Genomic DNA, 144,179 nt, shown 5'->3' on the forward strand with positions numbered 1-144,179 from the left:
ACTAGCAAAATCCATATTTGTTTTATATGGCTGAGCCTGTTTATATTGCCCATGCTAAGGATTATATGCCCTCAGATGGGAGAGGAATCTTGTCTACAGCTGTTGTGGAGAGCCTTTATTGTAAAAGATGATGGACAAAAAGTGAAGAACTTTCTTAATGAATATATAAGTAACGAGAATAGAAGACAGACCGGGAACAGTGACTTTAGCTCAGTTCCTTGAACCCTGGCAATACTTTAAGTACATCCCTGAGCTGATGCCAGTTGAACAAATAACGTGAGTTTATCTTTAAGTTTTATTAGCTTCAATAGGCCTTACACATGTGTTCAATAACAATGTATAATAAAAGCTCTGCAGAATTGGGGCTCCAGGTTTACTTTTTAGGTCATGGTTAATGGTATTTGTCCAGCTTGTCCTGATAGTTAAAGATAAAACCACTCTCTGCATTCAAAGTAGTATTTATCCATGCCTTAAAATGTTAAAGAAATAGATAAGGTGTATTCCTCCCTCTTGGATTCCCTGGGGGTGCCAGTCTCATTTGACTGATTGTAGAATCATTTAGGTTGGAAATGTTTTAAGATCATCATGTTGAGCCAGTAACCCAGCACTGCCCAGTCCACCACTGAACCACGTCCCTAAGCAAAACGTCTACACTTTTTTTTTAAACACTGGTTTGCTATCCTTGCTGGTGCTGCTCAGCACCTCAATGTGAAGTATGATGCTGCTTCAAAGATCTGCGACTTGCCTTTTCTTTTAAGCCGTAAGATCTTCACACCAAGGATGCTCTATTTCCAGCTGTCAGTCCAAGCTCCAGTAGGAAGTGGCATTTCACAGAGGCTGCTGGAAAGCCACCAGCTGGCTAATGGGGTAGGCCTGAAATGGGAGCAGGCTAATGTCACTTCTCCTAGAACTGTAAACTCTCTCTTGTTAATGTCCCAGGATATAAATGCCTATATAAATGGCAGACAACCAAGACCAGAACTGCTGGCTCTGCTAGAGCCCTGTCGAGGCTTCCTCTGATGAGCTGTGTCGGGCAGGCCAGAGGGGTGCTCTAACTCACAGCCAGTGGCTACAGGCTCAGCCAAGACTGATGTGGTGGGATGCATCCTAGCTCTGCCTCTTTCCAGCAGCAGCAGGAAGCGGTTTCTGAGTGAGGTCCTCCTTTGGGTTCATGCCACCCAAACACGGATATTTTTTGGGGTAAATAAATAACGCAGGCAGCTTGCTTTACCTTGGTAAATACAGCGTGAGCGTATGTGTAAGCTTGGCGCTAGTGCAGAGTTGTGACTTTGAGAGGCTGGTCTGGCAGCTGGGGAGCTACCAGCAACCACAACCTGGTTTTAGGGTTTTGGCCTTTGCAAGCAAAGGCTGTGTTAATGCCATCAAGGCTGATACAGCAGCACAACAACCACAGTAGATGTTAACGAGACCAGTGCAGAGAAGATAATAATGGACCAAAAGCAAGAAGCCTACATATATGTGAGATCCATTTCTAAATGAAGAAAAAAGAAACGTTTTCCCACCATCTGCACCAGCACATGAACAAGCCTGGCAGAGCAGAAAGACATCCTCCCAGCGTTCACCGTGGGAGAGTGTCTCGGTTAGGGGTCTGCCTCTCCACCACAGGGTCTTACCTGCTTTGGGTTTCTTATTTTCGGCAGTTGGACTAGATGATCATTGTAGGTCCCTTCCAACTGGAAGAGTCTATTCTCTTTTCTAATTGCTTCCCTCCTCTGATCTTAGGTGAGCCATTTTGGCCTGAGCACTGGTGTGATGCAGGATCTTCCACATTCAGGCAACCTTTTGGCAGGAGGCCTTCCAGGCTGCTGAAGGCTAAGTCCCAATATGCCAAATAATGGGGATAATCAATAAAAACTCCGGATGAGGAGGAATATACTGGTGGCAAAATGGTGCTGCTGGATGATGTAATTAATCTGTGGTACTGTAGTGCAGGCACAATAACAACAGATCCATACCTTTCCTCCAAATTATGGAAGAATTGGGTAGCTGGGAACATCTATGAAGTAACTTTTGCATTCAAGTCTGGATTGTGAATACAAAATGTAACTGGGTTGGATTCCCTTAAAGAATGAGAACAAGATGTCACAGATTGCTGTAGCACATGCAGCAAACTGGGGCTCTTAGTCACCATCAGTTGTTTTTCTGTTGGCTGGCAGCTATCGCTTGAGTTTTCCCGGCTAACTAGATCAAGTCCCAAATATATGCCCCCAAATAAATTTCCTATGGAGAAGAGACTGAGCTCTTTGTGCATAAAGATGGGGTTTTCATCGTTGTGAATTCCTGTTTCCTCCATGAAATATCCACTTTGGGATGTCCATGATATCTTTAAACTGTCTCAAAGTCTTTATATAAAGGTTAAAGGTTAGTACCTGCTAGAAGTAGTTTTCCTTAATGCTCCATATCAGACAGTGTAACTAATGCTTTACTATTTATTGGCTTGCTGTCTGGGGAGTGCTACTAACTTTTTTTCTGAAGATTAATCAGGTCACCCAAAAGAGACATTAGTAGGAGGATGAAGCCTTCTGTAAACAGAATTATGCTTAATGGTCCCACTTCCAAGTGGTTCTCAGCACTGTTGCATTTCTTAAATCCTTGCTGTGGAGTTAATAGTTTATGGTGGTGTGATGTTTTCAGCCTCTGCGTAGGAGCAGGGAGCTACTGCCCTGCCATTTCTACTGTCAGCTGTTAGCCTGAATGCAATGCATTTTTGCATAAGGCTTCTGTTTTTCTGAAGATAAGCTAATACAGTTTGCATGCATTTCCATTCCTTTTATGGATTTTTTGGGTGCATTTTGATTAAGATAATCTGTCAAACAAGTGTGTGGCTGGCAGTGACAAATTGACCCTTGTGAGATCATTGGCTTCTGTTGGGACGTTTTCAGTAGTGGTCCAGTAGTGTTAAAGGGATGAAGGAAGACAATATGGCTTCAATGAAGCTAATTGGAAAAACTCCCATAAACTTCAGCAGAATTGGGATTTAATCCCTGCTATTTTACAGGAAAGCAAAGCATGGGAGAGAAGCCTTTAAAAACAAAAAATTGTTAGAGAACAGTTGTGATCTTGCATGTCAAATGTATTTAATTATAAGGATTTTTCCAGTATCTCTAGAGAATTTAGGGACATTCAGTGGGACCTTCTTTTCTGCTTGGAAAATACTTTGCCCATTGTGGGCACTAGGAGAGGAAAAAATTGAAATAAGCTGTCTCCAATTGCAGTTGGAAATGTAATACAATGGGAGAGGGCTGAGACCCACAGGGAAGCCAGTGGCAGCACTCCCATTGACCTTAATGGGAGCTGGACCACATCCCACACGGCCTCGGAGATGTTTGTGGGAAAAAAAAAAGTCTACTGTAAAACTGAAAGATGAGAATGAAGAAACGCATGAATTTCAAAACTTTGTGGCTAAAGTGGGGTCAGCGCCAAAACCTGCTGAAGCAAACACAAAGTCAACGGTCAGGCTGACTTTGTTTGACTCAGTTATGTCTGTCTTCTTGTTTTGTGGAAAACTTTGTCAGTTCGTTAGCTACTACTCTTAGAAAATATCTGTTCATCACGCAGATAATATACGTTAGCAACACTTCTGCTTTGTATAACTGATACACTGGATTTTATACAAAACCGTAGGCAAGAGGTTATTTGTGTGTTTGCAGTCCTCACTGATGAAGTCCATCAGGAGCTCATGACCATTGCTCTCTGGTAGTTCCCCCCCTGGAGATCCTTGGGGGTGTCTCCCATGGGATCAGCCAGCTGGTGATGTGAGACCTGTGGGCAAGGGTTAGGTCACCTTGCAGCCGGGGGAGAGGCTGGCAAAAAGGGGTCTTACAAAGATGGGGTCTCATGACCATGGTGGTGTACAAATGCTGCCATCTCACTGGTTTTAAAGATGGCAACAAAATAAGGAGGGATTTTAACTAGAGGTAAAATATGTCCTGGGTTTGAAATGCAGTTCGGGGAAAGCTTAATGCTGAAAAGGCAGTTGCCTTCATGTTGAGGAAAAGAAATGCCTAAAGGACTGCAGAAAGGGGGTGAAAAATTCTACGTAAACAGTTCAGGGCCAGCAAAGGCCAGAAAGCACTCAAGCTGCCCTTGTCTGCTTGTCATTTTGTGAAATTATGGGAAAAGGTCTCCATGGTGGTCAGCAGTCAGGTGTCTGGCGTACAAGCGTGGGCAGCGGAGAGCTAAAGACAGGATGGACACAAAACCTCATCCTGGGTATTGGAACTGGTTTTTCTCAGTGTCTCACCAAGTGCATCAATTCTCCAAAGTATATAAACAAGTTTCCAGAACTTTCAAGAAAGCAGGGTCGCTAACAACAGCTTTGGAGGAAATTAGGAGGGTCCTCACTTCTGAACACCTCTCGGACAGGCAAAGACCGATTAAGGCATGGCAACACGCAGAAGGAGCACAGCTCCCGAGAAAAGGGTTGCTTGCGCTTTCAGAAGAACTTGCTAGAAGCCACAATGCGCCTTGGAAGGAACGGGGATCATATTTCAGCCTTGGATTTTAGGCACACGTTGTGACAGCCTGCGGCAGACATGCCAGGAACTTCATTCCGTAAATCACATTTCTTGCAAAGGAGGCCTCTGTGCTCAGTAGTAGTAGCATTTGTTTCTTCTTTTTCTTGGCTGCTTTGCTTGGAAGTAGTGTAAAGACTTAACCCTGGTGAGAAGGACCTGCAGAGAAATAATGGAGTATGTGAGAGCTCCGGCTTTTGCCTTGTTAAATGAAACTCAGTCTATATAAACACCCTTGAAAAAACCCACTGGTAATGCTGCAAACACAGGATTCAGCAGCAGGCTGTTTTCATTTAGCTTTTTGGCAGCATTTTTAACAAGAATATGTTTTTTGCGACTTTCAAACCAGACACATCATCTTGGATGAACTATAATGGTAATAAAAGCATTGCAAATATCTCTATTTCTAACCCAGGTTTTGCTGGAAACATCTCACCACTTAGAGGAGAAATAGAGCCTTCATGTACTGAGCGTAACAGCTTGCTTAGAAGTGAGTGTGTACTAAAGCATGTTTCTGTCTTTGCTCTCACTCCAGCTTTACTCTTAGTGTTTGTCCTTTGGTCTGCTCAGTATCACACCATCTTGTTATGGGTGGCTTTTACTTTCATCTAGCCATATTGCAGAAACTTCAAAAGCTAGTGACATGATGTACCTTGCCTTTTCCCTCTGAAGTGTGTGATGTGTTTAATGTAATAGTGTTTCATATACACAAAGGCTAGCATCTTCCCAAATGATTTATTTGTAGAGAAAAGTCTGTTCAGTCAGCTGTTGAGGGTGAGGAAGATCTCTGCTGTCGGCGAAGAAGATGTTGCAGTCTGGAGCGAGGTCCACTTTGAACACTTCTGAATAAATATTTTGCAAAGAAATGGGACCTAAGGTGTGCAGCTTGACTGTAGTGGTGACCCTAAAAAAAAAAAAGAAAAAAAAAGAAAAAAAAAAAAAGGAGATAATCATCATAAAAAGGGTTTAATTAGAAGAGAAAGCACCCACTGATTTGTGGAACAGATATGAACAGCTGCAATTCAAAGTTCAAGCCTCTACTAGAGATGCTAAACCTTCTTATTGGTTCTTGCAGACAACCATCTCATGTAATCCTCTGCGTATTTAGCTGCAGCCTAAGGTTGCATAGGAATTTTCCCTCGTTATCATCTAGAAAGATATTTCAGAATCTCTCTCAACAGCTATAAACTTGCTGACTTCCATGTCATCTATGTTTTCTTTTCACTGCAAGCTGGTAAACTTGGCATAAATTACCACTGTTGATCCTGAGCAGCACAACTCTATTCATTGTACAAATAAATTCAGTCTGCTTTTTTTTATTCTGCTCTGTTCTGATCCCCTTCTCCCAGAATGGGTATTCCCATCTTTCTGTATTTGACAGTCCTTCCCAGTCTTATGCAATCAGCAAAATCCATCAACATGCTCTTCTTGGCACGGGAAATGACAGTAATGAAAATATCTAATATATTCAGCCCCAAGACCAAGCTTCTGGGAGCTCTCCTCTTTGACTCCCTTCACACTGACAGTCCCCATTTCAGATGATGCCTCCAGCTTCCCTAAGAATTTCCCTTTTGCCTCTCTAGTGGTAGTTTCGCCAGAAATGCTGGGCAGAAATGCTGTTCTTCCCAAAAGCCAAGATAAGCCCCCCATGACCTGGGATGAGACTGCTGGCTGTTCACCGGGGCGAGAGAAGCTCTGCTCTGGCATGCTTCTCTGTCCCTCCTGCCTCATGCCCTTGTACTCGGCTAGTTTCCAAGCAGCCTGCTGAAAGGTAGTAATGGTGGTCACCAAACTTCAAATGGCCAAGGGTTTGATTTGTTTCAATTATTTTGCCATACAAAATACTGTAAGAATGTAAAGAAACCCTAAAAAGTTATAATTTCCACAATGAGTACTCTTTTAATATAGAAATTTACTATTAACAGTTGGACTTGATAATCTTTAAGGTCTTTTCCAACCTAGGTGATTCTATGATTCTGTAGTAGGTTGTAGACAGGTAGGGGGTCGCTCTCTACTCCCAGGTAACAAGCAACAGGACAAGAGGAAAGAGCCTCAAGTTGTGCCAGGGGAGGTTTAAGTTGAATAGTAGGAAAAATTTCTTCACCAAAAGGGTGCTCAAGTACTGGCACAGGCTGCCCAGGGAGGTGGTGGAGTCACTGTCCCTGGAGGTGTTTGAAAAACACATCGATGTGGTGCTTAGGGGCAGTTTAGTGATGGACTTGGAAGTTCTGGGTTAATGATCTTAAAAGGTCTTTTCCAACTGAAATGACTCTATGAAATGGGAAAAATAACTGTTGACTTCAGTGGCTACGCCTAAAAAAACCCTGAAGGCAGTCTGGGAACGGGTGAAGGAGGGAGTGAATGGGGAGATGACTTAGGTAAGGTAAGCTCAGCAATGCTACTGCATTTTATAGTCTCGTGAGGTGGCTAAAATTTGCTGTAAGGCCTCTTCCACCCTTTGACATGCAAAGAACAGTCTCGCTCTGTAGTGCAGGGCCAAGAAGTGCATCTTTTTAAAATAAAAATGATCAGAAAATGCAGAACTCTTGAAGCTGGAGGTGTCTCAGTGCCAAAACACACCTTAATAATGAAAACTTGAGTCTGAAAATAAAACGCCTCTTTGACAAAAATGTTGGGTTTATAAGAATCATAGGTAATGAGCTGTTTATCACCAAGAGCCCTTCAGTCCCTTGTTACTTTGATTAAAACACAGACCTGTTGCCCATGAAGGTATAGACTCAATATGTCATCAAACAGCTGCTTGTTACCAGTGCAGCTTGAAAATGCAGCATCTGCACAGAGGAGCTTTCCCTGCTTTGGAGCAGAGCTTCCCTCTGAGGACGTCCATCGCACCACGCTCTGGGCACCCCAATGGCTGCAAACGCAGCCACCACTGACCACAGAAATCATCGCCTCCGGGCTCATTGCCTGTTCCCATGCAGAAAACCAGAGACCTTGCTACACCCAAAGTGTTTACTTTTTCACCTCTGTCCTCCTTCGCCCAGCAAAGTGAACAGCTCTCAGGTGCCAATGAATCGCGACCTGAAGAAGGAGTGAGTGCGGTACTGTCGGTACTATGGTTGGGCTGGTCCTTGGTTCACCCTGCGCAGCGTGCCGTAAGGCAGGCGGAGAGTGAACTCTGCGCTGTGCTATCGCTCGGGGTGGATGTCAGCCTCTTTGCATGAGCTGCCCACGCAACAGGGAGAACTGTCAAGCTGCAACATGCCAGAGCCACCGAGACACACCTATTGGAATGGCTCCCCCTTCGCCTCTCCTTGCTTTAGCCTTCAGAAGTTGAATGGAAAATAACGATCAGGTACTGTATTGTTTATTTTCAGGTTTTCTGTGCCAAACACAATAAACATTCCCTGTGCTGTGGAGTGCAGACAGTCACAGAAACAACCTACTTGCAGCACATTTTTCTGCTGATTTGTGACTCTGCGTGGCTACGGCTTTTTGCGCTTTGGGCTTGTAGTGACACCACCAGCCACAGCCCTGTGTATGTTACGCTGTGCTGCTTTGGTTTTGCCTTAATATTGCAGTATAACGGTGTGTGACACAGTGTGGTCTATTGTAAGATGGGAGGTGGGATGGGCGAGCTCTCAGAGAGGTGCCCATGCTCACAACAACGTGAGCTGTGATGGTCTGAGCATGTCACCAGGAGCCAGGATGCTGTGACACAACTTCACCCCAAGAAGTGCTGTTGGCACGGTTGTGTGTCTGCTTCCATATCCCATTAGCTGCGAATCATCTCTAGCCTACTGGGCTATTTAATTGAAAAAGAAAATTGTTACAGCAGGGCTATAGGTGTGTAACCGCGGGCTTTGCAGGGGGAGATGGATGCTATCGCAGCATACAGGGATGACCTCTAAGAACAAGGACTGTACAAGGAGTACTTGGTGGTGGGAACAAGCCCCCCATGAGCTTGTTTGCCCTGTGTGGAGTGTATGCTTGGGCGTGGGGGTGGCCAGGGCTGTGTCTGGCTCTGGGATGGTGCCCTCACTGGAGTGTGGGGACTGGGGAGGCAAATGGGGGAGCAGGAGTGACGTATCTCTCCAAAGGCTCTTTCCTGCCTGGAGCCACCAGCAAAGCTGGGATGTGCTGTCCCTGCTGCTGGTCATACACCATAGCTGGTGTGTGCTAGAAGCATGCTCCTGCCACACCAACCATGCTTTATTTTCTTTCATATGTTAAATTGGTCTAAATAAAAGATTGGATAACCAATGTTAATTTAGGTTACTCAGGAAATTCCTGTATAGTAAATTTACACTGAGTTTACTTGCTATTCTGTGTGGACTCTCTCCGACAGCGTGTACGTCACCCCATACTTTTGTGCAAGGACAAACCATTAGTGCAAGGATACTGGTGTGGGAAAAGGGCTCTTTAATGAAGTAAAGTTATAATGAGGTTCTGCGGCTGAAAACTGAAGCTAAGAATTCAGACCAGTAATAAGGTGTGCATTCTTGGCCACTGGAGAATTTAATATCTGAAACAATTTGCCTAGGGACATGATGAATTCTCTCTTTGAAAACTTAAATTAAGATGGGGTTATTTTTTTCTGAACAATCTGGTTCAACCAGAAGTTATGGTCTTGATGCTGGAGGTACTGGGAGCAAGTATATGACCCAGGCAATGCAAGAGTTCAGACCCTGCAAGTCTCCACTTGGGTGAAATAAAATGTTTTGAATGGTATATTAAAGCATTGCTTACCCTCACATTTTGAATCTTAACTCAACCTCCCCTGCATGAAGAAATGGGGGAAAAGTGAGAACAAATCACGTTTTCTGCATTGTTTCTTCTGTGATTTCTTTTTTTCTTTTTTTTTTTTTTTTTTTAATCTATTCCTCCCAAAATTTCTCACTGATGTGCTTGACCCAAAAGGAACTGGATCGCCTTTGTAGGACTTCCTGATCTTTCTGCTTGTCTTAGGGAATGGGTCACTGCCTGCTTGCTAGAATGCCAGCGCTAAGGGATAATTCACCAGGAAATACCCCAGGCCAAGTAATGAACTGCACAGTACAGCAGCCCTCTTTCTACTCGTTTTCCTGCAAAAACAATCCATGTGCTTAGATATTTAAGGAATGCAAAATAAAGTGATGGTAGTGACTTTGAGCTATTAAGCATATTTTTCTGCTCTTTCCTTCATATACTGCTGCATAGGGGGGAGTTTTACAAAAGCCCCTGTATTTGGAAGGGTGTAGACCTCCCTGGCCAGAGCAGGACTGCTCCTTCTCCTCCCCGTCCCTTGTAGAGGAGCTGTAGCTGCAATGCAGAGGCAGCCAAAGCACTGCTACCTGCCCAAATGGCCCCTGAATCCATGATCCCCTGCAGATGAGCTGGGACGAGTATGGGCATGGAAATGTTTACTACACTACTGGAAATACTTGGCTGGCAGGAGTGAACAAGGCTGTTACCACAGCTGTGCCGAACAGTTAGTAACAGGTTTTTGATGAGGAGGAGGAAAAAAGGCAAGTAAGAAGAGGACCTTTGTTTGATACAATCCCACGGAGGCAACCTCCACAGCCCAAAAGTACCCTACATACTCTTTCAGCATTGTATAGATCTACTAAATTAATCTGGTAATGATGACCTAGGTGAATGCTTGTACTTATTTCAGCTGTTTCTATACAAGAACCCCAAAGAAAAAGGAGAAGAAAGGCCCGTATATGAGGTCTACTTGACTTTTCTCTGTTGCTAATAATAGCGGTGAATGAGTATATACAGGGAGTGCCAAACTTGTGTTGTATGTGCATAATGAGTCTTTTCTTAATACTCTGGAATTAACAGGTAAACAAAAAAGTATTTTTTGGGGAAATCAGTGTAGCTATTCCAGTATTTCCCAGATTTTACATTTAGATTTAATCAATCAGCTGGTTTGATTTGCCCTCAGACTGTGTCCCCACAACTACATCAGTCGGACTCCCTCTCTTGTGCTTTAGGAAATCATTCTAATATATGTGGCTAGTTATTTTAACTTGTTATTTTACTGTGAACAGAGCAGGGCTAGAGGAGACCTGAATCACCAATGTACTTCGTGTGAAGGTCTTGTGAAAAGTAGGTAATGCCCAAGGGATAAAATACTGGAAAAAGATTCTTTGATTTGTTATCATGCTAAAGCCAGGATCCATCCTTTTGTCAATGCTAAATTATTCTTCACTGTGTATAATGTATCTTCACAAATCTGAATTACTTTTTTAAGGTTGTTGCCCAGTAGCTATTGAAACTAACAGAAAAAGTCATGCTTTCGTTTAAAAAATGGCACACTGGGAAAAAAATATATTTACTGACAAGGATTTTCATTTTTGAAGGCCAAAGAACACTTTACTGAAGAGTTTTTTGGGGAAAACTGCATATGTTTATCTCCCTGTGTTGAAAATAAACAGAGAGAAGAATTTTTCCTTATAGAAGTTCTCTTTACTGGCAATGAGGCGTGGACCTGAACAGCTCTGCTGGGTTGTGAGCTAGCAGCTGGGAAAGTTCTTATGTTCTTCTGCCTTCATGGCTTTCATCAGCAGAGATGTGCAGGGTGGCATTTTAAAGCTGTAGCTTACCCAGAGACTATGTACCAAGTTGGGAAGAATAACCCCTAGACGGGCAAGTGAGTGAGATTTACACAAGGAATTTCAAAGCGTACAACTGAGAACTACGTGTAGGTAATTTTTGCTGGACAGATGTTTCTTTATTGGACTGAGACACACGTTGCTTTTTAAAAAGCTTCATGCTATTTGGCCAATAAATTATTTAATGGAACAAACAGTTATTCTTCAGTGTCCTAGCCTTGACTCTGGCTCTGCTCTTCAAGCTCATACTTACTCTAGAGCAAATGTTTCTGCTGACAAATTCACAGTGATTTTTCAAGTTGTTGGCGTGACCTGGCACATTTCTTCAAGGAAAACAAATTTTGATATCAAACGGGGAATATTCACTTAAGGAGAAACTGAATAAAGGCTGGCTATTTGGGTATACTTCATCAGAAGAAGAAACTAATTCTGATTTTAACTCTTGAAATTTTTTACTGGCTTCAAACAGAAAGAAAAAACATCTCTTAACAAAAAAAAAAAAAAAAAGAGAGCATACTGTAATCTCCTGACAAATATGTAAAAGCCTGTATATTTGTACTCCTTCATAGAGCAGAACTGAAACCAAACAATGAATAAAGACCACCAGTAAACTTCCGAAAAATAAGGCATACGTGCAATGGCCAGGAACCCTCATCATGGACAAAGTAGATGGTATTGCCCACTAGCTGCTTATACCTTTATTTTTGATGTTATTGTAAGATGTAGAGGGTCTGGCATGCTGGATATATGCAAATACTGGGTAAACGCCTGCCCCTTCTCAAATGAATTTATAGTGTCCCCAGGACAGATAGCAATGGAGCTGGCACTAGACCCCAAGTCAGGTCCAGACATTTTTGCCTTTTTGTAAAAAGGATTCCAGATTAAGCTTTTTTCTGTATGCATTAACATTAACAAAAAGTGTAATTAGCTTACAAATATTTCTTTCTTCTGATGCTCTTCTATTTCAGGATTTCCTGTTTCAGGTTTTAGTCCAGCAGGTAGTAAAATATCCATGTTTTAACTAGTGAGAAGTGCTGATGTGTGAAGGATGATCATCAACTGGGGCACCAGGTGGGACCCTTTTGGGATGTGGGTTCCCCTGTGACTGAGAGCTTGTCACACACCAGCCACCTGTGCGTTGGTGCTGTTGGTGTTAACTGTGATACCATAAGAGTACAGTAGTGGCCCTGTGGTGCTCCCTAGCAATAGGGTCCACTCAATAATAAATTGATAGGAGCAGACACAACCACGTGTGTGTAACTGAGCCTTACCCTATCACAATGATATTCTGATCTCAGGGAGATCAGTTGTATGAAAGTGGTACCCAGCCCTCACACGGAAATAATTTCTACTGCTTATCTGCAAGCCCCTCTGCAGTGTGGGTGAACTGAAGCCACAGATTACGCTTTAAAAGACAATTACGTGTCCTTCACTTCCTCAAGCCCCTCAAAAGCCAAATAGTGTTATCTAATCTAAACCACTCCAGCTCTTCTCCATCCCCTCAGACACATGCTGCGCATTACATTTCTGCAGAAATTCATTGCAGTCTGGTTCAGCAATCCCTTTGAAGTCCTTGGAAGCTTATCTGTACTCCAGCAAGCCAGGGTGTGTCTCCCAGCCAGCTTGCAGGTGACCGTAAAGTAGAAATTTATCCCAGAGGCCACAGGTGCCTCTCTGGGTTGTTTTTTTTTTCCTGATTATCAAGAATTGTCCAGAATTTGCCCCAGAATAAAGCTGTGCATCCTGAGGCTGTCACTTGGCCTGAGGGCCTGTTAAGTGTGAGCGGGAATGTAGCGTGGGACACATCACAGTGTCTTGTGGGTGTGGTCCGTGAGAGCTTCAAACCCAAAAAAGCTTCAAGAAAGCACTGAAAAAGGTCATAGCTGCCTTTTGGTACAACCGAGCGGGTAGAAACAAAGCAGGGCTGGCAAGGAGGCACCTGGCTGGCTCCCCAGACTCTGGCAAAGCCTGGCATTTCAGAGCACCGTAACCCCCCAGCTGCACCCACCAGCATCAACCCTTCCCTGCCCAGCTCTGTTCTAGCTCTCCAGAGAGTGTTCCCTGCTCCCCTGCCCCTACCCTGAGGGTCCCACATCCATTGCTATTCTCACCTCCCTTCCTGGTAACCGTTAATGCCTTCCCTAAAAAAGCCGGAAAATAGTTTTACTGCCACAGGACAGAAGAAAAAAAAGTCTGACAATAATCCTGTGATGAAAATGGCTGAGCAAGTATTTACGTTGATTTAAGGCTGTTCCTGTTACATTCTTGAAACTACTGAGGTTATCTTGTAATCCATCTGAATTGCAGCTCGCGGCATTTTGAGCTAATTTTAAATTATGCTGTATTTAACTATTCTTTACCTCCTTCTGCCTCCTGGTATATGTGGAAAAATGTATATCAGGTTTTAGAACCTCTAACCTACGGCTCTGAGGTATCTCTGCATCTGAAAAAGGAGACAGAGCATTCCTTGAGAAGAGAGATCTTGGGGGCTGATGAGACTGGACCCTGAGAGGTGGCACTTTTGCAGTGCTGGGTTTGGCTAGAGGAGGGTTCTGTTGAGCAGTACTCCTTCTGTTTATTTTCTGAATGTTTTGAGTGAATGTGAGTCTATAGATGTTTAGAGAGCGGCAGCACTGGAGATGAGGTTTATTTATTCACAAGATATGTATCATGCAAACAGCTGTGAACTGCTTCTTCTTGCTGCTCTTTTGGTGCAATTCAACTCCCACCCCAGGAGACCACCCGACCCACCAGGGAGAGGCAGCACAGCCTCCCTGGGAGCTGGAGGTCTGCATCGCCTGGAGGCTGCTGCCTCCTCTCCAGCCAGTATGATGCTGTTGGCCTTACCAGCTCCTGGAGCTGGAGCTCTGTGCCTCAAGCTGAGAAGTAGATGAAAACCTGGACGTGAGCTGGCAATGTGTGCTCACAGCCCAGAGAGCCCCCCGTGCCCTGGGCTGCATCCCCAGCAGCGTGGCCAGCAGGGCGGGGGAGGGGATTCTGCCCCTCTGCTCCGCTCCCGTGAGACCCCCCTGCAGCGCTGCGACCAGCTCTGGGGCCCCCAGCATGAGAAGGACACGGACCTGTTGGAGCGAGCCCAGAGGAGGCCACGGAGGTGGTCAGGGGGCTGGAGCCCCTCTCCTGTGAGGAAGGGCTGTGAGTTAGGATTGTAAAGTCATTTAGGTCGGAAAAGACCTTTAAGATCATCAAGTCCAACCATTAATCCAATACTGCAGAGTCTACTGCTAAACCGTGTCCCCAGATGCCACTCCTACACCCCTTTTGGACACCTGCAGGGCTGGTGACCCCACCAGCTCCCTGGGCAGCCTGTGCCAGGGCTTGCCCACCCTTTTGGTGAAGAAGAACTTTCCCTGCCACCCAACCTAACCCTCCCCTGGCGCAACTCGAGGCCGTTCCCTCTTGTCCTGTGGCTGGTTCCCTGGGAGCAGAGACCGACCCCCCCTGCCCACAGCCCCTGCCAGGGAGCTGAGAGCCATCAGGGCCCCCCGAGCCCCCTTTTCTGCAGGCTGAGCCCCCCCAGCTCCCCCAGCCGCTGCCCACCAGCCCTGTGCCCCAGCCCCCTGCCCAGCCCCCTGCCCGGCTCTGGACACGCTGCGGCCCCCCAGGGTCTGTCTGGGAGTGAGGGGCCCAGAGCTGAGCCCGGCTTCGAGGGGCGGCCTGGCCAGTGCCCAGCGCAGGGGGACGGGCGCTGCCCTGGCCCTGCTGGCCACGCTGCTTCGGCTACCAGCCAGGGTGCTGCTGGCCTTCTCGGCCCCCTGGGCACACGGGGGGCTCATGCCCAGCCGCTGCTGCCCAGCCCCCCAGCCCCTTTCCCGCCGGGCAGCTCCCAGCCCCTGCCCCAGCCCGCGGCTGCCGGGGGCGGCTGTGCCCCACGGGCAGGGCCCGCACAGGTGGGTTGCTGGGCCTGGAGAAGAGAAGGCTCCGGGGGGGCTTTATAGCGGCCTTTCAATACTTAAACGGGGCTTAGAAGAAAGAGGGGGACAGACTTTTTAGTAGGGCCTGTAGCAATAGGACAAAGGGTATCTAAAATAAGAAGAGGGTAGATTCAGACTAGATATAAGGATGAAAATTTTATGATGAGGGCGGCGAGGCGCTGGCACGGGCTGCCCGGAGCAGAGCGGTGGTAGACGCCCCATCCCTGGCAGTGCTCAAGGCCAGGTTGGATGAGGCTCTGAGCAACCTGATCTAGTTGAAGATGTCCTGGTTCATTGCATGGGGGTTGGATTACATGGCCTTTAAAGGTCCCTTCCAACTCGAACTATTCTATCATTCTAACATGGACACAAGGATTTTGGAAGAATTTTTTTTCCTCTGGTGAAGTTAATTTCCTTCTCCCGCTATTCTCTCTATTAAGAGATGAGCTCCAAATGGGTGACAGATTTGTCAGATTTTTGGATGTAAGGCATGAAGAGGAATTTTCTCCTGGGCCCGTTTGGTGATCTTCTTGGCATCCAAGAAAAGGAAGCCTCGGTACTAAACCCTGCATGTGTTATATCCAAGGACCAGACAGATTTTCCTGAAGGAAAAAGCAACTGGATATCTCTAACCAGAGAATCACAGCACAATTTTCCTTCTGGATCTTTTGCAAATCATTTCCTGAGGAAGGTGGGGGTTAACTTCATTTTTCACATCCCTTTGGAAAATGTTCCTGGGCTGCTCCTCACCCCCAAACCAGCAGAAACCTGGGGATCTGAGGCGGGCCAGGGTATGTGCAGAGAAGCCTTGTATTTCCATATCATGCCCTGGCTTCATGACAGTTTTAGTGGGAGCACCATATGAGTGTCTTCCTTCCCTCCTTCAGCTTCTTTTCCCTTTCATCCGTTCTGCCTCTCCTCATTCCAGGAGACCCCACTGACCCCTGGGCCCCACTGTGGCATCGGAGGGGACCGATTGCTTGTAGTTACTGCTGCTTGGTTGTTTGTGAAGACAGGGTTAAACAGGGCGTTATTTCTTATCTGTAAATGATGTTTATCCTGTTGAACACAATCACAAATGCAACCCCTTCGCTTTTAGCTCCATTTTTCACCCCTTACTTTTCCCCCACTCCCTCTTGGTTGTACGCTGGAGACCACAGTAGTTTCTGTTTAAAGTGTTTCAGCTTCTCTGTATTCCAGAATTTAACTGGGAGCCTGTTCCTACACGCTGAGCAGGGTGGGACTGCCGATTCCTTTTTTTTTTTAACCCTCAGAAAGGTGATTACTGAATGTAAGGCTTCAGGGAATAAAATTTATGGAGGAGAAATGGCCTTGTATGTTTTTAACGTAGAGCTACCTCACTGGACAGTGTGGTATTTCACCCTTCGCATGCCGCAAAAAGCTCTTAGTGCTAACGCTTTCTGTAAGTGAGGGCTCAATGTTTCTGCAGTTCCTGACTCCTTAGTACACTTTTCTCAACCTCTGTGGCGAAAATAAAACCTGATGCTTTCAGGTTAATTGCTGAATTGCTCTTATTTGCATGCAATGAGGCTGAATATGCCAGTAAAAATTGGAGCCCCGTTTAAAAAGCTTATTTTGGGAGGTTTATCATCTGTCACTGATCATCATTACAGCTCTTTTCAAAGGACACGCAACATTTTGGGTCCCATCCAGCCCGGGGAGGTGGGGAGAGGGGATGGCTTGTGAGAGGCCATCCACTGCGAGCCACTCATGGGGGCCACCCGTGGGACAGGGTCCTGCAGGTCCCTCACCAGGAGCCTGGGCTGCCTGCCAGTGCGCAGGGTGAGGAGCGCTGTGCAGGACAGGGGACAGCATGGCAGGCCACCCCTGCACACACCGCTTCCTCACAGGAAGCATCGTGGGGGATCCGCTGGGATGTTTTGGTTTTTTTCCTTTCCCCCCCTGTGTTTATACTCTTAGGACCTGATCTTCCCAAACAGCTGAGGGCCGGGGCCAGGAAGCACTGCTTGTTGTGCACAGCCAGCTGGAAGGCAGCACCACGCAAGGTCCCTGGGCACTCGGTGCTCACTCAACACTTCACAGCCGAGGGGAAAACGTGCGCTGCAAGGTGGGATAAGCAGTGTGCCAGCTTCACCGGCATCTGGTCAAATCCATGCTGGCTGGGATGTGTGATCTGGGGCTGAGGCACCACCTTTTCGTGGCAGGGCTTGAGTGAGAGCACCCTGTGGTTTTCTCAGTCTCCAAGCTTTTGTGCAGCTTGCTCTCACTCTGCACTCATGATTATTTCAGACTGAACGAGCAACAGCTCTAAGACCTTATAAACCTTGTTTATAACATTCCTCTTGCCCAAAACGCTCATGTTACCTGCTCATCAAATGCAAAGTGGTCAGATAATCGAGTCCTGTTGGCTCCATAAGGCTCTCCTTGGGAAATTAAAGGAGCACTACCTCTAACTAACATTAACAACCGGCAAAAGCGTTTCTGCACATCCACACAGAGGAGCTGTATTCCTCCCACTAGAGGACGGTAGCTGGTGTACGCAGCCATCAGTAGCATTTTACAACAGAAGCAAGAATAAAACAGCCCTACCCTTCCTGTAGAAACATGTTCCTTTCTAGTGGTTTTCACATAATGAATCCCAGTGAATATTTAACTAAGTCTCCCCTGTAATCAAGTTTCTGGCCTCCTTACTTGTATCCACAATGTAAAACATTTCCTGATCCATTGCGATCAGCAGCCCTGGGAGTCTCCAACAGTATCTGTTTCTCTGCTCAGTTGGCATCAGAAGAGCTGCGTGATTGTTACTGGGTTTTTCTTGTCCAGCAGTCACTGATATGACCTTTGCTGTCCTTTAAGAGATGGAAAGGATCTTTAGGACCTCGACTTGGCCATCTAAATCAAAAGCAGGCCTTCTCCTCAAGCCCTGAAATATTGCTGTTTATTCATACATATATGAATAGTCATTGTATGCGTATGAATATTCAGTAATGCAAGTCTAGATTTCATGCAAACTGAGCTTCCCTGTAACCCTGCCTTTGAAGCACGAAAGAACAAAGGAGAAAAGTGTGTTTCTGGGTCTGCGTGAGCAGGGAAAGAGGACAGTTTGGGTCTGTGCGGTGACTTGGGAAACCTTTCTATGGTAAAACCTATGATTCTTGTTTAAGGAACTCCAGGTGCCTGTATCAAATAGCAAATTCCTATTTGTGTTTGGGCTTTACCTGCCTGACCATTACCTTTTCAACCCATTTTTTTGGACTGCAGGTTGTGAACGTGGTTACAGAGTTAACAAACGAGTGTTGTTAAACCTTGATGCATCTCCGTTTACATGGAGGCTTTCTTGGGCAGGTCACTGGCTTCTCTCCAAGGCAATCCAGTTTCTCAAGTGAAATTGTGGGTACCTTAATCACCTGGCAAAGTGGTGGAGGAGGTCATCTTACAGTGGGGACAGGAGCTGATAAAAGACATGGCTTTCACAGAGAGAGAGACAAGCAGCGAATTCCTGTGAAAACTAGGGTAGAAGATAGAGAAGAGAAATTATGTGCAAAGGATGGGGAGAGAAGAAAGGATATGAACCGCTTGGGGAATCCTGACTTAAAGATGTTTGGGGGATGAGAAGAATGAGGCAGGGAAATAATTGTAGGCATTTAGTACTTTATCACCCAGGGTGGTGAAAAGTGAAAAAATTACTTTTGTTTTTTTCAGCTGCTACAGAGTGGCTGTGCCTGTTCGTGCCTGCAGCTGGGCCTCTGAAAGTGAACTGGAAACACGGAGCTTGGCACTGCAGTGAAGGATGTGGGAAGCAGAAGGGGTCTGCTGGGATTCGGTGGTGTGGGATGGCTGGGTCACGGGACCTGCACAGAAAGAACAGAGTGCCTACACAGGGGATCGCCGCCATATAGTTTTCTGCCCCTTCCAGGGTTCAAACTGTAACACGAGCCTTGGTGTGAGCCCGACCTCACACCTTCGGGTCTGAGGTTGTGCCTGAAAGTAAGAGCACGCTTGCTGAACCCTGTGGTGTCACCAGAGAAGAATCTGATCTGATGTAACATGGCAGAGGAAGCTGCCACAACCACCAGTTGGTCTAGTTAGACAACAGAGCTTCAGTAAAATAAACCAGCGTGTATTGATCAACTGGAAATAGAAATAAGAAATGCCTGGGCCAACAAGCAAAATATATCCAAGATCTGTAACAGAAAGACAAATTGTCTTTGCAGCCTTTGTCTTCTCATTTTTATAAGTCTGGCTCTGTCTTGCTGTGCCCTGCTCGGTGCTGAAAAGGAGTTTATTCACATGGGTTCTCTGAGGCCTGCTTTAAGGGAGCTCACTGTAAAAAGTTCTCCAATGGAGGCTGCTTTCCACTCTTGTAAAAAAGATGCTATTCCTCAAGAGCCAGAGGTGCTCTACCAGGACAGCGTGTGACAAATTCTTTATGAGAGAATACATAATAAATTGAGGATTTTCTTTTATTTTGATTATTTAGTATTCAATATTTGCATTATGGAAGTGCCTGGAGGTTCCAGCTGAGATCAGTATCCTATTGTTCTAAGCCATGCATAAAAACACGGTCAGAGATGAGGAGCTTACCATCTAAATAGATGAACTGGATAAAGGGTGGGAGACAGGAAGCATCTATTATTCTCATTTCATAGCTGGAGAGCTTGGACACAGACAAATTAAGTGCCTTTCCCAGGACTGTGTAGGAAAACCGATGTAGAAGGGCAGAAAGCATCAAATGTCCAGTATCCTAGTGTAATACCCTACTCATAACACACCACATTTCCTGTTTAAATATATCTTGCAACAGTGTAATAATAACAACAAATACTTTTTTTTTGAATATTTTCCTTAAGACATACAAAATAAGAGGAGTACCAGAAAGGTTACATGGCTACAAGGCATAACAATCTGGAGGGAGTGTTGATACTCAAATGCCATTACAAGACATTTGACGCAATAGCAGTGAAAATAATCTCTTTTTTTCCAACTGCTTGGCCTTACTGCCTGAAAAAGTATCTCTCAGAAGATTCTGCTGTGCATAATGCAGAGGGAGATCAAAAATCGATAGGCAAAAGCAATTAATTTGCCGCTTTCTGTAGCTTAACCAAAATGAGTTTTTTTGTGGATAAACACCCAGTAAAACTATCCCTTTACAGCCTGGGAACTGCAGCCCCCCCCCTTCCCATATACATTTTACTGTGGAATTACTTGGGAGCCCATCTGCTTCACACTTTTATGGATAACTATTGCATCTACTGGCATTAAAATAAAAAAAAATCTTACCTCAGTTTTTCAGTTTAGCAGCATCTTGAAGTAATACATGGTGAGGACTAGTGATGGAAGTCTTTCAGTAGCAGTTTTTATGTTAGAGAGGGTTTGCGTTTATATGAATATGAAGGGACTTCCCCCTAAGACACTGACAGATATGCAGAACAAATTAGCCTATCTTTGAAAAGAAAAAGATTTGCAGAAGTGGGTTCCTATGATGTGCTGCTTCAGCACCCTAAAAAACAGTTGAAAGCTGCCAGGAAAGGGAGCCATAAATACTTTGGAAACCAGGTAAATACTTTAGCTGCCAGACTTTGGGGTTAGGCGCTTAGCTTTAGAAGAACATTTTTTTTTAAAAAAATATATCTTGGATAAGTATGTAATTGTATCCAGCATGGTCAAGAAAAATTTTTGGACAGGGCAGATTGAATAACAGAGAAGAAATGTTGCTTCCCGTTGTCTGCCATGGAGAAGCTAAACTCTCAGCAATGTTACATGGCTGAATTAGGATCTAAAGGGTTTCTCCCAACAGATATCAAATACTTTAATGTGTGGGTTGTCTTTTTCTTTTCTTTTCTTTATTTATTTATTTCTCTGTAGTATATTCCTATTTTCATCAGATAGAAATGTGACATGTTAGCAGGTCCCACACCTGGAGAATAGACCAGTACCAGAGAATTTGCTTCCCTTGGGTACCCGCCGTCTCCCTTGCCATCTGTGTGCAATGTGGCAGGAGCTGGGGCTTGTTTCCTTGCTGGGCTCCGATGGAGGAGCCGCTTTCCCTGGAGCTCTGACTACACTAATATCTCCAGCACTTGAAAGAAATGTCAGAGGCTCTGTAAGGATTAGAACTGAGGAGTGCTCAGAAGCTCCATGTTATGTTTTTTTCCTAAAGTGACTTTTCTCACATTACTCGAGGGCACTGGTTGCTTTTCTCGCCTCATCTCTCCATAGGCACAAGCTCTTCGGCTTCTGCTTAACCTTCTACCTTCATCCCTAAAAGCCCTTGAGCTGGGCTCTTGCACCTGCCCAGCAGCAGTAGCCTGCAGTCAGGCACGTCTTCACCTTTCCCTGCCAGGCAAAAGCGATGCTGGGTGGGAATGAATCCATCTCCTCGCCGCCGAGTGGAGATCCAGCTGAGCCCGGCTGTGCCGTCCCTGCAGCCGGAGCCCCTTGCTTGTCCCGTGCCCCTGTTGAACATTAACTGTACCCCTGCCTGCGTGCAGGGGGGGACCAGGGTCCAGCTGACAGCAGTGACAAAGGGCTGGCAGGGCTGAAAGATTCAATTTAACTTTCTTTCTCCTCCCCGGCTTCCATATGCGAGGGGGGACAGCGCTGTTCCTGCTTTTGAAACTTGCGGTGCAAAGGAGCATTGGTGTCCTCATTTTCCTTCCTCCCTATTGATGTATCATTGCCAGGATGAAAAAGGACGTCTCAAGAGCTTTTGAAAAAATGGGTGACTACTCAAGACATTTTATAAAGGAGGAAGAATGGGAAAGAAAATAGGACTCGGTAGGGGGTAGAAGGAGCCTGAATGTGTGCCTTGTCTGTCTATTCTTTCGCTTGAAACCTGGAGCTGTTGTTCCTATTTCAGTTCAAACTGTCACCTTTAGTTCATGATGGCTTTACTGCCCTTGCTCCTGAACCTCAACAGATTGGGGCTTATTTACCTATTCACACTCTGCTGTGGAACCTCATTAATAGGCTTATTAGCCACACCATTCACGTGCAGGAGGGCTCACAGAAAAGATCCCAGCCACTTTGAGAGGAGGAGGAAAAAAACTGTAAAGAGATTATGCTCTCATTCAGCAGCCTAACTGCTATGAAAGGCTCCCTGGGCCCACTGAGATCTCTTGAAGCCTAAATATGATGACAGAATTGATCCCCCCCCCCCCCCCCCCCTTTAATTCCAAACATGCTTCTGCTTTTCTCAGATTGAGGAGCGGGGCTGTTGTGGGCCACTTTAGGAGAATGTGGCTCATTTAAGAGGAAAGGATGCTATTGATAGACTGCTATCTTTTCATCCTGAAAAAGAATAAATTCTGACAAGTGCTTCCAGACATTGGAAATAGGTGTTCTGATTTGTCATTTTTAGTGGAATGCTTCCTTTTCTTTCAGAGTATGCAAAGATATCGATGAATGGGGAAAGGTATTGCAGCTTCCTGTGCTGGACAATAATTTATGTGAGAATGCGTTAACAACGTTTTCAATGGGCGATGGACATGCCCGGAGCTGGGAAAATTGGATCTTGACTGTGACATCTCAGCTTCTCAATTAGAACATTCAGATGTCCGTTGCTTTAGGAATGGGGGTGGGGTGGGGTAGAAATGAAACCTATGCTTCTAATCAATTACAAATTTGTCTGCCATCCCTCATAAAGCCTGAATTACTGCTGGCGATGGTGGGAAAGTACTTTCTGGGAGGTAAGTATGGATTCTACAGAAAACTTGTTTTCAAGTTTTCAGTGGCTGGAAGTATGCAAATAGAGAGTGACGCTATGCTCTGTGACTATAGTCCTTGAAAATCCCCTTGATCAATATTGCACACAACATATAAAATGTACAGTAGGGCTATGCTTAAATAAAGTAACATTAAATTGATCAGCAGTGATTTAATTTGAGGCAACCAGCACTTATTGATTTTGTTGTCAAGCTGATTCTACAAAGCCAGCACTACACAGACTCTGTATTTAGCTGTCTTTTAGTTAATGGTATCTAAAGCAAATGTTTTATTAAGCAAGTGTCAGCTTAAGTTATACTGAATTGTGAATACCAATATGATGCAGTTGTAAATCAGTGTGTCCAGCAGATGATGTCTGGTAACTATTTGACAACTTTCCCTGCTGGGGCACCCCACACCCCACGGTTAGAGGTGCACTGCCAGGCAAAGTCACAGGGCAGTTGGCACCAGGCTTTGCACTCAGAGGCTCCTAAGCTGAGGGTGATTTTTTGAGGGGGTGTTAACCCATCACCAGCTCCCTCTGGAACCGGCCCCGGCCAGCCGTGGCTTAAGCCCCCCAAAAAACCTTCTGGAGAGGTTTTTGGGGAAAGCTGTCGAGCTGGTACCGTTTCGGTGGGAAGCTTTCGGTGTTGCCCTGCATCACCCAGGCCCAGGGAGGCACCAAGCCGGGACGCTCCGCGCTCCCCAGCTTTGCTTCCTCACCCGCTGGAAAACTTCTGGCGGAGCAACCCAAGCGCAGCAGCGCGGCATCCCCCCGCTCCAGCCCTGCTCTGGCTGCGGGGTGCGCTGCCCCGGGGCCGGGCGGGCTGGCCGCCCCCCCCATCCCGCCTCCTCTTGAGCATCGCTCCCCGCTGAACGGCTGCTCCCCGCGCCCCGGCCGGGGTGGCGGCTGCGCGGAGGCTGAGCGCAGCGCAGGGCGGCGGGCCGGGCCGGGCCGGGCCGGGCGGGGGAAGGGGCTCCGCGCCGCCGCCGCCGCGATTGGCAGAGCCGCGCAGCGCCGTCCAGGAAACGGCTCGGGTTGCAGCGGGGGGAGTGACCAGGGGAGGGAGGAAGGGAGCCGGCGGAGTGCGCCGGGAGAGGGGAAGGGGGGAGGCAAAAAACCCCTAACCAACCCCCCCAAAAACCCAACCAAAAAAAAAAAAAAACCCAACACAAAACCACCACCCACCCGAGGGGGGCTGTCGGCTGACAAAGCTGCGGCGGCTCGGGGCGGGCGGCTGGATGGAGCGGAGCGGGGCCCGCGGCGCTCTGCTCGGCGATGCCCGCGCGGGGGAGGAGGCTGCTGGCGCCGGGCACGGCGGGCTCGCCCCTCTGAGGCGGTAGCCGCTGCAGCCCAGCCAGGGGACGGGACGGGACGCCGGGCCGGCTCCTGCCTCGCCTCGCCACCCCCTGCCTCCCCCAGCCGCGTCCCGCGGGGGATGCGCCCCGCTGCGCCGCTGCGGGTTTGCCAGCCGGCCCCGCCGCGGCCGCCCGCCGAGTGACCGCGGCCGCCCAGGAGTTTCCTCCCCGTCGCGGGGAGCCGCCGCGCCTCAGCCCGCCTGTTGCGGGGCGAGCGGGCCCTTCCCGCCCAGCTTCTCGCTGCAGGTAAGCCGGCACCGGGCAGGGCGGGGGGCGGCGGGGGAAGGTGCGCGGCCCCGCGGGAGCCGGGCGGCTGCGGGCTGCCGGGGAGTCCGCTGCCGCGGGGTCTCGCACCTGGTGCGGGGCGGGCTCTGCCGGTGCGGGACGCGGGGCCGGGCGGCGGCTGCGGCCGGGGGGCGGCTCGGTCCTGCTGTCAGCGGGGAGCGGGGGGCGCCCGAGCAGCGGTCCCAGCCGGTCCCCGCTCCGCAGGGCGCACGGCTGCCCGTGGGGACGGCGCGCAGCGGAGACAGCGGGACGGGCAGCGCGGTGAGAAGGGGAGGCTCGGCCCCGCGGGAGCAGCCCCCGGCCGGGTGCCGCCGGCGGGGGGAGACCGGGGCCGCCCGGAGCTCCGAGGAGCGGGCGGTGCTGCCCCGCGGTGCCCGGGGAGCGCGGCCGCCCGCCCGCAACTGCCCGGTCCGGCACGGGGGGGGAGGAGAAACCCTCCACGAAATATATATTTAAATGCAAAACGGCCCCTTCAAACAGGGACCCATTATGCGTTTGGTGTGAAACGCTATCAACATTTAGAACTTCATTGTCTCCTTTGTACCAAATCCCTGTAAATCTTCCACTAGCCTTTACTCATTTTCATCTGAAAAGCCTGTTTGGGCTGAATAGACAGCAATCAGCAGCCTCTGGACTTCTCTCTCTCTCTCTCTCTCTGGAATGTCAATTAAAATGCAGATTTCCAACACCCCCCCACCCCCCCACCCCCCCATCTCTTGGTGGCAAAAGACTTGAGAAAAATAGGATAGTCCTGGAAAGCAAATGAAAGAAGTTCAAACAATGAAAAAGTACTGAAGCTGCCAGCCGGTTCCCATTAGTCCGCCAGAATTAATGTTTAATAGCTGTGATGCTCAGATTTGCTTGGAGATTGAACTGGGATGAAGAGTCTTGTCAGATATACGAGTGTGTGTATATATATTTAGAGATGCATATATATTTCTGTGTGTTTATGTGCATGTGTATATAAAGCTGTTAGCTTTAAAGCTTCGCGTACCTGGATTTTTCTGATGAAGCTACTGGGCTTTTAGGGCACTCGAGATCTCTTTGTGGAGGGAAGAGCCGTATTTCATTCAGATTTTGCTGTTCCCTGCCTAATAGAGAAAGATGCCGAAGAGTTATACAACAAGCAATGTATTGATTTGGTTAACATACTCTACAAATTGTGCTCTCCCTGGGGAGTGATAAACATCTTATAAACAACAATGGAAGTAGATTAAAAAGAACACTGAGCATTGAATTTAATTAATGCCACTGCTGAACAAGTACTACTTGTTTGTGTGTCTGAGTGTGTTTAAACTGAAGTACAGCTCCGAGGAATTTGGTTGGGCTCCCAAACCAGTCTGCTTTCCCATGCTTGTCAGTTTGGCAAAGAAATTTGGGCAGGTATGTGAGGAGGTGAAAATTGACTTGATGAGCGAGTGGCAAGGAGAGCCATCAATCATGGGAGGCTGACAACTCCTCCCCGAAGTGTAGGCTGAGAAGAGAGACAGAGTTCCCTTTCAAGGGGAAAAATAAACACTACGTGTGGCTTTCACTGAGTCTGAGACTCCAGGAGGGATTATGGTATTGTAGTCAGGAAGCCAGAATTGTGGAGGCCAAAAAGCATGCTGGGGCTGTGTTCCAAACATTGAGATAGAGGTACATAATTATCCAGCACAGGAGGTCTTTCCAGGGGCTCGTCCCCCAGCAACTGTGGCGATTCAACTATGAAAAGAATTTGGTTTCATTTCATCTCCGTTAGACTCTGCTTCTTTTGGGAAAGGGCAGTCCTTGAACCCTGGTCGCTGTCGTGGTGGTAAAAAGCAGTTTGGCTCCATGGATGGGTCCAGAGCTCTGATTTTTGCTTTGCTACGCCTTTGCAAGCCACGGGTTTGAATTTTCTGCTGCCCTGCGGATGAAGAGTCCCTTCCTTCTGCTGGCAGATGTTCAGGTGCAGAAGCTGGCAAAAATCTTCAGGTGAGAAGACGCGTGGTCATGTAGCCTTGTGCTGTGCTTCAGGATTTAGGGTGAGGATAGGAACCACAAACGTGTTTGCAGTGGCATTGAATGTAGCTGAAAAATCTGAAACAGCTGAACCGTAAGTGGAATTAATGCTGTTAGTCTGGAATTCTGCTAGCATTCTGGTATGTTTTCTCTTTTCAAAATTATGATTAAATTTTGCATTTATATACATAGCCTCGAATCGGAGTTTACAGGATGGCTTATGGAAGTCAAATCAGTGTTGCACCTGGTCTGTTAATTGGCGTTTCTACCCACTTTATAGCTGGATAAATGGAGCTACAGAGCTGTGGCTGTCAGGCAGCAGGTCGGGTGGTTGACCTGGGTGGTAGCGTCCAGGAGAGCTTGCTCCGGTCCCTCACCAAATCCACATCCATCCCACAGACAGAGCTCTCTTCAGTTCTACACCTGCTCTGTGCTTATTTAAAGAAGTGCTCGGCAAGCTCTTCACAAATGTTTATGCGGTGGTCTGGTGGCGTTTTCACTGGAGATTCAATAGTAGTTGCTAGCTTGCGGTCTGGGATGCTCACATTAGGCTTAATTCTCTAAAGGAGGGACAGAGCTTTGAACTGATACCAGCTGAGGGGTAAAAAAACTTGCCCTAAAGTATTGGAGATTCACCAGAAATACCGTGTATTAATTATTTTCCCCAAGTGCCTTATTTATGTCATCCAAAATCTGTTTCTACCGACTCCGGTAGTTACTGTATATAGTACCCATGATAGAAGATGCCTCAACAGCATTTTTGTCTGTAGCACTGTGATCTTGGTTTGTATGTAGGAGGTAGCAAAAATCTAATAAAATCTGAATAAACTTCTTAATGGCTGGCTTTGTAAAGGGTGGGTATTTGCCCATGTTTCTGTGTAGTATATGCTGAGGTACCATACCACATCCAAATGATAGGGAATTTTGAGAAGTTTGCCTTTATCTCTACACTCCCTGCCTCTTTTTTTTTTTTTTTTTTTTTTTCTCTGAAGAGTGAGGGCAGGAGGGAAAAAGAGGTTTTATGTTATTTTTCCCTTCAAGTGCTCTCTAAGCTTCGGTTGCATTTCATCACATCTAAGATGAATCATTGGCCAGATAAGAACAACTGCTGCAGTTACTTGTTTTATCCCTTTGCTGAGGTTTACAGTCTTTTATTTCTGAAGTGGAAAATCAGGTATAATTTTCTGGTTGAGCTGTAAAATCACCCTGTGAGGATGCTCTTCTGACCCTCACCTGTCATCTTAGTGTGGTGGTAGCGCGGTATGCCAGTTGGTTTGGTACCGCTTTGCTTCTCTCTTCTATCAGCCCATGCCTGGATTACCAGTTAACTCAATTTAAATTAGTTTTACTGTGAATAAAGTAGGCTTCCCCCCCCGCCCCCAATGAAATATATCAATAAGCATCAGAGAGAGAGAAAGAGAAGAGAAATGTTTGTGCACACGGTTTAGCGTATATGAATGGAAACTGATGCTGGGGAGGTCTCCTATGAAGCTGCAATTGGTACCATACTTGATACCGATTTTAATTACCTGTAATGCAATGTAACTAGCCAGTGTCCCTGCACAGAGTGGAGCCTTTCCCCTGTACAGGACTCTCAGGCTTTAAGAGGACACTGCACTGAGTCAGAAGTTGGTACATCCATAGTGGAGCTGGAATTCCTGAAGTGAAATAAAAGTTTTGCAGAATATCCAAGTCTAAAGAGTATTTGTCAACTGTTCTTCTTGTGGAAAATTACTGAATTCTTGCAAATTCAGAACTGCCTAGGTGAAGGAATGAAAAACAAGGCAAACTTGCATAAACCTTCAAACAATAAGAATATCATTTGTCTAATTGTGGTAATTTTGTAGCATTACAGGTTATGTGCCTGCACATGTGTGTGCCTCTCGTTTTTTAAAAAACTGTATATTTTTCTGTCAGTAACATAGCTCTCTAAATATGTGCTGAGAAGTGATTTTTGTAAAAACAAGGAGGACTTGGTTACGCCTCAGGTGATGATGGAAACTGCTAACAGAAAATGAAAAGTCACTCACTTTTCACATATTCTTGAAGCTGGAAAACTATTTTTCCCATCCTCCTCCTCCCTTCCCTCTCGCCTCGGCTCTATTTGGGGCTTTCTGAAGCTGTTTTGGTTTGTGTTTTAAGATGTTTTGCTGACAGTGTTAAATCTCTCTCCTCCCCACAGCAGCAGCCGTTGTTCCAAGGGAGGAGGTATTACCCTGGCCGAAGGCACTGCTTTCTCTCCATGCTTCTCTAGAGGTGTTCAGATGGGATTAAAGTCCACATGGAGATATGGAAATGGACCAGGAATTTACTCTAAAAAGATGGTCAGCTGGGATTCAGGTTGCCTTATCTGCCTGGTGGTGGTCACCATGGCCGGACTTTCCCTGGCTCGACCTTCATTTAATTTAGTAGTTGAAGACACCACGCTGGAACCTGAAGGTAAATCACTCTAGAATCCTTAATTCCGCAAAATAAGTTAATTTTAAGTGCCTGAACATCTGAAATAGAAGTCAACATCTTTGTGCTTTGGTAAATCTAAATCAGGTAGCAGATAAGCCCTCAAGAGTTATGTTTTTTGGTTTTTCCTGCTCACGTGGGGGCTGTGTTCATGCAAGCATGCATTTATTTGATCTTACGCAAGCAAGTGGTGTCAGTGACTTCACTTGGGACTGTCATCACGTATAATCAAAGTGTATGGCTGAAAGTTTTCAGGAATGGGCCTTGAAGGAAGCCAGTCTGGTGCACTTATGTATGTGTTACACGTTGCTGTCTCAACGAACGAAATGGGTGTATTAGCTGCAAGTCCTTGTGACCGTCTTAACCTGAGAAGTTCAGAGGGAAATAAATCCCAATAGTTGACAGTCGTGTGGCCTGAACGCTTTAAAATTTGCCAGGCATTCTGCTAAAACAGTGTTGCAGCTTTATTGGTGTTAGTAATTAGAATAAATTTCCCTATTGCCGTTAATATCTGAGAACACTCAGTACGGCGTCTAGGTTGCCAATTCTGGAGGTGTAAACGTTGAGATCTGAAGAGCAAGGACTGCAATTTATTACTGTGAAAGCAAAAGCTAATTGAGACCTTTACATTGGAAGAGGTGTTTTGATAAAATCTCCTATCTTGAGCCTGCACCTGTTGGTATGTTCTTCTAGGTATAGCTGTTCCTCAAGCTTTGCAGAGTGATTTTCTTCTCTGAAGAGCTAAGGAGGGGCTGCTTTTTTATTGTCATCAGCTGACTGTATTTAAGAATGATTTTGCTGTGTTGTGTAAGGTCTTGCCTGCTCTCTGAGCACCTTGGGGGTGAAAGCGAGGCTTTCTTCATCAGGTTTTATCAGCCCTTTGGAGGACTGATTATATTTCTAATAACTCAACTGTCAGTCCGTAGAGCATTTCTGATCTGGCAAGCTTGCTGGAGAGAATTTGGCCTTTACACATTCTGCTGTTCATGACCACGGATACTGCTTTGGTTTTATTTAATAAATTTTCACGCAAAACTTACTTGTTTCTATCCACTGCCTCTAAAAATAGACATCACCAGCTAACACATTTTTAGAATCCGTTCCAAGTACATTTTTATTGATGGCAGGGGATGAACTATTTAGAGACGATGAGCCCTCCTCCCTAGCAAGCATTCCTGAAAAAAATTAACAAAGTATAGCAATATTGTCATCTGTCAGCCACAGAGACTGCTGATAGCAAAGATGTGGGGTTTTTTTTCTTTTGAAGGTTTTGAGAATTAAAAAGAAAAAAAGCCCAGCTCTCATTGCCACTTACTGTATGATTTGTTAATTGCACATCTGGTGCCTTTTTGGCTTTTCAGAGGAATGACAAAACCATGAATAATTTTGGTTTCAGAGTAGCTGTTTGTAGTGAGGTCCCCTAGTTTTAGGGTTAAATCAGAAAGAATGTGATAGCATGATTGGTGGAGGATTTTACAGGCTGAAAAGTCACAGTTTTTGAATGATGCCCAATAATTTTTCACCTTTTCAGGGAAAGAATAGCTTTTATGATTTTAAAATGTTTCTTCTACAGTGAATATCTAGGGAGTGGAATCTGGGTTCTGTCAGAGTAAACTGTTAAAAAGGATTTAAAACTTCTTCCCTGGGCAGACATGTTATTGACATGAAAAAATTTTAGATGTGAGAACCTGAATCATTACCAGAAACTAGAAGAAAACCCCACCAAAAAATGCTTCTAAGTTAATAGTATAATAAGAGCTTTTATGCTGTGGAATACAGGGAATTGTGTGGGATTTATATCTGAGATTTGGGAAATAAAACCTCCTTTATGTACTTCATTAAACCCCTTTAAAAAAAAAAAACCCACAAGTTTTTACACAATCACCTTCTCTGGGTTCCATCACTGCCACCCACAAGCTCTCCAAACTGAAAACAAAACAAAAAACCTTTCCAAAAATCTCTTCAAAGACAAAGCAGACTTCTTTTTTTAATTTAGTGAATGCCAAACATTTTAGCCACAGCTAATTGGGGGGGGGGGTGTGTGTGTGTGTGTCAGGTGTTCTGATAATGTAAATTTTCAATAGAGCTGCTGACGGTGCAGTCATTAGAGTGATGACATTTCATACCAGCTGAGAAGGTCGACAGGGCCATGACCTTTGGTGACACGTGTTGATCTGTTCCTTAGTCTTCCTTCATGGACATGCCCTAAATCTTGTCCTTTTTTTTTTTTTTTGATATTGGTGCTTTTATTGTTACTGTTTATTGTCTTGGCGACTCAGAATATTCAGCAAGCTGTATGCAGTGTTAACAGGAGTTGAGACTGTGGCTTTTTCATTCCTTTGCAATAGAGAATATGCTCTTGTCTGTTAGCTAGACATAACTTCAGGGACATTTGCAACTGTTTTCCTCAGAGTATCTGGTTAACTATGTACTTTAGTATGAGCAGTATTTATCTGGTAGGGGGATGGGCTGTATGGATATGTGCAGGACGTGTGCAAGATGCTGTCATGCATCGAGGGTACCTTTGGTTATTTGCAGTCATTCTGGTCTCTTTGGTAGCACGCTTCTCTTCGTGCTTTTACAGAACACTGGACGTGTGGAGCTCTCAATCTCATCTGTGGCCATCAGATTTTACTCTGATATATATGAAAGTAGTTACACTGAAAAATGGTACCTTGAGTCGTTGTAAATTATAATGTCGAAATTGGTCTCACGGGTGCTTGCTGAGGGCTGGATCCTCGGCATGGGTGTTACTGGTCATGGCGGTGGTATAATTGGAGGCTGTCCAGCGGTGTAAGCAGAAACAGGACCTGTGGAGTGAGTTTGGAGACTGTCAGCTCTCAAATTGTATCTTGCATCAAGTGTTTATGTATATGTCTTTTCTCCTAGGAATATGAAGACTTTCTGCTTTTAAATATTTAGAAATAAAGCCTACCCCAGTGTGTACAAAGGAGTCATTCTTTTTCTGGGTAGCCGGGCTGTGAAGGCCTTTGATGATAGCCAACATTTCAAAAGGGCTCTGACCGCACACATAGGTTGAAGGGTTACTTTGTGAACTGAATAATTAGTTTAGACATACATTTGATAAATAGCAAGCTCTCCCTTGACCTCCTCTTGCCCAAGCTGTGTGTTATCGTTCTGCTGGGTAGCTAATTTTGTCTCTTCCCCACTTGCAGTGCCTTGACGCTGTCCTTGGAGCACCCACTCGGAGCCCTGGCCTGGTGCAGTAACAATGTGTTTCAGTTCTGTTAATTTAGGTCAAATTTCAAAGGACTAATTTAAGCTTTCCACAAGGGACAGCCCAATTCTGTGTCCTGTGACAAACACAGTAGTGCAAAATTGCCTTAAACGTGCGTGTGGGAGGCTCCTAGGAGGAGCAGCAGCAAAAGAGAGAGACCCTCTTTAATGGGTGATGTGTGCTTATGATGGGCTCAGGAGTGAGTAACAAGCTGTCATTTGGGCTTTAACTCAATCACAGCTATTTGCTGGCCCTAAACAAATAGAAATAAACAAATAGAAACACATTCAGTGCAGTAGTACCCAGAACAATACCTTCCTTTTTGTAAAAATGTTGCATAATACAAAGAATATACGCTCATTTTTGGAAAAATGTTGGCAGTCCTTAAAGGTTAATGTCACCTGTGGTCACAGTGCTCCAGCACAGTCCACTTAGAGATCCTTCCTTAGTTGCTGGCAGCCTGCCTGGATCAGGATGTGGAGTCTTGTGAGGTGCTTCCCCGGCTCCCAGGGAGAGGGCAAGGGCTGCAGCATGTGGAGGAGGGGTGGTGGGATGTCCTCTGTCCTATGGGGAACGGTGTGCTCCCCTTCCTGGGGTGCCCCCATGGGTCCTCTCCATGCTGCTGGGACCCCCCGCAGGGTGGTTGCAGGGCCGGTGGGATCCTGCATGGTGGTGATCTCCAGGGGCAGAGGTGATGGAGAAGCACTGGGATGCTGCTTCCAACCTGGTAGGAAGAATAAAGCAAAAAGTTCACCCAGGCTTTCCTTGTTACATGTTTGTTGTCCGTCCCCCCCCCCAAGAACAGTGGCTCTGATATCTGCAAGTCATGATTAACAATTTGAACTGATTAGTTGAATCGGGAGGGTTGGTTTTTCGGGGTCTTTTTGTTTTGTTCAAGGAAGGGCAATTATCACAGCCCATTATGGAGGAATGTGACATCCCTACAGCTTTGGGTGAGGGTTGGATGCCCTTTCAGGGATCCGGTTCAGTAAGTTATTTGGCCCAGTACAGGAATCGCTAGCTGAGATTCTGGGGAATTGTACAAGCAGCCAGATTAAATCAGTCTTCATGTGTCCATTCTGCCTTTAAAATCTGCAGTCCTTTAGCAGGGGCATGGTCTTGAGCTGCAAACTAATTGGGCACGGGTAGAGTTGTTATTTACAGTCGGTGTTGATGAGACACTGGGAGTTGGTAATGTGTCAGTGTGGCAACTCTTTTGCAAAGTAGCACAAATAATTGCATGTTTCAGGCTTATCTGCCATACAATTGCAGTTTTTTGAAGGGAGAAAAAATACTAACTTTTAGGAATGTTTTTCCTTTAGTGATTTTTTTTTTTTTTTTTTTGGGGGGGGCACGTTTGAGCCAGAAGACTCAAAGATACTGAGTTGTGGTGTTTGTGTTGTTTTTTTGGTTTTTTTAAACCATTTATATAGATAAACCCTCAAACCAGTGGCTGACTCCAATGGATGCATAGTTTTCTAATTTTAAAATAGCTCTTTCTTGGCAGAGAACTTGCAACAAAATTCAGGCTATAGTAGCTTTTTTACAGGCAAGTTACAAACCTTTGAAAGCAGAATTTACAATGAAAATGCTGACATCTCCAGTTATGCAAGGTTGTGTCCGCATGAGACGATGGACTATTGTGGCGTTTTGATAATAACCATAGCATAGTGCTTAATGAGCATATTTCTATATCCAGTTTCCCAGCTTTGGTAGAAATGATCACTTGGCTTTAAACAAATATGTTCAAAGATTAGTGTTAGAATGAATATTTAGTTTAGAAACAGATGGGAACGCAAGAATACTTAAGCATCCCTTTTTCTATCATTAATAGAGAAAACCTCCTTGGTGGAAGTGTCAGATTTTTAAGTGTTAAACATTTTGTGAGTCCTCAAGGTTGAAGCTTTACAGCGAAAGCAGAGACTTTCTTTGAAGCAGCACTCCTTAGCAATATAAACCCGTGGTTTTAAAAGAACCATCACCCACTTAGGCAAGTTACGTCTTGTCTGTTTGTAATAGTGCACCTGGTTTAACTAGAAGAGAAAATTTATTTCAGTGTAGTTAAACAAATGCAAAATTCATGCTGAAAAGACATCAGGAACCCAAAACATGTCTGTAAGGATGAAGAGCCTGGAATTTGGCAGTAGTGTGACTGTGGGTTTGGTTGCCCAGTGTCAGGCTGGGTACACCGGGCTCCCATCGCAGCTGGGCAGGTGGGAGCATCCTCTGCAGAGTCAGTCAGGACGCACAGAGCTGTGTTTGTGGTGCCTCTGGACAACACTTGATTTGGCAAGGAGCCTTCCAGGGTAAAATCATCCTTACAGCGATTTGGGAAGCAATTTGAAATTCAGACCTTTGGATTTAGGTTCAGCATGTGGTGCTGTGTGTCTGCAGCCCTTCTGGGGGGATTTGGCACAGTATGCCCCCAAAATCAGAGGTGCCGCCTTGTAGTACAGGGGACTAAACCAGCTTTTAAACTGATTGAAAGAGAAGTTGGAGCAACTTTGAGTACAGTCAAATCTTAAATAAAGACCAGATTTGCAAAAGAGTGCAGCAGCCAGCAGCTCCTGTTATAATTACAAAACGTGCGCGGGGAGTGCTGAGCTGTTCTGGAAGTTTGGCCTTTCGGGTTTCACTCGGAGTTGAGAGCGTCAGCAAAACTGCGTTGGCATTTACTCCTTGGGGACTGTGCCTCTTGATGAGGACAGTTGCAAAATGAGATGTTCTGTAAGAGGGGTAAATATGTGGTTTTCTTAAAAAACAGCTTATAATTCATATGCCTACTAGTACATCTTCAGGTTATTGTTTCCCAGGTCTTAATTATCACTGCTGTTGGGATTTTTTATGGGTTTTTCTTAATTATTATTGAAAAAGAACCCCATTTTTTTAGTGTGGGGTGGTTTTTTTTGTGTGGGGTTTTTTTTTTTGTTTTTTTTTGGTTTTTTTGGTTTTTTTTTTTTTTTTCCTGGACCTACTTCTGAGTATCAGAGTAGTCAGCACCTGGTATAGAGATGTGTCTCACGGGCTTCACTTTCTGCTGGTTCAGGTCCTTTTGGGCCTTTTGCTGCTTGTCACTGCACAAATGACACGATCCGTATCAAAGAGAGGGACAGAAAGGCAAACTAAGTGCTAGCTGAATTCTACCGTGCCCTTCGCTTGCCATGCTATTATTATTTTAATTGTATTTTTAAAATGACTGTAAGTGAAAGCATTTGGTGAACCTCGGCGAAGCTGAGGAATTGTGAGATCTGACCTACTTTCATTCCCCTCCTCACATGCCGTTGCAAGTTGTGTGTAATTATTGCTTTTCCTCCCCCGCAAAAGAACTGGCTCATCAGTTTGGGACATTAACCGGTGTGGAGCAGCCTCGCAAAGCGCCTTACGGTAGCAAAGACACAAGAACTGAGAGGAGGGGAAAATTCCTTTGTACCAAGGAAAGGGCTTGCATTTATGAGGGTTTACTGGGAAAGGCAATGTGCTGGGGGACTGGAAGGGAGAAAAAGGAGGATGAGAAGCTGGCTGGGGAAGAGAAAATCATATTTTGGCTGTAGTTAGTTTTTTTTCCTCTTAGCTTTTCATGTGTTTCTGCTTTGAAAGGAGTCTTGTGACATGGTAGTTATCACCCGGGGCTTTCTCCCAGGGGGCTTGTGGCTGTCCCTGCGTGGGGTTTGGAGCTGGATGCTGTGGCTGCGCATGCCTTTGCAGGCTGCACTGACCAGGACGAATCTGTAGGGGATTAAGTCGTGGCTGGACGGAACAGAGCTTGATCAGAGTACCATGCTGAAACTTAGTTTTTAAATGTGATAAAAAATTGTGATGTAGAAAAACTGTGTAAGGTTCACAATGCTCTCTCTTTAGCATAGGATGTGGGGGGTACAGGTGAGCTGCTGGCAGGACCGGCAGCTGGGCAGCAAGGGGGAGTGTGCTTTTGTGAGACTCGCTTTGCAAGTTTGTGAAGTTCCCTGCTCAGTGTCTCCATGCTGCAATGTTCAGTTTGCTTCAACAAAAGTAGTATGTTTTGTAATCTGAATGCCACCCAGCGGTTTTCAAAAATCATTAAAAAAAACCAGTTTAAATTTTGAGTAGCTCTTGAGCTTGGTGCTGTTAAACATCGTTTAATCATGAAAAGCAATCCTGTTTAGATATTACAGTGTTGAAGTACCCAGATTTATCTGATATTGTTTACTCACCAGGGTAGCACAGGTATTTTGGACGTTTAGGATTATTAACACGGAGGCTCTGTAATAAATCTGCAACACAGCACTGCTCAGGAATAGCCCTTCTCCTAACGATTCAGAAGCATTTGAGCCATCTTCCATTAGTATGGTGGAGTGCCCAGGAGCCACTGCTGCAGTGAGGAGTGAAGGAGGTGTCTACAAGTTAAAAATAGCCCTTGTCATGTAAATGGGTGTGTGCCACCTGGAAGTGCAGGTAGCCAGCCTAGCTTTTAACGTCAGGACTTGTTCTGCTGCTCTCTCTTTGTCCGCAGGTACCACTGGTGACTATCCTCTGTGTGGAGCTGGAACTGTATTAGCTGTGGTGCCTTTGACTAAATGTTGCTCTCAGTTAAAAGAGAGCCTGATATGCCTTGAAGCTTTGGAGTATTTGGAGAATATCCTATGGTTTAAACGTGTTGTGGATAGGACTTTCAAAATTGCTGAGGGGATGTTTTGGGGATATTGTTTCCATTGACTTTTTTCAAATCCCGCTTTAGGAAGTTGGGGAAGATAAATTTCAGGGGAACAGGCAAGATGAGACTACCAGATGAGCTGCTAAAATTAAGAGGATTTGTATAGTCAAGTAAAAGTGGGACCGTGTACAAAAGAAACAACTGCTGACTTGCTTATAGGGAATCTGAATAGATGTTCTCTGCATCCAGAGCTAACACTCAAACATGAAATTGTGCAATTGTAATTGCACAGTTGTAATTTATTTCTTTTGCATGTTGAGCAGTACTAGTCCAGAGCATGGCCTTTGGCAAACCTGCAAGAAAAAAAACTTGTGTTTTTATGTTTGGATTTATGCTATGTTCTGTTATGTTTTTATGCTGCTCTTGAAATGCAAATAAGGGACCTGAAAAAAGCTACAGATAATCAAGAAAATATTAAACCCAAGAAACCCCCTTTGCAACTAAATATACATGCTCATACCTTTTCCCAAGGCTGTATATCTTACATGGAGCCTTTCCCATGCAGACTTTAGTGCTAAGCTGGACAATGGGAATTGCTTAAATTGCTCTGCATCTTGGTTATGTGCAGAATACAGCCAGGAAGGTTTGATGTGCTGCGGTTGCTGAAAGTGGAAACAATGAGAAAATGATGCTAGTCTTGGATTCTGCTTTTTAGCGAGAAAAGGCTAATTTCAGCTTTTCATTTGAGGTTCTGGCAAAAGGTGATACATTTCCCCTTTGTACTTTATAATAGATTACATGACAAGACTTTTCTGTAATGAGTTTGAAGAGTAGTTAATTATTTTTGAGATTGCGTTACACGCGTGTTAGGTTTGTGTGGTACTCCCCAGCACTCTTAGCACTGAGACCATCACTCTGCTTCTTTGGGCAGCTGCTGGAGATTCTGACTTGAGCAGAAATGGTCAAGATTTGGTGCCTGGAACTAAAGGTTCAAATCCCTCAGGTGATGGCCTGTAGTTTCTCATCATACTGATGAAATCACAAAGGGCAGCACAATAATTTTAGGGGGATTGGTGTGGCTGCTCAAGGTTGGGGGTGTTCCCTCCCTCCCTGGCTACCAAGTCTTTGTGCAGAAGACATACTGATGCTTTTCTGTTTCTTGCTCTGTCCAGTATCTAAAGGTAAATCCTATGGTGACTGTTGTATAAAGAAGCCCTCATCCTGTAAGGAGCAGACTGTGAAGAATGGGGACAAACAGGAAGAAATTGCAGGGCAGTTCCCAGCAGCAGGAGGTGGCCTTGCTGGTCTCGCTGCTGTTTACTTTGAACTTGGCATGCTCTGAGTCTTCCCTGGCTTGGCTTCCAAAAGCATAAAGCACACAGCCAAGCCCATGAGCATGTGATACTTGGCATTTTTGACGTATGTTGCGTGGTTGTGCAGCCATAACTCAACCATCACAACTATAAAGACAGGTAGGAGCAAGCAGGCTACAGGTTGTAGGAATTTTTAATCTCTGCATGAAGCCCAGACAAGTACAATTCCTTTTTCTTATGAGCAGCCTTCTTCCTTTAACCAGGGGGTGAGACACATCAGCCCAGCTGCTTTGCAGCCATCAAAGCCATGCTGAAATAGTTTGTGCACCTTACCCCATGCTAGCCAACACACTGATGTAGCAGGGGACCTCACGAGGTTTGCCTCCACTGGTTTCTTCTGGGTGTGATGAGGCCCCTGTGTCTGTAGCCAGGGCTAAATGCTGCTTGGGGGCAGTTACCTCAAGGAGTTGCAGTTCTGTAATTGCTCATCTGCCAGAGAGCATTACACAAGGCAGATAGGTGTAATCACGTGGGGATAACTTTTAGGAGCATTTACAGAGCTTTTTTCTTGGCCAGGGGGTCCTGCAAGAGGTGAAACACTCTGCTGCTCATCAGAATTATTTATTTTTCTAAGCCTTCAAAGCTTAGGAAAACAAGCTAGCGCAGTGTAATTTTTTCCCTTACCCATGATCACATTGGCAAGTGTTTCAATTGGAGGAGATTCACTTTTTTTTTTTACGATCTTAGTGTATGTAACGCTCAATAGGAGTTGACATGATGCTGGAGGTCGATGCCTGAGCAGGTCAGTGTGGCTGGAAGCTCTACACATGCTAGAGTACCAGACATGTATTATGTGGCAACGCGTACTTCATTTTGCAAATGTTCAGTTCCATGGCGAAAGAATTTATCTAATTTCCCCCTCCCCCTAGTCTGGTTTCATCTCTTATACCCATCAGATGACTAGGTCCTTATAGAAATAAGGATAACAGGGTTAAAGAAGGTGCCAGGAAAAAATACATCAATTTATTTTGGAGAGTCTGACGCTTAACGTTTAGTGGAAGGCACTGCTTTCAAGTAGAGCAGCCTGGGAGCTTGTTGTAAAGGAACAAGTGAAGACTTAGAATCTGCCACACTTGTGTTTGTAACTGTCATGGGTATCTCTTTGATGCTATGTGTTTGATGACGTTAGTCCTAGATCTTTCTCATCAGATTTGAACAATTAATGTCTTCATACGTTAGAGAGGGGGAAATGATTTCTGCTCTTTTTGGAGTGTTGTAGAGTGACAAGTTGTGTGGTTTTGGGTGTTGGTGTGGTGGTGTTTGGTTTGTTTTTTTTTAGTGTTTTAAAATTATAAAAGGAACTGCAGTAATTTGGAAAGGAAGGTCTGTTATGAGAACAGAGACTTCCTGATGATGCCTGGCGGAGGCAGAGCTGGGCAGAGCTGACAGCTAGCTGGTGGAAACGCAGGACAAATAGGACAGCGGGAATCCGGTGACTTTGGAGGAGCAGATGGAGGAGTTGCAAACACTGTTTTGTCCCCCTTTGTATAAACAGACGTGCTTGGCCTTTGTGGATTTGGTTTGGTGTTAGCTAACAGGAGGTAGTCACCATGGCCAGGATGACTTTTAGCATTTCTAAACCGGTGGCCGTTTCTTTTGTAGGCTGCATTTATCATCTATGGTCAGAAGAGGACATGCAACTACTCTTAATATTAGCTTGTCAACTTCAGTTGAGGGAAGAGCCCATCAGCTTGTACCTGGGAGGTGGGAAGGAAGGTTGCAAACCTGACTGAAGATACCTGGGCTTCCTGAGCCGGCACAGAGGCTGTGTCCTGGCGGGAGCGTAAAGGCTTGGGTTTGACTCGCACAGTCATGGGATGGGGCTGTTCAGCTTCAGGCTTAGTTCAGCAGCCCCGTTCCACGTTGCTCATCCAGTGTGGTCTTGCTGGATCTTCCTCAATGAAAACCAAGGAAGAGGTAGGAGAAGCAGGAGGAGCGGTAGGGGTTGGCAGCCTGGCATCCCCTGTGGGGACATTCAGTGTTGCAATGAACCTCTTGGATTCTTGACAGGTCAGGTCTGTTGACCCTTCTGGGCACGCTATGGTGAGTGTTTAGTTATTTACTAAAGCCTTTTGAAGCGAAAGTGGCTTGATGGGGGCTGAGGCTTTTGTGTTACGGAGAGTTGTGTGAGAATCTTTGCTGGGGTTAGCTATTAGCTGATTGTTTAATTATTTGGCTCTGTAACTCAGTAACTAAATGCCTTAAGCCTTAAGATAAGCAGCTCTTTGTTAATATTTTAATAAATGGAGACAAATAATACTATAATAATAATTTTAAACCTAAGGAAATATAAATCTCTCATTTCAGTGACCGAATCTTGAATGAAGCATGATTTGGAATGTAATTGCATGTATCATAAGTATCTGAAACAGAGCATTCAGGGTGTCCCCAGACCTCTGTTGTGGTCGTGGCTTTTATACAAACAGCATTTACTCCATTTGATGGCTGGATGGCATAAACCGTGCTGTGAGACCATATGAGCAGGCAAAGAAAAAGTTCACATCTGTTTACTCAACAGCAGCTTGGTTTTCCATGGCAGTATCGTTCAATAGCTCCACCTATAAAGTATAACTACATTGTGTGCACCACTCTTACAAAGGAGGATGTAGCTGAGAGCAGACAGTGGCAGAAGCAACATGCCCTCCCTTGTCCCCCGGCGTTCAAGAACACCACCAGAAATCTTGCACGTGCCTTTGTTGCTTGTTTGTTTGTTAAGGGGTGATAGGCAGGTGTTATTCACATCAGGTAATGCCCCTTCGCAGTAGGAACTATGCCACAATTATAGGATTTGCAGAAGAACGTTCTTAGAAAGTAATCCCGTGCCGCCTTGCCTTAGCCGTGCAGAGCCTGCCCAGCGAAGGGCTGATTTACAGCTTTCGGTGGTGGCTGAAGGATACGGTTTCAAGGCAGGAGTTCAGGGAGAGCTGGAGGAGCGTGGATGTGATACCAGATCGTCAAGCCTTGCTTTGTGCTGCAGGCTCTGCAGGGCTATCTCCTCCTCCCATCTAGCTATTTGACGAAGGGAAAATTCAGAAGGGTGCTGCTGAAAAAACTGGCGGATGGGTGCTAGTGAGGGCTGAGCAAACTTGCAGCCGTATCTCTCTGGTACCATCAAAAGACATGGGAGTGGGGAAAGAATCCTGATGTCAGCCTCGGGGGAACCATTGATTTGATGGCACAGCATGTACATGAGTTCAAAATTTGTCCCTGAGTTTCAGAACAGTGCAAAAATCCTTGTGCAGTATCCTGGAGAGAGAGTTAACTTTGCAGCGTAGGTTGTTTATGTGCTGCCGGGAATTTTTTAACAGTTTAAACTGGTTGATTTTAGCAGTGAGGCTGTTGGGTGGACTTGTGCCTCAGAATCCCACCTGTTCTCTGTTTGCTTTTGGGCACCATTTCAAACCCACACTGGAAAAAGTTTATAGGCAAACATTATAAAAAGTGACAGTCTTAAGTGCTGCTACATTCTAGTTTGGCAACACAAAGGCTTACCTGAAATAACTCACTGTTTCCAAACATGACTTCATTATTTCATGATACTTTGTGCTGTATCTTCCCTGATACTCTAGAGAGACACAAATGGGAGAGGATAATATTTACCAAATGCTAATACATATTTGAAACTTGTTTTTCTTCAGTATGCTCGTCATTTTCCTTGCAAAATGATTTTTTTGGGGTCATTTTGAAATCAATTGCAGCTTTTTGAATTTGGATGTGCATTTGCGTTGACTCGGTGTAAATTTGGGGACAGTAGTTCAGAAAGAGATGCAATCAAAGAGGGAAGGTAGAAAATTACTTTCCTTGTGTTGGTATGGGAACAACAGATCTGCCCAGGAGGATGCCGTAACCTGTGTGACCATCCTTCGAGGTTCCTGGCACTCGTCAGCAAAAGCCACTAATGCACTTAAAGGAGGGTTGGGTGATCTTCACCCATGGTGGCTTTTAAAAAGTTTAAAGACATTTTTAGACTCCAGTATATTGTTGGCACAGTTAAACTCTGTAAAAGAAATTCTCTTTGCGGGTAGAGCATTACAAAGAAGTCTTAAAAACTTCAAAGTAAATTAGCTAGCTGGCTTCAGTTACCTTTTTGAAAAATTATTTGACAGTTGAATCTGAATTAAAAAGAAAAATCTCAAGCAGACTCAAATATAGTCATTACTGTTACAAAATACACGTAGAAAGGAACCCATGCTCCTTTTGGAAATTAGGTTTCTAACAGCATAGTGTAGTACTCAGCGAAACACCTGATCTGTGGATTTGTGACTGTATCAGGAAGACTGAGTTAGTTGGAGGAGTATAAAGCTGTATTTGTAGCTTGTCCTAGACTTTGAGATGGAACTTTGCATACTAGAAAGTTTAGAGACCTTGCTATAAAATCAAAATCCAAGAATCTTTACAGTCTCTGTAATTGGTCTTGTTTAAGTGGTTTTAGGTGCTTTTCCTGGCTACCATCTTGGTGTGATGCGTGTGTCAAATCTGTTTGAAAAAAGCTTGTTTACCCTGGGGAAGAAGCCAGGAGAAGCTTTACTTGCTTTGCAAGGGCACATCCCTGGGTCTGTTCTCCCTTTGCTTCAGGCAAACTTCCACTGAGCTCCCTGAAATTACATGAGTCCAGGATGACTGGGAGGAGACACTGGGCACGCTATTTTCAAGTACATCAGTATAACCCAATATTTAAACGCCCGAGTGTCCCGCTGTGGTGGCCACTTCTGTGACTCGTAGAATCATAGACTGTCTCCAGTTGGAAGGGACCCATAAGGGATCATCGAGTCCAACTCCCTGCTCCTTGCAGGACTACCGAAAACTAAACTACTGACAGAGCTTCAGCGCTTCCAAACTCCCATCCACTGGCCAGCTCAGATGTGACGCCTGTTTCAGACTTCTTTGTTGAAAGTGTGATACGAATAACAACACCACCATTCCCCGAGGATGAGGAACATGGGTTTCAGGGTTTCGGTATTCTTAGAAGCAGGGGTGGACACTGAGGAGGCACCTACTTTAATATTCCCTGAGACTCCCCAACAAACCAAAAGAGGCGTGTGTTTTATTTATGTATACGCACAGTGGCGCACAACTGGTGCCTGCGCAGGGAAGGATGTGTGCCGGGGAGCAGCTGTCTGCGTGGTGTGACCCTCCTCATGAGCAAACAGAAGGTGCCATCGTGTTTCTTTATTTACGGTTCACACTGGCCTTGGCGAGGCCAAGAGGCTCGTGGGAGAGGGATGCTGTGGTTGCAGGGAAAAGCCAGTTAACAAAAGCAGTCCCTATATCTGGCACAGCTCGAGTGCGTCATAGGTGTGCCGAGCCATCCCGCTGCCCCCTGCAGAGATGCTCCCGAGTGCCCAGGCTGCGGTTCCCTCCCCCCTGCTGAGAACCAGCCTTGGAAAGGGGCAATGAAGCTCTAGTAACTATAGGCAGATGTAGTTTTCCAAGGATGTTTTTTTGGAAAGAGGCTGTGGTTTGACATTCTTCTCATTATTTGGTTACAAAAGGGAACTGATGGATGAGCCGTTCTTCTTTTGAACTTGTGTACGCTGCGACTTGGAAAGCTTTGCTTGTGTTCCCAGGTTTCTGCTGTATTCTGCTCAGGAGAGGCTGTGAAATAAGAAATGAAGCAAAAAAAAAAAAGAAAAAGTTACTGTCATTGGGAGCGGAGTAGGCAGTGTAGAAGTCCAAGTGTAGAGGCTTGAGAAAGGGTGCAGGGAGAAAAATAAGAACATTGTATGTGCTGTGTATAGGAACTCATGTTTATTAACTTAGTTTTAGCAAGGGTTTTTTTGACCGTCCTGTTCTTCCAACACAGCTCCCTTCAGTTTGTTTTTTTTTTTTTTTAAAAAAAGAAGCAACTTATAAAATAAGATGAATCATAAAATTGTTTGAATCATAGGCTCAAATGCTAAGATATAAAACTGAATTTGCTTTTTGAACTCCTCCTGCCTTCTCCAAAATCTTTGAAGCCCCCAGGTGCAGCATCACTCATCTCCCCAGAGTTGGCTCGCTGTGGCCAGTAAGAAGGGTTGTGCCCTTGCACGGCACTCGGAACAAGGCACGTGTCAAGACACCGATCCAAAGGGAGCGAGCTTTGTTTGTGGTTAACTTCTTGAAACTAAAGCCTACCCCATACCTGCATGTGGTTCAGTTTTATGAGACAAGTTGCTGGGCTAATCTGGATGAAACTTTTTTTTTTAACATAACTTGATTTCTGTGGATGAAAAGGGCCTTCACTGACTTTTGTTGGAAATTCTCTCCTTTCCGTTCTCTTTCTTCTTTTTCCTCCTTCCCTTCCACCTTCGCAGAGCCACCAACCAAATACCAAATCTCTCAGCCAGATGTATATTCAGCACTTCCAGGAGAACCGCTTGAGTTGCGCTGTCAATTGAGAGACGCCGTCATGATCAGTTGGACTAAGGATGGGGTCCCTTTGGGGCCCGACAATAGGACAGTGATTATTGGGGAGTACTTACAAATTAAGGATGCTACACCCAGAGATTCAGGCCTCTATGCTTGCACTGCTGCTAGGACCCTAGACAGTGATACTCTGTACTTCATTGTAAATGTTACAGGTGAGTGAGTTAAACATAGGTTTTTGCATGTAGAAGCTGTAAAATGTCATATAAAGACACGTTATGATATAATGTGAAATGGTCCACTCGGGCACAGCCAGTTGAGCTGAGTTCTGTAGTTATTTCAGGTATTTTCCTCCTTGTCTTGACCCTGAAATGGACTCAGTTTGTATATACTCTTTTTACTTCACGGGATCTATAGTGATTAACAGCTGCTGAAGAGCTCTCTGTGCTATGCCGCTGTGACAGGATTAAATTAGACAGAGTTGCTGTGATGGTGATAAAGCCGGTAGAAAGAATACAAGCTCTGCCTGCCCCCCCCCCCCCCGCCCCGCATCAGAAGAAGAAAAGGGGTGTCCTACATCCTTTAAGTTTAGAGATAGCTCACTCTGGAGACACTCAGTTCCGTTCAACTGAATGTCTTTAAGAAAAATAAAAACTGTAAGCGGAAAGAGACTTTTGGAGTTAGCAAGCTCCCTTTGGAAACTTCGTAGCACTTCAGGATTGTTAGCTAGTTTTGTTAGCATTTTATAAGAATGACACACATGCTGTGGCTGGATTTTCTTTTTCTACAGCTTCTGCACAGCTAACATAACATCTGTTCTCCTTGATAGATATTCTGTGATGTAGCATATTGGTTTATTTGTCTGTAAAAATAGGCTGGTTTAAAGACTTGATTATTTTTGATGTGCAGATGCCCTTTCCTCTGGGGATGATGAAGATGACAATGATGGGTCCGAGGACTTTGTGAATGACAGCAACCAGATGAGTAAGTAACGGCGATCTGCCAGAAGTCACTAGCAAGATCCACGTGGAAAATAATGTCCCGTCTTTTGCGCTCCTGCCTTCAGAGCTTCTTGATTGTTACTGCATGGGCTGTCAAATAGCGGTATCTTTGTCTTTCTCCATTTTTCTGTTTCACATAGTTCGTAACTTGGAAAAGAAAAAGAAAAATAAACTAATATTCCTCTAAACATGCTTTACTGGTCTGTACTTTCTTTCTCCCTTCTTGCTAGCATTTCTGCAGTTTCCTTTCTTACTGAACTGAAGTTCAGTCTTTGTCTGATTTAGACTCTCACAGATGAACTAACTTTCCCTGAATCTGAGCTGCAATTTAACAGAAGAAACAAAGATCCAACTCACTTTGTTAAAAGGTGGTATGGAAACTTTAAAAATAAAATTTAGTTGTAATGAGGTAAATCCTTCAAGCCTTAATCTCGGCAGAAATCTCCCCAGGAAGAATGAATTTGGACACAATGAGGTTCTTTTATCTGCAAAGGACCTCAAGGTTTGTTGCAAAGAAAGCAATCCAGCACTAAAACCACATTTTTATGTTACTTATGCATGATGAAAATGGGCTAAAAGAGTCTTAAACCTATCTGAATGTTAAACTTCAGCCCCTTTAGAGAATTTGGAAAGCTATTAATAGGTTCTAAATAGAGCAGTTGCTAAGAAAAAAAAAAAAAAAAGGTAAAATTCATATTGGTTCCTTATGCCCCTATGCACTGTTGCAAAATCCCCTCGGTGACTGGTAGTTTGCTAACGCTCGTGCTGTGTAAAGTCAATAACACACAGAACACAGAAATCCTTCATGGGAGGTGTCAGCTAGTTACCAAACGTGGTAGCCAGGTAGTATATTTGCTCCTCAGCCTGGTTGGTAATGGGCAGCTATACTGTATGCTTGAAACACTCATGCAGATGATAAAGCATGGGCCTGATTTCAGCTCCCCTAGTTAGTTACTGTTGTATATGACTGCCCCGGTCTGAAGCTGTGAAACATTAGATGCTATTTAAAGTGATATAAGTTCTGAGCTGCCTGTTTGGCCCCTGCCATCTGTTAGTGTGATTAACCCGGGTTGATTCACAGGTGCAGCTTGAAGTGGCTGAGATTAGGCAGCTGGAGGCTGCTTTGACAAAGGAATGTGGTGGCCAAGATAATTGGCCAGTTTGGAAAAGGGACACTGCTCTTAAAAGAAGTTGTCTAGGGAAAACCCACCAACCCAGGCAATGCTAGTGTTCCCCTGAAAAGGACTCGTGGGTAGAAATTCCTTTTAGGAAATGCCCCTCTGTCTGTTATTGCTGTAGAGGTTTATTGGTGTTGGTCAGAAAAAGGCTTGCGATATTTTTGGCGTGTTAGCAAAGACTGCTTCTGGACTGTGCTGGTGGCTTTGGTGATTCATAGTGAGCACAGATAGCTTTGGAGATATATATATTTATATATATGTAAAAATATTTTTTATACATATTTTGTGCCTATAGCAAGGAGAAAAAAAGCAAAGGGCCTGATCTCAAGGCAGCTGTGCTCTGTAACAGGGTGGTAACCATTCCCACCCTTTCATGCAACAGGGAGATGTACCCAGTGGTGTCCCCTGTAGCACCAGTGATGCTAGTGTAATATGAACTATCATTTTAAGCTGCTGCTAATCAATCTTGATTCAGGAGCTGGTGAAAGGCCATTGACAATTTCCGTCTGCCAGGGATGGGGTGTGTACTTCAGCGGGGGTCAACCACACTTTCCCTGCTCAAAGTGAAAGACGCCTCCAGAGCGTGAACGTTTAAACATCTCGGATGGCAGGGAGAGTGCAAACTCTTGCCGTGTAGAAGGAAGGAAACTGCAAGAAGAGAGATTGCTCCCAAGCAGAGCCTTGTACAAACAAGTCCTCATGAGATCGCCCTTTGCAAGGTGACTGCAAACTGCTGGGGCTTCTTGCAGGCTGTGGATGGGAGCAGGGAGCGGCGCAGCCTTCCTCCTGGTCTGTGAACGCTGGGTGGGAAGAGCTGTAACCGGGAGAACAGTCGTGGCAACGCATCCCTGCAAGCAGTCTGTTTTCAATGAAAAGTTGCATCATAGTAACTCGGTTGGATTAATGCAATGTTGCTGAAAGAGAGTTGTGATTTGGCAAGATCAGAGCTGGATGAAAATTAGGGGTGGGACTTGGTGCGGTGCTTTTGCAAACCACTGAAGCTTGTGGATCTAGTGTCTTCTAAGCCTTCCCGTCAGTATTCCTCTTCTAGATTTTATATTGCATCCAAAAGGCCACGTCTAAGTCAAGATGCGGTGTTGCAAGACAGGTTGAGAAGTGAGTGAGGAGCGGAGGGGTACGCTATGTCCGCCCTGAGCGTGCCACGTGGCAGACAGCGGTGTGCAACGGTCCGGTGTCCTCTTCTACCTTCTCCTGCCTGTGATGGGCAAAGCCTGGGAAAGTCCAAGACCTCACCGGAGCCCCTGGCTGCTGCTCTTTGAGAGAAGTTTTGAAGGGTTTCCTGCACCATGGTTTGAGCTTTGCAGATCTAAAACAATTTAACTGATAATTTACATACAAATTACAGCTGCGATCATTAAGGATAAGCAATGGAAATTGGCCTGGTTATGCCTTTACTGATGGAAACAAAAGGCCATAGTCTTCAAAGGTTGTTGCTTTTTGATGAAACAATTCTGATAAAGTCCAGCTGTCCTGGCATGTTAATTATGATGTGATGAGGCAGGAAATGGCTGTAGTGCCTTCCACAGGAAACTGAACCTTGGCATTCCCATTCCTGCATATTTAAAACTAAAGCAAACCTTTTAGAGCTGTTTTATTTATGATGCTGAGTATTCTTTTAAGCTTTTTTGATTTTCTTTGCCTGGGTTACAAATATATTTTTCGGAGGCCAAGGTTTTCAAACACAGGCAGAGAGGCTGTTGAGGGAATTGAGTGTCCTTTTCGAGGCTGCCCAGAAAATACAACTGCTCTTGGAGCCGGCGAAGGCTGTACGTGGCTCAGTAGCCATGAGGAGCAACTCGTCCTCGGGAGAGGCGGGCGCTCGTGTGTACACATGTGCTTTTGACCATTTGCCCTGTGTGTATTTTTAAGTAAAAGGCATGCATAGCAGATTTCACTCTGCGTTTGGTGTCCTTTTAGCTTGACAGATATTTTAACTGTCTGAAAAAACACTGTGGTAGATTTGTTCCAGACTGCATCCTGAATAGCTTTTTATTACTTCCAGCTTTTGTTGAAGGGATTAGTGCTTGTGGGGAAGGTGCAGGATTGGTTCCACTGCAAAATAGTCTTCTCTCTCGACAAAATGGCTTTGTTGGCAATTCAGTTTTCCCCTTTGTTGCCTTAAAGAGCTGCCGTAGCTTGGTTCTGGAGGGTCGCCTCCAAGGATGTTGATCTGGGACTTCATTTTACAAAGCTGCAGGCTGATCGCCATCAGTTCCTAGTGACAGCGCTGGGGAAAACAGTGTTGGTACTTGTTGCCTCATCCTCATCATGATTTTGGGAGGTAGCCCTAACTTAAGGGGTTTCTATAATCCTGATTTAGTGCTGGTAAGGCAACAGCTGTTGTGATGGTTGTGCTGAGGTCCACCAACAGTAATTTATTCTGGAGACCCCTGGGTACCCCTGAAGATACTGCTATTCTGCCCAGAATTCTAGTCAGGCGACTGGAAGCTTTATGACTTTTTTTCCTTATCACCCTTTAAACAATTTTGTCTGGGCCAAGCAATGGTAAATTGGCACCAAGAACAAATAAGTATCTAAATGTAATCCACATGCTGTTCTTTTCATGCCTTGAAGAATTTCAGAAAGGATGAAACAAGGTTCAAATTCATCAAATCCTGTAGAGTGGAAACCCACTCAAGGGAGCAGCAAAAATTGGATGTTGCCTAGAAGTGTTTTTCAATTAAAGGTCAAATACAATAGTACTGAAAACCATGGAGGGGTTTGATGTGGTCATTTCAGGTGCATTATTGCCTGCTGAACGTGCTTGTCAGGCAGGCTTGGAGTTGACTACTTTTGTATTTCTTTGTGTCAGATAAGTTGAAATAAAAATTGAGGAGTCCTGAAGTGGTCCCCAGGGCTGCCTAATTTCAATTTCACATACAGGAGATTTGCCTGATTAGATGTAATGTATTTGCAGTGGAGTGCAGTGTGGGTCAGCAGGATATTTTCTTCACTAATGAGAGCTCTAAAAGCAGTCAGGAATTCCCACCCATTCCCCTGCTGCTCGTTACTTCTATGTGCTGGAGTCTGCCCTGTTGTTGCTGTGAACTTTTCACAGCGGTGCTACCTACTTCCACCTGTCCTGTTAGCAAAGTTGGGATGGGATAGACGCCGTCTGTAGAAGTTGTCGGCGCTTGGTGGTCTATACTCGTTAACTACGTTCATTATTGGTTTTAGTGAATCTGGATGTTTTTCCTCTCAAGACAAATAGAAGCAGTCAAAGGTGCTTTTAGGTGTTGATGATTTAATTATAAAGAGAAATGCTGTATGTTAATCGGATCAGTCGCTGTATGAAAGCACAAAATGAGGGTGAGTGTTACGGTTTCTGGATGTTGCTGCCTTTTTTCTTTTCCCTTAAACATACTGAGGAGCTGCCAATGTATGTTATTACTACCTAGTGAAAAATGGTAGGATGTCTTGAAGCGTTTTCAGACAGTGTTTTCAACATGTGACGTCCGCATGTTTTCCTCCAAGCTCCCCTGTAATTCAGGAGCATTGCAGGTTACGCGGAGGGTTGTGTGAGGGGAAGCTTTCCGAGCAGAGTCCTTTTTCCCAGCCTGGGGAGTTTCCATTCCCCCTCTCCCTGTGGCACAGAACTGAGCTGCTTCTCTTTGTTCCTGCCTGCATCCTCCTGGCCTCTTCTCTGCTCCCACCTCTTCTGTAGAGCAAAGTTTTAGCTCCCTGGGTGTTTATGTATACGAGTCTTAATTGGATCACTTCTCTTCCAGGAGCAGAGTTTTTTAAAGGGTGAGGATTGATGGAAAGGAGGGATATACGCAGGAAAACCAGAGGGTGAGCTGCACTGTAATGCAGTAGGAACCTGGCCGCAGGAACTAGCCTTGTTTGGGGCACTGTTGATGGTTCGATCTTGACCAGTTCCAATGCCCTGGTCACGGGCTGCACCCTGATGGGAGCTTCTCCAGAGCTGGGTCCATCCAGCTTGTGCTCTGCAGAGCAGCATCGCCATGGGCAAGCTGCGGAGCCTGTGGTTCGGAGGTTGTGCGTGCCAGTGACTGCATGCAAGCTTTTTGTGTTCCGTAGGTGTGAGAAGGTGCGTGCGGTGGATGTGATGAGAAGTGACCATGCTGGCTGGTCACAGTGTTGCTGGGTCAGCATTGTCCATTTGGGGCCAAATTTAGGCACTCTGCTCTGTCTGAGATACCAGTGTGGCTGGTTCGGATGGTCGATTGGCTTTGCCCTGCCACAGTTTACTTTGACTTTGTGGCAATTGTGGGTAGGGCCCACCAGCGGTCACCTTACGTTGCCTTGTGGAAGATGTTTAGGGGTCCAGAGAAAATATCCTTTCAATACATCAGTACCAACATGGAATGCCATCTTTGCCTGGGATACTTGTAATTTGGTCGTTGGATGTAGTAGTTAATTCCTTTGGTTGGCTTTGTTTAAAGTCTTCTGTTGTTTTAACGTGATCTGGTTTTAGCAAATAATGTTACAGCGATTTTTCCTTCCATCCTTAATTCACTTTAGTCTGTGTAACAATTTCTTAGTGTTGCAGTTAAATTTTCAATAGTTACCTGATTTTCTATTTTGATTACATGCACAAATTTGCTTTGCTTTTCTGCTTCATTAATTTTAACACTAATTGCCACTTCGGGCAAAAAAAAAAAACCCAACCCACTTATCGTTCTTAGCATCATTATATGACTGACTTTTAGAATGTTTTCTTTATACTGAGAGAGACATTGTTAAAGGAGTTATTCCTGTATTTTCTATCCAGCTGTATTTTTATTTAGGGAGGGGGGTAGCAGGATTTCTGAGTTTGCACTGATTGTAAGAACTGCTATAAATATTTGCGGAACGGAAGACTTTATTTATAGTGGAGTGTTAGGCTGCTAATGAAGGAAATGAAACAGGGCAGAGAGAAATAGAGTTATTTTTCTGGACCCCTCTAGTCCTAAAAATTCCACACTAATCTGATTTGCTTCAGGAAAACTCCATTGTAAAAGAAATTAATGTTTCCTACTATTAAGCAGATCTTGAATCTTTAACTTTTTTAAACTGTTATGGTGAGACAACTGAAGCGATGCCATGAAGATACTGTGCGATGTAGCCAAAGCGACACATGGATCCAGAGCGTGGGATAACCTTGGATATGGATCTATCTATCCAACTGTACTTGTTGGAGGGTAAAACCAGATGGGCAGTTGTATGTTTTGTTCTGCTGTGTATGCTGTACTGGTATGTGACAAACGCTTGAGAACCTGGATGAGAGAAGGGTTTTCCATGCGCTCCTCCTGCTCCTTGTGTGGGCCAGGGCATGGCAAGGGGTGAGCAAGAGCCAGGAGAACCTTGCCAGGAGACAGTGCAAGTGGTGACTCGGTAAATATGGGCTGAGGGAGACGCTCTCATTTTTTGCCACGGTGTTGGATGTCACTGAGCATTTAGGCTTCGGTGGGCTTATGAGGCTGGGAAATCCCGGCGGAATGATAAATGCTATCGCTGAGTTTTGCTGATCCATATTTACTCATTTGATTTCTTCCTCTTTGGTTAAGATTTCAGAAATATATTCCATTTATAAATGTATTCTAGTGTGTTTTGCGACAGTAACAGCACAGTTCACCCTGTCACTGTACGCTGTAAGCTTTAGCGTGCTGCCGGGTAGGTATGTTTGGTCTCCTCCTTCTCATAAATGAGGAAGGGTTAAGTCTGATGCTTCCAACAGGTCTTCCAACTTGGTCTGTCTGGCTGCACAGCTGAGGTCCAAGAATTCCGAGTTTGCTGCGCACTCACAGTAACTCAACTTGAGGTCAAAGGCATCTGATCATTTGAGTCTGCTGAAAACTCGGTCCCTCTGTCTTACTTGACATACACAAAACAAAGGATATCTGTGGTTAATTATTGGAATTTTGTCATAAATTATGTACTCAAAGCTGCAGACTGAGCTGTTTGCAAAATTCTGGTCAACACTTGCAACATGTGATTTCCAGTCGTGTACTCTTTCTGAACCACACTTAAAATGAATGTGTGCAGTGCTTTGTCTGTGGAAGGGGCTGGAAAGAGAGCTCAGTTTCCGAGTACTGATATTTCTGGATGTATCTCTTCAAAACAGGGGCGCCTTATTGGACACATACGGACAAAATGGAGAAAAGGCTACATGCGGTGCCAGCGGCGAACACTGTCAAGTTTCGTTGTCCAGCGATGGGAAACCCAACACCGACGATGCGATGGCTGAAAAATGGGAAAGAGTTTAAACAAGAGCATCGTATTGGTGGATATAAGGTAAGATCTCATGATGTGATTTCGCAATTTCAGTTCTTGACCGAGGCTGTAAAAAAAAAAAAAAAAGAACAAAAACAAACCAAAAAAACCCCAACTTGCTGAAGTCAACAGAAAATCTTTTAACGGCCTTGGATGAAACACAGAAGCAAAAAAAAATAAATAAAATTGTTTTCTTCTGGGGGAAGGGTAGATGTTTACTTACTGAGCACTAATTCTATATTTATTTTTTTTTTCTCAAATTCAAGCTTGTATCATAGCAGAGCAGCTAAGGATTATTTATAGAGACTTATTTGGAGAAGTAAAGACTGACTTTGCGAAGCAGAGTAAGATTATTTTGCTCTATTCATTTTCAGCTGCGTTGTTCGAAGCATGACCATCCGCTGGCGATTGTAGGCAGTTCAGTAAAGGAAGGTTTGGAAGTCAAAAGTTACTATTTTCTGTAGAGTTTATGACCTGTGAAACTGAAATGGGAAGCAGAATTTGAGGGAGAGTAACAGCAATTACTTACAAGGGTTTGTTTGAATTTTAAACAGCTTCAGATTAGATGTTTCATTTGAAATCGGTGGTTACTGATTAAGAGAGAGTTTTAGGGAGGCCAGCTAGCTCTGTGGGTTAGTGCGTGGACCTTTAACCTCCTGGTATCTGCCTAGGTCAGGTCAGAAGTCAGGATTCGGTCATCTTATCCTGCTCTTCGCAGGGAATGGGGCTGCGTGACTTTGATGGCAAATTGCTGTTCCAGCCCTACCCGCGCCATCCTGCCCACACTTCTGAGTTACCTTAACGTCTTCTGCAGACCTCACGTATGCAACACTTCAGCAGCTTTGCTCCCAAAACGAGAAGTTTCCGAGTTAGTCACCTTGTGTCACGGTTGTAAACCCCAGCCTAGAACTTCTGCTGAGGAGCTCAGAGCAATTTGTAATGGTAATTAAGACAGAAATAAGCATTAAGCTCAAGACGAGTCCTGGGGGCTGCCTCCCCCGGTACTGCGCTGCTGCCTTACCCCAGCAATCACAGTATTTTCGGGGTGCCACGTTTTGCAATGCCCTGATGGAGCCAGGGCGTATATTGCTTCGTTGTGCTGTTGACTCAAATCCTGCTTGGTACGTTTTCCAGTGCAGAGGAGGACAGCCCATAGCCGCCTTTCCTCTCTAGCTAGATTTACTGTAGAAAGTGTCAATTTTTCCAGCATTTGTGTTAGCAGAGAGCGAAGCCCAGAAAATCTCCCTGCATGAACGCTAATTATCTAAGTAGACTTTTCCATCTATGTTTGCTTACCCCATAAATTACTCTTGCTTATGAGTGTACACCTGGCAACACCTTCTGCCTTTCATAACGCTATGGAGTGTTAACGAATTGGCTACAATTCAGCGATTTTCACCTTTTTCTCAGTGCTTTTTTAAAAACCAAAAAAGCGCCAATTAAAGAAAAAAAAAAACCCGCAACAAACTAATCCTGTCTTGGAAAATAATAGTAACCGTTTAGGTACTAACTGGGACATTATTTGAACACTTTACATCTCAAGAAGGGGAAACGTAGATATCGCTCTTGAAAACTGTGAAGGAAAATGTGTGTCTTGCAAGGCGGGATGGAGATACCTGATCTCTGGTTTGGGAGGGTGACCTTTGGTGGGCTAAGTCAGCCCATGCAGAGCTCCGTGCTGCCACTGCTAGCCTGTGTTAGGGATCTGGGTGAGCTCATTTAGACTTGTGCCCATTAAGTGGCACAAATTAAATTTTTGTTCATGTGTGTTAAACGTATACGACTTCCTAGGTATGTATGTACTCTGGGAAGAAACCACAGATGCATATTTCCGAAGCCAGCTTCAGTGTGAACTGAACTATATACCTATAATTCTAAATCATAACTTCTTACATCTCTTCAAAGGAAAAAAAGGTGGGGAGACAGCTGTGGATTTTGGACTTGCTCGTTGCTCAGAAATCCATCAAACTTTAAATGATCTGGTAGCATTTACTTGTCATTGTCATTCTGCTTACCAGATCTACCTCTATTCTAGATTCTGTCGGTGTTTTGAATAACCATCTTTTTAAGATGGAAGCTTGTTTTCTAGTGAAAGGGTGTTACAGAATGAGACCTCCAAAGCTTCTGGAGGCTGTGCCCTCTTCTTGTTAGAGAGGCAGGATGAGGTCACTGTGGTCTTATTCAAAATTATTCCGGAATAAAGAGAGAACTGTATTTTCTTGATGTCTCTACACTGACAAACTTGTAATGAAGGAATCTGCAGAAAGGATTGAGCCTTTCCATGCTGGTCTGTGTTCAGGCACATATCACAGCAACTCGTGATAATTATTGTACGCCAGCTTGTCTTCAGTCTTGCCATTGCTATATATAAAGCATTTCTGCTGGAGAGCTGCATGTTCGTAATACTTTGAGCAACTAGAATAGCTGGAACCAAACTTGGCCATACCTGCCAGTCAACAGTTGATGTAACACCATCCATCCCTTTCGGAAGAGGCAATCATCCCTTGAAGACTTTAAGAACAAAGTAAAAGAAAGGAAAATGGGAAGCTTTCCAGTCACCTTCCAGCCACCTCTCTCCTGCTGTCTTGAGCTAAGAAATCTCTTCTTTGTGTTCCCTTTATCGCAATCAGATAGTGACCTGTAGCACTTTGTCCCTCTGACTGGGGAATGCCTTGAGTCAATTTGCACTCAGGCAGGCTAGCCGAAGGGTGTACGTGCTGGCCAAGATAGCTTCCAAAGTGAAATTCTTCCACTGTGACTAATTCTGGGTGGTGAATTTAAAAATTGAACCTTTTACGATTTTTCAAGATATACCCAGACTTCCTACAGCAAAGAGAAAGGGATCAGTTGTTGAATGTCTAAATCCTTTTTAGTCTTTTAATTTTTTTTTTCTCTGCCTCTAAAGTGGTGATAGCTCTTGCTTCTGCTTTAAAGATATTTTATACTTTCTTTGAGTGAATAATCTGAATCCTTTATGAGAGACCACAGGAGCCTTTACTTTTCTGTACGCCACCCAGAAAGCAAATGTACTTCTATCAGTTGTTACTGTTTAACAGGTGTGTGTTTTCTCGTGCTCGTTTTGATAAGCTTCATCAGTACAGTCGTCTTGTATACATTTAAATTCAACCAGGTAAATGCGGAGTAAAGAAAGAGTTCTGATGCTATAGGAACTGTAAAAGCCTATGGCTTTTGCATGGATGTTCTGCGCTTGTTCTCTCTACCTGAGCACTACCACTATATGGCTGAACTGTGCTAATTTTGTGGGGAATCATATTTTGGTTTCTGATCTTTCTTTCAAGATTGAAATTTTTAAATTGACCCTCTTTTATAATTTTTGTTTGCCAAGTGACAACTTTTCATGACATAACTGTTCACTGAAGACATGCATTTTAAAATTAAACAGAACTGTCCACAATTTTTTTTATGATACTCCAAAAGCAACACGTTTCATAGAAACATTCCTTGCCCTTTCCTAGATTTCTGACCAGTATTTCTTGGCATTTTGATTCCAGTGTAGTTTTCCCATCTCCAAGCTAAATCTTAAGGGTACAGTTGTATGCATTTGATATTGATAATTTAGTTTAAAGATTGAATTGTTTAGAGAGACTGTTTGGAGGAATTGGTTAAAAAATTGGTGGACAAGATTTGTCAAAAAAAAAGCATCTCTGTAATTTGCTAGAAGCGTCCATAATTAGTCAGAAGAAAACGCTTTGAGATTATATTTATTATCTCAATCCTTTTGCAGATAAAGCACCGTTTTTGGGTATGAAGCACAGATAAAACATGAATATAGGTATTGCAAAGCTATAAAAAAAAGAAAAAGAGGTCAAAAGCAGTTATTAAACTGCGGCGGCAATGTATCTGAAGGGTTAAGCTGTGATTTGGGATACTTGGAATGTGGTTGTTCCCTGAATTTCCCTATGTCAAGAGAAGGCAATGACAAATGGGAAAGGCTGCCCTGAAGACCAGGTGACGGAGTGCGTGGAACTGTGTGGGTATGCTCCAGGATTTTTAAAGAACTCAGTATGAATTAGGGCTTCAGGGAATAAAATAGTAGTAATAACAGGGTGGTAGCTGGCAAGGGGCTAGTCAGGTTGGAGAACTGGAAAGGTCTCCTGCAACTGATGGATGTCTGGCTGCGGACACTTGTCCAGAAAGGACCCCGTGTGCCTGGTGAGGATGCTCCCACTTTCAGTGCCTTGTTGCTGCCCTCATGTTTTTTTCCTAGTGGATTAGTTCACGTGAGCTTCCTAATATGTTCTGTCTGCCAGACTAACTCAAGTCATCTACTTAAACAGCTTAAATATGGACCCAGTTGGTATCACCCAGGGAAACTTAGTAGGGAATATTTGGAGAGCTGTAGCACTGGTGTCTTCAGTTAGAAGGACCCTAGTGAGCAACCGGGAGGCGGCTAATGGCTTTAACCTGCATTACCAAAGACTCCATCTGTTTGCAACTTGAGTCACAAGGGTGTGTTTTGGTTTTGGGTTTTTTTTTTTGGGTTTGGTTTGCCTACCCCCCACAACCCCCGAAAAAAACCCCAACAAAGAAATGAGTATCACTGTAGTACATCTGTACACAGAAGGCTGGTGTAAGACCTGTGTAGTGCGGAAGCTCTGCTTTGCACCTCTTTTGAAACTAGTTTTTACATAAAGCGGTATGGTTTTGGTGCTGGTTGTCAGTAACATCACCAGTTTTGCTTCCCAAAGACAGGCTTTATGGGGCTAGGGAGTTACTGAAAAAGACCACGTTAACAAAGCCTGTATGAGCAGGGTGTCGCCAGCTGCATGGCTGTGAGTATGTGGCAGGACCGTCACGTGTCCAAGAATGAAAAGTTGGATCTGGGAGCTTTCAGCAGGAGGAGATGCTGTCATCCCCATCAAAGGGGAGTTTTTCTGGGCTTCGCAATGCTGCGCTTGTAACCAGAAAGAGTAAGTCATCAAGCTGAATCTAGTTGAATCCAGATCCATGACATAAATCTGGTTGTGTGACAACATGTCATAAATGCTTTGGGCCTCTACAGCAGTTATTTAGCTTAAACTGAAGAGGCTTAAGCTGTTTTATTATAAAGATATTATCTCTTCTCATTGGAGTTACAAGAAGGGAAAGAGCACAAATAGTTTTTAATATTGCTATCCAGTATATCTACTTGTGGCTCAAAGTTAGTTATGTTTTCTTATTGAATGCGAAATAATTTCTTGTGTTTTCCTATCAAATTAATGAATTACAGGTTGTTACCCATTTTTATTTTGTTTTAACTTTTGTCGAACCATGATCTGTTCTTCCTGTTTTGCAGTCAAATTGGTTAAAAACACTTGCTCTGATTCTGAGAAGTGTGATGTAACTTGCAATGGCAAAAAGATCAGGTCACTTTGACCAAGTCTCCCTCAAAATAGCTCATAAGTAAAATATGCAAAATATGTAGCTGTTGTGTTTGTTGTTTACCAATAGTTTATGACAGTAATTCTTCCTGACCCAAACATTGGCTTTCAAGGTTGCTTAGCAGAATAACGAGACAATACAATAACACTGATAAACAATTTCTAGCTTTATAAACTTATTTCTTAGCTCTTTGTAGTGTGGGGGAAAAAAAAAATCAATATGTAGTTTTGTTGTATACCATCTAGAGTGGGGGCTGGGGAGAGGAGCTGTAAGTTTGGAGTGGAGATTTTGAGGTCGTGTCACACGTTTCTGTGACCTTGGGTTAGCATCCATGCCCTTCACCTGCTGCTGGAGTCTTGTCCACATTTCCTTTGTTTTTCAAAGTCCACGTGGCCAGTCATTAGCTCATGTTACTAGCCCCAAACTGGACAATACTAGTAATATCAACGAGCTAATGACTAGCTGGGGGGCCTAGGAAAGCCAGGAGCCCCTTGCAGAGAGGACTCTTCTTCCAGGCTTTGAACCGAAGGCGTTTTTACCTGCAGCGAGTGTGAGGGCTAAGCTCTGGGCACCGGGGACGTGGCCCCGCACAGTCTTTTCCTGCTGGATAAGGACCTGCACAACAGCCAGACATGAAGCAGGATTTCAGACCTATAGTTGTAATGATGTTTTAAGAACGTATAGTTCCTGGAAGTGTCACTGAATGGTCCATAAATTTTTCTGGTGTACTGCACTGAATTACTACTTTCCATTTGGCTGATTAAAATGACTGTACCAGATTGTATTTTATTCCATTTGCTAAAAAACGTACTTCACAATTGAAAAGTTGTACATTACAGCTCCATAATGTTAAGAGTTTTGAGTGCTTTGTCAAAAATGTGATGTTAAAACAAGGGATTAGCGGATAGCCAGCAAAAGGTCATTTTGAGAGCCAGCTTATGATGCAGGAAATATATATGTGTACCGGATGATTCTGTATCCTTTCAGTATTGGGCTGGATCCTATTTTCTGTGAGGTGAATGCCAACACTCCTTTCGAGTTCAAATGGGAACAGAATCAGCACCTTTAATACATTCTGTCTGAGAAGAATTAAATGAAATAAATGTATGCCCTTATTCTCCGTTGCCATGAGGATTTTCTTCAGACACTTTTCATAAGGCAGCACCTTCATTTCTTTTTTGTGGTACCCCAGAGCCTCAGGAGGTGGTGCCCACTCTGTGTGTCTGTGGGAGGGATCCCAAACATTGCTCTTCTGTACTTTGTTTCTCCAATACAGGGGCTCTGTAGTTGAGCTGTTAGAGAAAGACAAAGACGTAGATGTTAGGGGATCATATCCATCCCATATTGCTGGTGGGCAGTTAATAGTATCAGATGATTGTTTGGAGACAGATGGGAAATATCCTGAGGGTGTGAATTCGCTTTAGAGTGGATTGACAGGTAAAGCCTGGTAAGGCAACTGCTGCTAATTGGTGACATCTTCGTAAGCCTGGTAGAACTGAGTGTGCACCGACGTCCACAGCGCTCGGATCAGGGACGAGGTACATTTCCAGCAGAATGCACAAAAGCTTTCACTGCTGCAGCCGTCCTGCACCAGATCAGGCACAAATAAAGTATTTCGGTATCCAGAACTGTCAAATGAGCACAGAAGAGGCTTTTAAACATGGATTACGAGTGGTTAACTCTTCAGGAAACAGTTCTTTTGGAGGGGGAGAGGGTGAAACTGTGCTGACGAAGTTCCCAGCCTGTCTGGTTTCAACCCACCAGGTCCGCAACCAGCACTGGAGTCTCATCATGGAGAGCGTGGTCCCGTCTGACAAAGGAAATTATACGTGCATCGTGGAAAATCAGTACGGATCCATCAATCACACGTACCATCTCGATGTTGTTGGTAAGTAAAACTGTCACGTGTAGGACAATGCTTTTAATTAATGACTCTGTTAAAACATTTAGAACTAAGCTGGTACATTTTGCATTGGTTTTAAGATGATTTCACAGTATATTTCCGTTACGTTTTCACTACGTAACCAATTGCTACATACCTTTAGATACTCATCTGTGTCGCTCGCGTCTGTAGGACTGATCTATACCCGTGCCTTGTCAAAGGTGTAATATCCACGTGTGCAAGTGAATTCTTGTTGCTGTGATACACCCACAAGCTTACCATGACAACCAAATAATAAATACTGATGTAATTTTAATCATTAGTATTACAATTTAATTATTACTTGTACAATTGTACTAACATAAATTTTAATAACTGCAGTTATGAAAACTGTCAAGTGATCCTTTAGACTGCAGCTATTATAGCTGAAATGATTTTTTTTTTTTTTTTAATGTGAAAAGCTAGATATTGACTTCGGTGAAGCTAGTGCAGATCTGGAGCTTTTGCAGCAGTGTAACCGACATCCAGCCACAGCCTGTTGTGTGGGCTCTGAGCAGCCCCTGAAACACAGGACAAAAATTCTGAAGAAGTGTTTTACCTGAGGACAAATTGTAAAAAGCTGTGTGAATTCGTAGTGGTAGCAAAGCCGTGAGATTCAGCAGGGCTATTAAGCACAAGCTTAATAATGTTAACTTAATAATACCAAAATCCTGTTGACTTTAATAAGGCTTACACATATTTATGTAAGTGCTTAGCTAAATTAGGGCTTGAAACCTCAGGAGCCAGGTCTGTTCACCCCTACTCTTGCTGATTAGCCTGGGTGGGTGTGAGCAGTTTTATTGACTCTGAAGGCATTGCTGTCCAAAAGTAATCGCTTTGGCTGTTATAATAGGACCTGCTGGTAGTACCTTGGGGGATCTGAGCTGCAGTTTCTGAACTATGTCGTGAATGGCTTTTGCTCTCTCCAGGCTTGTGAGGTGATCTGAGCCTCACAAGCTTTGGGGATAAAACTTTCGATCAATCAGTATTGAAAGCAAAAGTGAATTTGATGATCGTAAGCCGTTGCTGGCTGGTGACTGACAGCCCAGCTTATCTTCTGTGGGGAATCTTGCTGTGAGTTTTGGTTTATATGACCAAAATGGTGATGAAATATTCATTTCCCTGTTTCTTAATCGGTGTTTACATGAATAAAAATGCATCCCTTGCATTGTTTTGGATGACCTTTTAAAAGTAGCGTCTTATTTTGTCTGAGACCACCTAAATCTGCGGAAACCCCCAAATCCAAAAGAAATCAACTGCCAGCTTCTCAGGCAGCAAGAAATGAAAACATTCCCCATGAAAATGCCAGCGAGAGCTAGCCTTCATGGAGCAGAAGAGGAAAAGATAATTTTGTGACGGGGCTGCCATCAGACTGAAGCCCTACCACCAGCCCTCAAACATTTCAATCTCCAAAACCAGTCTGTGAACCACCCAACTCACCTATACTTGGTTTTAGGTAGTCAACGCTGAAAGCAGTGAGGATTTTGGTATCGCCCTGGCAATATTTTTGGCGTCCTTGGTAGGGTGAGCTATGGGGATGGTTGAGGTGAACCGAGTGACTGGCAAAGCCATTGTTGTTTGAACACTTTTTTTAAACAAAGTTTGTGGAGGATGCAGCAGCAGCAGCTGCCAGAGAGGGTAGTGAATTGTGTTCTGCGTGCCTTGGTCCTCTGCTGACCACCTTGCTGGAGGGCATTGGCTGCTCGCATGAACTTGCCAGGGGCGAGGCTCAACTTAAAGCCTGGCCCAAGGAGTATATAAGGGGATGATAACTTAAAGCCTGGCCCAAGGAGTATATAAGGGGATGATGAGTTGTGGGATTTTTTTGAGGGTTTTTTGTTTGTTTGTTTGGGTTTTTTTTTCTCCCTAATTCTTTGGGAATCGTATATTGATTCAAGTTTAGTTTTGCTTTGTAGATTGACTTAAGTTTTGCTTAAAACTTTATTTTAGTGGGCTACATGGGAGGAAAAAGGCACTTCTGCAATATTGGGAGTTTTCCTTGCTGAAATGAAACTGGTTAAAAATTCCCCTTCCCTTTTCTGTCCCCTGCTCCTTTTCCTCGTTACCGCTGCAGTCCCAGTCTGGCATGTTTCACGTTGACCATAAATTTCTTCACCCATTTTTTCTAGAAAATGTGTTCATGGATGATGTGGTCACTTGAGCAAATATTTGTCAGAAGCCCTCTCACCTCCTCTCCCCCTGTGAGCCTTTTGAATGTCTTACATTGAGGAATATTATGCAGAAGTTTATTTTTCCTGGCAGTAAATTACAGTGACCTGCATGAATGAATGGAATGGTAATAAGGATTATGTCATTTATTTAAATGTCTATTCCTCTCCTTTAGAGAGGCAGAAAAGTAAATAATGAGATTTTTCAAAAGCAACTAGTGATTCGGGGTGCCAGGTACCCTGCTGATGGCACCCAAAGGAGCCCTGATTTTCCCTGGGCAAATATTCAGCATTTTCTGATGCTCAGGTCCTGAGAGATATGAAACCAAAAGTCCAAAAGTGACATTTGCAAGTCACAACCTGCGTTTTGGAGTTCTGCTCAATCATTTTACTTTCTTTTTGCATTTAATTTGATGAGTTCAGGGGTGTAATTGTTAGTTTACTTTGAAAACATGTGTATGGGAATGCAAACCCTGAGATACCTGTGCTGGATTTAGTGTGAGTCTCTCAAGAAATACTGCATTGGGCCTTTAACCTGAAAGAGGGATTGATGCTAGAGAGGTCAGCCATTTCTGTGATGCTGAAAGCTTGTAATAATTGTTGAGGTTGGGCATAAAATTGCTGAAGCAGTAAATCAAGGCTGGCCAGAAGGGGAAACTCCGACACCTTTTATAGTTAAGACAGTTACACAGAAGTTAGTTTTGTGCTTTTTTTTTTTTTTTTTTTTTTTTTCTATTTTCACATGAATTTTTGGTTCCCACAGGGTTATGGAGAGTTACGGATCTTTATTTAGAGGCAGTTGTATATGTAGACTGCATCTTACAAACTTCAGGTTGTAATTTTAGGTCAAGTTCTGTGTGGAAAACTGTCAGTTGAAAGCCTCTGAAATTACTTTTCCTATATGGTTTAACTGGTTCCAGAGCTGATTAAGTGTAAGTAATAGCAAATGGTATTAAACATGGTAACGTATTACACTAACATGAGCATCTGACTATATGGTGTAATGTAGAGAACCCTCTGATTATGTCACAGATTTGGGAGGTATCCCAGCAAAAATTGTGCCAAATAATGACACAATGCTAGTTAGGAATATCCAGTATTACTTGATGCCAATAACCTTCCAGACCTTGAACTCTTTTGACAATTAAAAGCCTGGAGCCAGCAGGGCTGAGTAGTTTTCAGTCAGAATGTAGGTGTGAAGTATTCTCGTTTTTACCTTGTAATTACTTGCAAGAACCCTCTTAAAATAGTCAGCTCAGCTCAGATGGTCTCGTTCAAATTTACAAACCTGGCAAAACTGTTGCACTGAATTTTTTACAATGGGAGTAGAAAATACTGAAGAAAAAAGCAGCAAGTCCTTGGCAGCCTCTCCGTATTGCACAGGATACTCGTGCGCATTGACAGCGCTAGCGGGGAATTGTCTATTCGAGTTGGCCAGGATATTCCTTGTTGGACAAAGTTGTTCTTTAAATGTTAGGGATACCCCAATCAACTGCCTTTTCCTCTCTCCTCCTCCTCCATTTCAAAACAGGGACTTGAGCAGGCAACGTGCAGTGCTTTGCTGGGGGATATAAATGTGTGAGGTTGCAGCAGCGGCAAATGGTGGTGCTACAAAACCCCATTAGGATCCTGTGAAAGGGAGACGAGTCGATTTTAGCTTTTTATTGGAGGACTACCCAGAGGCTTCAATTAATATTAGATACTTATTGTCTAAGGCAACGTGCCAGCACACAGTAATTGCTTACAACCAAAATGCGGAGAGGCCGGGAGAGGAAAATGTCACTGTCCGTTTTATAGATGAAAAACCGATCTGTGGAGCGATGAAATTTCTTGCCCTGGGTCACGCAGGAAGCTTGTGGCAGAGCCAAAAAGTAAAGCTGGTACTTGAATCCTAATCCAGTACCTTAATTAAAAGAATGTTCTTTGCCTTGTACAGTTTAGCCCATCAGCTGGTTGTTGGTTTTTTTTTTTAATATATGCAGCTGAAGTGCCTTTCTATTCTTTTGTATTGAACAGTAGGTCGAAACTTGCATTTTTATAGCAAGCTTACTAATAGACTAGCTCCATTCTCATTAAACATATATAAAGTCATGCAGTCTTAAGGGAGAATGAATGAAAACGATGTGGTTTTCACTTATGAGTTGTATTGTAGTGAATCCGGGTTGTAGGAAGCAACGTGGGAATGCAGCCACTGAGACTTGTATATAATTAGCTCACTCTTGGATTGCAATTATCGCTAGAGTACAATTTCAGCAGCAGTGGCAGTTCTGTTTAAGCATGGAAGTAACTAATTGAATTTATATTTTAATGGCAAAAAAAAAAAGGTTAGTGTTCGAACAGTCCTAGTGCAGGTAGCCATTTCTGTCCTATTTAATGTCATCATCCAGGGAAACAAAAGATGGTTTGGTTTCAGATGAAGTTTGGCACATTATCACATTTACTGGGTTTTATAAGCAGCTGCTATAACACGATGCATCTTCCAAGAATGTATGAGAAGACCCTGCTGTTTATTATAAAAATGAACATAACTTGTCACAAATGTATTTTTTAGAAAAAAACAGCCAGTTTAGCTGTACTTTGACCAGTTTCTAATTTGCCTAATAGCCATGCCTTTGGTCCTCATTACTGAGGAGTGAACTCCAGAGCTGAAAGAGTACCACGCAGTTGTGCCTTAACAGTAATTCATATTTTCATATGAAAACAGTGCGAGAATAACTTATCGTCCAGGAAGCATTTAAAATGACTCTCAATTTAAAGCTTGAGCCCCAGAAATCTCATGTATGAGTGGTTTTACTGACAGGTGTGCAGAAAAACGCTTTTATTCTGAACCCTTGGGGGTTTTAGAAAGCTTTAGGATGAATTTTACTCTTGCTTTTTCCAGCACATTATTAAACAAAAAACTGATTAAAATGGAATCAGTGTTTTGCTATTGGTACATCACTGTTTATATTTCCCTTAGTTTTGAAACAAAGGCAACGTTTTTTCTTCTGCCTAGTCAGTTTTATTTTTGGACTTTCATGTGCTCTCACAGTCTCTAACTGTGAACATGGCACGGACGAGTATTTTTTTTTTTAAAGTCGTGTTTCCATGTTGTCATTCCCAAATTCATAAACACATATGCGTTGTAGTTTTGCTTTTTGGCGAGGCTTGTTTTGTTGAAATAAAGTTCAGAATTTGTTTGACTTAACTATACTACGTTCCTTAATTTCCAAAGAATTGGTTTTAGGATTCAGGTTACATACGAAAAAGGAACTGACACCAACTAAATGCATGCCTTAGACGTTGTACCACTGATGTCTGGCAGGAGTTAAGTGTGTAGGTATTACAACCAAGCCTAAACTTGCATTTCTGGCAGATGTGCCTGTAGTTGTTGACTGGCGCTTTACATGGACAAGCTTTGGCTTGACATCTTCACCCAAGTGCTTGCGGCATGGGACATGATGAGACAGGGGCTGAAAGCATGAAGGAATCCACACTGATGCTTGCCCTCAGGTATTTGGTTAGGCCGAGAGGGAAGAAGATTTTATTTAATGGGCTGATAAGCCTGAGTGCGGACTTTACACCTGGCAGTAGGCTTTTGGCAAGGTGTGTGCGTCTGAGAAGAAATTACGCAAATTGTTTAGTGCTGGAGGCTGTGCGGTTCGCTCCTGAAAACAAAGACCACAGTGTGATGGTTCAGCTAAGGGAAAATGAAAGCTTATGTTCCCCCCCCCTCCCCGGCCTTTCTTAATAAGGTAAAAATATTCCAACCCTCTAGTTTTATAGTGTTAAAGCTTCTGATTTCATTGGAGTAGTCTGGCTAAATTACGTTTTATGGACAAATACTAGTGTCATTACTTCATCTGCTGGGTGAACAGTGAATTTGTCATGTTTGGAATGCTTCCTGCAGAGTCTGCTGGGGGAGGACTGGTCTCCCTGTCCCACTTTCTGTCTTATTACAGCCCCAAGGCAGGTATTTCTCTTTTCTTTTGATGAATGATGAACAGGATATTGTTTCAGCTCTGTTATTATCATTTTTAATCATGCCTTCTAATTTGTGCAGTATCCTACTCGTGGAAATGCAAGTAGGAATTTGCGGGAGTTGTCTGAAGATGCTAACAAGACTATTGCCTTGTTAAATGTGCGATTGGCATGTGTCAAAAGCCATGTCTGTGCCTAGTAAGAGGGGCCTTCTGACCTGATTGAGTCTATTCTAACAGTGTTGTTACTGAAAAAAATGGCAGCGTAATTGGTAGTAAATTGGTAGTTATGTCCTCTTAAAAAAAAAAGCTTTTCTTTTTTTTTCTTATCATAAATATAGAAAAGTCATAAATGAACTGTGACACAGACTGGATGCACGGGTCAGATTAAAGGCAAACGCAAGGTTATTAATCATGTCTGCCTTATTAATGAGGGGTTTGCACCTACGTTTCATCACGTTGTCCCTGAGCATGGGAGGAAATGCAGAGGTGGGACAACCCTGTGGCTGCAAAGGGATAGCTGCTCATTGCAGGAGAGATGGATCCTAACTGAGACCACCACACTGGTGGTTTTGGGGATGAAACTAAGTTAAAAGAGATGTAGTGGAGGTGGAAGTGGATGGAGGTGGCACTTAGCATAGGCATCAGGGGTTGTGCGTAACTGCAATGAGCTGAGGTTGGCAGGAGACAGGACTGGGAAGATGCAAGAGTGAAAGGGTGTGGGGAGTCTTTCCAGAGGATTGCAATGCAGGGGAGAAAAAAACCCTTGAGGGATGGCATCAGGGTGAGATAGGTAAGAGGGTGAGTGATCTGGAAGTACTGAAGTGTGGAAAAATCAGTAAAATACGGAATTTTGTCGCTATTAAAAAAAAAAGTTTGTACTTACAAACCTTCATGTTGGTATCCTGTCCTCTCGGTGCTCTATGAACCACTATGTGACTTGAAATCCAGAGGTGGCTGTGTTTTACAGGTTCTCAGGATTTTAAGTCATTAGGTCATCTTTGGATTACTGCTGTTCCCATGGTGTAGCTTCAGTAGCAGTTGTTCCATTTAAACATACAAAGATGCATTAAAAATCGTAGTTTGATAAGCACTTTTGAATATTGAACTGCTCTGTAAACATCAAATATTAAGATTATTTTTTTCAAGCTGTTCTTCGAAAGGTTGCCTGATTACGTTGAAATTTTTGACTGTTCATGAAAGAAAACCAACGGTACTGTCAGAACTTGAGCTGAGGGAAGAACTCAACAGGGCAGTGGCTTTGTTGGAGTAAAGTTAGTCTTTACCACTTTTGAAAATGCTTGTGAAAGTAAAAATTTGTATATACTTTTAGGGATTCTTGGTCACTGTCGCAAATTAGTTGGTCAAAACAGTTGCTGTTAAGTAGTTCATGTATTCTGCATATACAAGTGAATATACGTGCATTGGTTAGCGTTTGCACCTGCAGTCTTGTTTCTGCTGTTAGGTTGGATTATACTCATTACTGAGCAACATAATTTCATTTCAGCAGTTGGCTTCGGATGTACGTTCCTTTGCTGGAGTGTTTGTTGAAACCCACCTATGTCTACACCTGAATGAATAGTCCAACAAATGACTTCCCCCCCCCACCCCCCCCGCCTTCAGTGACATTTTCTCAGAAAGCAGGGTACTGGCACCTGCTGCTCAGGTGATGGTCCTCCTGGCTTTGTAGGAAGCTGGCTGTTTGGAGGGTGCACTGAAAGGCAGGAAAATGTAGATGCAGAAGCGTCGTGGTTTAACCCCAGCTAGCAACTAAGCACCACACAGCCGCTCACATACTCTCCTTGTGTCAGGATGGGGAAGAGAACTGGAAGGGTAAAAACCTCAGGGGTTGAGAAACAGTTGCTCACCACCAACCGACCGATACCCAGCCAGTTCCCGAGCAGTAGGCCCTGGCCAGCTTTCCCCCAGTTTATATACCGAGCATGACATCGTATGGTGTGGAACATCCCTTTGGCCAGCTCGGGCCAGCTGCCCTGGCTGTGCCCCCTCCCAGCTTCTTGTGCCCCCCAGCCCTCACGCTGGCAGGGCCTGGGAAGCTGAAACATCCTTGGCTTGGTGTAAACATCACCCAGCAACAACCAAACCATCACTGTGTTATTAACATTATTCTCATCCTAAATCCAAAACACGGCACTGCACCAGCTACTAGGAAGAAAATTAACTGTCCCAGCCACAGCCAGGACAAGAAGAGAGGTCCGGAAGTGTAGAAAGTAGCAGAGGAACTTTTTTTGGTTTGGAGTACAAAGTTTGTGTCCAAGCGTGGCCAGCCTAAGTGGTTGCTATGAACGCTGTTGCATCTTGCAAACTTTCTGTGCATTTACCTGAATTACTAGAAATACGACAAATGTGTGTAACCAGGGTCTTTGCAAGAGGAGAACATCTCCCCTCTTGACATGGGACCACATGGTGGTAAACTTCATCACTAGGGAAGGCAAGCCCAATGGCTGCGTGAGGTCCAACATAGATATGTCTTGTCTTGGATGGTCCAGCACAGAGCATTGAAGCTCTGGGCGCTGGAGCTTCTCTCCTGCCCTGGGAGCCTGCACCCGAGGTATGGTCAGTCAGCCGGCTGGTCTAGCGGGGGAGGCAGAGGGCTGGGGAAGGGAGAACACCGTGGTCCTTCTGATCATTTCACACCTGCGTTGCTCAATAGGGCGAGTGTGCTGTGTAAGAAAAGGGGGAGAAGTTTAGGAATATAAGAGGGCTTTTAAAGGTTTACATAATCCTTTCCATTTTACTTTAAAGGCAGAGCTGTTTTTAGGAAAGGAAATTTGGAGGATGAAAAATATGCAGTCGGGTCACAATAACAACAGCAATAATAACTCCCACTGTGTGCTTTATGGCATCACCGGGTGCACTGGTGACTTAAGCTCACTGCAGCTGGGAGAGGACATCATCCCTGTGGGAGAGATGCTGTTTGCCAGGCATACAGTAAACCTTTGGCAGAGCCTACTGGAGAGCCCAGTCCAATGGACCCCAGTGTTGTCTCTGGTTCTTATAAAGCAGCTGAGTGCTGGGAGCTGTGCACAGTACCAAGGATGGTATCTCTGTGTGTAAAAAACGAACGCAGTCTCTGGAAACGGCCAGAACAGTAAATTTTACTATTTCTCTGTGAGAAGTCACAAGTTAGTTTTCATATTTTCTTGCAGCCTTTTTCTTTCAGGGTACACTGAAAAGAATTTCAATGAAATTTCAGCTCCTCGTTGTTCTGATTGGGTCCCGTGTGTTTTCATACTAAAATAAGGCCTCTCCCTGCTTTGTTCAGACACGTATGAAGCTTTTGCTTATGCATGTCCCATGTGAGGGGTACCGCAAGCGAGCTCCAAGATTGCTGTTATACAACTCTTGCTGCTATGACTTTTTCTGCTCCGCGGGGCTGATGAAACACACTCTGTGTCAGCCTGACAATAGGCCTTTGCTTTAAGGATGAACTGGTCTTAAAAACCTGTTAATAATTTCACATTTTAAAACAAGAGCATTCATGTTGCCTGCCGTAGCCCTGGGCTTGCTGGCTGTTCCCGTCTCTTTTAACCCTCTAATGTAAGTGTGATTTGAAAGCACATGTTTTAACTAGTTCTGATTGTGATTTCTCCCCACCCCCCGTTTTCACTGACATCAGTGGGCTTCATATCAAGCCAAATATGTCAGCCTTGCTTCCTTTCTTTCCCCCGGCTTGCTGCCATGTGAAAGAGGTGTGCAGATGAACTTGTGCTGTAAAGGTGTTAAGCAAAGATGGATTTTTAGCTCAAATGCACACAGGACAGCAAGCTGAAGCTATGCTGTAGAGCTATCCAAAGAAACAGATGGGATAACATCAGTGGGAGCTTTGCCTGCTGGAGAAACTACTTCAAATTGGAGGTGAAGGTGGTGAAGCCAAGGACAAAGAGTTTGAATGCACCTGATTAGTTTCCGTGAAGATTTTAAAAAGGCACTGCCTTTTACTGGGCTGGCCTTGGTAAGTAGGGTGGCTCAGGTAGGTGAGGCATGGGTGGCACAAGGAAGTTGGATGGGGCGGCATAGCTTTTGCTGTGGGTAGCAGATGGGTCTGCTTCTGGTGTCTGTGTTTAATTTTATGGGAAAATATTCAGTGGCAGCAGGGAATATGTGGAGTCTGGTTCCCTGTGGTCTCGCTGTATGCCAACTGATCTGCAAACCAAAGCAGAGGTGGATGTCTGGGCCCAGTAGTTAGCAATGATGAAGTGTGTGACACAGCAGCAGAAAGAAATGCCTCAAGTTTATATAAAAGGCTTCTAAAGTAAAGGACAAAGGCAATTTAGGAAGTGGTTATGGAGGTTATCTCCTCAGTCCCACCTGCAGGAGCAGATCCCAGCGGTGCTCCAGACCCCAGCCCTCGCCGGGTTCACTTGTGAGGGCCAGGAGCTCCAGCTGCAGCGATACTCCTCTGAGCTCTTGGCCGCTGAGGTGACTTCTTCAAGTAGCCTTGGGCCAATGGGAAATGCTATACATGGAGAGTCCTGCTGTACAGGAACATTGAATAGTGTGAATGTTTCTTGGCTAATGCCTACTGATAAAAGATGCCAAGATTTGTAAGGCGTGATTTCATCAGCACTCATAATGCTGGTCTGATCCGTAAGCTATTCTCCCAGTCTGCCTGAAAAGCTCCTGTTCTTTATCCAGGAATCTTGCCAGGCTGGTGTTTATCTCTTAGTGTTTAGTGACAGTGATCCTTGTAGCCTGAAAACATCTGATTTTGCAGAGTTTGGGAGGAGAGCGTTGTCCCTGACTTGCTGTGGACGCTACCTTGGTGTGTATAGATTACCTGGGGAGCGATGATTTGAGGGGGGTGTATAAATGGAACATGGCAGTTCAGCAGTACTTCTGAATTGTCCATCAACAACATGCAGTGCTTTGTGTTACGCAGAAAGGAAACCAAACTGGCGTGCAGCTGGTAGAAGCTGCTCAGCTCCTGGCTCACATATATAGAGTGTATATTTACGTTAATTAGTAGAGGCGTTTTGCCTACACCTGCTCAGTTGTTTCTGATCTTTTGCAAGAGCAGCCAGCCCTCAACCTTCCTCCTCTGCACTGTGGAGCAAATGGTGGAGTTTGCGGTGTTTTCCTTCCAGCATTTCATAGAGCGCAGGCCCCCAGAAGCAATTGCTTATTGCTGGAGAAAGGAAGCGAAGGTTTGGCTTGGCCCAAGCGTAGAAGGCTCCCTTGAAGGAGGAAATTCCTGTGGGGACTCTGACATCTGTTTGGTTAGACCCCTCCTATGCCACTCCACCTAGGGGCATGGAGGGCAAGTGTAGTTTCAAATCAGGCCCTTTGTATGAACTTGGGTAATGCTGGATTTATGGAGAAATCAGAGTTGCAATTCCTCGTGCCTTGGCTGCTCCTGGATCGCTCCTCAAAAGGGCTCTCTAATTCAGAGAGCAATAATTAATGCAGTCTCTGAGCGCTTGTAAACTGAGGCCAGGTTTGCAGCTCGTGTGGGTGGAATCTTTCATGAAGGACAGTGATCCTTGTGTCTCTCCTTGCAAACTGGTTCCTTTGCTGTCAGCTAGGGCAGGACAGAAACTTGGAAGGTCTTTGCTTGCTGCATGGTGAGGGATTGACAAACATTTAATCTTTCAGTGGTTGATATTTAGCCTGAATGGGTAGTGATGAGGGACTGATATCCTCTGGTTTTCCCAGTGGCTTTAGTAGATGCCCTCACCCAGTGGTAGGTATCCATACCACCAAAAAACATCATCAGAGCCAGCAATAATAGTACCTATGTGTACAGTCTCAACAGGGATGCCAAAAATTGAGCACAGAGTGAATTGCACAGGTAGAGAGAGTTGTTTCCTCAGACTGTGTCTGAAACGGTCGTTCATGCCACTTCTGAGAAGAAATATTTCAGCTTTGAGGTGGTGTGGCGTGCACTGCTCCTGTGGGAGCTGGAGCTATACCTGAGAGGTTTCACCTGCCTGTCAACTCCAGGCGATGGTTAAGTCACCTGAGAAGTTACCGTTATAAACTGCATTTTCTGTTGGAGCAGTTTTGGTAATTCCGTGGGTATAGTTTGGAAGAGGGCACAAGGAGGAGGCTCTGGGTGTCCCAGAGTTGGGTGATGCCACTGGCTTCCCACTCCACGAGGCTTGTCCGTGGGTCAGGTGGATATTCACCTGCCTGTAAAGTATCTGCCGAGGGAATCCCCAGACGTGATGCATTGTTGGGTCGGAGAGGACACACGCAGTTGCTTTGGGGACAGAGCCATGTAGCAATGCGTTCCCCCATCTGTGGTGTGCTCCCAGACCTCGGGGGCCTTGTGGGACCTCCCGTGTTGGGTACACGGCTCAGTGGAAATGGTGGGAGAGTGCTGCGTACCGGGTGAAGAAGAAACACAGGGGAGAAATATTTCAGTCCAAGGGTACGATGAAAAAGCTGTGTTTGATATTATTTATATTTTTTCAAAGGCTTAAGAGTCAGTCTTGCAAGTTTGGGATGCTAAGCCAAAGCCAAGGCAAGAGGCTGTGATTTCAGTCTGGCCTCAAATGCAGTAGCATGCTTTTGAGACCCATAATTTACAGGATAATTAGCGTTTTCCAAAGCAACAGATGTTGCACGATCAGGAGGAAGGTGGTTGGGAATGGGCAATGTTTTCACTGAACGGGGTCCAGACTGCTGCGAAGACGTCCCGAGCATGGAGTCAGGCAAGAAGAAGCAACTGGAGCCGAACGTGCTGTGCTGACCAGGGCAGGTGAAGAAGAGGGCATGGCAGCTCTGTGTTTTTAGTTAAGCAGAGAGACAGCTGGAACTGTTTTAGATTTTATGCAGTGATGATTGCATACACAGAACCTCTACCAGGGGCTATCGACCCTGAATGGTTGCTGGTGCACGGAGAGGCATCATCTGCGGGAGCCCTCTGCGGCTTCACGGTGGCAGCCATCTAGGTGACGCCTTAGGAGTCAGTAGTATTATGAAACTGGTATTAAAGTCTCTGATAAATGTGTCTAATTAAAAATTGTGAAAAAGAACTAGATAATTTTTTTTCTTTGTCACCTCTCCCTCGCCCTGCTTAATCGAGGATCTCTGCCTTGTCCCCAGAACTCATGTTTGGTCTTGCATTTGCTATTCAGCTTTTATTTTTCTTAGCCTGCACTTGAATCGCACATTTGCAAGGAGAGGAAACAAGCACATTCAAAAGGAGAAAATAAGAGTAGTTTTCATTATTTATTTTTTTTCCCAAATGAATCAGATGCCTTATCCAAAGCCCATTGAATTCCATGTGAGTTTTCCCCCTGACTTCAATGGGCTTTGGTTCTGGCTTTTAGCTCCCATGAAAGGTCCCGAACTGTCTGTGCTGGGGTGACAAGGAGGCTTGGGCAGACAATTGCCGGAGCTCCTCCAGCCCCTGGCCCAGCCAGGTTGCTAAGGAGACTTGGCCTGGGGCTGGGCCCAGAGCTCACCCCTTCCGGGGTTGTTGTCTCCGCTCCCTGCCAAGGCACTCCAGTGGCGGCACAGCCACTCTTTCAGTCACAATACACTCGACTTCGGCCTCTGGCAGCACCAAATCCTGCCCTACATCTTCCCTCCGCCAGCGTGCTTGGCGAGCAGCCTCTCTTGCCGCAGTTTTTCCATCTCTGCAGCCCTCGCGCTAGGACTGGAGCGGTGGGGTCGCATCTTCTGGTCGCTCTTGACTGTGAAACTGCGGGTTTGGCCCCTGTCGCACCCCTCCGTACACCAGCATCTTAACCTCGTACCTTTGCATCGCGACTTTCCTGGCTCTCTCCTCCCTGGTTTCCCTCTGTGTTGGCTGCCGCTGGTCAGCAAAAAGAAAAAGAAAAAAAAAAAATTGGAGGAGATTAAGCCAAGGGTGGGAGAGAGATGAGGCCCTTTTGTAGGAACCACCTCTCCAGAGACTTACGCTTCTTAAAGAGCCGATTCTCAGGACTCCTCGTGAAGTGTGCAGCCTCCAGTAGTTGGTTCCAGGATAGTTCTTCCAGTTGCTTCTCCCTCCAGCATCTGTGGCAGGATGGGCTCACGCCCATCTCCATGTGTCGTGCAGGGCTGGGAGCTTCCTGGGCAGTTCCTTCTATTGTGCCAGGGTTTTTTTGAAACTTGGAATTTTCCAGCTTTCTTAGATTCTTTGCATTTTTCTCTCTTGGAGGAGGGTACTTTGAAGTTTTAACATTAACAGGCTAAATAACAGTTTCTTCTAAGCCATTGGGCAGGTCTGTCAGTCATCGTTGCAGATAGCGAGTCTGTTTGTCTACAGATAACAAGCAGAATTGCTCGAGCAATTCTGAGCAGAAACGCTCAAACCTTAGGCACTTTCGTGGTGGTGTACAGTTTAGATGCTTGTAGCCTTGAATGCGATATTCCTCCCATGAGCAATTTGTTTTTGCTCGACCTTTTGTACATAATTTACTCCTCAAATGGGGATGATGTTGGTTTTGTATCTAAGCTGCAAGTTAGAGAAAGCAGGCTGGTGTCGGTCTCTCAAGGTGGGATCCTTTAAGCATGCTTTCTCTTTAAAAGGTGTTATAAAGGTAAACTTGAGGAAGCACTAGAATAAAAATGAAAATAACACGTGGAGATTTGTAAGTAATTATGTCTGGCTTAATTACTTTCAGGTCAATGTACAGAAAATATTTTTCATTTTAAGCAATGTTATCAACATCCATTATATTTGCTTTTAAACATCTATTACGTTTCAGTTGAACCAGGAAGGTCTGTTTGAGACAGCGTATCTCTGAAAAAGCCTTGTAGATCTGTGTGTAGTTCACTAAGTAACTAATACGTATGGTAATAAAATTAGTATCTACTACTTTTTATGGTCCTTATAACATAATGTTTATCATTCTTAAAGACAGCTAATCTATGGGCTGATTTTCTGTATTATAGCATATGCTGTTGACTTGGTTTTGAAACGTGTTAGCAGAGCAGAACACTGACATTTCAGTGATCAGGTAGCAAAGACTGATTTCTTGAGGTTTTGATTCAATTCAGTATTAATGAGCAAGGGGAATATTGAAATCAGTAGGGCTACAGAGCTATGGGATTGGTTGCCAACTTGTTTTGTATGGAACTATTGTCTGAGTTAAATAACGAGATGTATATGATCACTGTAGTTTAGCGATGAACCTGATGATAATTATTAGCTTATTGAAGGCTAATGATAAAATTAGTTTTACTAGCCTTTAAGATTTTTATTTTTAAAGGTAACTTTGACTCTTTTGCTGGTCTTCAGTGAAAAGAACACACTGCTTCCATCTAATATTAGCATAGCCAGATGTTTGAGTGATGATATCTGCTTACCAATGTACAGCTTGTATTTTAAATGCTAAATAGTGATGTGGGATTTATGAACGTGGTTTTGACAGTACCTGTGCTTAAGCAGAGTCCTTAGATGCGTGCAGCATGCAGTGAAATAGGAAAGACAGGGTAATATCCCAAAATGACTATTCCCAGGAAATAGTACAGAATTATACCTGGTCATTTGTAATCAATGGAAGTATCTCCATATTTATTTACATATTTTCCCTACTTCCCCCTCCGTAGTGATTTCCCCCAATACTGAGTGTATTTCTTGTGGTCCTTTGGACTCCAGGTTTGTCAGGAAACCCTGCTGAATTTGCATCATGATGGTTACGTTCTTCTGTGCTGTGTGCCTGTGTGGGCATAGGAATACTCCCCTCTGCTGAAGTGGGGGAGTTGATGAACACTAATCATTGCTCCATATGTTGAAGTGCAACTAAAGTTTATTTTTAACATGTTTACCCTTAGAGAAGAAATTTCACAAATGGCTATACATGTACATGCGCTTTATTTAATTTTTTTAAAGGAATTTGGGACCAAGAATATAAGAACTCTGCTTTTACTTCTTTGCCTCCTCTTTTTTTGGTAAAGGAAATGTTTGACAGTCATCAATAAAAGATTAAATCGTTGATGGCTATCGGGGTAAACTAAACGCATTTTGTGTGTTGATGCTGGCATAGTAGGAACTTTTCCAAGATGTTTCAGGCCTCATTCTCTGGTTTGTTTAAGGGCAGAGAATAAGGTCACGAAGGAAATCAAACCCTGATGTGGAGAAATGAAACATGAGGCCTACTGACTTCTAAAAAACATTTTAAATAACATTCTCTAAGGTTTCATTTTATACTGAAGGCAGCTGTAATAAGTTTTGGAAGATGGTGTAAGGTTTCTATTAAAGAGAGATTTTTCCTTGCTGTTTTTGTACCCAAATGAACGAGGGAGGGAGATGGAATTAGAGCTTATTTAGTATAAGGTGAGAAACTAAAAGTTCTCTCCAGAAATGTAAAATATTAATTTATATGTTCTACTGTAATTTACAAATTAAAAAGAATATGAAACTGTTCCTAGATCTTTGAGAATGACACACATAGCCATGGAATAATTTAATAACTGCAACACAAATGCACTTTTGCCACAAGTAAAATAAGACTGCTGCTTTGTAGTATGCTGCCAGCGTAGCCTCAGTGAATAAATTCCCAGTAGATGTTTGCTGCATGCCAAATATATTGGACTGTATAAAAGATCCCATTGTTCCATGGGCATCGTTATTTCCTATTATACTCTCAATGTTTGCTTGTGAAACAGTTTATTGGAAACTAGTACGTTTAAGAAGGAGCGCTTGATTTGATATTCAGTTGACTTGGCTCTTAATGTCAAAGCTTTTACAGTGTATACAACCTCTAAAAATAAATACTTAGGTCCACTCTTTTTCACTTCAAAAGAATTCCCGGAGCAGGGGAGAACGGACAGCTTGGGCTGGGGATGGGCAAGGGGCTTTTCACTTCTAATTCATGGGTTGAAAGTCTATGTAGGTCAGTATTAACTTTACATTCTTGTAAAATGAAATGGACAGAATTAAGTTTGCATGGAGAAGGTGGGGAGCTCCCAGCTAGGCTGATGAAACTGCAGCTCTCTGAAGGTTTTCTGGGGAGGGTGGCATTGTCCGCCACGCTCACTGGGTCATAAGGCAATTTGGTAACCAGGGCTGCCATACTGAGGACTTTTCATTCAAACATTGTGTAAGAGATTAAGTATTTATGCTTTGCCCACTTGCCTTGTCCAGCAATAAAAAGCTGTTGGTGGCCCTGGAGGCTGGGGAGCTGGCTCATGCCCTGCCCACCACCCAGATGATTTTAGGAGCTGTTAGATCAGGCATAGTGAGGGTGATGGAAAGGTGCCTGACTGACATAGCTGAGGGCGAGGCTCCCATTGATGCTTTCCCCAAAGACTACGTATATCACATCCACTAAACTGGGCTGAGAGTGCTGGCTGCAATGGCTCTCAGCGTACCCAGATGATACAGAGTGCTGTAACACTGTGTATTCAGTGATGGAAGCTTGACTGAGAACGTATGAGAAATGCTTAAGCAAGTCTATAGATTAAAAGCTCTATTAGCTCAACATTAAATACACTGCAGTTTTCAAGACAACTGCCTGTGTCCTGCTCAGAATAAGAACAAACTGGTGTTTCTGCTGCTGTGTCTGGGTAAAGCAGAGAGCGGCTATCGTGGTAGTACTGGTCAGAGCGTTCTGAAAAGTCGAGCCGTCTGGTACCTGCATCCTGCGTGAGGTGTTTCAGTGCTGAGGCTTCTGCTGCTAGTTTTGAGAAATTTTGACACACCAATCAGTTTTTAAAATGAATCCATAATCTTTCTTAATTTGTGAAGGTTTAGTCCAATTAGAATGTTTTAAAGCTCAGAGATACTTACTACAATAGCTAAAAAAAAAAAAAAAACCAACCAAAAAAAGGAAGGTATTTTGCTTAATTCTTGCTGAGTTGAAAATGAAAATGCTATGGAAAAATGCTTAAAGTTTTTAAGTGTGGTTTCTGCCCTCCCCCCAAATAGCTATTCTTTATATTACAAGTGTAGCGCTCAGTCATCTCCTTTGAACTGTAGTTTTTGTTATACGTTTTGGCTGCAGTGTTATTTCAGAGGAGTCAGCCAACAGGCTTACAGGGCTTTTTGGCTCAAGTTCACTTACAGTTTTCTTGGCAGCTCTGCTTATTTATGCATCTTTATTTCTCTCTCTCTTTCTCTCTCTCTCTCTCTCTCTTGCTCTTGCTCTTTCTCGCTCCCCCTCCCCACCGAACAGAGCGATCACCCCATCGGCCCATCCTCCAAGCTGGCCTTCCAGCAAATGCCTCTGCGGTCGTCGGAGGTGACGTCGAGTTCGTCTGCAAAGTCTACAGTGATGCTCAACCTCATATTCAGTGGATAAAACATGTAGAGAAGAATGGCAGTAAATACGGACCAGATGGACTGCCGTATCTTCAGGTTTTAAAGGTGAGGCTTTACAGATGCCGGCGATGGTGATGACTTCTTTAAAGTGCTGAATTTATTTGATGTAAATCCAAGAATTTTGAGATCTGAGCTTCTTTTGAAAATGGAAGTGTTTATGTGACAAATGAAATAATGAGTTAGATAAACATTTATTGTCTAAATGCTAATTATGCGGCTTATAGACACTGTTTTGCTCTTTTTTACTTCCGTGAAGTCCTCCGTTTCTGAATGTTTCATTTTCACATGAAAACCCTCTTAAAGAACATCGTTGACATTTATGTGTGGGTAGAACGCATCCAAAACATACCCAGGACAATCTACTCCATTTCTTTCACGTTTCTTCAGCCTCTTTGTTTCAAAGTAAACATGACACCTGCTGCCAAAACCCTGTTGGCAGGATTGGGTTTTCTGGATGCTTGAGCCTGCAGAGATGTCTACTTTTTGCTGGCGTATTGGTGGTGTCATTCCTGCCGGCAGGCGTTTTGAGCAAGCCTGACCAAGGAAACTCCAGTTTTCCAAGCTGGGTGGCATTGCCAAAACTCAGCATGCTGGCAGGCAGGACAGCCGGCTCTATACCGTCCTGTTCCACGCAGCCGGTGCACTAGCCCTGGTGCTTATTTCCCCCATGCCGCTGTTTTCTAACTCCTCATGCAATGCTTTGGATTTAAAAAAAAACAAATAACAACAAACCCCAACAAACCCCAATCCCTCAATGTTTTGACGCTGATACCTGTACGAAGTGGAAGGCATATTCTTATGACGTGTTGGTGGTGGGACCGTAGACAGATTGGTGTCCGTTTTGGGCAGCAGTGACATTGTTCTCCTGTGTTATTGGTCTATTCTAGCATTCGGGGATAAATAGTTCCAATGCTGAAGTGCTGACACTGTACAATGTGACAGAGGCGGACGCTGGAGAATATATTTGTAAGGTCTCCAATTATATAGGGGAGGCCAACCAGTCTGCCTGGCTCTCTGTTCTGCCAAGTAAACAAGGTAACAATGTTTTTTAAAGCAAGCTGGATGTAGAAGCTGGAAAAAAATAGTGCTTTGGGAGACTGCAGGCAGCTTGTAGGATAACTCTTTGGCCTTGTGGTATATGTGTAATCCTCCTTCGGTGATGCAACTGGTATTACACCAGCAGCCATGGAAAAATTCCCACAATATTCTGTGTGTACCGTAAGCACTGCTTTCTGATGCTGATCTGTGTTCTCTCTTGTGTTTGGTGTTTTTGTGTCTGTGTGTTTATGTCTGTCCAGTTTTGTTGTTAATTCTGCCTACCTTGCAGTTCACGTATAGGGTACTCATTGAATAATATAATTATGGCCTAATTAGTGTATATTTATATACATACGCGTGTGTGTGTGTATATATGAAGCACATAAGTACCCACTGAAGCATGAGTCAGGTCGGTGTAGTCACTTACAACTTCCCACATGACCTGTGACTGCAGGGTGGGAGGGTTTTCCGGTTGTTACTCACCCGTTACTAACTGGGTAATGACCCGTCAGTAACAGTAAGGACTGGCAACAATGTGACTACAACTTCTCACTAAATTTGCTTTAAAATGGTCTGGTAAAAATGTGTTTATTCCGTCATCATCTATTTCAAAGTAACATTTTTGAATGGAACAGAGACAAAAAGCAGGAAACAATAATTTCTGTGAATGTCCATCATAGAGATGTTGACATAGATGCCCTGCTGTGCCCATTTTAGGACAGCTGGAATGTTCCAGGTCTTATACATTGATTGGTTTGGTGTGTAATGACTTGTCAAGACAGAGATTTAGCAAGTCTGGAAGGAAACCAGAAAAAAGAAAAAACTTACAGGGTTGTTTTTTTTTTTCAGTCTCTAAGACTTAGGAAAATATCTTTTATTTCCATATCCATGTTCTTGAACCTTTGGGGTCCAGTTTTTCTCCCTGTCCCTTGAGAGCCACAGCTAATCTTTTTTGAAGAAGAGCTGAGATACCGTCTACTGTGCTTCTAAGCAAGCCACCAAATATTACCAGACTTCAGATTAAAACGAGATTTGACAGCACTGCACAACATACAGTGTTTAAGTGTACTGCAGTGGGTGGTGCAAGGACCGTACACTGCATAAGCTAGCTACTAAGTTGTGTCTTTTGGAGCAGAAGTTCTTTTTTTTTTTTAATCCTTCAGAGTGTATTTTTATAGTAAATTCTTTCCTCTGAAACAGGTAACTACATGTGAAGGATCCTGCATTCTGTCCTACCTTGTTTTCTCTTTGTTTTTCTTCAACTTCCTTTTATTAAAAAAGAAGAAGGAAAAAAAAAAAAAAAGCTTTGTGGGTTAATTTTTCCATGTCATTTGATTGCATGCATGTTTAGGTGGTGAGTTTAGGTCTGGTGAAGGGTGTTGATTACTTTCTGAGGTGAGCTGGGACCTGTTGGTAAACGCCTTTTGGATGAGGGATTGTGGATGGGGAAAGGAGCTTTGCATCTCTACACCTCTGCCTTTACAAAGTGCAAAGCCCTGTGGCTCCATCTCCCTATCCACAAGAATTCTCTCAATGTCTAGCTTTTTCTCTTGCTTCCCTCTTTTGTTTTTTTTTAGGCTGCCGGTGTTAACACCACGGACAAAGAAATTGAGGTTCTCTATATACGGAATGTAACTTTTGAGGATGCTGGGGAGTATACATGCTTGGCGGGTAATTCTATTGGGATATCCTTTCACACTGCATGGTTGACAGTTCTGCCAGGTATACACTGCTCTCTTTCTGTGGTTTTTCCTCTTTTTTGTTTCCCCTTGTTGATTGCTGCAGAATTAGCACGGCTTCTGTCTCAGAAAAGGACTTTTACAATGATTTCTTTTTTTAAACACAGTTGTCTCAAGCCAATGAATTGTTTTGTCACTTATTTGCAACTCCAAAAACTTAACAACAGCAACAAAAGGTGGGGGGAATGGCTATTGCACCTAATTGAAATTTTTTTTACATCTGTTAAATGTTCGTTAGAAATGCTAAGGAACAGCAGTTCCTTAACACTTCAGTGAGATAACTGAAAATCAGCACATTAATCATTGTAAACTTCTTCAAGAGGAGGAAATTCAAAGTTTCTTGTGAAACTATGGGGCTAATTTGGCCACAGCCATGTACTGGTTCTTTAGACTACCAGAACGATTCAGTGTGCTTAAATTCATTTTTACCTATCATGCAGATCTCTTATGGAAATCCTAATATTAATGTCAATGGATTGTGTACAGAAGCAGTGCCTTCCATATCTTGGGAATCGGCTCTGTGCATCTTTAAATATTGCATGCTCTAAGAAAAACAAGTAGTCATTTGCTTTTACTGCAAAGCATGTCTTGCTATTCTGGGGTTGATGATGTTTCTGTCCTTAAAAGAAACAAACATCAATGTGCTTTATTGCCTGAAAATTGTTATCAGCTGTTAGAAGATGTAACTGTAGTTGGTTTTGACACTAGTCAAATTTTCTCATTTATAACTGTTGGCAGCTGCCTTAGGAGTTCCTTTGAAAAAACATGAACCTCCTGAGGTTTGCTGGGTCATCTTGTGCTTACCATTTATTAATTGTTAATCCTAAGTAAAAGGTACAAAACCTGCATGTGCATATTGCTGAGGTTCATATTACGGGAGTGAAATGTTCCCACTTTCTGCAAATAGTTTCTTACCCTTTATTAAAATTTATTGAACAAGGCAACTTTATTACATCTCACTCTTATGTGAACACCGAGCCTGCCTGGTCTGTCACCAAGCAGGCGAAGCAATACTTGTGTGGAGCTTGCTTCTGCTAGCAGTGTTTGCGTTTTGCAAGTGCTTGAACAGCATTTTTTTTTTTTTTAAACTGATTTTCTTGAATGAGCTATTTTTATAAGCCTAGAGTGAGGCACAAGAAAATTTCAGCTGCAACGTGCATTGCTTGCGGAGTGACCGCTGATTGCTGTGGAATGCTGTTTATCCGGGGGTTGAATCCCAGATAAGGGATTAGGGACAGTGTTTGCACATATAACTGTCTTGAAGATAATTTCAAAATGGTTTCAATCAGAGTAACAGCTATGTAGAAACCACTCCCACTACAATCTAATCTCATAGACTAGTAACCACTGATGGGGTTACTTCAAATATGCAGTCCTCACAAAAGAGGACTCATTAATTAACATATTGTTAGCAATTCAGCTTTCACTTACATTATGCTTTTTAATCTGACACGGGGCTCTTCAAAGGACCTCAGGGGGGTTAGACATCTGGCATGAACAACAATGAGTAAAGCAGCTAAGCAGCCCAGATCCTTGAAACACCCTTGAAACCCCTAACCTGGGTTTAGAAACGTGGTGGGAGACCTACTCATCCCGCCTTGCTGCTGCATTTTGAAATGCCAGTCAAAATTTTGGATAAACGCGCTATGCAGACTCGAGCCCAGATGTCTCTTTGTGAATTTAGACACTTTTCTTTTAGGTCAGTTAACTGCGTATTTTATCTTTAAATGTGTCTTTTTTTGGTTAAAAAGAGTTACCGTGCTTTTGAAGTTTGACTTGAGTAACAAAATGAACCTGAGCCTAGTTTGAACACTTCAATTTTTTCTTATCCCCTAAATTTATTCTTGATCATGCACTATTTCAATGTATATGTATCTGCCTATCTAGGCAGGCACATATATATGTCTATATATGTATCCATACATGTACAAGCTCACACTCAGTGGCAAACAGAGAATTCAAAGCAGCAGTCTAGAAAGAAGAGCAATTACTTTCAGATCAGAAGATGACCCAAACTTTCACAGTATTCTGTATGTCACCCAGTCACTACAAGAATTGCTGATATTTTACCGTTTCAAGTTGTTCCAAGCGCTGTACCGAACGATGCTTGTACTGTGTGCTAACTCTGTGGCATGATTGTTCCCTCCTAAAAACTTCCAATCTAGCTCCTGAAAAAGAAAAAGAATACCCGACATCTCCTGACTACCTGGAAATAGCAATTTACTGCATAGGGGTCTTCTTAATTGCCTGCATGGTGCTGACGGTCATCCTGTGTCGCATGAAGAACACCACCAAGAAGCCTGATTTCAGCAGCCAGCCCGCTGTCCATAAGCTGACAAAGCGAATCCCTCTGCGCAGACAGGTAACAGAAAGTAGATAAAGAGTTTAAAAGACTTTTACCAAACAACTAAGCCAGCACATCCTTCCGATGAAAGCTATGGAAAAGGGAATAAATAAGCATTATACCAAATTGCAGTAGGGGTGGGATTTAATCTGGCACCTAAGAGACTGGCACGGGAAGAATGTACATCTTAACACATCAATGGGTGTCTCAAGGCAAGGGAATCAGGGCAGGGATGTTAAAGGAGAAATGTAAAAAAATGGAATGTATTCTGTATTAGCAGTCTGTAGATGGAAAAAATGTATTTCAAGTATTTTGGGGCCTGATCCCACAGCTCATTGAAGTCAATGGAAAAATTTTTACTGACTTAATGGACTTTGGAACGGAATCCTATTTGATTGTGTATTTATGGTTTTTCTAAGGTGACTATTATTGTAGTAACTGGGTACCAGATACAGAGAGGTATTTTTCAGGAAGAATTTTGAAGACTGAGGGGAGGGAATTTCAGGGCCAAGCATTCAGAAACCGCCCCAAAATAGAAAAAAGACTGTAATAAAGTAAAAACAGGGGAGATACGGTATCAGATCTTGGACAGTTTGATTAAGATGCTGATACTTTTGAGTGAGGAACAAAAGCAAATGTCAAGTTTAAAATACACACAACAGCATCGCATGAAATTTATTTTACAATTGCTTGTGGCTGGCAGTGACAGTTTCTGGAGGGGGCGATACCAGGAGCAGCAAACCAATTGAATGAGTAACAGGACTTCGGCTATGTCACAGGCCATCACTTGCCAAAACAGCCTCCGTTCCCACATCCTATCCTCTCCTGAAAGACTTATTTCTTTTGAAGCTGGAGTTTAATCTGGTTTGACTTTCTTGCAGTAAGTTTTCAGGGTAGACCTCTGAACCCACCACATCCATCCTCACTCAGGTTTCAGCCCTGCCAGGTGGAGGGGTGTTGGCATCTGAGGCTGAGGTTCACCTTGTTGTTCAAAATGGGGACCATCTGCAGGGGTTGGATCCAGGCTGTGGTCAGGGGGGTTGCACCCGAGGCTTTAGTTTGGATCTGCCTGCACCATGTATACGTTGTGCAGAATTTCTGCAGGTCGTTTTCACAGCCTGTCCAGAATATTATCATTGTCAAAGTAATACACATACCTTAAAAATAGTTCTTCAGTGGGGTAAGTGTTTGAAAATTAGATGCACTGTCAGAGTTAGGGTGGGGCTTGGTCTTGGGATTTTGAACAGTATTGCTTTTTTCTGAACCCATGGTTTCTGAATCTTCTTGGTTAAAAATACTACAAAGCAGTAATGCTTTAGCCATCTTCCTCTAAAGTGCAGTATTTTACAAAATCTTGAGGTGGGGATATGAAGTTTGTCCAACCTGAAAAATACTGGATTTGGTTTTTGAGCAACAATGGTAGTTCTTATTTTTTCAGTCTGTTTTTGCCATTTTTTTTTTTTTTTTCTTGTAACTATGATTTTACTCATTTGCTTGGAAGTCACTGGGAAGAAGAGGGACTTTTGACTCTGAATGTATCAGAGTGATGAGAAGCCCTCAGTTCCATTCACACTTCTCTATAGCTAAAAATCTGTGTAGCTTTCTGGACAAAGAAGGCTTTTCAAATGTTGCATGCTTAACCAGAGACACATATCAGCTGGTTAGATAAAAGACATTTATTAGATTTCTGCCTAAATATAAAAGCATCATAATGACTCAGAGATAAGCTGACGGCGTAAAAAATACCTAGGGTTTGGTGTGAGCTCAGTTGTGTCAGTTGGAAATGGTTCCTCAGGGGGAGAGTATTATTTCATTGCGTGTGACAGCAGTGCCAACCGCTGCCCTCAGTTTAGTTAGTTATCATTTAATGATGCAATATGGACCTTCTCCAAAGCTATTGTTTTCACAGAGGAAAAAGAATCTGTCTTACAACATGCTTGTCAGATAGGGTTTTATTGGTTTATTCTGGTTTTCTATATTTTCTTAGCCAAAGCAGCATTTTTCTTTCAAAAGCAGGAATAATTTTTCTGAAAAACAATACGTTTGAAAGTGCGAATCCTATTTCAACCCCTAAGCAAAAATTCCACTAATCTCAATTCTCCCAAGTACTTTTTGTTAACAGGAGTTTCTCATTGAAGGGCTCTCTCTGCTTTTGTGCCTTCACAGAGGAAAATACAACTACTATAAGCATTATAAGAAATACATATTTCTGTGTTGATGGTTTCACTGGTCATTTCACTAATTGCGTGTATTAGCTTGCAGAGGCAGGATGAGACAAGTCAGTCCCTAAAGACTTGCTCGTCAACAGTGAAGATTCTGTAATTTTTCACTTAGCATCTCCTTGGTCTCTAAAGCTGGAGCATTTATTTAGTTTCTGCATCTTTTAAAGCTGGTTTTAGATTTCAGAATTGTTTTCACGAGTCAAGAATTAAAAAATAATCCAGGGGGTGTTTTCTTTAACGGGTATGTGTTTCTGGATTATTCAGCTCTGTTTGTTTTATTGTGCCACCAGGCTTACTTTTTTGTTTCAGTTTATTTGTATTTCAGAGGATTGTATTTAAAGCCTGGTGTTTTTGGTTTTTTTTTTCACTAAACCTGTATTTATCTATTGATTACAGAAGGTTCTCACTTGCCTTTGTGGAACGTGGCCGAGTTGCTGAGGGGATGGTGAGAGCAAGCAGGGGAGATGCTCATGGCAGGTAGACTGTGTGAGCTGGGCAGAGATTTGGGGCTGGGTGATGGGATTTGTTGGAATTCCAGAGAAATGAGGCCATAGATCAGAGACTTCTTGATATTGTTTTCAAAGCTCTCTGCTGCTGGGTCAAGCTCCCTAGGGATCTGGATATGAAAATAATCCTGGTTCACAAAGAGGCGTTTGCACGACTGTGATGCCATCTTGTCTAAGCGGGATAAGAGTCTTGCTGAGTAACATATGGTTTGGTTTGCAGGCCTGGATTGTCGTAAACTATTTAGTCTGAGCTACTACAGGATTTTATCATTCCCCACGTGCAGGCATTTTTTTCCTGCCAAAGTGTGGTTCTTTTCGCATTCATGGGAAGGGTCAGGATGAAGTCAGGAATTATCAGTTCCCTCCCCCTACAGTCCGCAGCCTCACTAGGATCTGGTACTTGGTTTTCAGAATAGAAACTGCTTACAGGGAAATCCCCGAGCAGTTGTTGTTCTTTATATAAAAGCAGAGAGGTGCAGTGCTCTGCTGGTGTTAGCCGTGTTCTGTGTAGAAGTACCAGCTTGGGAGGGAGGGGGAAGAAGTATCTGTAGGACTGAACATCACAAACTGTTTCGAAGTATGGGCTTTAGGTGACAGGTTCACTGAGCCAAAAGGTAAAAGGTAGCCTTCAACAGGATATATATCTCCTTTGTAGAACTTACTTTCCTTTTAACAATTAAATTATAATGAAACAGGCAAAAAGACAGTCCCATCTTTTGTGACTTGCCCAGTCAAAGTCAAGTACTAGTGTTTGTCATCACTAGAGTGTTTCATCAGTGCCATCACAGTTAATCTGTCAAGTTGGGACCCCTTCAGCTTGGGCGTGTATATGTGTCTTCAATAGGGAGGAGTGATTTCTCATGCTTAACTTTTTAAATGCACTCGCATTAATTTATACTTACTGTTGTTGTGGAGGCTAACTCTTCATAACAACATAACGTGTGCATTTGTGATGAACAAAGACTGATTGGTTTAAAGTAAGACTTAAGCTCACCCAGCAAAATAGCTAGTTCAAAATGATGTTGGCAGCTGGAACGTGAGAAAAAGCCAAGTAATCTGGCACAAGTAAAGTAACATAGTATTTCACGTAGTACTGAGCTGTAAAGATATCATTCATTTTAAGGAATAGACTCTGAAATACAAAGATTAATACGCAGCTGTCAGTAGGATATGTTGCAAGGAGTTTACCTTAATACCTATTTTAGTTTCTTGCTTTATCCTTGGATTTCTCTAGATGGAGACCATTGACTTGCCTAGTAGTACTCGTTTGTTATTTTGTTCTTGTAGAAGAGTTTCAGAAGGAGTGCTTTTCAAGAAGCAGTGGAGCGTGTTTTAAATGTCAGTATTTAAAATTAGGAATCCTCAGTTTCGTGTAGTGCATTTAACCTTATATTTTCATAGATCCAGTCACTCAGATGGACTGTTTTTATCAACAGTAATAACGTTACTTACTGATTATATTTATATACATATATGCATATGACTTCGAATTAACTTTTACAGCAGAGCCTTCAGAAAGACTGACAATTATAGGAAATCACTGCATGGCTGCTAAAATCTCACAGCATGAGTGCCAGAACTGACAGATCTAGGCTTCGGGACATGGTATAAATCATCAGTGGAGGAAAACACCCTTCATAATCAATTACAGACAATTACACACTGCTCTGCAGCTGATTTCGCCACATGGCATGTAAAGATTCCAGCAAAGATTTGTTTGTTTTAAATGCTCCGCTGCTTAGAAATGCTTGTAAAGCATTATCTTAGAGCTGATTAAATACAGTGTGCTGGCCAAAGGAAAAATAATGTTTTTAAAGTAGGGATATAATCATGCATTGGTGCATGACATTTGGACACGGTGGGCTTTTCTCCTTCTAAAGTGCAGATATGGAGCTAAAGATCTGTCTGACACTGGTACTTTTTCTTTTTTCTGGCATCCTAAAAGCAGAAAGGAAGCACACAAAGAATATTTTCTGGTGGAGATCTACCTTCCCGTTCAGGTTAACATATACCACAGTAGTCCATTTGGTGTTCTGCTCAAGTCAAGCCAACTTCTGCCTTCCTTGCTTTAATTAAGCACTCAAAATGCCACCTTAGTGTAGTGTTATCACTTAAAACAGATGTTGCTAACACATGAGGAGACCCTGAAGATGTTTAATTCACCTACATCAGGCGGCCGTCCTTATTGCTCTGCCCTGGCTGTGCTTTGTTTCTTTACCTGTGAGAAGCACACGTTGGTGAGCTGGGTGGTTGCCCAAGAAGTTAGTAGTTAATGCATTTTGACTAGCTGTCCAGCTGCTGCTGCTTGGCACCTGGTAGACCCAAAAGTGGCCCTGGCATCTGTATATTGGCCATGTACAATTACAAACTTGCTGCAAAAGCTGCGTATGGCTTCTGTTATGCCCGAGTCCTACGTACCTTGACTCTTTGCATGACTTAGAGCAAAAAGAGCATCCGTGTACTTGAAAGCAGCTCCACACGCTGAAATGTGGGGCTCATGGCAGGAGTGTTGTCACTAGTTCTCGAACCTGCATGGTAAGGGGTTGGAGAGCAGTGCTGCAAGTAGCAAGCTGCAAAAAGGCTTTCTATATGCTGTTCCTTAAATGTATACATGTAGATTAAAGTTGACCATGTCTACTGACCTTGGAGTAGGTAGGCTTTTCCTCATTGTTTTATAGCGCACTCTAAGGCAATGAAAAAAGGTGCTTTAGGGATGAGTTCAGAGGTTAATTCTTTACTATTGCAGAAAAGGTGAAAGGCCATTTTCACATAGAAAATCTCCTCCAACTGCAGGCCAGCCTGGGTTGGCTTCATCTTTTCTGGAGCAGATTTTTATAGCCCTTGAGCTCCTGTAACTCCTTGTATTGCTCCAGTTAATCAATCAGAAGAATATTCCCTGGGAGCACAGTCCATTTTTCATCTCCCAGACAGTGAGTAGTTTCTCTGGATTTTTCATCATTCCTGTCCATGATACTGCACTTTGGTTACCTACAGCATCTCTGGCCAATCATCCGGTTATTGTGTGAAGTAAACATGCAGTAGTGTTAAAAGGGAAACTGGCAGAGTCTTTCATCTGTGCGGTTTTTTGGGTTTTTTTCTGTACATTATTACTATTTAACTTCTGTGTTTGAAATGCATCACCAGAGCATTTCAGTTTATTGTTAAGTTTACATTTATAGGTTTCAACCACGCTGAGACTGCTGAATTGGGAGTATAAGAGTTAGTGAAAAGATGAAACTCTGGCAGAGATCTGAACAGTGTTTAATACAAATACTGTATTCATGAAAAAAGGACCCCAAAACATTCTGGACCATTTCTGATACGTAAGGGATACCATCTAAATTTTGCAGCTTCAACTTCCACGCCTTCCTGATGTCACATGAAAACAATGGCTATACTGACAAAGAAAGGCGAGAATGGAAAGGCAATGTAATAAATAAATAATTACATAAGAATTGAGACTTGAAAAAAGATCTTGGTAGAATGGCTGGAAAAAATAGTGGGTGACTTTGGGAAATATGGAAGAAGTAGTCATAGAGTATTAGTAGGTTTGAGGTAAGAGATTAAACAATGGAAACCAGAAATAACAGAAAAATGAAATTCAGTGGAAGTAGTGGGGACAGAGGAGATGCCACACTGTTTGTGGAGATTTATGTACTTCTTAGTGCTAAGCTGTTCATTTCTTGAAGCATCATTTTTAAGCCATGATGAAAATGAGGAAAAGTAAACAAAACTCTTAATTCCAGCCCTGGTTCTCATGCTGGGTTGCCATGCAGCTCCTGCAGGTGTGTTCCCCTCTGTAGATTGGGCATGGCAGCATCTCTAGGATTCTGTTCAGTATTCACTTACTGATTTATTTGGAGCTACCTGATCAGCATTAGTAATTTTCTGTTTGTGTCCCAAATTGTCACCATATTTATTATCCTGGAGAATGTGCCAGGTACTTAATTTGCTGAAAGTAAATATTAACATCAGTGATGGTGGGATGAATGAGGGGGAAAGTGGTCCACCTTACTTTTCTGAATGGTAGCCTTATTTGTGCAGTTATACTTTCTTGTTCAATAGACACCACATCTTGCATGCAGAAGCTGGAGCTTCTGATATCAGTAAGGGTCTGTCAGCTGCAAAACTGGTTACTAAGTTTAATTTTTTGATAGCAATCCTTAACACTTCCTTATGAAACCTCTTTACAGTCTTAATCTCTGGTCTTAGAAAAATATGTCAAGAAGCCAAACACATTTGATGAGGTGGGTTTGAGGATGTCTACCTACAAAAAGACCTCTCAAACAAAACGGCTGGTCAGAGTTGTGATGAGAAATTTGTTTGAGAGCCTTAGCCTTGTCTTGTCAAAACACATTGTGTAAGAGTGTGACTTGCAAAAGCCTTTCAGCCCCATTCCGAGGAGCTTGAATAATTCTGTGGCTGAGACACCGTAATTGTTAATTGGACTTAATATAAGGGAGCATTATGCTGGATGTATCAGGTGTCATAGAGACAAGAGGATTTTGTGTTCATATCACTATGTGTCACTGCTTTGCACTTTAATGCTATTAGGATCTGTTTGCTTGTAATTGCTTTTTTTATCTAGTTATAAGACCTGTGGAAGAAAATTGTAGCCTGGTGAGATTTTACATAAGCAAACCGGGTGTCAAAGTTGACTCCAGGTGATGAGGGTAAAGGTTGGGACATTGTTACTCTGATGCTCTAGGCTTCCAGCTTGGGCAGCAATGCTGGCTGAGAAGCACCTCCTGCCGCCCTGATGTGAGGATGGGTACCAGCGACAGCATTGTGAAACAACCTTCATCCCACCTTGGCCACCAGATTTGGACTTGGCCAAGACTGTCAGTGGTCTGAAGAGAGAAGGAGGATACACACTTAAAGGAGTGGAAGACTGGCAATACAAGCATTTTTGTTTTGTGTTCATATTCACTTGAAGCTCAGAGGTCAGCAGACAGCAGGCTGCTGCTTGCAGGTTTGAGGAAAGAGCCTTACAGAAGACGCACCATTCACACCAAAGCATGGTGTGACATGTTACACGGACGTAATAGCTACCTCCTTTTTCAAAGCAGTTATCATTAAATACCTTTGGCACTCCAAGGAAAATGTTGCTGAGGCTGGTGAGAAATCCATACTCCAAAGTGGATTACATTTCAAAGTGTTGGACACTAAATTATTTTTAGGAGCTCTTCTCCACATTGCCTGTGGAGTCTTTAATTAAAAATGTAGTTAACTGAAAACTTCAGTATCCCCAAATTATTGTCAGAGCTTTCTGATGCTTTCAGTATTGAATGCTTAGAAAATGTAGAACCATAGAATCCATAGAGTCATTTAGGTTGGAAAAGACCTTTAAGATCATCAAGTCCAACCATTAATCCAATACTGCAGAGTCTACTGCTAAACCGTGTCCCCAGATGCCACACCTCCACCCCTTTTAGACACCTGCAGGGCTGGTGACCCCACCAGCTCCCTGGGCAGCCTGTGCCAGGGCTTGCCCACCCTTTTGGTGAAGAAGAACTTTCCCTGCCACCCAACCTAACCCTCCCCTGGCGCAACTCGAGGCCGTTCCCTCTTGTCCTGTGGCTGGTTCCCTGGGAGCAGAGACCGACCCCCCCTGCCCACAGCCCCTGCCAGGGAGCTGAGAGCCATCAGGGCCCCCCGAGCCCCCTTTTCTGCAGGCTGAGCCCCCCCAGCTCCCCCAGCCGCTGCCCACCAGCCCTGTGCCCCAGCCCCCTGCCCAGCCCCCTGCCCGGCTCTGGACACGCTGCGGCCCCCCAGGGTCTGTCTGGGAGTGAGGGGCCCAGAGCTGAGCCCGGCTTCGAGGGGCGGCCTGGCCAGTGCCCAGCGCAGGGGGACGGGCGCTGCCCTGGCCCTGCTGGCCACACTGCTTCGGCTACCAGCCAGGGTGCTGCTGGCCTTCTCGGCCCCCTGGGCACACGGGGGGCTCATGCCCAGCCGCTGCTGCCCAGCCCCCCAGCCCCTTTCCCGCCGGGCAGCTCCCAGCCCCTGCCCCAGCCCGCGGCTGCCGGGGGCGGCTGTGCCCCACAGGCAGGGCCGAGTGTGAGAGGGCCCAACATTTCCTACACAGTAACACGCATTTAACCTTGATAATTGTCACTGCTGAAAAATATGGAAGCCTTTGCAAAAATACCATTTTTCAATTGCAAATTCAAAATTTCAATTTAATAGTAACACCAAAAAATAGTAAATTGCGTGTGATTTGGGAGGAGAAATGGTGACACGGATGACTATGAATGAGTGGAAGAGGAGAGCTTATTGATAACCCCTGCTCATGGTATAAGCTGCCCACCTGGGTATCTGAGAGTAATGATGTAAATACTCTCAGCTGGTTAAAAAAATATTAATTTGGTAACTGAAAAGAGGGAGAAGTTTATTTAATTTATTTTCAGAGTGAATGTATTTAAAGGTTACATGTTTTCTGACATATGGGACAGACTAACAGCCCTGGCAGCCGTTCGAGTCAGCAGTGTGCTTACAAGGGAGGGTAAATGTGTGAGAACAGGGGACTAGAAACAAGGCTGTAGATTCAGCCACTTTCTAATACCACTGTTCTGAGCTGGCTTGGTTATCAGGTACTGCTGTTTTTCAGATACTGGGTCAAGGTTACATCTCCACCTTTTTTTTTCTTTTTGCATCTTGTATTGTAACAACAGGTGTCGGCTGACTCGAGCTCCTCCATGAACTCCAACACTCCTCTGGTGAGGATAACTACTCGCCTCTCCTCTACGGCTGATGCCCCCATGCTGGCAGGAGTCTCGGAATATGAATTGCCAGAAGACCCAAAATGGGAGTTTCCAAGAGATAAGTACGTAACCTCTTTCCCTTAACGCTACCCATGCACATCCGAACAACATGACACAGTATGGCAGGAAGCATCCCTCCTAACGCCTCCCAGGCTTTCTTTAGTTAAAAAGAAACCGCAGTTACCTGAACCTCCTCTGAAGATCAAGATGCAATTCAATCATCTGAAATCAGTTGGCTTTAAAAGAAACTAAATTTTCTCTGCCAGTCATTCTGATTTTCTTTCCAGATTTCTTGTAGGTTTTCAGATACTTCGCTGAAATGTAACACCTCTGTTAGGAAAAGATTGAATCTGAAGTGTTATTTCAAAACATAAGTGATCTAGACCAGGAGAGATATCCACATACGAGCACTGTTGATGCGCAGTCGTGATTTCCCCAAGCAATACCTCTGTAAATCAAGCCATGTTTCTTAGTTGATTATTTCATTGGTTAATATTTATAAATAGGTAATACAGCATCATGTAGGAGGTAGAGAAAGTCTAGAATATGGTATTAGACAATCTTTTCTTTCTGTCGGGACTCTGGGTAGGATTTTGTGTTGGTTTTCTATTAGCCTATATTAGGGGAGGTGGTGATTTTTGATTTAGGGGGACATTTGCATATCGTGTGCATATATGTAGAACTTCAGTGGCTTAAAAGTATTAGGTTTCAAGCAGAGCATACTGAATTTTGCTATATGCAAATTCATTTGGCTACGTAGTATTTTCTTCAAAGTCTGTTGACTAACATGCAAAATGAACTTCTGAATAATCTAATTACAGCTGTAACCATATTAATATAAAAAAGACAAGTTAAAGAGAGGTAATATTAACACAGGTAGGACTGTGATTATGTATTAAAATTAGTAGTAACTTTAAGAAGTCTTTAGGTGGCTTTGAGAAAATAACACCTTTTATCATGAACAGTTCTCTTTGAAAGTGCAGGGTTGTAACTTTTGGATAGAAGAGCTGTAATTTTGAACCTTCTGACAACTGTTCTGGAAATTATTTTAATGATGTAGCTGAAAACTAGTGCAAAATGCTGTAATTGCCACCTGCAATATTCTAGTCAACAGTGGGGGCCTGTATATGTACTTCTGTCAGCCCATACCCTGGGGGGATACACTAAATGCGGAAAATTTTAGAGTGCTAAACATTTCAAACCAGCGTTCAGCACAAATGTAGGTGGAACAGATTTTCAATGAAAGGAGGCTATTTAGAGGCAGTTTATTAGGTTGGGGGGCAGGAGGCACACAATGAAAGGTTTGTTACTTTAGTCCTAGCAGGGCAATAGCACATAAATTAACCAGTTTCTAATGCAAATGTTTGTTCTCTGCCAAGATCCTAAATTCAATTTTAGTTCTGGAGAATATGCAGGATGACCTCAGCATAGCATCGCTTCCCTTCAGTCTTTGCACCTTTTTAAACTTGCATGTGCTTTAGAAACCAATCCAAAACAGCTTGAGGAGTCCTCACTGAGGCAAAGACCGCATTTGACAAGGAGTCTGCGGGCTGCCCTCAGGAGGAACCACTTCTCGCTTCTGTCTTGTGCCTGAGCAGATAAGCAGGGATTTCAAACCACTTAGCCCTGGTCTAACACTTTTGTCAATGGTAGGATGACCTGTCCCTCTATTTCATGGGGGAAGACAGAAGTCTGCGCTTTTAAGAACGAGTCCCTGTGTAGGTGATACCTGTGAATCCTGCTTTTGACCACGGGAAGCGAAGACCTCAAGAATTCTGTTATGAGAATGCTCATGCAATTCTGTCCCCTACGCTGGATGACATTAGCAGCATCAAACTCGCTGAGCACCCTCTCTGATTTCTGCCATGGCGCTGCTTCTGGGTGTTAGATGATATTCTTGGAGTAAAGCAGCCCAGATCTGGCCCGTAAGCACTTAGACTGGAACCAAAAAGATTTTGCCCCAAGGCTTTGAAGTTTCTTTTTTATTTTTTCCCTTTATCCTCATAAAATTGAGATTAGCGTCTCTTGTGTCTGTTGCAGCTGAGCAGCATTTGCAACCAGGTAATGCTCCACAAAATGCATTTTTGCATAGCCCACTTAATGACTGCTCCTTTTAAAAGGTTTCTTACATTGACATTGTGGTTATAACCAAGTTTCAGTTTCCCCCCAGTCTCTGCTTCCTGCTCTCTGAGCAGAGCCAGGGTGCTGCAGATGGGAGGCATCTTCTGTTACCCTCCTACATGCCACTTGTGGCAGCAAGGAGCCTGCAGCCAAGAAACAGCCTCTGTGCTAGACGCAGCTGTGGGTAAATAAAGCATCCCGTCTCGCCCCTTAAAGGATCAAAGCGCTGGGGGGATGCACGGGGCTGTCAGAAGAGCGATCTTGCTGTGGGTTGAGAGACCGTGGAGGAGACAGCTTGTAGAGGATGCTCAGATCTGCCAAGTGCTTTGTCCCATGGAGGTGCTGCCTTTGTGGCACTGCTTGTGCAGCCGGGCAGGCAGAGCATCGCCTCTGTGTGCCCAGCACTGCGACTGGCAGCAGGAGAGCAGAGCTGGTGGCTGCAGCAGCTCCTGGCAGCTCTTCGAGCATCGCGGGTGCCTTTACCGGGGCTCTCGCTGTGGTAACCCTTCCCAAGCTTTTGCCGTGTGCTGGTTGCCAGCTTCTTTTTCCTTCTCTCTCTCCCCTTCGTCCTCCCTCCTCTCTCCTGCAACAAGGCGGCTGTCTGGCCACCTCGAAAGAGAAATGGGTGTGATAATTACCTACAGCTGCACCCAAACATGGTGTCTACTGACTTGCTGTCTCTGTCCTACCTAATCCCTTCAGTGTAATAGATCGTTAGGCACATGTTCATGGCCTGCATCCCCAACCAGAAAGCAAGAACGTGAATTTTGAGCTAAAATTAACCTGCCCGAGAGCATGTTTGATTTTCCTTTCTGTTTGCACTGTGCCATTGTATCACAGGAGTTCATAATATTTAAAACATCTCCCTCCTCTTAATACCACCCTTTACCCCACAACTCATCAGCTGCCTGAAAGTGACCACATGGCAACACACACAAAGAAACTTTTCTTTCATCTCCTTGCAGTCGATGTGAAAAAGACAACGACCAGCCGTGTTCCAATGACAGGAAAAGCTTGCATGTTGCTGGCTGCTCCTGAATTTCAGCCACGGTCTGATGCTTTTTGAAAGCTCTGCCCCTCCATGCTGTGTCTCCTCACTAGCCATCAAGTACAGCCTCTTATTACAAGGAGAGCCAGAACTTAAAAGCTGGGTTTAGCAACTGATCTGCCCTATGCTATACCATCCCTAAGAAAACACACTGCAGTGCGCGTGAAAACCGATGCACACCCAGGGTCTCATTAGTTCCATATGATAAATGCTTCATGCTACAGCAAGTTGTTGAAAGCTTTTTATATTTAGCCCTGGAATTTCACTGGCTGCATCCCTTCACCAGATGCTGTGTGTTAATCTCCTGTTTACACCTCTAGGCTGACGCTGGGTAAACCCCTGGGTGAAGGTTGCTTTGGGCAAGTCGTCATGGCCGAGGCGGTGGGGATTGACAAAGACAGGCCAAAAGAAGCAGTAACTGTGGCAGTGAAGATGTTGAAAGGTAAGAAAACTGGGTGCTTAGGGATCAGAATGGGTGATATGGGAGTTCTCATCCACGAGGTTTCTTTTGTGGCATCTGAACTCTGTCATCGTAGGGGGGGGGTCAAAGAGCACATAGCTGACCTCAGCCTTCAGCAGTTTGGGGTGTAAATCTGCGCCCTTGACAGCCTGTTTATCTTGAGCAGTGAGTATTTAGGAGCCAGGAGATGTATTAGCATCGTGTGGGTCTCTCTGCTTTTAGTTGAGCTCGTGTCAGAGGCTGTCCATGTGTAGATCCTAGGTCAATCAGTCCGGGTAGTTGGTGCTTATTTATTTTGAATTTAATTGTAAAGTTTGTTTGCAGGAAAGGCGTACTTACTGGAGGTTTGATAGCTAAGGATAGTATTTCTATGTCTTATATTACTGTGTTGCCTCTTAACATAAAACACTGGAGAACTGGTCAGTCCATTCGATAGGTTGAGACTTTTTTTTGTTAGGACATAACTTATGACTTTGTATAATGTACAGTGTATACTGGAAAACGAATCCCATATTCTGCATTTTGAAGCACATGTGTTTTACACCAACTGGTGAGCCTTAGTGAAGTTCAGGCTGGCACGCTAGAAAATATGAACTGAACCTGTGTCTTGTACAGATGATGCTACAGAGAAAGATCTGTCTGACTTGGTGTCAGAGATGGAGATGATGAAGATGATTGGGAAGCATAAAAATATCATCAATCTCCTTGGAGCCTGTACCCAGGATGGTGAGTAGAGAAAAGAAAGTAAACCAGGACTTGCCAACGGGTCTGCAAAAGTCTCATTAATCATTTTTTCAAGAGTTTTTAAGGAAGCAGTCATGGCGTGATGGGATTTTTAGATATTTCCCTAGCTTAGCAGCAATATTTTAACTTCTGTCTCTTGTTATACTTGCAGCTTTACCATAAGAAAGTGTACTATATCATATAAAAACTCTCTAATCCCTTGTTGTAGGAGGAAGAACAACCAGTGCCTGTTGTTCCAAATTGTCAGTCTGCTTCAGTGGAATTTGTATCCCATGAATCTGAAATGAGCACTTTTACTCTCTGAAGACCACAGTGGTGGTGTTAAAAGCTAATGATGTCAAATAAAGTGATGCGGAGTGGCATAAAACTCCGGAAATCAAAAAAATCTTAAGAAGCACTCTGTCCTTGGTTGATATCTCATGGCATTTTTTGATTGAAAATGCTTGCTTTTCAGGATGGGGGCGGGGGGTGTCTGGAAGGAATAGGCGCTGGGTCAGGGTTTAGGTGCTTTCAGCCACTAATTGTAGCTCTGCCACTGTCCTGCTGCGGAGCTTCGGGCCAGTCACTTCACCAGGTCCGGACTTCCTTTTCTTTCAAGTTGTGCTCACTGATTTCACAGTTAAACATTTACTGATTCGTTTCGTTTATTATAGAACTTTAAAAGCTTCGTTACATAAAAACATGTTACTCTTCGACCTTACTCCAGTTTTCACATGGTTCTGTTTACCCAAAGGTCCGTTGTACGTGATAGTAGAATACGCTTCCAAAGGAAACCTGCGCGAGTACCTGCGAGCACGCCGCCCCCCGGGGATGGAGTATTCATTTGATATTAACAGGGTACCAGAAGAGCAGATGACATTCAAGGACTTAGTGTCCTGCACGTACCAGTTGGCAAGAGGCATGGAGTACCTGGCTTCACAAAAAGTAGGTAGAACTTGGAAAATACCACGCAAAGCGTGTCGTGCATATTTGTTCCGGTGCCTTTTTAGTTTAGTTTTGTTCTCATACTGTTTACATTCAAGGATTTGCTGGGAGAAGGACCTTTCTCAAACAAGTTGCATAATCCATACTCTTGGACATCAGTGGGAAAATTCATACTCTTGAAGTTTTCAATCTCAGTTCCACAATATTGCTAAAATGAGGCCCAGAGTGGATCATTTAAAGTAAATATTGCTACATATCTGCAGTTTGAATTCATAAGCACAGGTGGTGACTTGATTACACAAGTCACATTACTCTACCCATGAGACAGCAGGCACCATTTGCCTTCTGTTTCCAGTCAAATCAACCAAAGCAGTTCACAGAGTGATGTGAAATAAATTAATTCAGTTACTGAAAGGATTTACGGAATGATACCAGGCAGAGTTGGGAGGACCACAAGATGCCAGGGCAAAAATTGTGAACAGAAGAGGCAGAAATAAATGGAGTGAATTAGTCCCTTAAGTTATGCGCTTTACTTAAAACTGGTGTTTGTTAGGAGAGCAAACTTGTTGAAAGAATTTATTTATCCTATCATCTCCCTGGACACCAATTTCTTCAAAAATATTTTTTTTTAACCTGTAATTTGATTAAATTATACTTACGAAACCTTAAATAGCCCTGCATAACTAACTTTGTAAACATACTGGGGCTTGGTGGACAAGCAATCATGAATATCCTGCGTGGTGTTTGGACCCAATGACTAAACCAAAGCACTAGATATTGATGATACGTACTTCCTGCAAGGTGTGGAGTGGTTACTGGGATTTATACCAGTTTCCAGTTGTGTCTACACCCAAGTATGGAGCTGTTTTGAACTGAAGACCAGAGCTGAGTGTAAACCTCCATTGTTGCTGCTTGGAGTCATGACTTTTTTAATTGCTTTTCTGCACTTGTAGATGTGGGGGAGGAGGGGGAATCTAGATCTAATTTTTTTTTTATTCATTTGTTTTGAAACAGTAATTCATAGTATAGTAGTAGGGTGGACAGAGTGACATGCATGACACCCAGGGAAAAACCTTCTAATGGAGTAAGCACAAGTATTGTATTAGGTAAAGCACCTTAGGATATCTCTTTCTAAGATTAATGAAACATTTGCCTGGCAATGAGCCATGTCCCAAGAAAATAGAACTGTTGTAAAAGGAAAAAAAGAAATCTTTTGATTGGCAAATCTTGAGAACAAGCGTCCGCCTGAGAAGCTCTGAAGTGCTGTTGTAGGACACTGCCAAGAAGGTGTGCGCTCGCACAGATGCACACGTCAGAACCATTTCATGCTTGCTGCAGCTCCTTTGCAGAAACACTTGATCAGCACTGTGCAGGGCTTGACAGTATGTGAGGCATTGCACAAGGCACAGGAAAAACAAAGGCAGCACATAGTAAAACTGTGCATTCCGGTTCTTCAGATATCCCACCATTTCTGTTTGTATTTCACTAGTTCTCTTCCCCTTAGGGATCCATTTACTAGGCTGGAATAATAAGAGAGCTGGTCTTCTCACGGTATTTTCATCATTCAGGAACTGTGAGGAGGCCAGTGTTCTTGTTATTTCAGTCCAATAAATGGCTCACTGAGACTTCAAAAAAGCAACAAATAATAATATGTAAAGATAGCATTTGGGTGCCTGCTCTTTGCCTTACAAGCAATTGTACGTAGAAACAATATCCCGTTTCTAAAGTTGGGTCGATGCTTTTTAAAATTCTCTTGACGTGTTCTCTCCAACCTTCCAGTGCTGTGCAAGAACCACAGGGGAGCTCCAGGTACAGACACTGGCGCGGACTGTTGCAAAGAGACAGCAAATCATGAGGGCCAGAGGGTCAGCTATGAAACCTGTCAGATATGGAGATCAATAGTGGCACCATTCTGAAGAGTCTCAGTTACAAAAAGCAGGGTATGAAAAAGCAGGAATATACTGACAGAAGATGCCAGGGTTTGAATCACTTGGTGTATATTCACCCGGAGGTGTTACATGCCATTTGAGATGCTCTGTGGTAGCCCCAGCTGGCTGTTCTGGAAAGGCATGAGTCTGCTGTACATCCTTGTGTCATCCCTGGTAGTCTCATCAAGATACCTGAGCTATCCTAGCGTATCTCAGGTGACATTACGAACTTGTACTAGGGTGATTGAATGGAGTTCCCAGTGTCTCAGAGGCAGTTCTCCTCCTAGGGTTTGAGAACGGGGACAGGAACAACTACTATGTTGTTTCTGCTACCGTAGCGTTGCTGATGCTGAATTAGAAGACCGATTTGATGCTGAAAGAATGTACCGTTGCCTGGTCCTGTGCGCTTGAAGGCGTTGCTGGAGCAGGTGTTTCCTGGCAGTTCCCCATGGCTAACCCAGTGAGGAGCAGAAGCTCCATAGGCTCGTTTTACCCATGCAGGACAAGAGATCTCAGCAAATTGCTGGGGCAAGTTATAATGGAAGAAAGAAATTGGCTGTTGTAGAGTGTTTTGTAGTGGTTCAGTCCAGCATGTCTATGCACATGCTGAAATAAAGAGTACAGCGTAAAGAGTAATCCAATATTGAGGGGGGGGGGGGGGAAGTCAATATTTAACTTGAAAAGAAGTAGAATACCCTGGGGGGACGCTGAATGCAACGTTTCTTACCATGCCCCTGCGGCCACCTTGTATCAACCGTAATAAGGCTGCTTAAACACAGGAATAATATCCAGAGCAGTCACAACATCCTTTCCATGTCAAGAATCAGTTGCAAGTTTTCAGTGTAATGCTGACATGAAGGAAAAATCTCTGAGGAGGTAACATGTAGTTTCAGTATCAAAGCTGTTTTAAAAGCAAACAGCCATGCCCAGCTTGTTTTGGTGGGTTTTTTTTCCTTTTCTTTTCATAATTGAATTGTTATACTCTCATGGTTGAAGTAAATACACACGCCCTAGACACATAGTTTAGAATTATATACTGTGGCTATATCTCATATTAAGATCTTTTCCCTTAAAAGCAGCTGCACTGATCCAGCCTGTCAGGTTTTAGCTCTGGTGAGATGATAGAATTTTAGGGAAGCAACATAATAAAATGTTCATTAACAGTACTTGTAATGAAAGTGCTGCAATACCTGTACCTACCTGGGCACGCGTCATGGAGAGTGAATCACAAAGAGCTTGGCACAGTTTGGGTCGCCGCCCAAGCTTTCAGTCTTAGCAAAAGGTAAGACTTGAATAAACCAGACTTTTCTAAGAGGCTTCTTAGGGCCGTTGTTCAACTTGGAAACACCAGCTGAGGGGATGGATTGCAGTAATTAAGACCATCATATCTCACAGGCTTGTAGTAAATGTGTGGCTTTCCCACCTTGTGATTTAGGTTAAAATCCATAAAGGAGACTTAGTTGTAGCGTACAAGTGATTTCACTTTTACAGCAGTTTATTTCAGTGGGCCTTTTTTCTTTTCTTTCCAGTGTATCCATCGAGACTTGGCTGCAAGAAATGTTTTGGTAACTGAAAATAATGTCATGAAAATAGCAGACTTCGGTTTAGCCAGAGACATCAACAATATAGATTATTATAAAAAGACTACTAATGTAAGTGAATGGTTTTCTTATCTCTGGAAACAAGTGTTTCTTTCAACGATTCGCTTCAAAACTATGGTTGTAAACTTAATGGGCTTCTTGTACAGCAGCCTCACTTTTCATCGCAGACAGAAAACAGGGATCAAGGACATAGCATTTCTGTACCCTCTTACAGTGACAGTTAGTCAGAAAGATAACCAAAGAGGCTGTATATTCTGTGATTTATTAGAAATGCTAAAATCCAAGAGTTGTTTTCTGTGTGTCTCTGGCTTCACTTCACTTCAAGTAAACGGAAATATTCCTGTCAATTCCAGCTCATTTTCTACCAAGCCTAGGATCTTGAAAAACACTGTCTAAACAGTGCTAGCAATACCCATAATAAACGTCCTGGTTACATGTGGTATGGCACGTGCAGCTTTACGCCTTTTGCTTGTACTTGGCTTGTTATGTACAAGTTGTAGCTGTAGTGTCAAAGTGGGGCTAGAAAAAAATGATTTTTTTACTCCCCGCTCTGTCACCATTTTGCTGTTTAACCTGTACCAAATCAAGAAGATAAAAGGTTTCAGGTGTTGTTATTAATGCCTAGTTTGCACAGTTTACATCTCCTTCTCAGGGGATCTCTCAAGATCCTGATGAACTACACTTGGGTCTTGATGGGAACTTTGCAGAACTCATTCAGTTCTACGGACTTTAATATTTGGCGTTAATGTTGGTTATTTTTAACAGTCAAGTTAAGTGGCTTATCTGTGAAAATAAAGCACTAAGTGATTAATGGCATTTTAATGGTAATAATCTGCCTGCTTCCAAGAGACAGAGCAACCAGGTCTGGGTACATCAGTGCTGAAGGGAATTAAACCTTCTCCATATCAGCTTTTGCGTGATCCCTGGGCTCTGGGCGGAGCGGGTGTTGTGTGCAAAGCGACAGACAGTTGTGACTGTGAGCTTTGGGTCACTGCAAAAGATGGAACAAACCCCCAGAATTCTGGGGTTTAGTCATCAACTTATTTTTGCAGTCAGGCCTGTTTTACAGAGGATTATTGATTGGGTTTTTTTGTCCTTAAAGAGACATCATGGATTGATCTTTTAATTTTGAACAGCTTATCCTATAGTTCTCCTAGCAAGCAGTCTGAGCACTTTTTGGGAGCCCTCAATTATTTTATCTTTGATGTGTATATCCATTTTTCTTAATGGTCTCCCTACTTTAGCCCATTTTGTTATTCTTTTCCTTGAAAATTTTAAAGGTAAATCATGTGCTGGTTTGCATTAGCAGGCTGTTTTCTGAGAATTGATTAATCTTGTAAAATATTGGCGTTGAAATCATCCTGTAAGTTGCTACCATCTTCATTTTTCTTTCATTCCCCTCCAAACTTACAGGGACGGCTTCCAGTAAAGTGGATGGCTCCAGAAGCTCTGTTTGACAGAGTTTACACGCATCAAAGTGATGTGTAAGTGGCCTTATTTGAATTGGGTTTGGGGGGGTGGGAAGGGAGGTTATAAAGTTTGGGATATTCTGAAAGTATTTTAGTGTTGTCCTTTACCTTTAAGCATTTTCATTCTGTTTCACATATTAATAGATGGAACAGGACTTGCCCTTAGAAAGTGAGGATTTTATGGTAGACTGCTAACCAGTGCTCTGTTACTAATCTGCCCAGCTTCAAAGCACATGAAAGGTGGAAAATGCTAACCTCCTTCTGTCAGTGCGGAAGTTTCCCCCCTTGAATTTATTTACGGATGTGCAGCTACAAAGAGTCTATCTAATTTGCTTGGCTTTTGACATACTCTGGACTTCCTTCAGTTAGTTTTTTTTTTTAAAAAAAAAAAAAAGAAAGAGGGAGAGAAAAGAAAGAAAGAAAAGAAAGTTCCTGAAAACTTCTTAAAAAATTTGTGCTAAGATTAGGTATAATAAAACATAGGCTGGATATACTGGAAAAGTTTTGTCTGATTTTTAGAAGTGGTGTTGCTGCCCAGCAGTACTTCACATGTAGTGGGAAATCATTGGACTCTGACACTTAGAAATGCTTTAATGTGTGCAGAGAGTTGCTCGCTGATGCAACCGCTCAAGATTTATTCTGCTTCCTATTACAGTTTCCTAGGCCCATCTACAGTGCTCGTGTGCATTGTGCTTGAAGGAGACGTGTATTTCTGATGCAATGCAGATGAAGATCTTACAGTTTTTATTTCTCCTAGAGAAGCTCTTAACTGTAAAGGGCTGGATGCTTCCCAGCACAGGTGTAAAAGGTTATGCATGTCAGTGCAGGGTTACAAGGAAAAAGGGCAGGGTGGAGAAAATAAGAGATAACTCCTCTTTCTTTAACCTCGGTGCACTTCCCGAGGTGCTCTCTCCTTAAGAAAAGCATTTACTGAGGCTTTTCCTGTGACCTTTACGTAATTTACAAAGGAAACTGTATACCCAGGTTAAGGGTGGATCAAACTTTAGTTTTAAAATAGCATCTTTGCACAATATTTAAGCGAATGTGAAGTAAACCACTGGTTCGGGACTGAAAGTCAGTCCGAGCTCCTCAGCAGCCAGGGAGCACGAGGATTTCAGTGTTGGAACTTGGAGACTCTTGGCCCCACGGTGGCTTTGAAGGCGGCTAAAGATAATATTATTGTAAGTTTGTGCAAACAGTTTACTAAAATACACTGCTGCAAAGCTAGGAGAGCTGCAGAGGAGCTCAGGAGCCAGTGCAAGCTGTGTGCTGTTGCTCACCTGGCAAAGCCACCTGCCAAAGAGCCTTAGGTTGCCAGCAAGGTGTGATGAGCAGCCTCTGGGACGGGGTGGCAAGCAGGCAGGAGAATTGGCTTAAAATTATACTCCTTCATTTCCTAACAAAAATGAATAATATTATTAATAATAAAAAAAAGGTAGAAGAGCAGAATGATGGAAAATAGTTTTGTTTTGAACAATTTGCTTTTTCCAAAATATTCCTCCACGTCGTTGCAATCCAGCTGTGAGTGTTGTGTAAATAATAAAGCTGTGAAGACACAGTTCTGTGCAGTAGCCCTGGGAACTCAGGTGCTCGGAGCACACCAGGCGAAGGGAAAGAGTACGCCTGAGAACATGCTCAGTCCCTATGCTATATGCCGCCTGTGCATCTGATGCATCTCACAGATTGGTGTCCTGCTCAGGGTGGTTGGAGTTGGGCAGATGGTGATTTAAGCATCTCCAAGGAGGGGTTGGCAATCATTGCATCTGCCTTAGACACATCTCTCTTCAGCAGTAAGGTAGATCTACTAATGCTGTTTTCTTTTTGATTTGTAGTTGGTCATTTGGTGTGTTAATGTGGGAGATCTTCACGTTAGGAGGATCACCCTACCCAGGAATCCCAGTGGAGGAACTTTTTAAGCTGCTTAAAGAAGGGCACCGAATGGATAAACCTGCCAACTGCACCAATGAACTGTAAGGACCCTTATTTGCTGTACCAGGATCGAAGGGCACAAATCGTGCTGAATTCACATGGTTAATGATACCCCCGGCAGAATCAAACACTTTCAGAATCGCTCAACCCTAAAATTATGGAGATGTGTGTGTGTGTATAGATATGTTAAAGAAAAGGTATGAAAAGGTCTTCAGGAAACATTTGCAGAGGTTACTTCTTTACACACCCTGCTGTGATCCCGTTGGAAAAAGAAGAGATCATCTACAAGCCAGTCTTCATCAGTGTTTTTACACCCGTATTTGTTTTCTTTTAATCTCATTAATATGACAATTCCTAAATGGCAGACATACCACTAATCACATGTAAGTTACGTCAGGCTGGTTTTGTACACAGCAAAACACATCTGGGAACTTCTGCACTAACACAGCATTATATCCTGGTGATGAGGGGAGAGTGTTTTCCCTTTCTGGTATTTCAGTATAGCCCTCAACTATTGTTAATGTTTTTTTCCCCACTTTAAATTTCTTCACAAAGACCGCAATCCCTAACATGCAAAAATATTTAAGGATATCTAATTTAATACCATTGAAATTCCTGGGACAGAAGGCTATGATCAGGTCCACAGATACAGGAGTAGAAATGCACCTTTGAGCGAAGGGGGCATTGCACAGTTTTGGGGGAGTCGGTGGCGCGTTTGTAGGGCTGTGGGTGCTTGCAGCTTTACTTGTGATGAAGGACATCGACTGTGTATGAAAAGGCTTACGAGAAGGACGCGTGATTTTAATTAAGCCAAGAAAATGTGTGTTTCTTACAGGTATATGATGATGAGAGATTGCTGGCATGCTGTGCCTTCACAGAGACCGACTTTTAAACAGTTGGTAGAAGACTTGGATCGGATTCTCACTCTCACAACTAATGAGGTAGGTAAATTGTTTCCCTCCATAAGCTGTTGATCAGGACAAATGGTTCAGGAGACAGATGGAATTTATTCAATTATGAAATCCTGCTCAAATTCTTTTCATGTTCTGTTTGTCGTTGTCCTCTGAGGTTACACGGAGCTAAACTATGTGTCCTATGGAATCCTCGGTTTCTTCCCATTAGGCCTTGATTTATGTAACTAAACAGAAACACATCTTTAAAGTGCTTTTGTTTATTCCTCATTGCATCTTTTGATGATTTTAGCATAGCGGTATTGAGGGACTACACGCAGCAGGTTGAGAGGCAATGTTTACGTTTCAATGTGAATTTCATATGAAGGAGGGATGTAGAGTTCATGGTGATTTTCATTTATCGACTCAGTTTGATTCCCAGCCGTGATATCTAGGTCAGAAGAGGAGAAATTGTCAATGGTAGATTTCAGATTATATATCTGAGAGTGAATTAGGTTCACTGAAATAGCTCTCTGTGGAGGGAATGAGGGCCCACAGGGAACGCATGAACAGCCATCCAATTATCCAAAGGTCCTGCCTCACACTGCTTCAGGTTCAGATATATGAATGCAAAAAGGTTTTATTTCAAGAGCATTCTTTCAGAGGTCTGAGATATTATTAGTTTTACCAAGGAGCACACTGATTAGGCTATTCACACAGGAATCAGTTATCACTAAATCATCCGTACCTTTGAGGAGGATCACAAGTGATGGAAATGTCTTTTGGTGGAAACTTCTTTTGAGAGAAAATGCTTGGTGTTCCAGAAATATTTTACAAATTCCAATCATTTTTGAAAAATGATAAGTATAATGGGAGGAAAAAAAAAAAAGAACAAACACACAGGAAAGTTGCAACAACTTTTTTTGGCCTTTCCAAAAAGAAATTTTCCAGATTTGCTGTTGGCTTCTTTATAAGGAAGGGGGGAAAGGTAGATAAAAAAAAAAAAAAAAAAAAAAAGATTTGGGTTGCTTTATATGGGTCCTCAGTATTACTTATTAGTTTTTCAGAATTGTCAGAGAAATAAAAAAATGGATGATTAAGCAGCTTTAGGAAGGCCTGTATGCAATAGAGATGACAGGAGAACCTGAGTAAAGAGACGCCGTTTTTTATGATCATCATTTGCCCAGTAGATCCGATTGAAAAAGATTCTGTGGCTTCAGTAGCAACTATAAATCTATATGGATTCTCTTGTTAAGGCCTACTCAAAAAGTGGCACCTTCAGGAATGGCTCAGGGATGGGGAATATGCACTCCCTGCGGAGTCGGTAACGCCACTCTGTGTACTGTTACCATTTTCCCCTCATCCAGTACTGACTGCATCTTTTCCTGCCTAATTCCTATGATTTCACAAGACTGGTTGGAGGTGGGCTGGCTGCCACTGCGCAGTACTGGGTGGCTTGGACTGGATATGCATTTGCAAATTCAAGAGGAAGGTTCTGGGCTGCAATTCTAAGCCTGGGAAAGGATATTGCTTTCTTTTTGTGTGCATGTTTAACCATCTTTCCTTCCCAATTCTGTACTGCTCATGGACCTGGAATGATCTCAAAGGTAACCTGAAAAGGCCTTTAGGCTTGTGTAAATTACTTCAGGCTAGAATCATAGAAAAAACGGCTGGAAAAAGCTCAGGAACACATCCAGTCCATCCAATCAGCCTACAGCAGGATCCACTATACGTTAGTCATTCCTGACAGATGTTTATGTAATTTGTCCTTACAAGATCTCCACTGCTGTATCTCCGCATCACCCCTTGACAGTCTATTGCTTTGTTTTATTAGCCTCGCTTTTTCCTAAGTTTTTCCTAATCTGTGGCTTTCAGCATAAGATATTGCTTTTGTTTTCTTTACCCTGGACATAGAAAGGAAATTACTTCACTTGTCTTTGCACACATTTTACATTCCTGAAAACTTGTCATGTTCTCACTCAGTGTCTTCTGAGAACTCCCGTGTGTCCCGTTTTCCTCCGTAGCTTTTAAGACCTCTGATTTTGTGTAATCTGCACAGTATTCCTGAAGTGCAGGGCCTTCAGTGTGACAGTGCTTCTACTAATCCTCTCCGCAGTGGCACTTTCCCCCCAGCATGACTCTGTTGGTACAGGGACAGCTTAGTTTACCTAACAGCTCAAAGAATTGCTAGGGCAGCCAGTGGTAACTTCTTCTGCATTTGTGCAAGTAATTATTTCTGCTTAAATCTAATGTCTTGTTCTTCTGCATGCTGAATCATCACGTGTTGGGGTTTTTTATGGATGCTTTGTTTCTTGGGTTGGGGTTTTTTTTTTGTTGTTGTTGTTGTTTTTCCCCCAGAATGACCCTATTTCCCACGTTTCCCAAAGTAGCGTGGAATGTTTCCCTGAGCCATGAGAGCAGAAGTCACCAAGGCAGTCTCATGGCTTGTTATATCAACACCAGGAACCAACCTGGTACTGGAAACTTTTTATGCCCTTTGACATGGCTCTGGCCTTAGGTATTGGATAAGGAGGCTGGAGAGGGGGTAAGGGTCCCACCTTCACTACTGGATTCATAACTGAATTGCATCAAGTCTTTTGATGCGATGAGCCATGCCTGATATCCCATGCAAAGTCCCTGTTCCTTCAAATATTGGAATACTTCTTCTATCTGTCTGAAAAGTGGCTGATTACTTCTGGTCATGCAGGGCTGGTTTGCTAATAAATAAATACATGTCAAGATTGCCCTCATTAATTTTTTAAAAGCTTAGGCAGAAGATAGGCAGCAGTCATGGATCCAAACTGCCTTCTCTTGCTGCCTGCTGTATTTGTTGGCATTTTAAAAAACTTGGATTCCACACCCCTACCCCCTTTCAAAATTGTGACCATTTTTTAACAATAATATGGTAATGATTGAATGTCTGACTTCAAAAATGATATTAACTGAAGAACTAAATTACCCCAAACCTAAGCACGGCAGCATAAAATACTGACTGAGGTGGAAGACTTGTGTCTTCAGTATGATCATAACTTGTGGTTTAGCAAATGAAGAGATTGCATTTAAATGAATGCAGCTGCCTTTAGAAGTTGAAAGAGAAGGAACATTTCAAGGGAAAAAAATAACTTTATTCTCTTGCCAAAACTGTTGTTTCTAGCAAAAGAGCCTTAACCCCAAACTTGGATTCAGCAGATATTACTTCCTTTTTTAATGACTGCTTTGGTCACAGCTACTCTGGGACACACACACACACCCCCCAATATGTAGTGTAAAAATCCCAAATATAGTGAATTTAATTTTGTTTTCCTATCAGTGCTTTTTTGCACATATGCCACTGCATGTTTAAACACAAATTTAATATCACAGTATATAAAACAGATATTCAAAGTGACCAAAGGAATATAAAGTTGGAAGTATCTTTCCCTCTCCAAATCATTACCATGTGCTAAAGAAAAATGGTTCTATTTAGGATGAAATTTCATTTTTATCATTGTGAGTGAAAAAGTCCTCTTTTGATGTGGTTGGCATGTTTATTTCCACTGACGCGGCTAATGCTGGTGATGTTGGACTTCAGAAAAGTACCCTGTTATTGGTTGGGTTTTCTTTCTCTATTGAAGCTCTTTGTTTTATGATATATTTAAGCAACAGGCACTTTTGAATGCAATTGCACTACAGAAATGTCATTTTTAAGCTGTTCTTTTACCCACTGAGTGATCAAGGCAAATCAAAGCAGTGGTGACATGTTCTTGTCAGTTTTATTTGCTGTCTGAAACTGCAGCTTCTTTCTTTTGTCATAGGAGTATCTGGACCTCAGTGGACCTCTGGAACAGTATTCACCTAGTTACCCTGACACGAGGAGTTCGTGTTCTTCAGGTGATGACTCTGTTTTTTCTCCCGATCCAATGCCTTACGAACCTTGTCTTCCCAAGTACCAACACATGAATGGAAGTGTTAAAACATGAAAAGAAATCATACAGAGGAATAAAGAACCAAGAACATCAAGCTACCTACCGTATACAAAACAAAATCTTTTCTCCAGGACCTTAATGTTTCTGCTTGTACATATGAAATATGGAAAAAAAGAAGAAAAAGGAAAAAAAAAAAAAAACCCAAACCAAAACTTGGAGGAAAGCAGTCAGAACCTACATAGAGAATCTCATGATTTGCAGCTTTTGAATATTCCCAACAAAGAAGAATGTTTATGAGCTGTGTCTAGATACCCATTGCTATCGATTTCCTGACTCTTGTAAGCTGCAACAGACTTGGTTTGTACAATGGACCAGTTGGACTTGAGGCAAACTCTGGGTCTGCCTTTCTTGTTTATTTTGTAATATTTGGAGAAAATATATGTTGGCACACACTTACAGAGCACAAATGCAGTATATAGGTGCTGGATGTATGTAAATATATTCAAAATATGTATAAATATATATTATATATATTTACAATGAATTATTTTTTGTATTGATTTAAAAATGGATGTCCCAATCCACCTAGCAAATTAGTCTCTTTTTTAACAGCTATTTGCTAAATGCTGTTCTTACACAGAATTTCTTAATTTTCACCATCCAAAGGTGGAAAATACTTTGCTTTCAGGGAAAATGGTATATCATTAATTTATTAACTAATTGGTAATGTACAAAACAGTTAATCGTTTATAGGGTTGTTGTGTTTTTGTAATTTAAATGGCATTTCTATGCAGGCAGCACAGAGGACTAGTAGATATATTGCTCAGACTTTACTAGTTTTCAGATCTTTAAAAAAAGAAATATTTACAGTATATAACTAATTTTGGGAAATTAAACTTTTGATTTATTTGTGTTTAAAACCTGCAGTGTCAGATGATTATTCTTAGCAAAACCAAATCCTTTAACGTGAAAGTCTTTTATTCTCAATACCTGTCACTTTAACAGTTCAACTCTTTAGCAAGATTTCCCATGGCCAAACTCCAGAAACATTCCACACACAAAAGAAACAAAAAAACAAAAAGAAATTTTTAAAGATTCCTAAAGTAAGGAAAGACATGAATTTGTCTATAACCATAGCAGAACATACTGCTCTAAAAGGAGCTGAGCTTCTACCCCAAGTTGCACATGCATCAAATTAACTACAATTCTCTTCCCTGAGTTGGATAATGGGTTCCAGATATTTTGGCCTGGATCTTTTGCCTTTTAGACTGACCCTCTATTGTAACTTAAGTTAAAAAGAGAGAAGTTGTTTATAATGACAATTTGCCATAGGAATATCAGCATCTTTTTAAGGGATTAATTCATGTTGACTCCAGTATTTCCTTCTGATCCATTCCATAACAGTAGGTATAGCACTGGCCTCTGCTAAAATATCACTGTTGTTTGTATCTTTTATACGGAAGTCTTGTGTTTTTACATTTAGAACACTCACACTGATATGGCCATGCAATATGAATGCAAATTACACTGTTTTATGTGGTGGTGTGGTTATTGTTTTTGGTTTTGTTTTTTTTTTTATTTGTTTTGGGGTTTTTTTGGGGGGGGGTGTTTTTGTTTTTTACAAATTGGGTTAAAAGACTTAAAATCTGTTAACTTTTGTACTGACAATAAAATGTTTCTACAGATATTAATGTTAAAATTGCAAAATAAATGTCATGCAGCTTATTTTTCCTAATCCTTTGTGTCATACAAAATGGTTTCCTGAACATCAAGTGATGGAACACATCCAGAAATGCTTCCTTTTGACTTTATCGTAGATCCTATAGTACAGAGCAATTCTTTCAGGAATAATATTTTAGCCTCTGTCTTATAAAATGTCTGCTCATGAATAACATGAGTTGTTTGAGTAAACAAACATACAATCTTTGGTGTTTGTGTGGTGGGACACTATTTTCTGGCAAATGGTTTGAAGTGTTCATAATATAGATATAAAAAATATTCTCTTTTTATTTAGTCAGGGTGTATCCTTTGATTAGTGACATTTCTCATTCATACTGGAGAGGCTGGAGGAATGTTTGTATATGAGATTTAAAAAAAACATAGGGAAAAACTAGATGGTAAGAGAGTCATCGTGGAAAGACTATAACTTTTTTTTTTTAAAAAAAAAACAAACTTGAAAACAGAAGGAAGACTCTCCAAAACAACTAGTGCTTGAGACAGAAATGGGAACTTTGTGGTCACATTACTTTTGCAGGTTAGCTGGAAAAAAGTTGTTGAACCTGGTCTTCACCACATGCTGTAAGGGTGCTCCAGACACCAGACTATTCTTTGGTTTCTTTTCGTCTCTCTACTTTGACCAGATATCCCATACCAATCCCAAGAAACTTTCTAAAAGCATACCTGTCAAAAACTTGTGTTTTCCAACTAGGAATTATCTGCTTGAAAAATTCCCACTGGCTCTACTGAAAAATAACAAGTTCCTTTCCCCTCAACATCTATTGCTATTAGCAGTAATGGTAGCTACTGTCTGACAGAAACCACAGTATCCTTAATGACACACATCTGGTTTTTAAAATTCTCTTAAAGTGTATTTGAAGATCTTGAGTCTTGCTCTGCTCATGTGGAAATTAATTTAAATACATCTTTACTGCTTTGATATCTTTTTAAAATAACAGTATGTGAAAACTCAGAAACATGATGGAAAGGTGCTGTTAAATAATGTAAGCTTATTTCATTACCCTGATCTTGTTTTAAACAGTTTGGTTTTCCTTTGTTCGTTTTTTGGTTTAGCTCTCCAAGATTTAGATTCGCACCTTGGAGTTAGACCATGATTTCACAAATGTTGGCTGAAATACCTTATGCTGTTTTCCTAATTTTATACTGTGATCCCTGGATTAAGCTTTTATTCTTTCCTGCTATCTGAAGACTTTCTTCACCATTGACTGCTGACTAATTTCCTTCTATGAAAACTGGCTCTAGAACAGGGCACAGAGGCACTCGGTTGCTGGGGGAGAGGCAGAACATCCTCTGTGTGTAGAGCTGCAAGAGGAATCTAGGAAGCAGAAAATAAAATCTGGCGTTGAAATTTGTCTGAAGGGGAAGTATTCTTTATTGCCATGCCTACCTTTGGCTCTTTCATGAGAAGAAGGGGTTAGGAATTTGGATTGCTATCTCATCTGGAAATAAAGTTACCCTTAATAACAAAGCAATAATGAAAAGTAACGTTATGTGGGGAAATGAATTTATATTGGTGTGGATAATGAGGATTATGTTACATATAGTCAGATTCCTGCAGCACCTAGTTGTTCCTTGTCCCCCATTTATGTATTGACTTGAATCAACTCTGCATAACAGATGAGGAAATATGGATGTCGAAAGCAGGTTTGTTCTGGCTCAAGTCCGTAAGCAAGTTCATATTACCTGTTTTGGGTTTCTCCCCACTTTTTTTACTATAATATGGCAAGTAACATGGGCTATATACAACAGATAAGAATATAGCTTCTGTTAGTTTCATATGATTCAATATCTGGTGTGTTCTGCTTTTACAAAAGTAAGAGTTGAACTGCATGTTCTGGGTTTCAAATTTGTCAAAAGACAGGTAAATTTGCTGTTTTATTTCTGGAAGTAACATGAGCAAAGCTGTGTACAAAATCTACTCATCTTCATGTCAGTTCCTTGAGAAAAGAGCACCACAAAACCCTGAGGTCCGGAGTCCATCTTTTTGGTGAGAGATTCAGTGATCTCAATGTAATTAATTAAACCAAGAGAAGGTTAAGAGTTGTCTTGATCAGGGTATATAAGGTGCTGTTAGAGTAAAATATTTCTTAATAATAAATGTCTCTTCCCTAAAAGCTTCAGATCCAGTGCCTGAAAAGTGATGCAAGACCCATCCAGGCTAGGTGGAAACCTTCTGGATAGTGGAATTAATCAGTGGTAGGAGCAGCGTACCTATGGGTACCATTGACCTTCCCCCAGTTCATAGTCACATAATGGTTTGGGTTGGAAGGGACCTCAAAGACCATCTTGTCCCACCCCGTGCCCCGGGCAGGGCCCCCTCCCCCCAGCCCAGGCTGCTCCCAGCCCCATCCAGCCTGGCCTTGAGCACTGCCAGGGATGGGGCACCCACAGCTGCTCTGGGCAGCCTGGGCCAGCGCCTCGCCGCCCTCACGGGGAACAATTTCTGCCTCACAGCTCATCTACATCTCCCCTCTCTCAGCTTAAAGCAAACGTGTTCTTGTGGCTCAACAGTGAGCAAAACTCAGCAGTCAAGGGAGCTGGTTGTTACCTTTCCTCCTGTCCTCCAAGCCTGTGATGAGAAAGCTCATGTCCTGCAGATCCTGAATGGCAAGTGTTGGGGACTTTCTATAGTCCAGGGAATTTCAAGTACATGCAGAGCAGCTGCTCGAATCAGCATCTGATTGTTGTTAAGGAAACATAAAAAACTGTTAGAAAACAAGTCCTTTAGCAAACTTTCCAGAATGTTTCTGCATTATTTTTTTTAGAAGCTGAATGTACTTGGGGCGGGGGGTAACTGAGACAAAAAAGTTCCTATTCATACAAGGAAAAAATAAGCCATAGAAGGGGAAAAAAAAGCCAGCCACCACCTGTTTTTGAAAAGTCATCTGTCCATTCTGCCATCCGGAACTTCTGAATCTGCATAATTCATAATTTAAAGTAATTATTATAAAAATATGTTATTGATTTTTCCACAGTAAATAAGTTGGTTGTGGTGAAACATAAGTTACCACCGACATTTTGTGCTTGGAAAGACGGTCAATCCCTCTGTGCCCGTAAATATGTCTGTGTCCCGAGCTTTTGTCACCGTGAGTCCAAGCAGCTAAAATGCAGTAGACTGTGGAGCAAGTCGTCTTTTTTATCCCCTTTTACCTATGCAAAACTCCCGTTAACCAGATTTTCCACAAAACACTTCAAGGAGAGGGAAGATTGAGGCAGTCATTGTCTTCACAAGGAAGCATGGAGACAGAACAAGGGGCATGAGGCACCAGTTGCTTCAGGATATTTCTCTCTGGATTTTGGAAACAATTTTTTCATGATGAGACCACTTGGGCACAGGGATAAACTGCCCAGAGAAGCAGTGGAATCTGCCTGGCTGTAACAGGCAAACCCCGGCTGGGCAGAGCTGTGGATAACGGTGTAAGGCCCTGCTTCCAACAAGGTTGCCCAAGGTGGTCTCCAGGGTCCCTTCCAGCTGAAACGTTCAGTGATTTTGGAAATCTGCATTATTGGCCAAAAGTAACCCAGGTTTCTAGAGTACTGGGAAGCTGCACTGGCTCATGTGGAAGTTGTCGGTGGAATGTATTGTGCAGTAAATTCAATTTAGTGATGCATTTAACGAGAGAGGTATCCCCCTCTATTAAGACATTTGGATTTTAGAAGTCAGGTCGTGGCTTGCTTTTGATTATCACAGCTGGCCAAAAATTTTCTGATTGAATTCCTATGCAGTGGAAAACACTGTTTTGTCAAAAGCTTTCTAAAGCATGAGTGTCTTGCAGAACATAAAGTATTTTGACCTTATTAGAATGAAATGACCCTATCGGAGTCATCTTGTCAGAAGGAAATGAAGTCATTTTATGTAGTAACTATTTATTAATAGACAATAAGATATAAAGTCAAAGTAAGAATGGGGTATTTTGGTTTTATTGAAACAGAATGGTTAGACTAACTCAAAGTGAGATCAAAGTAGTGCAAATAATTGCCCTTTTAAAATGTTTTATTTCTGGTTCAGCCTGATGATGATTGTTTTCTCCAAGTACCAGAATTTCTTGAGGAATACACTTCTAACTATCAATGATTGTATCGCTTAGAGCACCTATCAATATTTTGACAGGCTTTTTCCTGATGCACCAGCTATTGTCCCCTACAACCAGACCCCTGTGAGCAAGGCCAGTATATCTCGGGGGGGTTGTGAAGAGCCTGGTGCCATGACCACTGACCAGCTCCGTGTGCTGTGACCAGGTTGCCTCCCCTGAAATAATGAATTAGTGGGCAAGTTTTTCCAAGGCCTCAAAGGATTTCCAGGGAGGACTAATATTTCCTTGTGGCAGAGGAGCAACTCATCTCTTCTGCTATGGCATCGCGCCTTTGAATTGTCTGAGGCAATAGGGAGAGAGTGGAGAAATAGGACGGCAGACAAGAGCCCCAGTGTCACTGCTGTCTGGAGAAATCTATGGCCCATTATACTGAAACCAAAGTGAATTACAATTTATGGAAAAAAAGATCAATAATGCCAAGGACTGTTTTAAAGACATCTCAGAGGAGGTAGCCAAGGTGCAATATTTTGTCTAGACGTGTTTCCCTGGCACAACTATAATTTTCTTCAGGGCCTTTCAGCAGCATACAGAACTTTCTTTTCCCAAAGTTTGTAGCCACAGAGATGCACAGACTGACAGCTGAATGCTGCTGTATTGCTAAATCCGGGAAGTGAGGGATCTGCCATGGGGACAGTGGTTTGGGTGTTCAGAAGAGCAGGCTGATCCAGTCTGGAGAGGGGGGGCTCTGACAGCAGTGGAGAAAATGGAGTTGCATCTTCTTACCCCACGCCTGCATTTCGAGCGTTATGTGTGAAGTCCGAAGTGCCAAGAGCACCTGGGAACAGTTTGCCGTGACGAAAGGTTAGTGCCAGTGCTCCTGAGGAAACTCCGACCACGCGTACCTGCAGCTGGCCCGCGACGAGGTTTCCTGAGGGGAGCAATTAAGCATGGTGGCAAAAGGATGCCTTTGATCTTTGCTCGATGAGCTGTGTTTGGAGAGGGTGGGACAGAACACACAACGTGCGGTTTGTGCTGGTGCAAAATCAGTTTGGAGGCGAGGGACCTTTTCGGTGCAACCTTGGCAGCGGTGGTACAGAAGATGCGCGCAGGGGCCTCCAGAAGAAGGGAGAGCGCTGGCCTGCCACAGGCAAGCAGCACTCTGCAAGAGAAGAGGTGAGAGAAGAAAACTTGCGCCGTTGGCACTGGATCTCGATTCAAAGTGTTTCCTTATGAAACTGGTCATTTTCTCCTCATCAGCTCCAGGAAGCCGCCAACCCGAATGCCTGTGTGCTCATCTCCTGTGGAGCTGCCAACGGGTTTGAAACGAAGCTGCCAGCATGCGACTTGCCTGGCACATCCAGCTTGTCTGAAGCATATTCTTTCATGAACACTCCCTCTTCTCACCATTTTTCTGGACTGTATTTCATTTACTTTGCAATAAGATTTTTTTTTCAAAAAGTATTTGTGTTTTTCGGGTCATGGATTTGGGAACAAAACAAACAAACAAACAGACAAAACCAAGGATTTCTGCTAGGGAATTGTAAGTAATAAAAATTTGCAGATCTATTTGTCCAAATTCATATTTTTCCTCTCATTTAAAATTTCCAAGATTTGTTCCCTGACAGCTGTTATAACAAATGGTGGACTTCTTCAGCTGATGTAATCCAAGACTTTATTCATGTCAGAGGAGATGTAATATATATTTATCAGCTGGTCAAGGAAGTATGATGCATTGGTTTATTTTTTAATGTTCAGTACCCCTTTTTTTGGTATTTTTCAGTAAAAATTCTATATCTACCTCGAATTGTCTATACATACTAGACCTATGGAAGACTTTTTGTAGGTGTAACCCTACAGGTTGCTAGACAATGAAGCTAACACCATATAAATGTTCGGTAATCACGTAATAGACATGATCATGGTAGGGTTCTGGAGGAGTCAATACAAATGTTACTAACCGGATAAAAATTCTGAAGGAGAAATGTTTTTATTGTGAGTTAAAAGTGTTAGTTTTTTTTCCTGTTAGCGTTTGGCAGCTCTTAGCTTGCTCCTCACTTGACTCTTTGCTTCATTGTTTGCAAATACTCTGTGGATCCTCATCTGGCTTAATAGTTGGGAAACAACAACAAGCCTTAAAATCACCCCAAAGTTTCATGCCTGGTCTCCCTTTTGATACTGCTTGCCTTAAATATGAAAGCTGTTACTTGGTTCCAGACTTGGATCTTGTAATCTCTATTTTCCTGCATATGTAAGTTGGCTTCACCGTTAAGCAACATGCGTGCTGAGCTCCCTTTATTCATGGTGTTGCAATAGACAAGGGGAAAAAATCTGCTGTAGTTTTCTTTAGGCTTTGTTTGACTCGTTGCAGACAGATGAGAAGCAAAGAGGCAGAAGTCCCTTGCTTTTTGTAGCGCCATGGTAGTTGTATCTCTTGCCGGAGCCTCCTCCAACTCCTGCCCTCACACCCGCAGCCCAGAGCACACGCCACATCAGTAGTTAAAACCCATACATCCTCAAAGACTTTCATATTTTGTTGAGATTTCTTTGTAACTACAGACAACCATTGCTCCATTAACCAACTCCCTCTGTTTGACAAGCAGAAGATTTATGGTACTGCGTTGAAGAAACCAAAATGCAATTAAACACAATCAATCAGTCCAGCTGAAGTTTCCAGATACTGCTCATGAAATCCTCAAATGTCATTAGAGCTGGAGCTTCCAGAAGCGTGGAGTCTAAACAAAGAAAAGATGGTAGTTTTGCCAGGGTATTTTAAGTCTCTCAAAATACACCCCCAAAGGTCTACATGTATTTTTTTAAGAAATAAAGAGCCAAGGGGCAGGCAAGAGTCTAGGGTTTACTTTCGGTCCTAGGGTAGGGAGTAGGGGTAAAAGGAGCATCAGATGACAAAGTGGTAAGTCACTAAATTTGTTTGGTTTCTGCAGGCGCCGTGTCTGCTTTCACTCTGAGTGACACCGCAGTCATGAACAGTATGTTCCTTTTGGGGGGGAATGTTCCCGCTTCATTAATTAGTAGCAAAGATATGATACAAACACGACGAAGTTGCATACTGGATTTGTAAACACTTTCTTAAATAGCTTTGGAGTTCTTGATTTCCACTGTGTTTCTATGTAGAGCCATACCCCAGCAACAGACTTCCAGGAAAACACCATCAAGCAGAAGTAGCTTTATTTTATCTATTTATTTATTTGCCACTGACTGCAATTCTTTTTCCTCAAAGCAGCTGTGATATTCATGTAGCGAGTCCAAAACATTTTAAGGCTTTATTCTTTCCTCCATTGTTTATCCTTTGAGGACAATTCCTTGAAGTTACACACATTAACAAATGCAGCATTGATATTGCTGTTATATCCGTTGCAGAGAGAAGCAAGTGTAAATTAGTATGTGCTCTTCATATAGTATGAAAAGGCAAAGACATGCAAATGATAGTGCCTGTGCTCCTTATGCAGTCCACATATTGAGTTGATTCTTATATAGGAGATCAAGAATATATTCCTATAGAGACTGAGGAGGGGAGAACCCAAGAACATTTTAGCCCAACGGAAAGAACCTGACATTTTTCTGACAGTGAAAGATGGGACTCAACTTTCACAGCAATAGAAAAAGTTTAAAAAACCTAAGAAACTAAGCCTTTTCCTTTTTTGCTCGATCTATGTGTTAGGTCAGTCGGTGTTTCTGGCACCTAATCCTGGGTTTGATAGACAAGCAAGTCATTCTTGTACACTTATTTTTCATTACAATCCCATCTTTATCTGAACTGCTTCTGTTTTGAATCTGCTATGGAGCCAGTACTCAAGACTCACCATGAGAAAGTAACGAGGATCTCTCTCAGCAGGATCTCTGGCCAGCTGATGCCATGAAAAGCAAGCTTTTTGCCAGCAGCCACGTGACTACATTTCGTATGGTGCCAGAGTAATGTGCTGAGGAAGTTGCCTCCATCCCTAAATCCCCACTTTATGCTGTTCTGCAAAAGGCAATGAATCTCTGAAGGGTGTGAGGCTTGCCTTCCAGCATACCATTTCAAAAAATGCGTGTCAGGCACCAGTAACCTTTTTCTGATGGTGGAATGGCCGTGGCCATTCAGATAGCTGCGAGTGTTTCACATGCTGGGACCATGAGGCTGTAGGAAAGCATGGCTGTGTGTTTATCCCCCATGTACTTGGCCATTTCGTTATAATAATTAGTTACAGAGAAGCTCTGCATGGAAGGAACGTGCTGACCGCTTTTAAACACGCGGCCGCCCCCAGCAGCAGGACGCCCCGGCCGTGCGGGAGATGGCTGCGGAGCTGTGTGGGTGCCGGCGCAGCCGTCAGCACTCACTTTTCCCGTCATTAACAGAAAAATGTTGGATTCTCTGGAATCTTGTGGTAGCTGATGTGATACGGTGAGGGTTCAAAGGTGATGTATCCTAAGCTTGGTGTGCTAGGAGGTTTACTGGCTGCAATTCGGGATCAGATTCTCGGACCACTGAGTCAGACGGTTTGCTGCTACCGGTGCTCAGTACCCGGAGCAATTTGCTGCTGTTTGCTGTCTCCAGAAAGGCTGCTGGGAGGCTCTGGGGAAAGAAACTACAGCTCCAAAACCAAGGCCCTGAGAGGAACATTGCTTGTAAGGTTCATCTCTTCTCTGTGAACACCTTCTCTGCTCCCTGTTGCAGCACCAGCCACCCACAGCTTCTCAGCTGACAGTAGCAGGGGAAGAAGCAGCTGATGGGGGTAAAAATGTGCTCTCCCACATTTGCTTTTTCCCCCAGGGCACCCCCAGCCTTGCTAAAGCTCCCCAAGTCCCGTGTGCCTGACGCACATTCACGCTGCTGGCTGCAGGAGCAAGCAACTTTCATCCTGGCCTTACGAGCTGCCACTTTACCCCCTAAAAAATTAATCTCCGATCTATTTTAGAACAAAACCCCCACTTCCAGTGCCTCTGCAGTGTGATCCTCAAAGAAGTCTACTGCATTGACCATGTAGCCTGGACACCGCACGCACTCCGCTGGATTTTGGATTTGTTTTAAAAATTCCAATTGTTAATTTTATAATGTGTCCCTCAGGTCCCTTATTAATGGACAGCTTACAGAGGAGGTCTGCGTTACTGTTTACCACAGCCCTCAATACTTTGGCATCCCTTGAGTCAAACTGATCTCTCAGGCTTCTGCTTGCCAAGTTAAATCCTTTTAGCATTTTTATAATCTCCAAACACACGTTTCTTCATCTCTCGGGCTCGGTCTCTGCTATTCAGTAAGCATTTGTTGTTTGAAATCAGATCATGATGAAATCTCTTAATAGTTGCTCTATGAAAATATTTTGTTTAAAAAACACTCAAAACTTAATTGGAATGAAAATACCAGCAGCTGGATTGTAGTTTGAAGTCATAAGTCTGAGAAGCAGCTGGAACAGTGGGGTTCAGAGAGACACTTCTAAATCTTCCTCTTCTTACAGGAATGTTTCAAAGCTGCTCTGGTTTGGCAGGCAATGAAAAGCACCCACTTGAGTTCAGCCTTCTCTGACCGGTATCATATGCCGCTGTTACATCTGTCACTTAGCTTTGCAGATAAAGCACCAAAAAAACCCCATTCTGTCTTTTTCTAAGCTGTATGAAGGGCTCTGATTAGCTCCACGTATTACCAAAATGTCACTGCCATTGCTGCCAGATCTGAATAACGACTTGCTGTGGTAGAGAAATTTATTTCTTCTCAGCTCCTCTAATGCGACTTACTGAAAACTATGCTGTAAAGACTGATCTGGGATGGTTTGTTCATTGGGCGAGGGCTTACTCCTTCAATTGTATTGAGTCTGGCTCTTGTCCTAAAACAGAGATCTAATTAAACTTATACAAGCATTCATGAACTTGTTAGACAATTTTTATTGTGTTTTATTCATATTTGGTCAGAGGAATTGTTAAGATTCAAATAGTTTGAGACATTGGATACACGGAGTAGTGTCCCTACTATGAGTTCAGCTGGCAAAATGTTGTAAGTTTTCAGACCAGTTCTCTGTCCCTTTTCTACCAGATAAAATTCCTTCCATCCCAAGAGCTAATTGATAAGGGTGGAATTAGTTTCCTGGAGGAATCTCCTTCTCAGAGTAGAAGTAATCTTCACACACAGCACAGCAGCTTCTCGTTTGTATCTGAAAAGATCAGCTCTTTGATTTGATCACCATAGAACATTTTGTTTCAGATAAAGAGGAAAATGAGTTTATTAAGAAAAATGTAATTTTGACATTGGGTCTGTAAGTGGTACATACAAAAAGCCCCCTAAAAGCAATGTAAACTTACTGGAGCAGCCTTTAGATAAATTATTCGTATTGGACGTTTACATTCAGATTACGCTTATGACCAGCAGGATATCTGGTTGCCTAAAATATTTTTTTTTTAAGTTATAGATATAACGTACAAAGCTTGGCACGTAATGCAACAAGAATGTCAGCAACCTCGGAAGTCTAAAAGGATCCAGCGCACTCGCCCGGACAAAGCATCCTGCTCTCTGTCAGCAGCAATACGGGAACTCGGATGAGGACAGGAGGGAGTTTAAAGAGGCATCCGAAGCGATTTAGCCATGACTGCAATCCTAACAATACTGACAGGCTTTTTGTTTTAGGTGGGGTTTTTTGTAGTGGTGGGTTTTTGGGGGGTTTTGGGTTTTTTTTTTTTTATAACCTGGCATGCAAACTGAGATCAGGAGGCATTAACAGCTGAGTGTAATTACAAAACTAAATGGTTAAGGATATAAACCTGACCTCCAGCTTGAAGGAGTTGTCCTTGTTTTGCCTCCTACTGAGCAATCCATTGATCCTAAGGTAATCACAGCTATGAGAATGAGGCGAGAGGGAGTGAGAGTGTTTTAATGCAGAAGGTGAATCACTCTCTCCTGTTACCCTAAGTCACTCCACCCTGATGAGGCTGTAAATAATTTCTTAGAGGATAAAGTGTGCTCCATGTACAAATTTTGGTTATTCTCAGCACTATTATTTCAGTGGCTATAAGCAACTTGGTTTGTGCTTCAGGTATTTTAATAAAAGCTAATTTTTGCTGGCTTTTTAATTCCTCTATCAAGTGTTTGATTAAGTGCATGGACACTGCCTGCCTGCAGATAAGGCTGAAACTCATTAGGGTAATCAGAACTGCAGTCTTCACCTTTTCCTAATAGATTTTGTGGGAGTAAAGCTTGGAAGATGTGAGTGGAGAGGTATCTGCCTTGCTAATTTTAATGGGTTCTTTCTGAAACTCCTAAGTGGAGAGGTTCCCTCTCCCTTACAGCACTGCTGTAAAACCCTGGCATTCACTCAGCAAACTGCCTGGATGCTTTGCTTGCTTCAGGCACGTCCTTTATTACCACTGCAATCAAGCTGTGTGTAAATCATGTGCTCACACACCAGAATCGGGGCTTCTGTGTAATTGAGGTGAAAATGGCAAAGGGTTTTTAGGTGCCTTGACTGCCCCCCACTAAGCCAGACCCAGGGATGGGCCATGGAGCAGGTGCCTCTCTGGGTCCAGCAGTGTGGTCAGTGTAAGCAGGACATGCCACGGTTCTGGATCACCTTCCTGGGCCCACCTCCATGGCGATGCAAACAGTGCTCAAGCCAAAGTTGTCCTGAGGAAGAAAAGGTCAGTAACAAATATAAACAAATCACTTTTAGCTGTTGATGGTGAATTCTGGAGGGTTTTATTATTTGTTTAATCGCCTTCCAAATGCTGTCTTATGAAGATGTCTTTCTGGACAACATTGTAGGCAGCAGGAGTGTCTCATCAGTTTGGCAATGTGAAATGGACACATTAAAAATGTGACGCAGACTAGACCTGGTGAATATTTGCCAAAATACTCTGTGAGTATTTATTTGGAAAGTGAACTGAACTCACTTTGGCCTTGTTCCCCCTTCTTGGGAGCTCAAACACTAGGAGCACGGCAGTCTTGCCATCCTTCACCATGTAGCAAAACAACCTTTAAAATCGGTTGTTTTGGCAGAAGTTTTTTATTTGCCACAATTGCATCACGGCTGCTTGCCCAACTCTCCAAAAAGAAGGGAGAAAAAAGTGAGTGCAGCACTTCTGGCTAATTGCAGCAGCTGCTGAAGTGATAACGAGGAAGGGATTAATGTTGATAATTTTGCCTTGTAAACATAGGAGAAGGTTAATTGGGGGCGGGGGAAAGTATAGGAAAATGTGTTTGCTCCTGCCCTTTGCTGAAGGTTACATTTCACCCGGAGAGGAGCCACGCCAGCTCTTAAATCGGTGCGTGGTACCAAAGGGGAGGGGGATGGCAGGTGAAAGTGGGCCAGTGGAAAAGGAGACTGGGGACTCTACAGTAGTTTTGTTGCCACAGAAGAAAGTTTCTGTTATTGTAGATGGCCTTTGTATGCTTGTGCTCAAGCTGTGTTGGGGGTTTGTCCCCCAGGTTGTCTTACAAACAGGAGCAGATGTGGGTATTGGTCTGATGCAGCGGGGCAGAGCAAACTGGCAGCAGTGGCTGGAAAATGTAGCTGGGAAGGTGGGGGTGGATCAGTATCGGATAAAATGGCTTTAGCTCGCAGCATTTAGCAGCTCTATGAACATTTGATGAAAGAAGGGAAATAAAGGAATGTAAGAAAGGAAATCCTGATGTGGATTTAATAACAAGAGCATCCAAACAGGTTGTAATCTCTCCATGGAGTCCCTGCATTCAGGGAAGTGAAATCTGTCAAATACTTTATTGCCTTGAAAATTCATTTGAGCAATCAAGGAGTTCATTCCACTCCTAAATAAGCATATGAACCAACAGATAAACATGAATTTCAAGAATAAACACTGTTGTAAGGCCAAAAGCTGAGATTCCCAGTTGCAGTCCAGTAAATCCATTTTCCTTTATCCTTCTGGAGTAGCCAGAATCCCAGATTGCTAGATTACATTTACCTTTCAGAAGGGAGATATATTTTTTTATTTTAAATTATCACATGTATCCCGGAGCTAAGCACAAGTCCTCAGCTGTACTCTGCTGAAACTCATGTGAATGCCATTGTTGTATTGATCAGTTCACTGCTACTGCAGGTATTTGAGGGTTATGGGTTCTTTCCTGAGGCCATATTAAATCATAAATTCAATTTCTGAATTACCGAAGTAAATGAGAGCATCAGCAAGTATAAATGAGTAAAAGAATATAAATGAATAACCAAGGAAGTTGCATCAACGTTATGCTGCCTGAGTTGGTGAGCTGTACTGTATTTTGTATCAGCTGCATGTTCCTCTGTCATTAAGTTATTGTCATGGTATCTGGATGTGGCCATTTGATTACAAAATAGTTATGTTGTGAAAAAAAAAAAGCTCTCTTCTAATACAAATCTTATATTTAGTGTTCAGGATTTGCATGTGCTGTGAAGATATCAAGTAATAAGCAAACCTTTTCTTTATGATTTTGAGTATACCCTTGAGCATAATGGATTTAAAAATCTGCTCTAACCTTTTGCTATTGGAACACAGCATGTGTCTGACCTCCTGACCTCACAGCTGTATTCAGGGAATTGTATACTTCAATGATTTCTTTTATACAAACCTGTGTTTGGTTAATTTTAAAAATAATTATTCTGAGTTTTCATAGAAATGAGTGTCACAGACACAGCATGTTCCAGCATGCAAAAAAAACCCCCTAGCGCTACTACTAAAAGAACCGTATTTTGATTAGGACATAAGCATTATTTGTAGCTGCCTTTCCTTATCGTCGTATGGTTAAATAGGCCACTTTTAAGTACAGCTTTGCTGCTGCTCCTCTTTAAGAGTACAATCCCATGCTATAGAGCTTTGGTGTGTTTTTATACACTGATGTTGATGCTCGGATACTTTCAGGCTGTGAGGCTCGGTTGAATTATTCTGAAATACAGGGAGTTTGTTATGCTGTAGTGAGGCATCAGATCAGCTGGCAAACGGTTCCCTTCACACGGAGTGGTGTGCAATCACCAAGCTCCTGCTCGGGCTCTATAGGAATCCTGTTCTACAAGGGTCTGTCTGTACAACAGTTGTACCTGCGTTTCTGCTTTCAGTTCTAGAACTTCTATTGCTTTGCTAATACTGATTCTAGCAGAGCATCACAAATTGCTGTACTGGTGCAAGTGACAGGCAATGAATAGTGATGTAGAGATGATAAGAATGTGTGTAGGGTGTGAAAGCAGAAACCTTTTAAAATGGCTTTGTTTTTGGAGGAAGACCGGTGTTGTTACATCCCGATTGCCAGACTAAACCTGAAAATGAAAATGCAATCAATTGTTTCAGACCGTTGAATATAAAGATGTAAATATACCTGCATAAACACATGTATAATTGAAGCACTACTAGTGGACATCTGGAAACAGATAATTTTGAAATTTGATGATATGGCAGGATATCTAACAAGAGGTTTAAGGATAGGAAAGTTAGGGTAATATTCTGAGTTTTACTTTCACCTGTCTCTCGAAGCCCATTCCTTTGTGCCTGGCACTACTTTAAGTTAAACAGGCTGCATCTATGTTTTCAGTGTCAGCCTTCTCATTCCTTTCTCACTTACAGAATGAAACTTACTGTTCCCACCTGTCATCCTTCTTTCTCTCTCTCCTAAAAATGCCCGTGGACCGAGGCCTCAGCCTGCAGGCAGCACCAAGCAAACAGGTCCTTGTTCCCGTGCGGACACCCGCTCCATCCCGCTCACAGCAGCACACTTGCTCTGGAGCTCGGTTTGTCTCCTCTGCAACATCTTGTTTGAGTCCTCTGCCTATCTGATCTGCAAGGTGAAGCGTGTGCTTTTCCAGTTGTCAGGGCATTCACAGGTTATTTTTGTGGAAGGAATAAATCAAGAAAAAAAACCAACAACCCTATTCATCTTCAATATTGTCATGTGCTTAACGTGTTACTTCATACAGTACCTAGTAAAATGAGACTGTACAAATTGTATGGGTACAAAAATTAGCATTACATAGTCAATAAATCATGCAAGGAATTTGGTATCTGTGTACTTAATCTAAATTTGTTAACACTGGCAAGATAAAGGTCATTTTGACTCCATGCCGACTCTTGAAACTGGGACGCTGTTCAGAAATTTAAGGTTTCTTCATCCAGCTGTGTACATGTACCTTGTTATCTAATACTTTAATTGCTAACAAAACAGTGGGTAGTGGAGAATATACTGTCCTGTGTCAATATTTAAGCAGGACTTTACTTATGGCTTAAGTTTATTCACCTTGGAGAGAGAGAATTTTTGCCTCACTTGAATAACTGGGCAAAGAAAAAGCAATGTTTCAACTTGCTCCTGTGGTTTGTACTTACTATAGGCAAATAGAGAAATATGTGAGCTAGTTTTGAAACCAGTGTCCTTCAGGGCCTTCCCCCCTCACCCCCACTTTTTCCCTTTTTTTTCCAATTTCAGGACCTATTGGGACGTCTCAAGGATCTGGGACCTTTCTCCTTCTCTTTCCCCTTCCCGATGACTGAGGCATATTAAACTCTTTGGTTTGTTTCTGATGAATACGTGCCTAAATTCTTAAAGTTCTTCTACAAAGGAGTTTAGTAATTGTCTCTCTTTTCCTTCTCATCACTTCTTGAAAAGCTAAACATGGGGATGGGGACTTCTGCGGGCATATATGCAAGGGAAGCTGAGAAAAAGCATAAACTGCTCAGGTTTAGGGACAGAAATCACCACCACTGTCTCTCCACCACATTCTCAGTGGCTTTTCCTAGAAGGTGTTGTTGCTTAAAGTCTAAAACTTGTTTTCCATGTCCAAAAGTCTGATCCTTGCTGTGGAGAAAGTGAAAATAAGAGATGCCATTGTGCTTCCATAAAGCCTTAAAAAGTTTGGAATGACAATTAAGGAGGAGGCTATAATGGTAGATTTTTTAATTTTATTTTTTTTTCTCAAACTGGAGTTGTCCATGTGGGAGCAGCAGCAATGTGTGAAACCTGCCATGTGCAGAGGCTTGGTTTGGATCGTTTTTCCTGGAATCTACTCACATGGCTAAACGATCTGTTTGTTTTTAATACCTTGTGTTCACCAACCCGTGATAACATTAACAAACCAAGTCTTGAGGAAGTTACATACTTTGATCATTCCTCTGTGCTTCCTGAAAGTTTTTCCTGAGTTGATCCTGCTTCGAACTTCCCCTTCCATACTGTGAGTTTAATCCTTGCATCTACTTTTCACCGTTTCTGTGCTTTGAAGTAAACATGTAGTAAAAGAAAACCCTTGTATCAAGACACAGAAGGTATATTCAGTCTTTGTCCTGTGAAATAAGACAATACTGCAAACCAAACATAGCATAGCTTATAGGTTATGGCTATACTATGCAGCACAGGACCCTAGAAACTCAGAATCTAGGTACCAGGCTGCTGCTTTTAATACATCTCATTAATAGTGGAAGACCTGGCTTATGGCCATAAAAGTGGTGGTTTTGTTGGGTGTGGGGTTTTTGGCTTTATTTTTATTTTTTTTAAGCAGAGGAAATGTGCAAAGAGCACACACACCATAGGTTAAAGCTATGTGAAGATAATTGGGGAGAGGTGGAAGAGGCAGCAGGCTTTCAACAAAGAACCTTTTCTTTGCAGAAGATGTGCACATATGCAATGCCTTTAAAATTCTCTGCCAAATCTGACCGTGCTGCTTACTGGAACCTGTCCATGTATCTCCTGGCGTAGATGGGGCTCTAACCATCCTTCTGAGGGGAACTGGAGAAGCTTGGAACAGTGTTTCTGGGGTCTAGACTGATGCTTGTGGTGCACGAAAATATAAAGGGAAGCAGAGTGAGAGTTGGGTGAGTTGCATTTAGCAAGCTGAACAACAGTTTTCAGCCTTTTTCTATGACAGGCAGACGCCTGTTGCCTTTCAAGGTGTGTTCTGGACATTTTTTTTAGCTGGTTTCATGCTGTGGTGAATCCCAGTGTGACTTTTGTTTGCAAACTGGAATTTTCTTCCACATCACATCTCTAATCCAGATTTTTCAGTACCTCAGAGTAATTCTCCCTGACACAAGTCCAATGCCAAAACAATCCCTAGATTTTAATATTTTATTGCTTTATAATAACTCCAATTCTTATTCGTATATATTTCCAGTAGGAGTACTTATTGAAATGGCACTATTTAATTTGCTACGTTATGGCATGATGAGGGTTTAAAGTGTACAGCGTTGAAGTTAAAAGGAAAATGTTATCTGCTCTGAGAATAAAAATAAGTCTGCAGCTGAGTATTACTAAATGTGAATATATAAAACATCTTGTCGGTCCTCCCTATCTTGTACTTAGCCAGGTGCTAGCCCAGCTAAAATCAGATATCTTTTATTAAACTTATAGGATTTGGACCTTTAGAGTTTATGTTTACAAGGCTTTTTGTAATAAGCAGTAACCTTTTCTTCTAATGAAGCCTGAAATTCTCATTGATCACTCTAAACGTTGATGCTTTAAGAAAAAAATACCAAACACTTTTTAGAATTAGGAACATGATAGGTCATCTAAAAGGATGAAATTAGAAAGATTTCCAAATGTGAAAGTACCGAATTATGACATAAGAAGCTCAAAACCCAACCAAGTCTAAATGCTGAGTGTTACATAGGTGTGTTTTCTTTAGGATTTCCTGCTAAAAATGACAGACCCAACATCCTTTACCGTGTCAGTGATTTTGACTTTGTAGGAGAATTGGCATGTGGTGGCAGGAAAGGTTGTTCCTAGGCTGCTGGTGATAAACGTTTGGACATGAACCAGTTCATGAAATAGTGGTTTGCTTCTCGTTTACTTTCTTTCCTGTATTCTCTGTGATACCTTGCTTCTCAAAGTCAGTTTTTGTCTCAATCTAGCAGACTTTTGAAACATAGGTTATAAGGAATGTTGTTCCTTCTAATGCAGTTAAATCCATGACATTTTAGATTTCCTATGCCATTAATTTTAAATATGCATTTTTGGGTCTTTTCCCCACTTCTGTGTATTGACAGGCTGCAGAGACATATGTATTACACTGTGCCAGTTGTTCTTGTGACAATATTGTCCCTGTAATATGGCCAAAGCAGAGTCTATGTGGGTTATCTGACACTTAAGTATCTGAATTACAAGTTATAAAATGTACTTTGAACACTTGCAAGGCATGTAACCAAATTATTCAGCTGCTTTTGTATTCTTCCCTACTTTGTCCTTCTTTGTGGTCTGCGTTTGTGAAATGTTATTTAAAAAGAACAGCCAGCAAACCAGGAGATTTATGGTTCTATGCTGGTTTGGATTAAGATAGAACATAACATAAATATAAGTCTGTTTGTTTGCTGGCTTTGCTTCTCATCCTTTCCCACATTGTATCTGAACCCAGCGCAGCACAGCTGCTCTGGAGCATATGCCTGTGGGGTTTTCATGTCTTGTGCCTGCTAATACATGTGAATTGTTTTCAAACAATGGGCAATAATGACTTTCATGACTTTTGTGTAATTTCTTGTGCTTGGTTTGTGCAGAGGTGTTCATGGTCTTATTGCTCCTGATCTATGGAGGTGTCTGGATCTAAATTAACAAATGAGTTCTAGGCTCCTAGAAGAGGTGTAACTCAAATGTGGATCCAGAGACCCTAAAACTCTGGAGGTATTACTAGTTAGATGAGTGCTTCAGGGAAAGTATTTCTGTAGTAATTCTAGAAATCTCTACCAACTATCCTTGCTTGATTTATTGCTGTCACTAGACAAATGCTACGTCATTTGCTGTGCAAACGTTGACTGGGGACAGCTTTGACAGGACCTCTCCAGAGGTCAGTTCTGGTATTCTCACCATGACAAGCCAGTAAATAGTTCAGAATTGGCAAATCTAGCATTGTCCTTTTGTATTGGGGGGGGAAAAAATAGTTTGGCAAAACCCTACCCTTTCTGCTAGGGCAAGTATACTTACTCCTTGCCAAATAACCCTATAAAGCCATGCTACTCTTAGTTTCTATATGGTCTCTACAAACAATTATTCAGCTGATGGCAACTTGTTCTGCATGTCCTCATAGTAAAGTAAGGCTCTGATAATACCTTTATAATACTTTCTTCTTCCTTTTAAAAAACACAAACAGATGTGAATGTAGTCTTCATAGGTGCACAGTTCTGGTTTCTTCTAAACCATTGCTCTTAATCTGCTCTGTGTGCTACAAGCTGTTCCTAGGTAGTATGTTCCAGAAAATGGAATTTGAAACAAATGGTTTAACTTGCAAAGACTATCACGTAAAGCTAAAATCATGCCAAACTTTTTGTTGCTTTGAGACTTTAATCAGCCACCTTTTGCATTTAATTGCTATTTTGGCAGGCTAGAGAAAGGAAATGGAGATTTTTAACAATTTCATATCAACATGAACCAAAACAAATTTGATGAGACAAAGGAAAGGTCTTTTTCTAACTCAGTGATGCTTTGCTTGCCAAGCGTCAGAAGCTTTTTGCAAACATCAGAGGTGGGAGAGGTTTTTTTTTTTGAGAAAAGCTTGTTAGACTTCTTTATAATAAAAGACTTTACGCGACACAGGTAAATGCATGATATGCTCCCATTTAGAGCACGTCCTGCCTAACACATCTTACCTACCTGATGTTCCACTCCAATGGACCAGCGTCTTGGAAGGCTTTGTGGAGCTCTCATATGCACTGAGAAGTAACAAACCTGGTATCCCATTTACCTAGGTAAATTTACCTCTATATCCGTATCCTAGGTTGTATTTCCTACAGTAGATGTGCACTGCAGTATTACTGGCTTTCACCTCACTACTTACCATCACAAGCGTAGCTGTGGCCAAATGTGTTGTTATCAATAAGGTCTGTCCTCTCCCAATTCACCCAGTAAAAAGCAATGGTACGGTTCTTAATCAAGAAAGTGGCTGTTTGTCATTAATATCCACTTTACTTTAAACTTATTTAAGTGTTGGAAACCTCAGAAGCTGCTATTCCAGTTGCGTATAATGTGCTCTTTGTTTTCTGTTTGGCTTATCTTTAAGCACAATACAATCTTAAGGAAGCACACCCACTCCCTAATGTTTTCCTTGGAAGCCAGAAATGTGTGCTGCAGCGTATTCAGGCAGTTGCAAGTAAAAGTGAAGTATATTATGAAAGGTGCGGGGGATGGTAGTGGTGGGATGCAGGAAATTATATTCAACTTTAAAGGTTGCAGATCCAGGCTAAGACCAGAGTTATGACACTTTCTGATTTGAAATTGTGCAGCTGAAGTCAAAGAGCAAAACTAGCAAATGCAAAAACATTCGGCTTGGCTGGCTTGATGGATGGCTTTTTAAGGCTGGTACACCTTGTGTTATGAGTACACCCAGTCTTTTCAAAGTTCAGCAGCTAAACTGAAACTAACCATTGTTCAAATACTTTTGTAATGAGAAAATCTTGTTTACTTTAACGGTTTCCCTTCCTAACAGGCATGCTGGTTTTTTTCCCAGCCTGTGATTTCTTCTTTCTTTATAGTATTTCCAACAGTGATATTATCCCTGGCTCCTTGGATAATTAATTCTGATTTCTTTGCAAATATTTTTTTTAATAGTCTTTCTTAAAAGTCCTAGATTTTATTGTAGCTAATGCTAAATTTATTAATACAGAAGGTTTAACTTTACATATGACTGGCCTAGGAGAGTACTCAGGCAGTCCAGATCTAGTGTGTAAATATATATGTGTGCGTATATATTTATATATATCTATATCTATGGGGTGGTGGTGGGGAGGTGAAGACAAAATACAATGTTGAAGTATTCTGATCTTGCAGGTGTGAGACACAGCACCATCGTGCATATTGTTAGATACTCCTGTGTATGAGCAATGGTACCACGGCCAAAAACCTGCTCTGGATGTGGATCCAAACTCGCACATATAAGTGCATCCCCCCTAATGGCTCATCTGTGAGAGGATAGCATGTTACTTACGTACACTAAGTATATTACTTACTAGAGTCGGTCTCTTTTCAAGCTGCTAAATCTCTGCTCGGAACATCTCACTGCTCTTCAAAGCCCTTTGGGAGTCTCCATGCCTGTAGTCTCAGCCTCTGCTTGGTTTTGGCATCTGACGTTTCATTTTCTGCTGCATTCTGAATATAGTTCCAAGGTATCAAAGAAAACATGATAAATGATTGAATTCAGAACAAAACCATGTGTATGTTTTGTGTCCCCTTGCTGCTGTTTTTTTGTTTTTTCTTTAAAAAAAAAAAACAAAACCCCTGAGACCAAATTGCTTGTAGATACTAGATATGAGGCCTCACTTTAGAATTCCTTTAAATTTCACAAGGAATTCAATCTTGAATGCTGAAATTGAAAAGTCATTTGTGATTTTTGGTTCAGAGTCACCGGTAAATATCCTGGGAGTCCTATTCAGAGGCTACTGAAAAGTCAATTTAAAAGTGGATCTCAGAAGAGCTCTGAGTGAGCAGAAGTGTCATACAAACAATTTAAGGAGTATTTTCTTTCTCTAAAATTCAAGCCTTGGTTTAGTTTTAAATTTTAACTCTGGGTTTTTAATTTCAATGCAGTTTGTGAACCACTTCTGATACCTCACTCTACCTTGAGCAAAGGAAGCTTGAGACAAGGCTGGTTTTCTGTTAAATAAATAAACATTGCTATTTCATTGATATTTCTTAAATTCAAAGGTCAGCCCCATTGTTTCTAAAGCAGTAGTATATGATTCTGAAACATAAATCATTAATATCAACAGTGAAGACCATGATGTAGTCAAGCATTTGTCACAATGAATGGAAAAATAAACAATTTGTTCCCCCAAGACCTCTGTGCTATTTAGAGCTGAATGAAAACTTCATTGACTAAAATAACCAGTTTGAATACTTCTTTTTTTTAATTGTTCTGTGAAAGCTATTTGAGAGATTAGATCTTCCTCACAGGTATCTACACATAAAGTATTTGACTTTCAAAAATGCTCTAAATGAGAACAAAATTAACTCTATCCCAGCTGAAACCAGGATGTTGGTCACGTTCCCTTATCCATTTACTGGCTTTTGCTGGTCTTCGCGAAAATGTGCTCAGTACAGAAGTTTGCCTGCATGACAGAAGAAGTTTGCTTGTACCTGCTGGTATTTGCTTCTAAGCTGGTGTTTGACCAGTAGTGAAACACCTCCTGTAACATTTTGATTCTCACTGTGTCTCATCAACTAGGGAGGCAGAATTTCTTGAGACACATGGCACTTCAAAACAACCCAACGGACAGCAAACACCCATCTTAAGCAAATATTCTTCAGTTGCTGGATTGCCTTGAGGTGTCACTGACAGTTGAACTAGCCCTGCACTTGCAGCCAGTGCCAAAGGCAGGCTTGATAAACAGCCTCCCATGCCTGCAGCTGGACCCAGCTGGTGCAGCCCTAGCAGCTGGGGAAGGGGCTGGTCCCACTGAGCAGTGGCTCAGAGCACCTGGCTGGGGCAAAATCTGGGGGTTCTGCTGCAAGGGAAGCCCAAGCTGAGGGGCAGAGAGACTTCTGTCTCTCCCAGACAGCTTGGCAAATCCAAGGCTGAGGAGGGGTGAGTGGTGTGTCCTGAGTGCATCCCCCTCCCCTGGGGACCATGACCTCAGAGACACCATTGCACTGGCGCATCCCTACTGGTGCGCTGCTCGGGGAATCTGGTGTTAGCATCGGCAGCAAAGCCTGAGGAGAATATCATGAGAGAGAGGTTGTGGGATGACTTGTTAAGATGAAGGACTGTGCACAGATTGGCTTTGGGAATGTCACAATGGTTGTGAGACTATCATCGAGTTGGAAAGGATTTGGGCTGTGACCAGATGAGAGAGTTCAATTTACTCACATAGGTTCTATTTATCTTTACGCCTGCTCCTCTACAAGTGGTGGTTGCATTTCCTTCAGTGTTGTCTTCCACTTAAGTTAGCACCGAAATAATTATTTTTCCTGTATTATTTTCATAGACTAAGTGAATAATTAAGAGAAAGTATTGTAATATTTCCATAATTAAATCTCTGATCAATGAAGGCAATGCACTTGAAATTATGTATCTTCTGAAGTGCTTTAGTGGATCAGGGCCTGGTTTTGGCTTCATTTTTCATGCTGTCTCACAAGCAGAAACTTGCTGGCCTAAAGCTTATAAACAGCTTTGAGTATCAGCTATGTGCTTTGTTAGAACAGCATCCATCAGGCAGCATCAGGGATGCAACGGGTGTTTTGTCTTATCTGCTCTCTCTCGGCAGTCATATGCTCTCATACCTAGACGGTTGGCTCATTAAAACAAGTGTGTTATTGCTGAGCACAAAAAAAAAAAAAAAGAAAAGGAGAGAGGCTCGGTTTTTTAAGACTTGGATTTATAGCTCCATGTTGTAATCAGACATCACAAATTCTTTCACAAGCACTATAAAACAAGTTTTCTCATGAGAAGGCGGGGGGGGGGGGGGGGGGGGGGGGAAGGTGAGTATGCTGTCCTCCATTAAACCATTGCGAATTTCTAGTTTAGTGCAAGCTTGAGGGTGAAAAAGGGGACCTAGCAGTAAATCAGCCGTGCAGCTCTCAGCCATAAAGTTTCTTGAGCAGTCAGAACTGCCAGGGCTTGTTTGGATGACTTATTCCTAGGCAGGGGGGGGATGGAAGAAAGTTTATAATACAGCTGCAAACTTTTGCTGTTTGTAGTGTCATTGTTGTTTACATTACGCAATAATGTGCTACAGAAACTGCCTTGCATTTCAGAGGTGACGTTTTCCTCTCTGACCTTGTTTTGAGATTATTTCACCCAGCCAACAGAGCAGAAGTCTGGAATCGCCTCGGCACGGGTCAGGTCTTTGCGGAGAATGGGGGGTTTGGTGAGGGCTGCGGCAGCTGAGCCTGACCAGGCAGGGCTGGAGCTGGGGGGAGACCTGTGGGTCTGACTGGGGTTTGGATCAGGCCCTTGAATATTCGCCAGGAGAGGTGGTACGGACCGTTATCCAACGTGGGTGACTGAGTGATTGCTTTGTGTTGAGATTGGAAGGGAGAAGGGTGCCAGTTGGCTTGGGTGACTGGTAGCTCTTGGATAACTTACCTGTTGCTCCGAAAAGTCTGCCAACATTTTACGCTCAATCATTAGATCCCCTCCATTAGGCGAAGGCTAAAATGTTTATTGCTTGTCTCCATCAACAAAATTTGATCGGAGAACTTCATCGCTGCACAATAGCTGCAATCTGTGTGCTGCAGTTGGAGAGGCTGTTTTCATTAGAAGGCGATGCTCTATCGGACAATGCAGTGATTTATCCGGTATCAGAGGGTGTCTTGGGGTGTGGATCACAGCGAGGTACCCAAGCAGGGGCGCAGTTACCTGTGCCGAGCGTCACTGCCTGGATGAGCTATGCCAAGGCTGTGAGAAAAGTGCTCCTGCAGACCGGCAGAACTTGCCCAGAAGGGTGTTATACAGTGCACCTTGGTACAAGTCAACTGAAAAATGAGGGGAGTGGAAATAGACCTTAAATATATGCTTTTGGTGAGCAACTTATAAATTTGTGAGAAGAGTACTAGAATTGATTCTTAAGTGGTGTTTTTTGGGGGAAATGGAAGAAACTAAGCCCAAATCAGGACTCTATTCCTCTTTCTTCTGAAATTCTTTCTCCTCACATGAGTGCTGTTACAAGAAAGACATCCAGTATCCCAAGACCGCTGACTAACGCTTGAGATGAGTATCTTTTAAATTAAACAGAACTCAGCGTGACCTGTCTCTGTCTTAAATTTCTTAATAGTATGAAATATACCCCTTAAACAATCTTAGACCTGTGCTTCCCCCCTTCTTACCTTAATCTAAGGTATGATTAGTGCTTAATGGACCTTGAAAAGCACCTTTATTTATAATGGCCACAGGTTACTCTTGCCTAGATAAGATCTCCAGTTTTCTGTTTTCTCTTGAAATGAAACCCAAAATAGTGGGATGCATACTTGGTTATTATATTCCTATATGCTACGTTTTTTTTTTCAGAACCACCTTCTCTGGTGAATTATTTAATATATATAACTTCTTTTATGCCAAAAACAATGGACTTCTGTATGCTGAGCAGTACTGATAACAGAGTATCTGTTACACAGCTACACCAGGGTATCAGGTGCCAAGAAGCACTTTTCATGAAGAAGGACATCTGAATCCAGGACGTTTATTCTGCATCTGATGAGGTGCAATGGGGGCAAGAGATGGCATTCTCCTACTCACTATGTTTTGCTGCACAAAGAGCTCAGAACCGCTCAAAACGTCAGCCTGCATGAGTCAAACTGATTACCTGCCATGTGTTATTTGCTGAAATTCAGGGACAAAAATATCTAGGACCTACTGCTTTAAGAAAAGCAACCCAAGCAGGCAAAGACCCAAACTGGGATTCCAGAAACATTTCCTCTAGTGAATGAAACCTTGTGGGTTGGATTTTAGGTAAAAAAATTCAGTTGTGTCTGTGCATCTGTGCATTGAGCACAGTTACAAATTTTTTCTGCAGCGCAATCTTCCAAACCATGCAGCCTCTCTCATACCTGTTTAACTTAAATCAGGCTAGAAAATGAGGGAAGTGAAGCTCTCAGAGCTGGTAGATGATCTTGTGGGACAAGATAAACAGTCATTACTGTAGCTAATGATGCTGAACCCCTGTGATATGCTAATCATAAAGTAACAACGCGCACCTCAAACTACCTAATTAAATTTCTAAGGAATAGTTTGTGGTGGGATTACCAGTTTTCTCCATGCTGGCATCAGATCCTAGCACAACTAGCCAAAGTCCAGATACGTGTACATTGCTCATATAGCTGGGACTGATTTCCCTTCTGTTAAGAAGATTGTTACAGTGGTGGCCAGAGGTTCCAGCGCTCGGTAGCATACAGGGAAGTTAAGCAAGACCAGTGATACAAGGGGCTTGTGTCAAATCTAGCAAGAGCAGTAATGATCTCCAGAGTCTCTGCCCAGTTACTTAATCGGAAGATAATCCTTTTCAATATATTGCTTATTATTTTGAATAATGGTCAAACTCGAACGTACGAGAGCTGCTCACCTGAGTTATGTCTTTTTCAGCTATGCTAATTTTCTTGTAATTAGAACCCTCAGGGCTGGATACCATCTGTTTTCCACAGTTCCCATCTCCTTAATATCTAAGGGCACATTTAAAAAATAAAAAGCTCTAATGGGATTTAAGTGCCTATAAAGCATGGATTTTCATGCTCATCTGACTATTAACACATTCAAGGTGGTTGCTTTAATTCTATTTTTTTTTTTCCCCCCCCAGCCTCTTTCAAAACATAGCTAGTGTGCTATTCTTTTCTCCCTGGCCTGTGCTGAATCCTGAAAGGTGACTTAATCTGTTGAGAGTTCCTCTCAATCGCTGTGCTTTAACCTTCAATCCATGACTCAACAGATAAATATTCAAAAACAGAGCAATTTCTCAGTGCTATTTCACTAAGGAAGTTAAGCAGGGTGACAAGGCCAGGGAAGTTTTGATTTCAGAAGATCAAAATGGAATGTGGCCAGTCTGCAAAATGAAGGTGGTGAAAAATTACTGACTGTACCATGTATCCAAATATACTTAAATATATTTCCAAATTAGAATAATTTGGATTCTCCATAACTGAAAGCTTTTTCAAAAGTGTCTCTATTTTTAGTTTTACAGACCATTAGTGCTATTTCAGAATGTTCTAATATTATGTGATTTAGGTCCATGAAGCAATTACATTGGTAGGCAAAAATTGCATGAAAGAATGAGACAATTTAAAATATGTCATTTGATAAGAATGAATGGGGAAATAGAGAATATTTATCCACATATAATATCTTCTCAAAGGACAACCAGAGAAGCAACTTGGGGAGATTAAAGGAATCTAAAAGTAAAATAATTAATGGCTACAGTAGATTGCAAGGTGAAATAATGATTAAACAATGAGAACTACAAACAGTAAGACAATGAAAGAAATACGATGCAAAGCCGTGGAGTAAAAGGCCCTTTAATTCTCTGGATTTATTCTTCCATTCCTAGAGCCCCTTATAATTGATGGGATGCTTTCCTATCCTAAATTCTCCTTTTCTAAACATTATCCTCATAATGATAGCTGGTCTTTTTAATTTTAAACTTTTAGGCTAAAATATTTAGAGAATAATCATATAGATCTCTCTGATGTTTGGTGGTATCTTAAATAATGGTACCTCAGTACTATATTGTATAGACACAAATACATTTGTGCTTCAGAAGATGGGACAGTTATGGAGACATGACTTGGTTATTGACTGCACCACATATTAGATATTTCAGAAGGAACAGAAGATCCTAACAATTCCTTCTCCTTAGCTCTACTTAAGAGCTAAAAAAGCTCAATGCAAGGATATGGAGGTGTTAGCAAAGCATGAACATTTTCACATCAGATTCAGGGGATGGAGCCTGGAAAAGGTGCACACTCGAGTATCTGAAAATCTTCCCGAATAAAATGCTGTGAAATAAGTCTGTGAAAACTTCTGGGTTTGTATCATAAAATTTATTGTTATCCTTTAACAATCCATTGGCTGGGTGTTTACATGTGTGTATTTGTGTACAGATATTTATATGCTAGCTTATAAGGCAAAGAAAAATGGTACTTTTTATGACTGACTGCTGATGTTTGAGGTATTTGAAGTATTTTTTGCACTGCTGTTTTTAAAATAAAGCCCAAATTGTTTGCACATAAATTACTGATAAGGCTAAGGATTTTGTTTTCACTGCTTACTGAAAATGTGTAAAAAATGTGAATCTAACTATTAAGACTACTGCCACTATCTGGTAAGAGATAAAAAAAAATTAATCCTCTCCCATCTTCCCCAATCACATATGAGGAACAAAGAAAGGATGCTGTGGTACACTTTACCAGATGTGGACAGAGAACTGGACAGATGGGTGCTCTATCTGTATTATACGTCCTAGACACTGAGTGCTAGCTGTGTCTTTAATTTTCATTGTTTTTACTCATAAAAAAAAGTTAACATAATGAAATCAGCTTAAATTGTGGTTTAGTTTTGATATTACAAACTATGCAAAAAGCCCTTATGCAAGTAATTTAATTCTCCAAGTGGGATGTAGTTAGAACGAAGCCTGTAAGCCTTGCAGAAGAATTGGGGCAGGGGTATTTGAAGACGATCTGCCTCTGAACGCCCAGAGCTATTTGTCTAGAGATGAGCACTGAGCTGCAGCAGGTCTGTTTGAATTGCTCAACCTGAATTGTTTTGCCCCTTTAAGAAGAAAATCTAGTTCTGAAGGAATCGTAGCCTGGGTGCATAGTAGAAAGGTTGGAAAAGCTTCACTGTCGTCATTTTTGTTCTGATGCCCAAAGACTGTACCAAATAAATCAGAAATTTTTGTCTGTTGCACTCTTAACTTTCTGGATTGAGACTGTACGGAGCTCAGGTTGCAGTCAGAAACACTCTGATGTGATGGGGTTGCTGAGTCTCACAAGTATGAAATATTTGGGATGGAACGATTTAGTTTTAACCTGCTTGAACATAGCACGTTTCTCACCAGTTGCTAATTATTGTGATTACTGTTTATAAATATTAGTTTCTTCATTTTGATATTTTGATTTCTTTATACCTTTGTTACTCGAGCCACCTCAGTGATTACAAGAGGTTTACTCAGGAGGCAAAGCACTGTGTTTTAAGGATAAAAGTTTCACGACTGAGCTACTTCTTGTTTAAGTAACTTGGGCTTTGTGACTCAAAACTGTCAGTTGTTCAATATTTATCATGGCAGTGACTGCAGTTAACACAGAAATCACTTTTCTTGTCCTGAGTCTGTCAGTGATGAACAAACACAGCAGAACACAAATTAGGAGCACCACACCTCACGCCGTACTTTATTTTGCAAAAATAGCCATAGTCATAGAGCAGTTCTTTGGAGTGGCGTGGTTTCATGCTTTGGCATTTTGTCTTGTGCTGGTTGCATTCCTAGATTATTTATATATATAGATATGTGTATGGAAAGATGAAGGCTAATGTTGTCTAAGAGATGGTTAACATCTGATGTGCTGTTGTCTGTAATTTTCTGCTACAGACCCTTCTCTTGACCTGACCGGCCACCTCCATACATTTATTTGTGGATTTGTGAATAATCCAGGGATACCGTGGAAGGGGCTGTAGAGCCCCTTGCACCTTACACAGATGGTGCAGTGCCTCGCTGACCAATAGCTGCTCTGATGATGGCGAGAGGTCACGCGTATTTCTAACTCCTAATTTACCCGATGAGAGACTATCGATGTTGAAAGGAGCAATCACTTCACTTCTGCTTTGCTCAGATGGCTCTCTCTTTGAGGACAATTTCCTAAACAATCTTGCTGCTCTTAATGAGAAAAGCCCAAAGTGTTTATTGTAACCTGCTTTGAACTGTTAGCAGCTCCGGAGGAGGGAGGTCTTCGAACAGAGGCTGTCTTGTGCCAAATAGAGAGCGCTCGGCGGAGCGGGGTTGAGGTACAGAAGCAGGGCAGCGAGAGAGCAGCGTTAATAAAAACACTGCAAATGAAACGTTAGCGCGGGGTGGTGAAAGAGCTCAATTTTATTTTGTTTTCACACATTAGGTTTTGCTTAAAGCAGACAAGTACCAGGGAGAGCGTTCTGAAAAGAGGCTTTGTATAGGAGCTGGGGCTCTATCCATCAGATTTGTCATTTCAGGAATGCAGCCAGATGTATTGACTTACTAGCAATTGCATTGGTGCCATCTGGCCTGCTGGAGGCTGTATTAAAGATGGAAAAAACTGAACAGAAAGAAATGAAATTTGTTCATCATGCCATTACCCTAGCTGCTTATTTAAAGAGGGGAAAAAAATGTAACTTCTTGGCAGGGGGTATGCTGTTTGAAAATAAAATAAAAGGTTTTAAGGACCACAAGTTTCAAAACCGAGCGCTGATGTTTATACGTAGAGTTGAAAGCTGGGCTTCACTGTTGTCATTTTGTGTATTTTTTTTTTTTAACAAAAAAAATGCTTTCAAATCCTACTGTTCCAAGTCAGAGAGTGAAAAACACCCTGAGCCCCTGCCTGGTCCACTGCAGCTTTATACCTATTCACTGTCAGTTTTCCCTGCACTAGTTTAGCTGTCTGAGTTGCCTTTTCCGCTCGGGAACTGACGTTTGCGGGTGCTGTACTTTCTGTTGCTGACCTAGGAATGTCTTCATGGCTTTTGGATCATTTCTTCTCAAACTTATCAACACCGCTTTTTAAGCAGAACTGCTATTCCCAGTATATCAGTAGCAATAATACGTTCCCTGTTTTGATAATGACTCTCCTAAATGTACTTATTTTAATTAATAAATGTGAGGTCTCTGGTATTTTCATGCATTTCATTTAGCAAGATGTTTTTCTTAATATTAGTAGGATCGGGGCTAGTGTTAACGTTTATTGACAGAATAAGAGTAAAAACTTTTTCAGTATAGACATGCACTATGGCTATAGGATGAAAAGTGTTCCTCAGCCTTATTGAGGTATAATTTTAGTTATGCCTATATTAATATTTAGTTCTGAAATTAGTCTTCCTAAACCCGTAGCTGGAGGCTGCCATCTTTCTGGGAAGTGATTCCATTTGTTTCACAGGATAAAGCTCTGGGTCTGAACCACCTCCACTGGAGCTGATGGAAGTTGGACTGGCTCCTGTAAGGGCCCACGAAGCAATTCCTAGACATTTTAAACCTTTTCTGAAAGTCAGAAGAAAGACTTAATTGCTGAAAAGTAAACCAGTGTAGGTGCTGTATTAGATAATTTTATACAGTTCTTCAGTATTCTTTCAGAGCCATACTACTTAATTTACTGTCACAACAGAAGTTGTTTACAAGTACTGACAAAAGTGATGAAACAAAGGACCAGAGTCCCTTTTTCACAAATATTTTTCAGTTCTGCTCTGTTGTTTTTAGTTCTTTCATTTGTACTATTTAAGATAGAAAGCTCTTGAGGGCAGGGAAGTGGAACTTTGTAAAATGCTGAACTACTTGTGGGTGAAGTCAGTGTTTTAGCACTCCTGAACACATGTGTTAAAGAATACATGATAGTTTTAGGATTTCTACAACCATGAAACCTCCATTATAGCACTGCCAGGGTCTTCACTGTGGGGTTTTTTTCCAACAAGATGAGAAATGTTGGCACCAATACTGGAAAAGTCAACAGTGACTAAATACTCTTAAAAGAAGATGTAATGTTCTTACTCATAGCAAGTCATCGAGCAGTGTGAAAAAAGGACCCAATTCAGCCCTTTTTAAAGGACAGGAGAAACACTTCTGTCCACTATAGAGAAAGCTGGTTTGTGCCTTCTAAAGAAACACTGAGCAGCATCACCTGAGCAGGAGCGTTAGCTGGTCCTGGGCTGTGCTAACATGGCCATAGCCACAGAGAGCAACTGAGCTCGTTCAAGATTGCACCTACATGGGAAAATCCCCAATGTCTGAATCATCTCAGATAACGCGCCTTCTCCTTCTGCATTTGGGAGAGTCCTTATCACATCTGTGACAGCCCCCATTTGTTTTCGTGTGGTGATACAGTCCATCTCCCTGCATCAGGACAGAAGGGCATAACCTGGGCTGATGAAGTGGATTTGGGGTTGCTCTGAGCAGCTGCTGCTTCCGAATGCCCTAATACGTCTGCTGAAGAGCAGTGTGGTTTTGTTGCTGTTCAGTTTTTAGTAATTTGCAATATCCTGGAAATTAATTTAAATAAGGTTGGTGGTTTTGTTTTCCCTAGTAAGAACTGGTATCTCTAGTAGCAATGTCTGGATTATTCCTTCAACGGATTAATTAAAGGACTTAATCTCTGTGCCTTTTATTTTGTAAATTCAGAATGTTGACATTATTATTGTTAACAGTAATCTTATGATTATAAGCAGGAAGGCGGGAGGGCTCAAGCGTATGACACATAGGACAAAATGCTCTTCTGGCCAGGAACCACACACTGAGCGGAACAGCAAGGGTACAAAATATTCTGGGAAAAGAGAAACATTGCCATTTCTCTGCAGGGAACTTCTGCCCATGCAGAAGTTGCCACCAGATATCGGCAGCCCTGCCAAGAAGAGAAACACTTCCAAAACCCTGTGGATAAGTTTTGAGAGAAAGAGGGGAAACCATAGGTCTGCAAGTTTAAAGAAAAAAATGGAAGAGTGACAGAAGGAGTAGTCAGATTTACATTACAGAAGAGGTTGCAAAATTGATTCGGGAATAATAATTTTCCTCCTCACATTTGTCATTCTCACCCAGGTGAACTAGGAAGTAGTCCAGCTTGCTTGAATTTAGAAACACCTTCAGAAATATGTTATATTTTCATGTTTAATCTATGAGAGTGCATAAGTATTATGTGCATGAGGTATGGGCATACATACATAGCATGCTTGTATGTGTTTTTAGGTGTGGGATTCCAGATACTGTGGTTTTAAAGCGTATTGAGTAACAGTGGCCA

General features: G+C 42.9%; 1 protein-coding gene across 12 annotated transcripts; it reads left to right on the forward strand.

Annotated features, from left to right (window-relative positions):
* Nucleotides 1-23,875: 23,875 nt before the first annotated feature.
* On the forward strand, nt 23,876-111,827 carry FGFR2 (fibroblast growth factor receptor 2). 12 transcript variants are annotated; one of them, XM_037399547.1, is made up of 18 exons: nt 23,876-24,318; nt 28,523-28,779; nt 44,335-44,601; nt 45,296-45,370; nt 52,654-52,823; nt 59,949-60,072; nt 78,328-78,518; nt 79,361-79,508; nt 83,416-83,618; nt 92,994-93,145; nt 96,573-96,694; nt 97,328-97,438; nt 98,190-98,380; nt 101,838-101,960; nt 103,323-103,393; nt 105,211-105,348; nt 106,143-106,248; nt 109,992-111,827. In XM_037399547.1, the coding sequence occupies exons 2-18, from the start codon at nt 28,605-28,607 to the stop codon at nt 110,154-110,156; spliced, it is 2,532 nt and encodes an 843-aa protein (XP_037255444.1). In that variant the 5' UTR covers nt 23,876-24,318; nt 28,523-28,604; the 3' UTR covers nt 110,157-111,827. The 12 variants fall into 12 exon arrangements, with proteins under 12 accessions (XP_037255444.1, XP_037255445.1, XP_037255439.1 ...); XM_037399548.1 differs by having other exon boundaries at nt 28,526-28,779; XM_037399542.1 differs by lacking the exon at nt 23,876-24,318 and adding an exon at nt 26,105-26,313.
* Nucleotides 111,828-144,179: the final 32,352 nt, after the last annotated feature.

The sequence above is a fragment of the Falco rusticolus genome, chromosome 9, assembly GCF_015220075.1.
Source record: "Falco rusticolus isolate bFalRus1 chromosome 9, bFalRus1.pri, whole genome shotgun sequence".
NCBI lineage: Eukaryota > Metazoa > Chordata > Aves > Falconiformes > Falconidae > Falco > Falco rusticolus.

Excerpts from the sequence above, each read along its gene's own strand:
- FGFR2 (XM_037399542.1), top strand. The coding sequence starts at position 26,252 with ATGAAGAGTCCCTTCCTTCTGCTGGCAGATGTTCAGGTGCAGAAGCTG. Across the intron at positions 96,695-97,327 it reads GGCAGTGAAGATGTTGAAAG|ATGATGCTACAGAGAAAGAT; the intron begins GTAAGAAAACTG and ends TGTCTTGTACAG. Across the intron at positions 106,249-109,991 it reads TCACTCTCACAACTAATGAG|GAGTATCTGGACCTCAGTGG; the intron begins GTAGGTAAATTG and ends CTTTTGTCATAG.